This window comes from Phyllobates terribilis, unplaced genomic scaffold (assembly GCF_046119375.1).
Source record: "Phyllobates terribilis strain yellow unplaced genomic scaffold, ASM4611937v1 Scaffold_5__5_contigs__length_657084704, whole genome shotgun sequence".
Lineage (NCBI taxonomy): Eukaryota > Metazoa > Chordata > Amphibia > Anura > Dendrobatidae > Phyllobates > Phyllobates terribilis.
Window position 1 is genome coordinate 195,035,525 of NW_027362765.1, and position 144,179 is coordinate 195,179,703.

Sequence of the window (144,179 nt, forward strand, 5' to 3'; positions counted from 1 at the left end):
TAACCTCCACCAGGTTGCAAATTCACTATATTTTTATTCTGCATCTAGCTCTGAAAAACTATTTCGGCTTGTAGCAGTGTGTGGGAATTGTTCTATTAGTCCATCTATACTAACCTCCACCAGGTTGCAAATTCAATATAATTTTTTTCTGCATCTAGCACTGAAAAAATATTTCGGCTTGTAGCAGTGTGTGGGACTTGTTCTATTAGTCCATCTATACTAACCTCCACCAGGTTGCAAATTCAATATAATTTTTTTCTGCATATAACTCTGAAAAAATATTTCGGCTTGTAGCAGTGTGTGGGACTTGTTCTATTAGTCGATCTATACTAACCTCCACCAGGTTGCAAATTCAATATAATTTTTTCTGCATCTAGCTCTGAAAAAATATTTCGGCTTGTAGCAGTGTGTGGGACTTCTTCTATTAGTCCATCTATACTAACCTCCACCAGGTTGCAAATTCACTATATTTTTTTTCTGCATCTAGCTCTGAAAAACTATTTCGGCTTGTAGCAGTGTGTGGGAATTGTTCTATTAGTCCATCTATACTAACCTCCACCAGGTTGCAAATTCAAAATAATTTTTATCTGCATCTAGCTCTGGAAAAATATTTCGGCTTGTAGCACTGTGTGGGATGTGATCTATTAGTCCATCTATACTAACCTCCACCAGGTTGCAAATTCAATATAATTTTTTTCTGCATCTAGCTCTGAAAAAATATTTCGGCTTGTAGCAGTGTGTGGGACTTGTTCTATTAGTCCATCTATACTAACCTCCACCAGGCTGCAAATTCAAAATAATTTTTACTTGCATCTAGCTCTGAAAAAATATTTCGGCTTGTAGCAGTGTGTGGGACTTGTTCTATTAGTCCATCTAAACTAACCTCCACCAGGTTGCAAATTCAATATAATTTTTTTCTGCATCTAGCTCTGAAAAAATATTTTGGCTTGTAGCAGTGTGTGGGACTTGTTCTATTAGTCCATCTATACTAACCTCCACCAGGTGGCAAATTAAATATAATTTTTTTCTGCATCAAGCTCTGAAAAAATATTTCAGCTTGTAGCAGTGTGTGGGACTTGTTCTATTAGTCCATCTATACTAACCTCCACCAGGTTGCAAATTCAATATAATTTTTTTCTGCATCTAGCTCTGAAAAAATATTTCAGCTTGTAGCCGTGTGTGGGACTTGTTCTATTAGTCCATCTATACTAACCTCCACCAGGTTGCAAATTCAAAATAATTTTTATCTGCATCTAGCTCTGAAAAAATATTTCGGCTTGTAGCAGTGTGTGGGACTTGTGCTATTAGTCCATCTATACTAACCTCCACCAAGTTGCAAATTCAATATAATTTTTTTATGTATCTAGCTGTGAAAAAATATTTCGGCTTGTAGCAGTGTGTGGGACTTGTTCTGTTAGTCTATCTATACTAACCTCCACCAGGTTGCAAATTCAAAATAATTTTTATCTGCATCTAGCTCTGAAAAAATATTTCGCCTTGTAGCAGTGTGTGGGACTTGTTCTATTAGTCCATCTATACTAACCTCCACCAGGTTGCAAATTCAAAATAATTTTTATCTGTATCTAGCTCTGAAAAAATATTTCCGTTTGTAGCAGTGTGTGGGACTTATTCTATTAGTCCATCTAAACTAACCTCCACCAGGTTGCAAATTCAATATAATATTTTTCTGCATCTAGCTCTGAAATAATATTTCGGCTTGTAGCAGTGTGTGGGACTTGTTCTGTTAGTCCATCTATACTAACCTCCACCAGGTTGCAAATTCAATATAATTTTTTTCTGCATCTAGCTCTGAAGAAATATTTCAGCTTGTAGCAGTGTGTGGGACTTGTTCTATTAGTCCATCTATACTAACCTCCACCAGGTTGCAAATTAGATATAATTTTTTTCTGCATCTAGCTCTGAAAAAATATTTCAGCTTGTAGCAGTGTGTGGGACTTGTTCTATTAGTCCATCTATACTAACCTCCACCAGGTTGCAAATTCAATATAATTTTTTTCTGCATCTAGCTCTGAAAAACTATTTCGGCTTGTAGCCGTGTGTGAGACTTGTTCTATTAGTCCATCTATACTAACCTCCACCAGGTTGCAAATTCAATATAATTTATTTCTGCATCTAGCTCTGAAAAAATATTTCGGCTTGTAGCAGTGTGTGGGACTTGTTCTGTTAGTCTATCTATACTAACCTCCACCAGGTTGCAAATTCAAAAAAAATTTTATCTGCATCTAGCTCTGAAAAAATATTTCGGCTTGTAGCAGTGTGTGGGACTAGTTCTATTAGTCAATCAATTCTAACCTCCACCAGGTTGCAAATTCAAAATAATTTTTATCTGCATCTAGCTCTGAAAAAATATTTCAGCTTGTAGCAGTGTGTGGGACTTGCTCTATTAGTCCATCAATTCTAACCTCCACCAGGTTGCAAATTCAAAATAATTTTTATCTGCATCTAGCTCTGAAAAAATAATTCGGCTTGTAGCAGTGTGTGGGACTTGTTTTATTAGTCCATCTATACTAACCTCCACCAGGTTGCAAATTCAAAATAATTTTTATCTGCATCTAGCTCTGAAAAAATATTTCGGCTTGTAGCAGTGTGTGGGACTTGTTCTATTAGTCGATCTATACTAACCTCCACCAGGTTGCAAATTCAACATAATTTTGTTCTGCATCTAGCTCTGAAGAAATATTTCAGCTTGTAGCAGTGTGTGGGACTTGTTCTATTAGTCCATCTATACTAACCTCCACCAGGTTGCAAATTAGATATAATTTTTTTCTGCATCTAGCTCTGAAAAAATATTTCAGCTTGTAGCAGTGTGTGGGACTTGTTCTATTAGTCTATCTATACTAACCTCCACCAGGTTGCAAATTCAATATAATTTTTTTCTGCATCTAGCTCTGAAAAACTATTTCGGCTTGTAGCCGTGTGTGGGACTTGTTCTATTAGTCCATCTATACTAACCTCCACCAGGTTGCAAATTCAAAATAACTTTTATCTGCATCTAGCTCTGAAAAAATATTTCGGCTTGTAGCAGTGTGTGGGATTTGTTCTATTAGTCCATCTATACTAACCTTCACCAGGTTGCAAATTAAATATAATTTTTTTCTGTATCTAGCTCTGAAAAAATATTTCAGCTTGCAGCAGTGTGTGGGACTTGTTCTATTAGTCCATCTATACTAACCTCCACCAGGTTGCAAATTCAATATAATTTTTTTCTGCATCTAGCTCTGAAACAATATTTCGGCTTGTGGCCTTGTGTGGGACTTGTTCTATTAGTCCATCTATACTAACCTCCACTAGGTTGCAAATTCAAAATAATTTTTATCTGCATCAAGCTCTGAAAAAATATTTCGGCTTGTAGCAGTGTGTGGGACTTGTTCTATTAGTCCATCTATACTAACCTCCACCAGGTTGCAAATTCAATTTAATTTTTTTATGCATCTAGCTCTGAAAAAATATTTTGGCTTGTAGCAGTGTGTGGGACTTGTTCTGTTAGTCCATCTATACTAACCTCCACCAGGTTGCAAATTCAAAATAATTTTTATCTGCATCTAGCTCTGAAAAAATATTTTGGCTTGTAGCAGTGTGTGGGACTTGTTCTATTAGTCCATCACTTCTAACCTCCACCAGGTTGCAAATTCAAAATAATTTTTATCTGCATCTAGCTCTGAAAAAATATTTCAGCTTGAAGCAGTGTGTGGGACTTGTTCTATTAGTCCATCTATGCTAACCTCCACCAGGTTGCAAATTCAAAATAATTTTTATCTGCATCTAGCTCTGAAAAAATATTTCAGCTTGTAGCAGTGTGTGGGACTTGTTCTATTAGTCCATCAATTCTAACCTCCACCAGGTTGCAAATTCAAAATAATTTTTATCTGCATCTAGCTCTGAAAAAATATTTCGGCTTGTAGCAGTGTGTGGGACTTGTTCTATTAGTCCATCTATACTAACCTCCACCAGGTTGCAAATTCAAAATAATTTTTATCTGCATCTAGCTCTGGAAAAATATTTCGGCTTGTAGCACTGTGTGGGATGTGATCTATTAGTCCATCTATACTAACCTCCACCAGGTTGCAAATTCAATATAATTTTTTTCTGCATCTAGCTCTGAAAAAATATTTCGGCTTGTAGCAGTGTGTGGGACTTGTTCTATTGGTCCATCTATACTAACCTCCACCAGGCTGCAAATTCAAAATAATTTTTACTTGCATCTAGCTCTGAAAAAATATTTCGGCTTGTAGCAGTGTGTGGGACTTGTTCTATTAGTCCATCTAAACTAACCTCCACCAGGTTGCAAATTCAATATAATTTTTTTCTGCATCTAGCTCTGAAAAAATATTTTGGCTTGTAGCAGTGTGTGGGACTTGTTCTATTAGTCCATCTATACTAACCTCCACCAGGTGGCAAATTAAATATAATTTTTTTCTGCATCAAGCTCTGAAAAAATATTTCAGCTTGTAGCAGTGTGTGGGACTTGTTCTATTAGTCCATCTATACTAACCTCCACCAGGTTGCAAATTCAATATAATTTTTTTCTGCATCTAGCTCTGAAAAAATATTTCAGCTTGTAGCCGTGTGTGGGACTTGTTCTATTAGTCCATCTATACTAACCTCCACCAGGTTGCAAATTCAAAATAATTTTTATCTGCATCTAGCTCTGAAAAAATATTTCGGCTTGTAGCAGTGTGTGGGACTTGTGCTATTAGTCCATCTATACTAACCTCCACCAAGTTGCAAATTCAATATAATTTTTTTATGTATCTAGCTGTGAAAAAATATTTCGGCTTGTAGCAGTGTGTGGGACTTGTTCTGTTAGTCTATCTATACTAACCTCCACCAGGTTGCAAATTCAAAATAATTTTTATCTGCATCTAGCTCTGAAAAAATATTTCGCCTTGTAGCAGTGTGTGGGACTTGTTCTATTAGTCCATCTATACTAACCTCCACCAGGTTGCAAATTCAAAATAATTTTTATCTGTATCTAGCTCTGAAAAAATATTTCCGTTTGTAGCAGTGTGTGGGACTTATTCTATTAGTCCATCTAAACTAACCTCCACCAGGTTGCAAATTCAATATAATATTTTTCTGCATCTAGCTCTGAAATAATATTTCGGCTTGTAGCAGTGTGTGGGACTTGTTCTGTTAGTCCATCTATACTAACCTCCACCAGGTTGCAAATTCAATATAATTTTTTTCTGCATCTAGCTCTGAAGAAATATTTCAGCTTGTAGCAGTGTGTGGGACTTGTTCTATTAGTCCATCTATACTAACCTCCACCAGGTTGCAAATTAGATATAATTTTTTTCTGCATCTAGCTCTGAAAAAATATTTCAGCTTGTAGCAGTGTGTGGGACTTGTTCTATTAGTCCATCTATACTAACCTCCACCAGGTTGCAAATTCAATATAATTTTTTTCTGCATCTAGCTCTGAAAAAATATTTCGGCTTGTAGCCGTGTGTGAGACTTGTTCTATTAGTCCATCTATACTAACCTCCACCAGGTTGCAAATTCAATATAATTTTTTTCTGCATCTAGCTCTGAAAAAATATTTCGGCTTGTAGCAGTGTGTGGGACTTGTTCTGTTAGTCTATCTATACTAACCTCCACCAGGTTGCAAATTCAAAAAAAATTTTATCTGCATCTAGCTCTGAAAAAATACTTCGGCTTGTAGCAGTGTGTGGGACTTGTTCTATTAGTCAATCAATTCTAACCTCCACCAGGTTGCAAATTCAAAATAATTTTTATCTGCATCTAGCTCTGAAAAAATATTTCAGCTTGTAGCAGTGTGTGGGACTTGCTCTATTAGTCCATCAATTCTAACCTCCACCAGGTTGCAAATTCAAAATAACTTTTATCTGCATCTAGCTCTGAAAAAATAATTCGGCTTGTAGCAGTGTGTGGGACTTGTTCTATTAGTCGATCTATACTAACCTCCACCAGGTTGCAAATTCAATTTAATTTTTTTATGCATCTAGCTCTGAAAAAATATTTTGGCTTGTAGCAGTGTGTGGGACTTGTTCTGTTAGTCCATCTATACTAACCTCCACCAGGTTGCAAATTCAAAATAATTTTTATCTGCATCTAGCTCTGAAAAAATATTTTGGCTTGTAGCAGTGTGTGGGACTTGTTCTATTAGTCCATCACTTCTAACCTCCACCAGGTTGCAAATTCAAAATAATTTTTATCTGCATCTAGCTCTGAAAAAATATTTCAGCTTGAAGCAGTGTGTGGGACTTGTTCTATTAGTCCATCTATGCTAACCTCCACCAGGTTGCAAATTCAAAATAATTTTTATCTGCATCTAGCTCTGAAAAAATATTTCAGCTTGTAGCAGTGTGTGGGACTTGTTCTATTAGTCCATCAATTCTAACCTCCACCAGGTTGCAAATTCAAAATAATTTTTATCTGCATCTAGCTCTGAAAAAATATTTCGGCTTGTAGCAGTGTGTGGGACTTGTTCTATTAGTCCATCTATACTAACCTCCACCAGGTTGCAAATTCAAAATAATTTTTATCTGCATCTAGCTCTGGAAAAATATTTCGGCTTGTAGCACTGTGTGGGATGTGATCTATTAGTCCATCTATACTAACCTCCACCAGGTTGCAAATTCAATATAATTTTTTTCTGCATCTAGCTCTGAAAAAATATTTCGGCTTGTAGCAGTGTGTGGGACTTGTTCTATTGGTCCATCTATACTAACCTCCACCAGGCTGCAAATTCAAAATAATTTTTACTTGCATCTAGCTCTGAAAAAATATTTCGGCTTGTAGCAGTGTGTGGGACTTGTTCTATTAGTCCATCTAAACTAACCTCCACCAGGTTGCAAATTCAATATAATTTTTTTCTGCATCTAGCTCTGAAAAAATATTTTGGCTTGTAGCAGTGTGTGGGACTTGTTCTATTAGTCCATCTATACTAACCTCCACCAGGTGGCAAATTAAATATAATTTTTTTCTGCATCAAGCTCTGAAAAAATATTTCAGCTTGTAGCAGTGTGTGGGACTTGTTCTATTAGTCCATCTATACTAACCTCCACCAGGTTGCAAATTCAATATAATTTTTTTCTGCATCTAGCTCTGAAAAAATATTTCAGCTTGTAGCCGTGTGTGGGACTTGTTCTATTAGTCCATCTATACTAACCTCCACCAGGTTGCAAATTCAAAATAATTTTTATCTGCATCTAGCTCTGAAAAAATATTTCGGCTTGTAGCAGTGTGTGGGACTTGTGCTATTAGTCCATCTATACTAACCTCCACCAAGTTGCAAATTCAATATAATTTTTTTATGTATCTAGCTGTGAAAAAATATTTCGGCTTGTAGCAGTGTGTGGGACTTGTTCTGTTAGTCTATCTATACTAACCTCCACCAGGTTGCAAATTCAAAATAATTTTTATCTGCATCTAGCTCTGAAAAAATATTTCGCCTTGTAGCAGTGTGTGGGACTTGTTCTATTAGTCCATCTATACTAACCTCCACCAGGTTGCAAATTCAAAATAATTTTTATCTGTATCTAGCTCTGAAAAAATATTTCCGTTTGTAGCAGTGTGTGGGACTTATTCTATTAGTCCATCTAAACTAACCTCCACCAGGTTGCAAATTCAATATAATATTTTTCTGCATCTAGCTCTGAAATAATATTTCGGCTTGTAGCAGTGTGTGGGACTTGTTCTGTTAGTCCATCTATACTAACCTCCACCAGGTTGCAAATTCAATATAATTTTTTTCTGCATCTAGCTCTGAAGAAATATTTCAGCTTGTAGCAGTGTGTGGGACTTGTTCTATTAGTCCATCTATACTAACCTCCACCAGGTTGCAAATTAGATATAATTTTTTTCTGCATCTAGCTCTGAAAAAATATTTCAGCTTGTAGCAGTGTGTGGGACTTGTTCTATTAGTCCATCTATACTAACCTCCACCAGGTTGCAAATTCAATATAATTTTTTTCTGCATCTAGCTCTGAAAAAATATTTCGGCTTGTAGCCGTGTGTGAGACTTGTTCTATTAGTCCATCTATACTAACCTCCACCAGGTTGCAAATTCAATATAATTTTTTTCTGCATCTAGCTCTGAAAAAATATTTCGGCTTGTAGCAGTGTGTGGGACTTGTTCTGTTAGTCTATCTATACTAACCTCCACCAGGTTGCAAATTCAAAAAAAATTTTATCTGCATCTAGCTCTGAAAAAATACTTCGGCTTGTAGCAGTGTGTGGGACTTGTTCTATTAGTCAATCAATTCTAACCTCCACCAGGTTGCAAATTCAAAATAATTTTTATCTGCATCTAGCTCTGAAAAAATATTTCAGCTTGTAGCAGTGTGTGGGACTTGCTCTATTAGTCCATCAATTCTAACCTCCACCAGGTTGCAAATTCAAAATAACTTTTATCTGCATCTAGCTCTGAAAAAATAATTCGGCTTGTAGCAGTGTGTGGGACTTGTTCTATTAGTCGATCTATACTAACCTCCACCAGGTTGCAAATTCAACATAATTTTGTTCTGCATCTAGCTCTGAAGAAATATTTCAGCTTGTAGCAGTGTGTGGGACTTGTTCTATTAGTCCATCTATACTAACCTCCACCAGGTTGCAAATTAGATATAATTTTTTTCTGCATCTAGCTCTGAAAAAATATTTCAGCTTGTAGCAGTGTGTGGGACTTGTTCTATTAGTCTATCTATACTAACCTCCACCAGGTTGCAAATTCAATATAATTTTTTTCTGCATCTAGCTCTGAAAAACTATTTCGGCTTGTAGCCGTGTGTGGGACTTGTTCTATTAGTCCATCTATACTAACCTCCACCAGGTTGCAAATTCAAAATAACTTTTATCTGCATCTAGCTCTGAAAAAATATTTCGGCTTGTAGCAGTGTGTGGGATTTGTTCTATTAGTCCATCTATACTAACCTTCACCAGGTTGCAAATTAAATATAATTTTTTTCTGTATCTAGCTATGAAAAAATATTTCAGCTTGCAGCAGTGTGTGGGACTTGTTCTATTAGTCCATCTATACTAACCTCCACCAGGTTGCAAATTCAATATAATTTTTTTCTGCATCTAGCTCTGAAACAATATTTCGGCTTGTGGCCTTGTGTGGGACTTGTTCTATTAGTCCATCTATACTAACCTCCACTAGGTTGCAAATTCAAAATAATTTTTATCTGCATCAAGCTCTGAAAAAATATTTCAGCTTGCAGCAGTGTGTGGGACTTGTTCTATTAGTCCATCTATACTAACCTCCACCAGGTTGCAAATTCAATTTAATTTTTTTATGCATCTAGCTCTGAAAAAATATTTTGGCTTGTAGCAGTGTGTGGGACTTGTTCTGTTAGTCCATCTATACTAACCTCCACCAGGTTGCAAATTCAAAATAATTTTTATCTGCATCTAGCTCTGAAAAAATATTTTGGCTTGTAGCAGTGTGTGGGACTTGTTCTCTTTGTCCATCACTTCTAACCTCCACCAGGTTGCAAATTCAAAATAATTTTTATCTGCATCTAGCTCTGAAAAAATATTTCAGCTTGAAGCAGTGTGTGGGACTTGTTCTATTAGTCCATCTATGCTAACCTCCACCAGGTTGCAAATTCAAAATAATTTTTATCTGCATCTAGCTCTGAAAAAATATTTCAGCTTGTAGCAGTGTGTGGGACTTGTTCTATTAGTCCATCAATTCTAACCTCCACCAGGTTGCAAATTCAAAATAATTTTTATCTGCATCTAGCTCTGAAAAAATATTTCGGCTTGTAGCAGTGTGTGGGACTTGTTCTATTAGTCCATCTATACTAACCTCCACCAGGTTGCAAATTCAAAATAATTTTTATCTGCATCTAGCTCTGAAAAAATATTTCGGCTTGTAGCAGTGTGTGGGACTTGTTCTATTAGTCCATCTAAACTAACCTCCACCAGGTTGCAAATTCAATATAATTTTTTTCTGCATCTAGCTCTGAAATAATATTTTGGCTTGTAGCAGTGTGTGGGACTTGTTATATTAGTCGATCTATACTAACCTACACCAGGTTGCAAATTCAATATAATTTTTTTCTGCATCTAGCTCTGAAGAAATATTTCGTCTTGTAGCAGTGTGTGGGACTTGTTCTATTAGTCCATCTATACTAACCTCCACCAGGTTGCAAATTCAATATAATTTTTTTCTGCATCTAGCTCTGAAGAAATATTTCAGCTTGTAGCCGTGTGTGGGACTTGTTCTGTTAGTCCATCTATACTAACCTCCACCATGTTGCAAATTCAATATAATTTTTTTCTGCATCTAGCTCTGAAAAAATATTTCGGCTTGTAGCAGTGTGTGGGACTTGTTCTGTTAGTCTATCTATACTAACCTCCACCAGGTTGCAAATTCAAAAAAATTTTTATCTGCATCTAGCTCTGAAAAAATATTTTGGCTTGTAGCAGTGTGTGGGACTTGTTCTATTAGTCAATCAATTCTAACCTCCACCAGGTTGCAAATTCAAAATAATTTTTATCTGCATCTAGCTCTGAAAAAATATTTCAACTTGTAGCAGTGTGTGGGACTTGCTCTATTAGTCCATCAATTCTAACCTCCACCAGGTTGCAAATTCAAAATAATTTTTATCTGCATCTAGCTCTGAAAAAATAATTCGGCTTGTAGCAGTGTGTGGGACTTGTTTTATTAGTCCATCTATACTAACCTCCACCAGGTTGCAAATTCAAAATAATTTTTATCTGCATCTAGCTCTGAAAAAATATTTCGGCTTGTAGCAGTGTGTGGGACTTGTTCTATTAGTCCATCTATACTAACCTCCACCAGGTTGCAAATTCAACATAATTTTGTTCTGCATCTAGCTCTGAAGAAATATTTCAGCTTGTAGCAGTGTGTGGGACTTGTTCTATTAGTCCATCTATACTAACCTCCACCAGGTTGCAAATTAGATATAATTTTTTTCTGCATCTAGCTCTGAAAAAATATTTCAGCTTGTAGCAGTGTGTGGGACTTGTTCTATTAGTCTATCTATACTAACCTCCACCAGGTTGCAAATTCAATATAATTTTTTTCTGCATCTAGCTCTGAAAAACTATTTCGGCTTGTAGCCGTGTGTGGGACTTGTTCTATTAGTCCATCTATACTAACCTCCACCAGGTTGCAAATTCAAAATAACTTTTATCTGCATCTAGCTCTGAAAAAATATTTCGGCATGTAGCAGTGTGTGGGATTTGTTCTATTAGTCCATCTATACTAACCTTCACCAGGTTGCAAATTAAATATAATTTTTTTCTGTATCTAGCTCTGAAAAAATATTTCAGCTTGCAGCAGTGTGTGGGACTTGTTCTATTAGTCCATCTATACTAACCTCCACCAGGTTGCAAATTCAATATAATTTTTTTCTGCATCTAGCTCTGAAACAATATTTCGGCTTGTGGCCTTGTGTGGGACTTGTTCTATTAGTCCATCTATACTAACCTCCACTAGGTTGCAAATTCAAAATAATTTTTATCTGCATCAAGCTCTGAAAAAATATTTCGGCTTGTAGCAGTGTGTGGGACTTTTTCTATTAGTCCATCTATACTAACCTCCACCAGGTTGCAAATTCAATATAATTTTTTTATGCATCTAGCTCTGAAAAAATATTTTGGCTTGTAGCAGTGTGTGGGACTTGTTCTGTTAGTCCATCTATACTAACCTCCACCAGGTTGCAAATTCAAAATAATTTTTATCTGCATCTAGCTCTGAAAAAATATTTCGGCTTGTAGCAGTGTGTGGGACTTGTTCTATTAGTCCATCACTTCTAACCTCCACCAGGTTTCAAATTCAAAATAATTTTTATCTGCATCTAGCTCTGAAAAAATATTTCAACTTGTAGCAGTGTGTGGGACTTGTTCTATTAGTCCATCTATGCTAACCTCCACCAGGTTGCAAATTCAAAATAATTTTTATCTGCATCTAGCTCTGAAAAAATATTTCAGCTTGTAGCAGTGTGTGGGACTTGTTCTATTAGTCCATCAATTCTAACCTCCACCAGGTTGCAAATTCAAAATAATATTTATCTGCATCTAGCTCTGAAAAAATATTTCGGCTTGTAGCAGTGTGTGGGACTTGTTCTATTAGTCCATCTATACTAACCTCCACCAGGTTGCAAATTCAAAATAATTTTTATCTGCATCTAGCTCTGAAAAAATATTTCGGCTTGTAGCAGTGTGTGGGACTTGTTCTATTAGTCCATCTAAACTAACCTCCACCAGGTTGCAAATTCAATATAATTTTTTTCTGCATCTAGCTCTGAAATAATATTTTGGCTTGTAGCAGTGTGTGGGACTTGTTCTATTAGTCGATCTATACTAACCTACACCAGGTTGCAAATTCAATATAATTTTTTTCTGCATCTAGCTCTGAAGAAATATTTCGTCTTGTAACAGTGTGTGGGACTTGTTCTATTAGTCCATCTATACTAACCTCCACCAGGTTGCAAATTCAATATAATTTTTTTCTGCATCTAGCTCTGAAGAAATATTTCAGCTTGTAGCAGTGTGTGGGACTTGTTCTATTAGTCCATCTATACTAACCTCCACCAGGCTGCAAATTAGATATAATTTTTTTCTGCATCTAGCTCTGAAAAAATATTTCAGATTGTAGCAGTGTGTGGGACTTGTTCTATTAGTCTATCTATACTAACCTCCACCAGGTTGCAAATTCAATATAATTTTTTTCTGCATCTAGCTCTGAAAAACTATTTCGGCTGGTAGCCGTGTGTGGGACTTGTTCTATTAGTCCATCTATACTAACCTCCACCAGGTTGCAAATTCAAAATAATTTTTATCTGCATCTAGCTCTGAAAAAATATTTCAGCTTGTAGCAGTGTGTGGGACTTGCTCTATTAGTCCATCAATTCTAACCTCAACCAGGTTGCAAATTCAAAATAATTTTTATCTGCATCTAGCTCTGAAAAAATATTTCGGCTTGTAGCAGTGTGTGGGACGTGTTTTATTAGTCCATCTATACTAACCTCCACCAGGTTGCAAATTCAAAATAATTTTTATCTGATCTAGCTCTGAAAAAATATTTCGGCTTGTAGCAGAGTGTGAGACTTGTTCTATTAGTCCATCTAAACTAAACTCCACCAGGTTGCAAATTCAATATAATTTTTTTCTGCATCTAGCTCTGAAAAAATATTTTGGCTTGTAGCAGTGTGTGGGACTTGTTCTATTAGTCGATCTATAATAACCTCCACCAGGTTGCAAATTCAATATAATTTTTTTCTGCATCTAGCTCTGAAGAAATATTTCGTCTTGTAGCAGTGTGTGGGACTTGTTCTATCAGTCCATCTATACTAACCTCCACCAGGTTGCAAATTCAATATAATTTTTTTCTGCATCTAACTCTGAAAAACTATTTCGGCTGGTAGCCGTGTGTGGGACTTGTTCTATTAGTCCATCTATACTAACCTCCACCAGGTTGCAAATTCAAAATAATTTTTATATGCATCTAGCTCTGAAAAAATATTTCAGCTTGTAGCAGTGTGTGGGACTTGCTCTATTAGTCCATCAATTCTAACCTCCACCAGGTTGCAAATTCAAAATAATTTTTATCTGCATCTAGCTCTGAAAAAATATTTCGGCTTGTAGCAGTGTGTGGGACTTGTTTTATTAGTCCATCTATACTAACCTCCACCAGGTTGCAAATTCAAAATAATTTTTATCTGCATCTAGCTCTGAAAAAATATTTCGGCTTGTAGCAGAGTGTGGGACTTGTTCTATTAGTCCATCTAAACTAACCTCCACCAGGTTGCAAATTCAATATCATTTTTTTCTGCATCTAGCTCTGAAAAAATATTTTGGCTTGTAGCAGTGTGTGGGACTTGTTCTATTAGTCGATCTATACTAACCTCCACCAGGTTGCAAATTCAATATAATTTTTTTCTGCATCTAGCTCTGAAAAAATATTTCGTCTTGTAGCAGTGTGTGGGACTTGGTCTATTAGTCCATCTATACTAACCTCCACCAGGTTGCAAATTAGATATAATTTTTTTCTGCATCTAGCTCTGAAAAAATATTTCAGCTTGTAGCAGTGTGTGGGACTTGTTCTATTAGTCCATCGATACTAACCTCCACCAGGTTGCAAATTCAATATAATTTTTTTCTGCATCTAGCTCTGAAAAACTATTTCGGCTTGCAGCCGTGTGTGGGACTTGTTCTATTAGTCCATCTATACTAACCTCCACCAGGTTGCAAATTCAAAATAATTTTTATCTGCATCTAGCTCTGAAAAAATATTTCGGCTTGTAGCAGTGTGTGGGACTTGTACTATTAGTCCATCTATACTAACCTCCACCAGGTTGCAAATTCAATATAATTTTTTTCTGCATCTAGCTCTGAAAAAATATTTCGGCTTGTAGCAGTGTGTGGGACTTGTTCTGTTAGTCTATCTATACTAACCTCCACCAGGTTGCAAATTCAAAATAATTTTTATCTGCATCTAGCTCTGAAAAAATATTTCGCCTTGTAGCAGTGTGTGGGACTTGTTCTATTAGTCCATCTATACTAACCTCCACCAGGTTGCAAATTCAATATAATTTTTTTCTGCATCTAGCTCTGAAAAAATATTTCGGCTTGTAGCAGTGTGTGGGACTTGTTCTATTAGTCCATCAATTCTAACCTCCACCAGGTTGCAAATTCAAAATGATTTTTATCTGCATCTAGCTCTGAAAAAATATTTCAGCTTGTAGCAGTGTGTGGGACTTGTTCTATTAGTCCATCAATTCTAAACTCCACCAGGTTGCAAATTCAAAATAATTTTTATCTGCATCTAGCTCTGAAAAAATATTTCAGCTTGTAGCAGTGTGTGGGACTTGTTCTATTAATCCATCTATACTAACCTCCACCAGGTTGCAAATTCAAAATAATTTTTATCTGCATCTAGCTCTGAAAAAATATTTCGGCTTGTAGCAGTGTGTGGGACTTGTTCTATTAGTCCATCTAAACTAATCTCCACCAGGTTGCAAATTCAATATAATTTTTTTCTGCATCTAGCTCTGAAGAAATATTTCGTCTTGTAGCAGTGTGTGGGACTTGTTCTATTTGTCCATCTATACTAACCTCCACCAGGTTGCAAATTCAATATAATTTTTTTCTGCATCTAGCTCTGAAGAAATATTTCAGCTTGTAGCAGTGTGTGGGACTTGTTCTATTAGTCCATCTATACTAACCTCCACCAGGTTGCAAATTAGATATAATTTTTTTCTGCATCTAGCTCTGAAAAAATATTTCAGATTGTAGCAGTGTGTGGGACTTGTTCTATTAGTCCATCTATACTAACCTCCACCAGGTTCCAAATTCAATATAATTTTTTTCTGCATCTAGCTCTGAAAAACTATTTCGGCTGGTAGCCGTGTGTGGGACTTGTTCTATTAGTCCATCTATACTAACCTCCACCACGTTGCAAATTCAAAATAATTTTTATCTGCATCTAGCTCTGAAAAAATATTTCAGCTTGTAGCAGTGTGTGGGACTTGCTCTATTAGTCCATCAATTCTAACCTCCACCAGGTTGCAAATTCAAAATAATTTTTATCTGCATCTAGCTCTGAAAAATATTTCGGCTTGTAGCAGTGTGTGGGACTTGTTTTATTAGTCCATCTATACTAACCTCCACCAGGTTGCAAATTCAAAATAATTTTTATCTGCATCTAGCTCTGAAAAAATATTTCGGCTTGTAGCAGAGTGTGAGACTTGTTCTATTAGTCCATCTAAACTAACCTCCACCAGGTTGCAAATTCAATATAATTTTTTTCTGCATCTAGCTCTGAAAAAATATTTTGGCTTGTAGCAGTGTGTGGGACTTGTTCTATTAGTCGATCTATACTAACCTCCACCAGGTTGCAAATTCAATATAATTTTTTTCTGCATCTAGCTCTGAAGAAATATTTCGTCTTGTAGCAGTGTGTGGGACTTGTTCTATTAGTCCATCTATACTAACCTCCACCAGGTTGCAAATTAGATATAATTTTTTTCTGCATCTAGCTCTGAAAAAATATTTCAGCTTGTAGCAGTGTGTGGGACTTGCTCTATTAGTCCATCAATTCTAACCTCCACCAGGTTGCAAATTCAAAATAATTTTTATCTGCATCTAGCTCTGAAAAAATATTTCGGCTTGTAGCAGTGTGTGGGACTTGTTTTATTAGTCCATCTATACTAACCTCCACCAGGTTGCAAATTCAAAATAATTTTTATCTGCATCTAGCTCTGAAAAAATATTTCGGCTTGTAGCAGAGTGTGGGACTTGTTCTATTAGTCCATCTAAACTAACCTCCACCAGGTTGCAAATTCAATATAATTTTTTTCTGCATCTAGCTCTGAAAAAATATTTTGGCTTGTAGCAGTGTGTGGGACTTGTTCTATTAGTCGATCTATACTAACCTCCACCAGGTTGCAAATTCAATATAATTTTTTTCTGCATCTAGCTCTGAAAAAATATTTCGTCTTGTAGCAGTGTGTGGGACTTGGTCTATTAGTCCATCTATACTAACCTCCACCAGGTTGCAAATTAGATATAATTTTTTTCTGCATCTAGCTCTGAAAAAATATTTCAGCTTGTAGCAGTGTGTGGGACTTGTTCTATTAGTCCATCGATACTAACCTCCACCAGGTTGCAAATTCAATATAATTTTTTTCTGCATCTAGCTCTGAAAAACTATTTCGGCTTGTAGCCGTGTGTGGGACTTGTTCTATTAGTCCATCTATACTAACCTACACCAGGTTGCAAATTCAAAATAATTTTTATCTGCATCTAGCTCTGAAAAAATATTTCGGCTTGTAGCAGTGTGTGGGACTTGTACTATTAGTCCATCTATACTAACCTCCACCAGGTTGCAAATTCAATATAATTTTTTTCTGCATCTAGCTCTGAAAAAATATTTCGGCTTGTAGCAGTGTGTGGGACTTGTTCTGTTAGTCTATCTATACTAACCTCCACCAGGTTGCAAATTCAAAATAATTTTTATCTGCATCTAGCTCTGAAAAAATATTTCGCCTTGTAGCAGTGTGTGGGACTTGTTCTATTAGTCCATCTATACTAACCTCCACCAGGTTGCAAATTCAATATAATTTTTTTCTGCATCTAGCTCTGAAAAAATATTTCGGCTTGTAGCAGTGTGTGGGACTTGTTCTATTAGTCCATCAATTCTAACCTCCACCAGGTTGCAAATTCAAAATGATTTTTATCTGCATCTAGCTCTGAAAAAATATTTCAGCTTGTAGCAGTGTGTGGGACTTGTTCTATTAGTCCATCAATTCTAACCTCCACCAGGTTGCAAATTCAAAATAATTTTTATCTGCATCTAGCTCTGAAAAAATATTTCAGCTTGTAGCAGTGTGTGGGACTTGTTCTATTAATCCATCTATACTAACCTCCACCAGGTTGCAAATTCAAAATAATTTTTATCTGCATCTAGCTCTGAAAAAATATTTCGGCTTGTAGCAGTGTGTGGGACTTGTTCTATTAGTCCATCTAAACTAACCTCCACCAGGTTGCAAATTCAATATAATTTTTTTCTGCATCTAGCTCTGAAGAAATATTTCGTCTTGTAGCAGTGTGTGGGACTTGTTCTATTTGTCCATCTATACTAACCTCCACCAGGTTGCAAATTCAACATAATTTTTTTCTGCATCTAGCTCTGAAGAAATATTTCAGCTTGTAGCAGTGTGTGGGACTTGTTCTATTAGTCCATCTATACTAACCTCCACCAGGTTGCAAATTAGATATAATTTTTTTCTGCATCTAGCTCTGAAAAAATATTTCAGATTGTAGCAGTGTGTGGGACTTGTTCTATTAGTCCATCTATACTAACCTCCACCAGGTTCCAAATTCAATATAATTTTTTTCTGCATCTAGCTCTGAAAAACTATTTCGGCTGGTAGCCGTGTGTGGGACTTGTTCTATTAGTCCATCTATACTAACCTCCACCACGTTGCAAATTCAAAATAATTTTTATCTGCATCTAGCTCTGAAAAAATATTTCAGCTTGTAGCAGTGTGTGGGACTTGCTCTATTAGTCCATCAATTCTAACCTCCACCAGGTTGCAAATTCAAAATAATTTTTATCTGCATCTAGCTCTGAAAAATATTTCGGCTTGTAGCAGTGTGTGGGACTTGTTTTATTAGTCCATCTATACTAACCTCCACCAGGTTGCAAATTCAAAATAATTTTTATCTGCATCTAGCTCTGAAAAAATATTTCGGCTTGTAGCAGAGTGTGAGACTTGTTCTATTAGTCCATCTAAACTAACCTCCACCAGGTTGCAAATTCAATATAATTTTTTTCTGCATCTAGCTCTGAAAAAATATTTTGGCTTGTAGCAGTGTGTGGGACTTGTTCTATTAGTCGATCTATACTAACCTCCACCAGGTTGCAAATTCAATATAATTTTTTTCTGCATCTAGCTCTGAAGAAATATTTCGTCTTGTAGCAGTGTGTGGGACTTGTTCTATTAGTCCATCTATACTAACCTCCACCAGGTTGCAAATTAGATATAATTTTTTTCTGCATCTAGCTCTGAAAAAATATTTCAGCTTGTAGCAGTGTGTGGGACTTGTTCTATTAGTCCATCGATACTAACCTCCACCAGGTTGCAAATTCAATATAATTTTTTTCTGCATCTAGCTCTGAAAAACTATTTCGGATTGTAGCCGTGTGTGGGACTGGTTCTATTAGTCCATCTATACTAACCTACACCAGGTTGCAAATTCAAAATAATTTTTATCTGCATCTAGCTCTGAAAAAATATTTCGGCTTGTAGCAGTGTGTGGGACTTGTACTATTAGTCCATCTATACTAACCTCCACCAGGTTGCAAATTCAATATAATTTTTTTCTGCATCTAGCTCTGAAAAAATATTTCGGCTTGTAGCAGTGTGTGGGACTTGTTCTGTTAGTCTATCTATACTAACCTCCACCAGGTTGCAAATTCAAAATAATTTTTATCTGCATCTAGCTCTGAAAAAATATTTCGCCTTGTAGCAGTGTGTGGGACTTGTTCTATTAGTCCATCTATACTAACCTCCACCAGGTTGCAAATTCAATATAATTTTTTTCTGCATCTAGCTCTGAAAAAATATTTCGGCTTGTAGCAGTGTGTGGGACTTGTTCTATTAGTCCATCAATTCTAACCTCCACCAGGTTGCAAATTCAAAATGATTTTTATCTGCATCTAGCTCTGAAAAAATATTTCAGCTTGTAGCAGTGTGTGGGACTTGTTCTATTAGTCCATCTATACTAACCTCCACCAGGTTGCAAATTCAATATAATTTTTTTCTGCATCTAGCTCTGAAAAAATATTTCAGCTTGTAGCTGTGTGTGGGACTTGTTCTATTAGTCCATCAATTCTAACCTCCACCAGGTTGCAAATTCAAAATAATTTTTATCTGCATCTAGCTCTGAAAAAATATTTCGGCTTGTAGCAGTGTGTGGGACTTGTTCTATTAGTCCATCTATACTAACCTCCACCAGGTTGCAAATTCAATATAATTTTTTTCTGCATCTAGCTCTGAAAAAATATTTCAGCTTGTAGCAGTGTGTGGGACTTGTTCTATTAGTCCATCAATTCTAACCTCCACCAGGTTGCAAATTCAAAATAATTTTTATCTGCATCTAGCTCTGAAAAAATATTTCGGCTTGTAGCAGTGTGTGGGACTTGTTCTATTAGTCCTTCTATACTAACCTCCACCAGGTTGCAAATTCAATATAATTTTTTTCGGCATCTAGCTCTGAAAAAAGATTTCGGCTTGTAGCAGTGTGTGGGACTTGTTCTATTAGTCCATCTATACTAACCTCCACCAGGTTGCAAATTAAATATAATTTTTTTCTGCATCTAGCTCTGAAAAAATATTTCAGCTTGCAGCAGTGTGTGGGACTTGTTCTATTAGTCCATCTATACTAACCTCCACCACGTTGCAAATTCAATGTAATTTTTTTCTGCATCTAGCTCTGAAAAACTATTTCAGCTTGTAGCTGTGTGTGGGACTTGTTCTATTAGTCCATCTATACTAATCTCCACCAGGTTGCAAATTCATAATAATTTTTATCTGCATCTAGCTCTGAAAAAATATTTCGGCTTGTAGCAGTGTGTGGGACTTCTTCTATTAGTCCATCTATACTAACCTCCACCAGGTTGCAAATTCAATATAATTTTTTTCTGCATCTAGCTCTGAAAAAATATTTTGGTTTGTAGCAATGTGTGGGACTTGTTCTGTTAGTCCATCTATACTAACCTCCACCAGGTTGCAAATTCAATATAATTTTTTTCTGCATCAAGCTCTGAAAAAATATTTCGGCTTGTAGCAGTGTGTGGGACTTGTTCTATTAGTCCATCAATTCTAACCTCCACCAGGTTGCAAATTCAAAATGATTTTTATCTGCATCTAGCTCTGAAAAAATATTTCAGCTTGTAGCAGTGTGTGGGACTTGTTCTATTAGTCCATCAATTCTAACCTCCACCAGGTTGCAAATTCAAAATAATTTTTATCTGCATCTAGCTCTGAAAAAATATTTCAGCTTGTAGCAGTGTGTGGGACTTGCTCTATTAGTCCATCAATTCTAACCTCCACCAGGTTGCAAATTCAAAATAATTTTTATCTGCATCTAGCTCTGAAAAAATATTTCTGCTTGTAGCAGTGTGTGGGACTTGTTCTATTAGTCCATCTAAACTAACCTCCACCAGGTTGCAAATTCAATATAATTTTTTTCTGCATCTAGCTCTGAAATAATATTTCGGCTTGTAGCAGTGTGTGGGACTTGTTCTATTAGTCGATCTATACTAACCTCCACCAGGTTGCAAATTCAATATAATTTTTTTCTGCATCTAGCTCTGAAGAAATATTTCGTCTTGTAGCAGTGTGTGGGACTTGTTCTATTAGTCCATCTATACTAACCTCCAGCAGGTTGCAAATTAGATATAATTTTTTTCTGCATCTAGCTCTGAAAAAATATTTCAGCTTGTAGCAGTGTGTGGGACTTGTTCTATTAGTCCATCGATACTAACCTCCACCAGGTTGCAAATTCAATATAATTTTTTTCTGCATCTAGCTCTGAAAAACTATTTCAGCTTGTAGCCGTGTGTGGGACTTGTTCTATTAGTCCATCTATACTAACCTCCACCAGGTTGCAAATTCAAAATAATTTTTATCTGCATCTAGCTCTGAAAAAATATTTCGGCTTGTAGCAGTGTGTGGGACTTCTTCTATTAGTCCATCTATACTAACCTCCACCAGGTTGCAAATTCAATATAATTTTTTTCTGCATCTAGCTCTGAAAAAATATTTCGGTTTGTAGCAATGTGTGGGACTTGTTCTGTTAGTCCATCTATACTAACCTCCACCAGGTTGCAAATTCAAAATAATTTTTATCTGCATCTAGCTCTGAAAAAATATTTCGCCTTGTAGCAGTGTGTGGGACTTGTTCTATTAGTCCATCTATACTAACCTCCACCAGGTTGCAAATTCAATATAATTTTTTTCTGCATCTAGCTCTGAAAAAATATTTCGGCTTGTAGCAGTGTGTGGGACTTGTTCTATTAGTCCATCAATTCTAACCTCCACCAGGTTGCAAATTCAAAATGATTTTTATCTGCATCTAGCTCTGAAAAAATATTTCAGCTTGTAACAGTGTGTGGGACTTGTTCTATTAGTCCATCAATTCTAACCTCCACCAGGTTGCAAATTCAAAATAATTTTTATCTGCATCTAGCTCTGAAAAAATATTTCGGCTTGTAGCAGTGTGTGGGAATTGTTCTATTAGTCCATCTATACTAACCTCCACCAGGTTGCAAATTCAAAATAATTTTTATCTGCATCTAGCTCTGAAAAAATATTTCGGCTTGTAGCAGTGTGTGGGACTTGTTCTATTAGTCCATCTAAACTAACCTCCACCAGGTTGAAAATTCAATATAATTTTTTTCTGCATCTAGCTCTGAAATAATATTTCGGCTTGTAGCAGTGTGTGGGACTTGTTCTATTAGTCGATCTATACTAACCTCCACCAGGTTGCAAATTCAATATAATTTTTTTCTGCATCTAGCTCTGAAGAAATATTTCGTCTTGTAGCAGTGTGTGGGACTTGTTCTATTAGTCCATCTATACTAACCTCCACCAGGTTGCAAATTAGATATAATTTTTTTCTGCATCTAGCTCTGAAAAAATATTTCAGCTTGTAGCAGTGTGTGGGACTTGTTCTATTAGTCCATCGATACTAACCTCCACCAGGTTGCAAATTCAATATAATTTTTTTCTGCATCTAGCTCTGAAAAACTATTTCAGCTTGTAGCCGTGTGTGGGACTTGTTCTATTAGTCCATCTATACTAACCTCCACCAGGTTGCAAATTCAAAATAATTTTTATCTGCATCTAGCTCTGAAAAAATATTTCGGCTTGTAGCAGTGTGTGGGACTTGTACTATTAGTCCATCTATACTAACCTCCACCAGGTTGCAAATTCAATATAATTTTTTTCTGCATCTAGCTCTGAAAAAATATTTCGGCTTGTAGCAGTGTGTGGGACTTGTTCTGTTAGTCTATCTATACTAACCTCCACCAGGTTGCAAATTCAAAATAATTTTTATCTGCATCTAGCTCTGAAAAAATATTTCGCCTTGTAGCAGTGTGTGGGACTTGTTCTATTAGTCCATCTATACTAACCTCCACCAGGTTGCAAATTCAAAATAATTTTTTTCTGCATCTAGCTCTGAAAAAATATTTCGGCTTGTAGCAGTGTGTGGGACTTGTTCTATTAGTCCATCTATACTAACCTCCACCAGGTTGCAAATTCAATATAATTTTTTTCTGCATCTAGCTCTGAAAAAATATTTCAGCTTGTAGCAGTGTGTGGGACTTGTTCTATTAGTCCATCAATTCTAACCTCCACCAGGTTGCAAATTCAAAATAATTTTTATCTGCATCTAGCTCTGAAAAAATATTTCGGCTTGTAGCAGTGTGTGGGACTTGTTCTATTAGTCCATCTATACTAACCTCCACCAGGTTGCAAATTCAATATAATTTTTTTCTGCATCTAGCTCTGAAAAAATATTTCAGCTTGTAGCAGTGTGTGGGACTTGTTCTATTAGTCCATCAATTCTAACCTCCACCAGGTTGCAAATTCAAAATAATTTTTATCTGCATCTAGCTCTGAAAAAAATATTTCGGCTTGTAGCAGTGTGTGGGACTTGTTCTATTAGTCCATCTATACTAACCTCCACCAGGTTGCAAATTCAATATAATTTTTTTCTGCATCTAGCTCTGAAAAAATATTTCAGCTTGCAGCAGTGTGTGGGACTTGTTCTATTAGTCCATCTATACTAACCTCCACCACGTTGCAAATTCAATGTAATTTTTTTCTGCATCTAGCTCTGAAAAACTATTTCAGCTTGTAGCTGTGTGTGGCACTTGTTCTATTAGTCCATCTATACTAACCTCCACCAGGTTGCAAATTCAAAATAATTTTTATCTGCATCTAGCTCTGAAAAAATATTTTGGCTTGTAGCAGTGTTTGGGACTTCTTCTATTAGTCCATCTATACTAACCTCCACCAGGTTGCAAATTCAATATAATTTTTTTCTGCATCTAGCTCTGAAAAAATATTTCGGTTTGTAGCAATGTGTGGGACTTGTTCTGTTAGTCCATCTATACTAACCTCCACCAGGTTGCAAATTCAAAATAATTTTTATCTGCATCTAGCTCTGAAAAAATATTTCGCCTTGTAGCAGTGTGTGGGACTTGTTCTATTAGTCCATCTATACTAACCTCCACCAGGTTGCAAATTCAATATAATTTTTTTCTGCATCTAGCTCTGAAAAAATATTTCGGCTTGTAGCAGTGTGTGGGACTTGTTCTATTAGTCCATCAATTCTAACCTCCACCAGGTTGCAAATTCAAAATAATTTTTATCTGCATCTAGCTCTGAAAAAATATTTCGGCTTGTAGCAGTGTGTGTGACTTGTTCTATTAGTCCATCTATACTAACCTCCACCAGGTTGGAAATTCATTATAATTTTTTTCTGCATCTAGCTCTGAAAAAATGTTTCGGCTTGTAGCAGTGTGTGGGACTTGTTCTATTAGTCCATCTATACTAACCTAGACCAGGTTGCAAATTCAAAATAATTTTTTTCTGCATCTGTCTCTGAAAAAATATTTCGGCTTGTAGCAGTATGTGGGACTTGTTCTATTAGTCCATCTATACTAACCTCCACCAGGTTGCAAATTCAAAATAATTTTTATCTGCATCTAGCTCTGAAAAAATATTTCGTCTTGTAGCAGTGTGTGGGACTTGTTCTATTAGTCCATCTATAATAACCTCCACCAGGTTGCAAATTTAAAATAATTTTTTTCTGCATCTAACCCAGCCAATACTTTTGGGCTAATACCACAGTTTGGCCACTCAGCTCTGCTCGGTTCCCATCCATTGTTTTTTGTGCAAATAACTCCAGAGTTGTGAATTAGTTAACCACCAAAATGAGTGGAAAAAAGCCTGCTGCTGGTGGAAAGGGGAATAGGCGTGTTGGGAAGGGAAAAAAAGGTTGTGTCCGTGGGGTAGGTGTTAAAACAACAGTAACATCTGCAGAAGAAAGACCATCTTCCAGCCAAACTAAGATGTCTACTTCTTTTAGCGGACAATGTGATAAGATCCCTTTCTTACCGCCATGCCAATCGCTACAAATTCCAGATGAGGCACAAAAACAGCAGGTGCTCCCAAGTCTCCAGCTGCCCGTCTGAGTATGGGGTAGAACAGATGGTTGAGTCTGCAGAGCTGTTTTCTCATACTATAGCCTGGGAATCAGAGGTCGGCTCCAGAGATTCTGTGAATCCAGACGAGGAAATGATCTGCACTGATGCCCAGAATCTTTATGAGTCGGATCCAGGACCAGACGCAGAAGGTTCTGATCATAATGTAGACCCTCGTTCCCTAACTGTAACTCCTGTTGGTGGAGACAATGAGGAAGACGATGATGAGACTCAAATACCTGATTGGAGCGACAACTTTAGTTTTTTGTCAGGGCAGGAAGAGGTTGGCTCTGAGGACGACGGGTGTGATAACACACAGGGTGATGATGACGAGGTCAACCCACAGTCAGCCAGTCGATGAGGTCAGCAGAGGAGGTGGAGGAGGATGCTAGTGACGACTAGGTCAGGTTGCGCCTTCCTGGACAGAGACGTAGTACTGGAAGCACGTCAACAACTGCATCCTCAAACACAACTCTGCCTCTGACCACAAGTCGTTGTGGCTCTTCAGGTCGCATGGGTGCTAAGCCTTGCATAGCCTGGGCATTTTTTCAGATCGATAAAGATGACCCAACTCGTGTTATCTGTAACATTTGTCAGCAAAAGCTAAGTAGAGGCCAAAAAATACATAGTTTGAGTACTTCATGCATGAAACAGCACATGGATATGAAGCATAAGTTGCAGTGGGAAGCTCACTGTGCTACAATGAGGCCTAGCTGGCCGGGCCAACCACCGTCTGCCACATCTTGTGCATCCGCGGCCTCTTCATCCTCTGTGACTGGGGGGACAGCAGTCACACCTGTTTTGGGACGCAGACCTGCCACCTCTTTACCCGCTCTGCAGTGTCTATGAAGGATGGCATGCTGGATGGCAGCGCTCAGCTGCCATCCAGCCTGTCATCTCAATGCCATCCTAGCGTGGGAGAATTCTCCTGCTGATGCGCTGAGCCCTGAGAATTTTCCCACGCTGTCAGTGACGTGCATGAGGTGAGCTGAGTTCATTGGACATGAGCTCACCTCATGCACGTCACTGACAGCATGGGAAAATTCTCCTGCACTCACCGCATGCGCAGGACAATTTTCCCACATTGTCAGTGACGTGCATGAGGTGAGCTGAATTCATTGGACATGACCTCAGCTCATCTTTATGCCGTCACAGCGAGACACTGAGGAGCGCAAGCATGCCTGCGCTTCTCAGTGTCTGCCTGCGGCATGACAGGCTGGATGGCAGCTTTTGGCTGCGATCCAGCCTGCCATGTGAATGTAGCAGAGCTGGAGCCGTCGTGGGAACCATGGAAAGGTAAGGATGATGTTGCTTTATTATTTTACTTTTATTGCAGGAGATCGTTGGCTTCAGCTGGAATGGGCGTGATGGTTTGTATGGTTTAATTTAGAACAATAAAGAATTGTGTGTTTATTTCAATTAAAGGACTTTATTCTGGGTGTTTGTGGGTTTTTTTAACTTTGACTATGGGGTTAGTAATGGGGGTGTCTTATAGACGCCTCTCCATTACTAACCTGGGCTTGATGTCAGCTGGCATTATAAGCTGACATCAACCGCAGCCCTATTACCCCACTGCCACCGCTACAGGGCAGTGGGAAGAGCAAGGCTAAGTGCCAGAATTGGCGCATCCTATGGATGCGCCATTTCTGGGGTGGCTGACGGCTGGTGTTTGTAGCCTGGGAGGGGGCCAGTATTCATGGCACCCTTCCTGGGCTATTAATATCAGCCCCCAGCTGTCTGCCTTTGCTAGCTATTAAAATAGGGGGGCCCCATGTCATTTTTTTTGGGTCCCCCATTTTAATAGCTAGTAAAGGCTAGGTATTCAGCTGGGGGCTGATATTAGTAGCCTGGGAAGCTCCGTGGGTATTACCCCCTTCCCAGGCTTCAAACATCTGCCCCAGCCGTCTGCTTAACCTCCGCTAGAGACTAAAATTACGGGGAACCCCACGCCAATTTTTTTTTAATAAATCCTTTATTTAAACACTAAATAACAAGTACAGTAATTCACATTATCACTCTACTTATTATATATGTGACTGACATGTTTCTATCTATCTAATCCATGTGTGATGCTCTATTCTTTCTGTTATAAATTGTCGGGTACCGATGTATGACGCTGAGGAATTGCCGGCCGGCTTTTTTAAAGAGACGGGTGCATGAAAACATTATTTATTTATTTTTTATAAATCCTTTATTTTAACACTAAATAACAAGTACAGTAACCAACACTGTCACTGTACTTATTATATATGTGACTGACATGTTTCTATCTATTTAATCTATGTGTGATGCTCTATTCTTTCAGTTCTAAATTGTCGGGTACCGGTGTATGCCGCTGAGGAATTGCCGGCCGGCTTTTTTAAAGAGACGGGTGCATGAAATCACTATTATTTTTGCTTTAATAAATCCTTTATTTTAACATTTAATACCACGCACAGTAACCAACACTGTCACTGTACTTATTACATATGTGACTGACATGTTTCTATCTATCTAATCTATGTGTGATGCTCTATTCTTTCTCTCCTAAATTGTCGGGTACCGATGTACGCCGCTGATGAATTGACGACTTTTCATGTTTCACTGTGAGCACTGTTCCCATCGATTTGGGCAATCACTGTAATGCCACAACCACCATGACTGTGACATTACAGTGAGTGGCAGACAATACCTGCAAGATTGGTGCTCTAAATAGCGCCAAACATGCAGGACGGGGACCCGAGCTCCCGCCCGAGCATCTCGAAAGTACTCGGCGAGCTCCGGGCATCTCGAGTACTGAGATGCTCGGGTGAGTACCGAGCAGTGGCGAACATGCTCGCTCATCACTAGTGTTAACCACTGATCCAATGTGTTGCCGTTCACCCTCTAATATCTAACAGGCTGGAGAAACTTGTACCTACTGCCACTCTATCTTCAGCTCCTTTGTGAGAAAATGTATTTGGGCAGCCACTCAGTTTACCAAATAAAATTCCTGAGAAGGAAATCGGGGATGGCTTCGCTACTGGTACTGGGGCAATGCTAATACCGTGGAGTCGTACCATAGTTTGCTGGAAATATTCCAGGCTGGTAGGAGGCAAGCAATTTCCCACATTAATGTTCAGGCCACATTTCAAGTGCAAGCAGCTTTAGAGGACTTCCTGGGAGAAATGACACGCAGGTTAGATATGGTTTCCCTCTATGCCAGTCCTTTCGCCGAGCTAAATACAACTCTCAGCAAAAAAAGTTGTGGACTGGCTCCGTACTGTCCCTGGCCACATTCACCTGTCCACGTGTTTGTGGTTAGGCGCTCCTTCCCAGTAAGTGCACTGGGGAGGACACGGGTAATGTTGTGGGACCCGTGCTTTTGGAAGGCGGAGACGATACCGAGAAAAATAATGGCGGCTGGGGAACGAGTATGGATACCCTGTCACCGCCGCCATAAGATTGTGGACAGCTTCCAACTCCACGAGCTTAAAAGGCCATATTTCAAGTGCAAAGAGCTGCCCAGAAATCTGGCAGTTTAGTGTTGCGGCTGTGGGTGGGTGGCTGGCTGCATACTTGCACTTGCATTCCAAGTGACAGAAAACTAAGCAGATGGTGGCATCTATCATCATCATGGCCTCACCTCGGCACTATGAACTCTCCTGAAGGAGAAGCCAGGGCCCGCCGGAGGAGTCTACGGTTCTCTGGTGTGCCCGTCCAACCCTGCCGAAAAGTAGCCCTGGCTAAGAAAAGTGTGAAGGAAGGTTCCCGGACACTCTATGGATGCTTTTTTAATGTGGATTGGCCATGCTTATGCATGTTATTTCTCAAAACGCATTACAGATCAGGCCATTGTCCAACTCTGTATTCAAGAAATTAAATGCGCAAAGAAAGATTTATGTGTGTCAAAGCACCACCGACAAGTGCGAGTTGATGTTGGATGGGCTGCCATTGCTTCTGCAACAAGCTCAATTACAGGACTTCCTGGGAGAAATGACACGCAGGGTAGATATGGTTTCCCACTATGCCAGTCATTTCACCGAGCTAAATACAACTCTTAGCAAAAAAAGTTGTGGACTGGCTCCGTACCGTCCCTGGCCACATTCACCTGTCCACGTGTTTGTGGTTAGGCGGTCCTTCCCAGTAAGTGCACTGGGGAGGGCACAGGTAATGTTGTGGGACCCGTGCTTGTGGAAAGCAAAGGCGATACCGGGAAATATAGTGGCGGCTGGGGGCCGAGTATGGACACCCGGCCGCTGCCGGCATGAGGTTGTGAAAAGCTTCCGCCTTCACGAACTTAAAAGTCCATATTTCAAGTGCAAAGAGCTGCCCAGAAATCTGGCAGTTTAGTGTTGCGGTCTGTGGGTGGGTGGCTGGCTGCATACTTGCACTTGCATTCCAAGTGACAGAAAACTAAGCAGATGGTGGCCTCTATCATCATCATGGCCTCACCTCGGCACTATGAACTCTCCTGAAGGAGAAGCCAGGGCCCGCTGGAGGAGTCTCCGGTTCTCTGGTGTGCCCGTCCAACCCTTCCGAAAAGCAGCCCTGGCTAAGAAAAGTGTGGGGGAAGGGTCCCGGACACTATATGGCTGCTTTTTTAATGTGGATCAGTCATGCTTATGCATGTTATTTCTCAAAACGCATTACAGATCTGGCCATTGTCCAACTCTGTATTCAAGAAAAGAAATGTGCAAAGAAAGATGTGTGTGTGTCAAAGCACCACCGCCAAGTGCAAGTTGATGTTGGACGGGCTGCCATTGCTTCTGCAACAAGCTAAATTACAGGACTTCCTGGGAGAATTGACACGCAGGATAGATACGGTTTCCCTCTATGCCAGTCCTTTCACCGAGCTAAATACAACTCTTAGCAAATAAAGTTGTGGACTGGCTCTGTACCGTCTCTGGCAACATTCACCTGTCCACATGTTTGTGGTTAGGAGGTCCTTCCCAGTAAGTGCACTGGGGAGGGCACGGGTAATATTATGGGACCCATGCTTTTGGAAGGCAAAGGCGATACGGGGAAATATAGTGGTGGCTGGGCACCGAGTATGGACACCCGGCCGCCGGCACGAGGTTGTGAAAAGCTTCCGCCTCCACGAGCTTAAAAGGCCATATTTAAAGTGCAAAGAGCTGCCCAGAAATCTGCAGTTTATTGTTGCGGCCTGTGAGTGGGTGGATCGCTGGCTGCATACTTGCACTTGCATTCCAAGTAACAGAAAACTAAGCAGATGGTGGCCTCTATCATCATCATGGCCTCACCTCAGCACTATGAACTCTCCTGAAGGAGAAGCTAGGGCCCGCCGGAGGAGTCTCCGGTTCTCTGGTGGGCCCGTCCAGCCCTGCCGAAAAGCAGCCATGGCTAAGAAAAGTGTGGGGGAAGGTTCCCGGACACTCTATGGCTGCTTTTTTAATGTGGATCGGCCTTGCTTATGTATGTTATTTCTCAAAACGCATTACAGATAAGGCCATTGTCCAACTCTGTATTCAAGAAATTAAATGAGCAAAGAAAGATGTCTGTGTGTCAAAGCACCACCGACAAGTGCGAGTTGATGTTGGGCGGGCTGCCATTGCTTCTGCAACAAGCTCAATTACAGGACTCCCTGGGAGAAATTTATATAGATAAAACTACCGCACTCCTGGAGTAATGGTGGTGCCCAGGTAGGGTTACAAGCCGGTAATCATATAGAAAAGTAACCTGGCACTCAGAAGACTCTTGGGTTCTTTTATAATTTTTAATAAAGTAGTGCAGAAAATAAACAACAGACGTTTCGGTCACATTAGACCTTCATCGGTGTACTACAAAAAGTGAAAAAACGGTAGTGAGTAACATATAGCAGATTATACTTAATATAACCAAAATATATATGGTCAATTACCACATAATATGTCATGGGGAATGCATCTATGGAGTACAACAGGGGGAAAAAAGGGGGAAGGGAAGAGGATCAGGATTGAGTAGGGGACAATGGTGAATCTTAGAGTATTTTAAATGAACCTACCAATATGTGGAAGTGGGTGTATTTAAGCAGTGGCCTATAGAGTTCTGTTTGCTGTGGGAATAAAATATAGGTAAAAGTGTCATAGAAATGGACTCTAATGGTAAAAGGAAAAACCATCACTGAAAAGTGTTACCTGTAGATGTCTGCTAGCCGGACACGGTGTCCACCGTTTGTCAGGAGGTATGGTGGAGGGCTAAAGACCTACTACCTCTTAAATATGCAGTGGAGGGGGTTAAAGGTCGCTCATCAACTTAATCATTGGTGCCAGTGGGGTTTTAGCGCACATATAGAATGTGGAACAGGACCTAGAAAGAGGAAGTAGCGTCATATGACGCTCTGAAGGTCCTGAAAGGAGAAAACCCGGTCACGTGACCGGAAGTGACATGTGAGTGCGTTCCACAATGTATTGTATGCGTTCCACTGCGTGTGGGGAGCGCTGGAGCCAGAATGACAGGGTGGAGGAACGTTAGGGAAGCAGGATAGGAGTCCAGGAGGATAAGGGATCAGGAGGGAGGAACATCACTTAGGATTGGATCTAGAAGAAATCAAAAATACATTTTAGAAACAAATAGGTGTAATCAGCAAGGTATCACATATCTTAGAACATCAGAGGGTTCAAATATATTTAAAAGAGTATCACATATAGATAATTATGGTCATGTTATCCAGATTAATAGTCCCAATAATAAAGGATAATGGTCCCTACAAAATACCATGATGGGATATCCGTGCAAGTTAACATAAATTCATATGTGTCAATGAACAAGAATGTCACAATTAGGGATACATTAAGTGAAAGAGCTGATGTCATATTCCTTATTGAGTCCTTTGGGGGATAATGATTGTAGCTCGTGGATCCAAAATGACTCCCTGTGTTTTAATAAACGAATGCGGTCCCCTCCGCGTCTGGGAGGGGGCACATGTTCAATCACCTGAAATTTTAGTTGTTACACTAAATGACCGGATGCCACAAAATGTGAGGGAACCGGTAAGAGTAGGTTTTTGCAACGTATTGTGGATTTGTGCTTTGAAATTCTATCCTTGATGCACTGAGTTGTCTCGCCGACATAAATTAGGCCGCATGGGCATTTTAAGATGTAGACCACGTAGGAGGAATTACATGTGAAGTAATCCTTAATCTTATATTGTTTGCCTGATTGTGGGTGATAGAAAGAGTCTCCCCGAATGATGTTATTGCACTGGTGACATTGTAAACATGGAAACGTCCCATGTTTAGGGGTGGATAGAAATCTCTGTCTAGATTGAGTGTTGGCGGTTCCAATATCGGAATGGACGAGGCGGTCACGGATATTGGTAGATCTTTTGTAACATGGTAGAAACGGGACTTTGAATTCTGGGACTTTGGGATAGGCTGTTCGGAATATGTGCCAGTGTTGTCTAATCTTCTTATGTAGTATTGAAACCATTGGATGGTAAGTGTGGACAAACGGCAAGCGTTGGTTATGAGTCAGGCGAGTAGTGGGCTCTAAAGCTTGTGACAATGTAGCTGATGGATAACCCCTGTCAAGAAATTTCCTCCTCATCTCAGTAATCCTAATTTCCCGGGTAGAAGGGTTGCTAACAATGCGTTGGACTCGGTGGAATTGGGACCTGGGTACTGACTTAAAGATGGGTTTGGGGTGGAGGCTAGTGTAATGTAATAGACTATTCCTGTCAGTGGGTTTCACATATAAGTCGGTAGACAGGAATCCCAGTTCATCCTTGGTGATGGTGGTATCAAGGAAGTGAATGGATTCTTTACTAGAAGACATGGTGAAGCCAAGACCATCCCAAGACGAGTTCAGAGTCTCAAAGAATTGTGTCAGGGTTTCTATGGGCCCTGTCCAGATGCAGAAAATATCGTCTATGTAGCGCCTCCATACCCTAGAGTGGGTTTTAAACAGTGGGTTTGTGTATACTACCTCTTCCTCAAATGTTGACATGTAACAGTTAGCGTACGGAGGAGCTACATTAGATCCCATTGCGGTACCCTGTTTCTGTAAATAGAAGGTATCTTGGAAAGAGGAAGAAATTTTTAGACAGGACCAAGGTTAAGAGGTCAAGGCAAAAATGACTAACATCCGATGGTGTATGGGAAATTTCCAATAAGTTTTTTACACAGATGATACCTTTCTCATGTGGAATAGAAGTGTATAGATTATTAACATCAAATGTGACAAGTAAGGAGTCTGGGTGGATCTGTACGATTCCTTTGATGATGGTTAGGAAGGCTCCTGTGTCGAGAATGAAAGATGTGGTCTGTTTAACCAAAGGGGTAATTATTTTTTCTAAGAAAATAGCTAGAGGAGATAGGATGCAGTTAGTGGCAGCGACAATTGGACGGCCTGGAGGGTTCTCGAGATTCTTATGAATTTTAGGTAGGGTGTAAAACACTGGAATGATGGGGAAGGTGTTAGTTAGGAATTCACAGGTTTTATTGTCAATTGTTCCTTTAAGGGAATGGTGTTTCAAGGTTTTTGAGATCTCATCTCTAATGGCAGAAGTGGGGTCATGTGTAAGTTTCTCGTAAATCGAGATGTCATCTAACTGTCTATAAATCTCACTCAGGTAGGTAGATTTATCCATAACCACTATCGCCCCACCCTTGTCTGCTGATTTGATGATAATGGATGGATCCGATTGGAGTGTTTTAAGTGCTTGTCTGTCAAGAGAGGACAGGTTCTGATGGTAGTGTAACCGGCCAAGGTCAATATCTGAGCGAAATTTTTGGAAAGATTGCTTGATGAAATCAATAAGTTTCTGCAGCGTGATAATTCTGGGGGGGTCGATATGTACTTTTGCTCTTTAATCCCAAGCTAGCTGCTGTGATGCTAACTGGATTAATGGCAGGTGTAGTGATATTGGGTATAACCTCCTGAGAGAAGTGAGCCTTTAGTATAATGGATCTGAAAAACCTTTGTAAATCCTAATTTATGTCGGCGAGACAACTCAGTGCATCAAGGATAGAATTTCGAAGCACAAATCCACAATACGTTGCAAAAACCTACTCTTACCGGTTCCCTCACATTTTGTGGCATCCGGTCATTTAGTGTCACAACTAAAATTTCAGGTGATTGAACATGTCCCCCCTCCCAGTTGCGGAGGGGACCGCATTCGTTTATTAAAACACAGGGAGTCATTTTGGATCCACGAGCTACAATCATTATCCCCCAAAGGACTCAATAAGGAATATGACATCAGCTCTTTCACTTAATGTATCCCTAATTGTGACATTCTTGTTCATTGACACATATGAATTTATGTTAACTTGCACGGATATCCCACCATGTTATTTTGTAGGGACCATTATCCTTTATTATTGGGACTATTAATCTGGATAACATGACCATAATTGTCTATATGTGATACTCTTTTAAATATATTTGAACCCTCTGATGTTCTAAGATATGTGATACCTTGCTGATTACACCTATTTGTTTCTAAAATGTATTTTTGATTTCTTCTAGATCCAATCCTAAGTGATGTTCCTCCCTCCTGATCCCTTACCCTCCTGGACTCCTATCCTGCTTCCCTAACGTTCCTCCACCCTGTCATTCTGGGTCCAGCGCTCCCCACACGCAGTGGAACACATACAATACATTGTGGAACGCACTCACACGTCACTTCCGGTCACGTGACCGGGTTTTCTCCTTTCAGGACCTTCAGAGCGTCATATGACGCTACTTCCTCTTTCTAGGTCCTGTTCCACATTCTATATGCGCGCTAAAACCCCACTGGCACCAAAGATTAAGTTGATGAGCGACCTTTAACCCCCTCCACTACATATTTAAGAGGTAGTAGGTCTTTAGCCCTCCACCATACCTCCTGACAAACGGTGGACACCGTGTCCGGCTAGCAGACATCTACAGGTAACTCTTTTCAGTGATGGTTTTTCCTTTTACAATTAGAGTCCATTTCTATGACACTTTTACCTATATTTTATTCCCACAGCAAACAGAACTCTATAGGTCACTGCTTAAATACACCCACTTCCACATATTGGTAGGTTCATTTAAAATACTCTAAGATTTACCATTGTCCCCTACTCAATCCTGATCCTCTTCCCTTCCCCCTTTTTTCCCCCTGATGTACTCCATAGATGCATTCCCCATGACATATTATGTGGTAATTGACCATATATATTTTGGTTATATTATGTATAATCTGCTATATGTTACTCACTACCGTTTTTTCACTTTTTGTAGTATACCGATGAAGGTCTAATGTGACCGAAACGTCTGTTGTTTATTTTCTGCACTACTTTATTAAAAATTATAAAAGAACCCAAGAGTCTTCTGAGTGCCAGGTTACTTTTCTATATGATTACGGGCTTGTAACCCTACCTGGGCACCACCATTACTCCAGGAGTGCGGTAGTTTTATCCATATAAATTTCTGGTTCTATATACCAGCACCCTGGGGTGTCATGACAACGAACACCTTCTTCTACAACGCCGAGGAAACTTCCAATATTATCGCCAAATCAAATCTACCATGTGAGTTCCTGAAAATACCGCCGAAGGAGACGAGAGGTAGAGATTGGGAAAAGGAGTTGCGCCACTCTATTAATCTTGAATTACATTGCGCCACACTTTCAGAATACGTTCGAGTCCAACGTATTCCAAGGGGACTTAGAGTCCCATTACGTCCCACACTCTTCAATAACCAAGAAGACTACTGTTTAAAGTTCGAACGTATTTTGAACAAATGTTCGTTTGATCTTATGACTCTAACGATTGAATTCTTACAGAAGGAAATTAATGCATCCAAAGAACAGATCTCCAGCATTGAATCTCAACTAGCATCCACGATTTCCACAGAAGAATTGAACTCTCTAAAGACCAAGGTTAACCAGAACCTGGAACAACACCGACGGGATACAGAAAACAGGAAGAGACTGAAATTTATTTGCGACGAAGAGGACTTTCAGAGGGATCGAGTCTACAAATGGCGCGACTTCTCCAGCACAAGACGTGGTCCGGGACAACTGGGTCACTCCTCAACCAACCTATCCTCCTCTGGCTCAGAATTAGACAGACCAGATCACCCATCCACCTCTACTCATTTTTTAGGTTTTCGGAAGAAATACAACCGAAGAAGAGGAGGACGAGGAGAGGCGGCACCAACAGGAAGCGACAGGAATTTCATCAGGGTCACACGCTCCCAGGTATGACCCCATTAGTTGTGAACATTTCATCACGATCCCTCAGTATAGCGGAACTGACAGTGTTGCAGAAAGGCCTGTCTTTCTGTCCATCCTATAAATGTAACACATTTGGCTTAGAGATGGATTTACAAAGGTTTTTCAGATCCATTAGACTAAAGGCTCACTTCTCTCAGGAGGTTATACCCAATATCACTACACCTGCCATTAATCCAGTTAGCATCACAGCAGCTAGCCTGGGATTAAAGAGCAAAAGTACATATCGACCCCCCCAGAATTATCACGCTGCAGAAACTTTTATTGATTTCATCAAGCAATCTTTCCAAAAATTTCGCTCAGATATTGACCTAGGCCGGTTACACTACCATCAGAACCTGTCCTCTCTTGACAGACAAGCACTTAAAACACTCCAATCGGATCCATCCATTATCATCAAATCAGCAGACAAGGGTGGGGCGATAGTGGTTATGGATAAATCTACCTACCTGAGTGAGATTTATAGACAGTTAGATGACAACTCGATTTACGAGAAACTTACACATGACCCAACTTCTGCCATTAGAGATGAGATCTCAAAAACCTTGAAACACCATTCCCTTAAAGGAACAATTGACAATAAAACCTGTGACTTCCTAACTAACACCTTCCCCATCATTCCAGTGTTTTACACCCTACCTAAAATTCATAAGAATCTCGAGAACCCTCCAGGCCGTCCAATTGTCGCTGCCACTAACTCCATCCTAACTCCTCTAGCGATTTTCTTAGAAAAAATATTGACCCCTTTGGTTAAACAGACCACATCTTTCATTCTCGACACAGGAGCCTTCCTAACCATCATCAAAGGGATCGTACAGATCCACCCAGACTCCTTACTTGTCACATTTGATGTTAATAATCTATACACTTCTATTCCACATGAGAAAGGTATCATCTGTGTAAAAAACTTATTGGAAATTTCAAATACACCATCGGATGTTAGTCATTTTTGCCTTGACCTCTTAACCTTGGTCCTGTCTAAAAATTTCTTCCTCTTCCAAGATACCTTCTATTTACAGAAACAGGGTACCGCAATGGGATCTAATGTAGCTCCTCCGTACGCTATCTGCTACATGTCAACATTTGAGGAAGAGGTAGTATACACAAACCCACTGTTTAAAACCCACTCTAGGGTATGGAGGCGCTACATAGACGATATTTTCTGCATCTGGACAGGGCCCATAGAAACCCTGACACAATTCTTTGAGACTCTGAACTCGTCTTGGGATGGTCTTGGCTTCACCATGTCTTCTAGTAAAGAATCCATTCACTTCCTCGATACCACCATCACCAAGGATGAACTGGGATTCCTGTCTACCGACTTATATGTGAAACCCACTGACAGGAATAGTCTATTACATTACACTAGCCTCCACCCCAAACCCATCTTTAAGTCAGTACCCAGGTCCCAATTCCACCGTGTCCAACGCATTGTTAGCAACCCTTCTACACGGGACATTAGGATTACTGAGATGAGGAGGAAATTTCTTGACAGGGGTTATCCATCAGCTACATTGTCACAAGATTTAGAGCCCACTACTCGCCTGACTCATAACCAACGCTTGCCGTTTGTCCACACTTACCATCCAATGGTTTCAATACTACATAAGAAGATTAGACAACACTGGCACATACTCCGAACAGCCTATCCCAAAGTCCCAGAATTCAAAGTCCCGTTTCTACCATGTTACAAAAGATCTACCAATATCCGTGACCGCCTCGTCCATTCCGATATTGGAACCGCCAACACTCAATCTAGACAGAGATTTCTATCCACCCCTAAACATGGGACGTTTCCATGTTTACAATGTCACCAGTGCAATAACATCATTTGGGGAGACTCTTTCTATCACCCACAATCAGGCAAACAATATAAGATTAAGGATTACTTCACATGTAATTCCTCCTACGTGGTCTACATCTTAAAATGCCCATGCGGCCTATTTTATGTCGGCGAGACAACTCAGTGCATCAAGGATAGAATTTCGAAGCACAAATCCACAATACGTTGCAAAAACCTACTCTTACGGGTTCCTCACATTTTGTGGCATCCGGTCATTTAGTGTCACAACTAAAATTTCAGGTGATTGAACATGTCCCCCCTACCAGACGCGGAGGGGACCGCATTCGTTTATTAAAACACAGGGAGTCATTTTGGATCCACGAGCTACAATCATTATCCCCCAAAGGACTCAATAAGGAATATGACATCAGCTCTTTCACTTAATGTATCCCTAATTGTGACATTCTTGTTCATTGACACATATGAATTTATGTTAACTTGCACGGATATCCCATCATGGTATTTTGTAGGGACCATTATTCTTTATTATTGGGACTATTAATCTGGATAACATGACCATAATTGTCTATATGTGATACTCTTTTAAATATATTTGAACCCTCTGATGTTCTAAGATATGTGATACCTTGCTGATTACACCTATTTGTTTCTAAAATGTATTTTTGATTTCTTCTAGATCCAATCCTAAGTGATGTTCCTCCCTCCTGATCCCTTATCCTCCTGGACTCCTATCCTGCTTCCCTAACGTTCCTCCACCCTGTCATTCTGGCTCCAGCGCTCCCCACACGCAGTGGAACGCATACAATACATTGTGGAACGCACTCACACGTCACTTCCGGTCACGTGACCGGGTTTTCTCCTTTCAGGACCTTCAGAGCGTCATATGATGCTACTTCCTCTTTCTAGGTCCTGTTCCACATTCTATATGCGCGCTAAAACCCCACTGGCACCAATGATTAAGTTGATGAGCGACCTTTAACCCCCTCCACTGCATATTTCAGAGGTAGTAGGTCTTTAGCCCTCCACCATACCTCCTGACAAACGGTGGACACCGTGTCCGGCTAGCACACATCTACAGGTAACTCTTTTCAGTGATGGTTTTTCCTTTTACCATTAGAGTCCTTTTCTATAACACTTTTACCTATATTTTATTCCCACAGCAAACAGAACTCTATAGGCCACTGCTTAAATACACCCACTTCCACATATTGGTAGGTTCATTTAAAATACTCTAAGATTCACAATTGTCCCCTACTCAATCTTGATCCTCTTTCCTTCCCCCTTTTTTCCCCCTGTTGTACTCCATAGATGCATTCCCCATGACATATTATGTGGTAATTGACCATATATATTTTGGTTATATTATGTATAATCTGCTATATGTTACTCACTACCGTTTTTTCACTTTTTGTAGTACACCGATGAAGGTCTAATGTGACCGAAACGTCTGTTGTTTATTTTCTGCACTACTTTATTAAAAATTATAAAAGAACCCAAGAGTCTTCTGAGTGCCAGGTTACTTTTCTATATGATTACGGGCTTGTAACCCTACCTGGGCACCACCATTACTCCAGGAGTGCGGTAGTTTTATCTATATAAATTTCTGGTTCTATATACCAGCACCCTGGGGTGTCATGACAACGAACACCTTCTTCTACAACGCCAAGGAAACTTCCAATATTATCGCCAAATCAAATCTACCATGTGAGTTCCTGAAAATACCGCCGAAGGAGATGAGAGGTAGAGATTGGGAAAAGGAGTTGCGCCACTCTATTAATCTTGAATTACATTGCGCCACACTTTCAGAATACGTTCGAGTCCAACGTATTCCAAGGGGACTTAGAGTCCCATTACGTCCCACACTCTTCAATAACCAAGAAGACTACTGTTTAAAGTTCGAACGTATTTTGAACAAATGTTCGTTTGATCTTATGACTCTAACGATTGAATTCTTACAGAAGGAAATTAATGCATCCAAAGAACAGATCTCCAGCATTGAATCTCAACTAGCATCCACGATTTCCACAGAAGAATTGAACTCTCTAAAGACCAAGGTTAACCAGAACCTGGAACAACACCGACGGGATACAGAAAACAGGAAGAGACTGAAATTTATTCGCGACGCAGAGGATTACCAGAGGGATCGAGTCTACAAATGGCGCGACTTCTCCAGCACAAGACGTGGTCCGGGACAACTGGGTCACTCCTCAACCGACCTATCCTCCTCTGGCTCAGAATTAGACAGACCAGATCACCCATCCACCTCTACTCATTTTTTAGGTTTTCGGAAGAAATACAACCGAAGAAGAGGAGGACGAGGAGAGGCGGCACCAACAGGAAGCGACAGGAATTTCATCAGGGTCACATGCTCCCAGGTATGACCCCATTAGTTGTGAACATTTCATCACGATCCCTCAGTATAGCGGAACTGACAGTGTTGCAGAAAGGCCTGTCTTTCTGTCCATCCTATAAATGTAACACATTTGGCTTAGAGATGGATTTACAAAGGTTTTTCAGATCCATTAGACTAAAGGCTCACTTCTCTCAGGAGGTTATACCCAATATCACTACACCTGCCATTAATCCAGTTAGCATCACAGCAGCTAGCTTGGGATTAAAGAGCAAAAGTACATATCGACGCCCCCAGAATTATCACGCTGCAGAAACTTTTATTGATTTCATCAAGCAATCTTTCCAAAAATTTCGCTCAGATATTGACCTAGGCCGGTTACACTACCATCAGAACCTGTCCTCTCTTGACAGACAAGCACTTAAAACACTCCAATCGGATCCATCCATTATCATCAAATCAGCAGACAAGGTTGGGGCGATAGTGGTTATGGATAAATCTACCTACCTGAGTGAGATTTATAGACAGTTAGATGACAACTCGATTTACGAGAAACTTACACATGACCCCACTTCTGCCATTAGAGATGAGATCTCAAAAACCTTGAAACACCATTCCCTTAAAGGAACAATTGACAATAAAACCTGTGAATTCCTAACTAACACCTTTCCCATCATTCCAGTGTTTTACACCCTACCTAAAATTCATAAGAATCTCGAGAACCCTCCAGGCCGTCCAATTGTCGCTGCCACTAACTCCATCCTATCTCCTCTAGCGATTTTCTTAGAAAAAATATTGACCCCTTTGGTTAAACAGACCACATCTTTCATTCTCGACACAGGAGCCTTCCTAACCATCATCAAAGGGATCGTACAGATCCACCCAGACACCTTACTTGTCACATTTGATGTTAATAATCTATACACTTCTATTCCACATGAGAAAGGTATCATCTGTGTAAAAAACCTATTGGAAATTTCCCATACACCATCGGATGTTAGTCATTTTTGCCTTGACCTCTTAACCTTGGTCCTGTCTAAAAATTTCTTCCTCTTCCAAGATACCTTCTATTTACAGAAACAGGGTACCGCAATGGGATCTAATGTAGCTCCTCCGTACGCTAACTGCTACATGTCAACATTTGAGGAAGAGGTAGTATACACAAACCCACTGTTTAAAACCCACTCTAGGGTATGGAGGCGCTACATAGACGATATTTTCTGCATCTGGACAGGGCCCATAGAAACCCTGACACAATTCTTTGAGACTCTGAACTCGTCTTGGGATGGTCTTGGCTTCACCATGTCTTCTAGTAAAGAATCCATTCACTTCCTTGATACCACCATCACCAAGGATGAACTGGGATTCCTGTCTACCGACTTATATGTGAAACCCACTGACAGGAATAGTCTATTACATTACACTAGCCTCCACCCCAAACCCATCTTTAAGTCAGTACCCAGGTCCCAATTCCACCGGGTCCAAAGCATTGTTAGCAACCCTTCTACACGGGACATTAGGATTACTGAGATGAGGAGGAAATTTCTTGACAGGGGTTATCCATCAGCTACATTGTCACAAGCTTTAGAGCCCACTACTCGCCTGACTCATAACCAACGCTTGCCGTTTGTCCACACTTACCATCCAATGGTTTCAATACTACATAAGAAGATTAGACAACACTGGCACATACTCCGAACAGCCTATCCCAAAGTCCCAGAATTCAAAGTCCCGTTTCTACCATGTTACAAAAGATCTACCAATATCCGTGACCGCCTCGTCCATTCCGATATTGGAACCGCCAACACTCAATCTAGACAGAGATTTCTATCCACCCCTAAACATGGGACGTTTCCATGTTTACAATGTCACCAGTGCAATAACATCATTCGGGGAGACTCTTTCTATCACCCACAATCAGGCAAACAATATAAGATTAAGGATTACTTCACATGTAATTCCTCCTACGTGGTCTACATCTTAAAATGCCCATGCGGCCTAATTTATGTCGGTGAGACAACTCAGTGCATCAAGGATAGAATTTCGAAGCACAAATCCACAATACGTTGCAAAAACCTACTCTTACCGGTTCCCTCACATTTTGTGGCATCCGGTCATTTAGTGTCACAACTAAAATTTCAGGTGATTGAACATGTCCCCCCTCCCAGACGCGGAGGGGACCGCATTCGTTTATTAAAACACAGGGAGTCATTTTGGATCCACGAGCTACAATCATTATCCCCCAAAGGACTCAATAAGGAATATGACATCAGCTCTTTCACTTAAGGTATCCCTAATTGTGACATTCTTGTTCATTGACACATATGAATTTATGTTAACTTGCACGGATATCCCATCATGGTATTTTGTAGGGACCATTATCCTTTATTATTGGGACTATTAATCTGAATAACATGACCATAATTGTCTATATGTGATACTCTTTTAAATATATTTGAACCCTCTGATGTTCTAAGATATGTGATACCTTGCTGATTACACCTATTTGTTTCTAAAATGTATTTTTGATATCTTCTAGATCCAATCCTAAGTGATGTTCCTCCCTCCTGATCCCTTACCCTCCTGGATTCCTATCCTGCTTCCCTAACGTTCCTCCACCCTGTCATTCTGGCTCCAGCGCTCCCCACACGCAGTGGAACGCATACAATCCATTGTGGAACGCACTCACACGTCACTTCCGGTCACGTGACCGGGTTTTCTCCTTTCAGGACCTTCAGAGCGTCATATGACACTACTTCCTCTTTCTAGGTCCTGTTCCACATTCTATATGCGCGCTAAAACCCCACTGGCACCAATGATTAAGTTGATGAGCGACCTTTAACCCCCTCCACTGCATATTTCAGAGGTAGTAGGTCTTTAGCCCTCCACCATACCTCCTGACAAACGGTGGACACCGTGTCCGGCTAGCAGACATCTACAGGTAACTCTTTTCAGTGATGGTTTTTCCTTTTACCATTAGAGTCCATTTCTATGACACTTTTACCTATATTTTATTCCCACAGCAAACAGAACTCTATAGGCCACTGCTTAAATACACCCACTTCCACATATTGGTAGGTTCATTTAAAATACTCTAAGATTCACCATTGTCCCCTACTCAATCCTGATCCTCTTCCCTTCCCCCTTTTTTCCCCCTGTTGTACTCCATAGATGCATTCCCCATGACATATTATGTGGTAATTGACCATATATATTTTGGTTATATTATGTATAATCTGCTATATGTTACTCACTACCGTTTTTTCACTTTTTGTAGTACACCGATGAAGGTCTAATGTGACCGAAACGTCTGTTGTTTATTTTCTGCACTACTTTATTAAAAATTATAAAAGAACCCAAGAGTCTTCTGAGTGCCAGGTTACTTTTCTTCCTGGGAGAAATGACATGCAGGGTAGATACGGTTTCCCTCTATGCCAGTCCTTTCACCAAGCTAAATACAACTCTTAGCAAAAAAAGTTGTGGACTGGCTCCGTACAGTCCCTGGCCGCATTCACCTGTCCACGTGTTTGTAGTTAGGCGGTCCTTCCTAGTAAATGTACTGGGGAAGGCACGGGTAATGTTGTGGTACCCGTGCTTGTGGAAGGTGGAGGCGATACCGGGAAATATAGTGGCGGCTGGGTACCGAGTATGGACACCCGGCCGCCGCCGGCATGAGGTTATGAAAAGCTTCCACCTCCACGAGCCTAAAAGGCCACATTTCAAGCGCAAGCAGCTGTCAAAAATTTGGCAGTATAGTATTGCAGCCTGTGGGTGGGTGGTTGGCTGGCTGCATACTTGCACTTGCATTCCAAGGAATGGGGTAGGGACAACTGAATGCTGCAGTGGGACAAGGACGTGGACGGTGATTGTTGCAAGTCTGCAATGACAGGTGCATGGCTGGAGGCATCTTCGCATGCGCCAAGGATTACTTATGATGGGCACACTTTTAGGCTGTGACCTGGGAGTCAGAGATGCTTCCAGAGGTCTTCCCCATGCTGTTCCCATGTCTTTTTAGCACTGTATGTATGTGTCTGATGATGTGTCACACACCACATGGCCAGATAAGGTTGTAAAATGTTAAAATGACATTTCCTGGTGAATGCATTTGTCTTGGTTGAAAGCAATGCAAAAGTGCAAAAACGCATCAAAAACGCTACGTGTGAACATAGGCCAAGGTGTGGAGGAGTATTTTTGGTTTTGGTTATTTATTTTGCCTTACATACAAGTCATTACCCTGGAAAGGATGTTCCTTAACATATTTCCCAGGAAAATCCATTTTGGTTTCGTTTTTGTATGTTTTATTGTGAGTCTGTAAAAGTGGTGTAATACTCTGACCACGTTGCTGACAGCAGTGATGTGGGAGTCAGAGATGCTTCCAGGGGTCTTCCTCATGCTATTCCCATGTCATTTGAGGACTATTCCCATCGATTTGGGCAATTTTTAGGCCCTCTGCAGACCGCCGGGGGGAGCCGCCTGAAAAATGCTCAAGTTTCCCATAGACTTACATTGGGTTCGTTACTCGGGTCGAGCACCCGAGTATTCCAATTTGCTCGACCCGAGCAACGAGTACCCGAGCATTTTAGTGCTTGCTCATCACTAGTGCTGAGTAGTAGGGCTTCTTAAAGAAAAACTAACTAGTCTGTGACAGCCAGAATACTTGCTTGTTGTTAGGTGATCAAATACAGTACTTATTTCATGCAATAAAATTATTTAAAAATCATACAATGTGATTTTATCTTTAGATTTTGCCTCACACAGTTGAAGTGTACCTACAATAAAAATTACAGACCTCCGCATTCTTTGTAGGTGGGAAAACTTGCAAAATTGGCACTGTATCAAATACTTATTTTCCCCACTGTAGGTGGAGGTTTAGCATTTTTTTTTTTACCTAAAGTGATCCTCCAACCACTCATTCCTGAATTTCCCAGTAACTTTTTTTTTATGATACTTCATCCTCTAAAGGCTGTGAAATAAGAAAACTACAACTATTGATCCAGGTTGCCCATTCTCATCTTCCAGGGTGTATTTAGACTGACCTATAGGTCTTCAACTTCCCAAGGTACCATTTAAGAAAAAATGTATATAGAGCAGACAGGGGCATACATAGAAATCACGGGGCCCCATAGCAGAAGTTCTAATTAAGCCCCGTTAAAAAAATGAATATTCAGCAGGGTCACAAAAGAGCACAATTTTGCAGCCCTTACAAAGTAATTTTCTTACTATTGAAACCCCCAGATTCTCCTCTCATTGCCCCCATAAAGTATGATGCCATCAAAAGTGCACCCCAAACACAGTATGATACCCCCATAGTAAATTCCTACACAGTACCCTCCACACGCATAGTGTGATAACCCTATTATAGCCCCTCTGCAAAATATGGTAACCCCCAACACAGTATGATACCTCAACTGTAACCCAAACTCAGCCCTAAATATAGTATAATGGCCCCCACACAGCCATCCACACAGTATGGTAGACCCCAAACCTTCACATTGTATCATTTCTTGCATGCAGTATAATTGTCCCAACCGCGCTTTCTGTGCGATCGTATTAAATGCCACTCTCAGAGATTGACAGCGGAATTTAACATGTTAACAGCCATGGGTGGATCGCGATTCCACATGCGTCTGTTAGGGGCACATGACAGCTGATCAAATCATGCCAAAAAGATGCGGACTCAGCATCGGAGCCTGCATCAAATGGCGAGACACGACATATGATGTATCTATACGTCATAGGTCGTGAAGTGGATAAAGTATAAAGGCTTCCACATAGCCCTCCAAATATTATAATGGCTCATAGTATGATGGCCCCCACATAGTCCTCTAAATATTATAATGGCCCCCATATAGCCTTCCATCTAGTATAATGGGCCCCACATAGCCCTCTGTATAATATAATGGCCCTTACATAGCCTTCCACATAGTATAATGGCCCCCACATTGCCTTCCGTATAGTATAATGGGCCCCACATTGTCCTCATTGTTGTATAATGCGCCCCATTGCCTTTCATATAGTATAATGTGCCCCCATTGCCTTCCATATTGCATAATGGGCCCCCATTGCCATCCATATTGCATAATGCGCCCCCATTGCCCTCAATGTAGTATAATGCGCTCCCATTGCACTTTATATAGTATAATGCACCCCATTGAACTTCACATAATATAATGAACCTTCCTTGCACTTCATATAGTATAATGTGCCTCCATGTAGTATAATGTGCCTCCGTATAGTATAATGCACCCCCATTGCACTTCATGTAGTATAATGCACCCCCATTAAACTTTATATAGTATAATGCACCTCAATATAGTATAATGGGCCCCATTGCATTTCATATAGTATAGTGCATCCCCATTACACTTCATATAGTGTAATGCACCTCCTTATAGTACACTGTACCCCATTGCACTTTATATAGTATAATGCACCCCTGTTGCATTTCATATAGTGTAATGTACCCCCATTGCACTTCATATAGTATAATACTTCCCCATTGCACTTCATATAGAATAATGCGCCTTCATATAGTATAATGCGCCCCCATTGCAATGTACTCATTAATTTTAAAAAAATATATAAATAAATACTCACCTACCCTTGGTCCCTCGCTGCTCCGGACTTCTCAGCATGTGGCCTGAAGCGCCGCACATCTCCATGCAGCGGGCACCATGTAGTAACGTCATTACGCCCGCTGCGCTGAGACGTCAGATCTCAGGTGCCGAGGGAGAATGATGGTGGAGGGAGCGGACGGTTTCCCTCCACCATTAATGCTTTAAACTGTATCAGCATCTATGATGGCGATACAGTTGAAAGTGCGATGATGAGTGGGCCCATTGTCCCCCGATTTTGTGCCCCATATAAGCTGCTTGGTCTGTTGCTATTAGCAGTACGCCACTGAGAGCAGAAGGTTAAAATTTTCTGCAGGTGCCTAAAAGGAGCACTTAGTTCATGTTGCATCTCATCATCCGTCCATCTTTTGGCAGAAGCCTCTGGCTGTTTTCTCTTAACTTATTCGCTATTGTTGCCATTATTGTACTCAGTGCGGTTTCATGCAAACTTACATAGTCCATAGCAAAGTGAAATGATGAACTTGAGGGACAAGAAAGCCAGACTTAAAGAAATCCTCATACCCCCTAGTAAATGTGACAAATACGATTCTAATTTATAGTCTTACCTAATGACCTCTTCTCTGGAGCTGCTCCTTTCGTAACTGCATTCGGTGCTCCTGTAAAGTGGCCACAGGTGGCAGCCATGACAGAGCGTGGGGTGCTGCCCAGAGTGAGGTGCGTCACACTCATGTGTAGGTCACAGGCCTCTGCTGTTTCCAAGCCTCCATCTTCTGGAGCCGGAGCACATAACTTAGGGGACACTCAGTTCATATTAAAGAAGTTATGCACTGCTTTATATTATTCCCCCAATGTATCCTCCCGGGGCCCCTAAGACTTTTTGTAGATACCTTCCGTTGCAGATAATACCTGTGAGTGGCGCTATCGGTGGCCGCTCACAGGCATCACGTGACCCCGCGCTGACGTCACGACAAGTGAGGCGTGACTCAGCACTGTGGTCCCCGCCGTGGCTGCTGGGTTGTGGGCGGGGTTACCCCCCGCGTCACACCCAGCATCCACCACACGCTTTCCCAATGAATGGGGAGAGGCAGTGCGCGCGGTGGATGCTGGGTGTGACGCGAGGGGGGGTAACCCCGCCCACAGCCTGGCATCCACCGTGGAACCAGGAAAACAAAGACCCCGGCTGCTGCCAGCACTTGTCATGACATCAGCGGATGTCAGAGCCGGCTGCAGCCGGGGGTCACGTGATGCCTGTGAGCGGCCAGTCATAGCTCCGCTCACAGGCATTTTCTGCAATGGAAGGTATTTACAAAAAGTCTTCGGGGCCCCAGGGGAATATATTGGGTGGGGAATCTAAAGTAGTGGACAACCCCTTTAATCAACAAAAGTTTACTGGACAGTTCAAATTCATCCGATTGTAACACGCAGTATTGGGCACAACACTTCTCGTTCCTTGTTTCCTTAACCCTGCTGTTCTATTTGGGTCTACTATATGACACGCCCCCAGGGGCCGTGGGGTACTCGGTAGCCGGGCTGGTCGGTTCTATTGGGGTAGTCACGGTGGCAGTGACCCGGTCCGTGGTCCAGGGCAGTCAATAAATAAAGAAAAGAGGGGAATAAAGTTTTTGGGGATAAAGTTTTGTGACGCCACCCGTGGTATGCAGCTATAGGTGGCCGCCGCTGCTGTTCAGATCCACTGGGGCCGTTGGTGACGCAGCAGAGATGGTTCGGCTCTCCACGGATAGAGCTAGGCCTCAGGGCAGTTAAATAGGAGATTCTAGATTTTGGTGTTGTAGTGCAAGGCAGGTGACGCAGCAATTAAATCAAGGACACAGCGGGGTGCAGTCTTCAAGCGTTTACTCACAGTTCTTATGATGTTCCAGGTTACAACTGCCAGCAGGTTATAACAGCCCACCGAGTCCTGTGTCCTCCGGGGAAGTGATCCAGCCAACTCTCAGATAACTTGGGTGCACTTGATCGGGATCCCCTTCTTGTGTACCTTCCCGGGTCGTCTCTCTGCGCTGGCTCTCGCCCTCCTGCCCTGTTCCTCACACACAGTGTCCCGAGCCAGTGGCCGCAGGCCTTGTCGGGCGACGTCCTCTTTGTCCCCTTGGTCCTATATAGCCACCATTTCAACGAATATGTGTGGTTTTTGGCTACGGCACTTAAAGATACAGCAACCTCTGGTTTGTTAGCTGAATCTTGCAGTCCTCCACTAGTCTGAGGCCAGTCCCCTACTGCGACCTGATCCCTTCACGGTTGGCGTGAATTTGGGCGCATGGGTGGACTCTGCACTTCCCATGCATCTAAGATCCTTTGTCTCTCTCTGAAGTCCTTCTCACTGCTCCGGTCTTCTCTCCTCACTCCCGATGGCAGACTCCTGTCATCCACTCTTCTGACTGACTAACTCCTAGACGGTCCTCACTCCTAGGACCCTAGGACCAGAACAGACAGAACTCAACTCCTTCTAGATCTTTCTACCCTTCCTTTTATACTCTCTGTCATGTGACCCACGTCACCAACTGTCACTGTATATGGTCCCCTCTAACTTCAGTCCTTCCTTCAGTGCTCCCCTAAACTACTTCCTCCACCCACCTCCTCTACTTAGTTCCATCCTCCAGACAGGGATTGAGTCTGTGCTCTCCCTCAGGAGAAATCTTGCCCTTCCCTACTGGAGTGGTGTAGTGTAGGATGTGAGTATGTGGGTCCCGGGTAGTGCTCCCTCCTTACCTGAGAGTGGGGTACCACACCTCTGGCTGAGATGCAGTACCTCTGTGGCAACTGGACCCGCAGGGGCGCCATATATACACTTATAATGTTCTGGTCATTTTTGACCGGACCTATTAAAGTCTTGATTTTTAGCTAATTTAAGTGTTTTATTTGAATACTTGTTGCATTATTATACTGTATGTGAACATGGTTGTTCATAAACAAATGAAAAATGAAATCAAAAACTTAATTTTTATTTTTTTGTATCAAAAAATATTACATGGCCTTATTGCAATATTCATGCATATTGCACATTTGCACATAAAAAAAATGCTTTATATAACCGTAAACTATAACTAATAACATCAAACTGTATGTAAATATATTTTTTTCCAAAAAAATAAAAAATTATAAAATGAAAAAGTTCAGTTTTTTCTCTATAAAATGGTAAATAAGGTTCACGGTGCTAAATTTTCTGTTTGCTTCTGTCACAAATATAATTTACATGTCTTTTGCATAAGTACTATGCACAACTGCAACATATCACATTTGTTTTGTGATTACTTGATGTTGGACAGAAGGCGCATCGTTTCTTTTCAGCAACATCTGCCCCAGTTGGTATGATGTGAAAAAATTGTTGCATGTAACATTTTGTCCTTTGAGTCCGTGTGTCAAATCCAAAACTACTCGCATACCTTGATTTTTTTCAGCTCTTTCTCCAGTGTTTTTTGCTATGTATACCTGAGCGTTTACAGCGTATGAACTTTTGCTGTCACACAGAGTCCATATTTTGATGCCGTACTTTGCAGGCTTACTTGGAATATACTGTCTGAATGGGCACCTACCTCTGAATGACACCAGTTGTTAATCTACAGTTACATTTTCACCAGTATTATAAAATGTTGGTAGAATCTTTATATATATATATATTCCACAAATCTCTAATAGGGGCAAGTTTATCTGTGCCTCTTTTTTCAATTCGATTAATTTTATTATCAAAGCGATGGACTCTTGAAATCTCATGAAATCTTTCTAGAGACATTGTGGCTCTAAATATGTGGCGACCAGTTTCGGAATTCCATAAACTTTTGGTTGATTCACCATTCAATCGGTACACTCCTGCTATCAGTAGTAAACCTATGAAAGCATTTAGAGCTGTCAAATCGAAATTCTTCCATTTCTCACCATAAACTTGTTGTCCCTCAATGTTTGTCATTTGTATTATGATGTTTTGTATGGTTATATTTATGAACAATTTGAATGCAGATTGTATGTCATCAATTCTTGATATAGCGTACCTAGAAGGACCTGGAGTATCTTCTATGACATTTGAAGAATACCTTCTACCAGCCTGAGCAGAAGGCTGCAAGTTCCAAACTACATCTTTGTTTTTCGAATGGATTTCTTGCATCCGACTAGTTGTCTGGGTTTCCTCATCAGATTCCACTTCAGAATCAGATTTCTGCATTGGTTTCCAATCACTTATGTGGTCCTCCTCTTCTTACACATTTTCAAGCATCTTCATCTGAATCGGAGTCGTTTACAAGCTCCTCCAATTCAGTTTCAGTCAATATCCGTTTTCTCATCATGCAAAAAGGCAACACTGTGGAATGAAAAAAATATATATACATAAACCATAATAATAAAATGAGAGAACAAACTATTATCAGTTTCACAACAATACACACAATAAGGGCCCCTTCACACATTGAGACATCCCCTGCGATTGCGATGCTGGAGCATCACAAACGAGACCATCCATATAAGCAGGCACTCATTCTATCACAGCATTGAGAATATACAGTTATATGAAAAAGTTTGGGCACCCCTATTAATCTTAAGCTTAATGTTTTCTTAAAATTGGTGTTTTTGCAACAGCTATTTCAGTTTGATATATGTAATAACTGTTGGACACAGTAATGTTTCTGCCTTGAAATGAGGTTTATTGTACTAACAGAAAATGTGCAATCTGCATTCAAACAAAATTGGACAGGTGCATAAGTATGGGCACCTCACCAGAAAAGTGACATTAATATTTAGTAGATCCTCCTTTTGCAAAAATAACAGCCTCTGTAGCTTTTAATGAGTTCCTGGATCCTGGAATAGCTGCCATCTGGAGCCCACTGCAGTTGAACTTGACCTTGGTTACTGCACTTCCCTATCTGACTATCAGGAAGTCGCCTGCTTTATACTAGCATTAACCCCATCCCATTATGGGCTAGTCCCAAACATTAACTGTACCTTATACTATGTTCCCAGCTTACTACAGTTACTATCTTATACCAGTATGTATTAAGCCTATTGCCTTTATTTTATGTCCTAGATCCTAATCTATATCTTACCCTATTGTACACTAGCATATCACGGTCTATTCACAGTATACATGTTATACTTACTGTATGTACTGCCTCTACATAACTGTATTTACTATACATTATCACATCACAACACGTTACACAAGATATACAAAAGATGCATGATGTAATTGGTGACTTCAGGGGAAAGGAACCCGTTAGTATAGTCCACCACTCTTACACTTCGATTCTCTTCACGTCTGAAATTGCCACTGTACAGACATGGGGAGCACTGTGGTAAGTCTGAACTATAGCTTCCCTACCTATTCATTAGTGTAGGATGGACCAGTGCTGGTGATGATGGTGTTACTGTATATCCATCCCAGCACAGAGAAAGGCAGAGACATGAATAGAATGGGGCATTGATCACACTTACTAAAGGAGCAGCAGCAGATCAGTGGCCATTCAGAATCGTGACTTCATTAGAAATGTATCGTCACATCACATTTTCTTTGGGGGGTTGCTTTAATTCTCAGGTAATTGACAGCATGACAACTTGGTATTATAGATTCAAGAAATCCAACATTATTCAGGTACCAGAAAATATCACACAATGTAACACTCAACACTCATTATTGTTTTTTTACTTTTGTTATATTTCTTCCACATCAGTTAAAGGGAAAGCTCTAACCTCCAAATTGTATGGATTTCAGTTTCTGAATGTGACATCTGTCAGGAGAATATTTATCCAGAGCCTCAGAAGTATTTCACTGCTGAAAGCCTCCAATGCGCTGGTAGTCACAGCGTGACATGAAATGCAGAAATCTCTTCATTTCAAATAGTGATGGAATTTCTGACTGTCACTTCCTCTCATGCCTGCCTATTATTCATGCCTGCCTATTCTTGTCTTTGGTGTGACCAGGTGGCACTGATCATTCATCCTTTCCCTTATAATTTGGTAAGTTTCAAATTACATATTAATATCTAGTGAGCTCGTATGACAAGGCCGGCATCCCAGGATGAAACTACAATATCTCTAATATCCTTGTCATTATGGGGTTTAGCTGTGCAAGCTATATTTAGCTATTATTGTAGTATCCCAACTTAAAGGGAACCTGTAAGAAACTTTAGCCCCACCATATCATTAATATGACTATGTAGCCCTTTAAAAAATAAAGCAGTTAATCCCTTCAGCAGCTAGAAATTGTGTTTTGAAGTTCGGGCAGGAAGTGTATTGGGGTGTGAAAATGCACTTACAGCTTCTTAACCTTCACTGTATTCCTGAACTAGCAGTACCTTCCCTTGCCTGATTAACAGGACAGTGGTCAGGGTAACAGAGACAATGCCCTGTCAATCAGTCAGGGGAGGGTGCTGCTAGTTCAGGAGGGTGCTGCTTGTTTTTGAATACAATGGAGGTTAAGGAGCTGTAAGTGCATCGCCACATCTCAATGCACATCCTGACTGAACTTCAAATCACGATTTCTCACTGCTCAAGCATAGCTTAACCATACATTAACCCTTTCTCAAAAATAAAATAAGGAGGGAAGAGCAATTCTTATGGAACCAGATAGGTGCATAATAGCTGTAACATACCTGGCGGCGTCCTTGCATAGTGGTCCATCTCCCACTGTGCAAGAGCGCGCACTTGATCTCCTGTCCAGAATGTCTCTCTGGCTTCCCTCCATGCTGTCTGTTTGTGTCTGTTTCTGCTGCTTAAGGGCGGCTCCCGATCACTTCCTGCTTTTTGTACCTGCTGTGGGTCACACCCCTTGTGCGTCCTCAGCCTATTGCTGTCTGTCACCTGGTATATAGCTCAGCTGCTTCCATCTATTCCTGCCTGAGCATAGTGTTTCATTCAGTGTGTGCTTGCACTCTGAAGGTGCCAGGTCCCGTTCTGTGTTCTCTTGTCTGCCTATCCTGGAGGCTGTATTTCCAGGCCTGTCTGAACACGCTCCTAGCCTGTTCCTCCTGCCTTCTAGGGGCCGATTACCTAGACCTGCTCCTGTATCTTGTCTGTCCTGTCTGAACACGCACCTTGCCTGTTCGTCCTGCCTCTCTGGGGGCCGTATTCCCAGACCCGCTCCTGTATTCCGCTGCAGTGTCGGTCTCCTCCGTACACTCAGTTCCAGTCTGAACTCTCTCCTATCCTTTACCTGTTTTGCCTCTATGTCCATTCCCTTCCTTTTTCTGCAGAGTCTGAACTCGTACCTAACTCCTGCTTGTTGTCTCTGTACTCCCGTTTGTGAGTTTGTGGTCCACTCGCTACTTCTCTGCTAGTACCCTGTGGGTGTCTGGCTCTGCCTTTCCCTTCCTGTCTGTTCCGTGTGAACAGAGCCCTGTCCCCCCTACTCAGCCTAGCCTGCTCTGACTCCTTTGCTCACCGCTCTGGTGGTTCTAGCCTGCTCTGACTCCTTTGCTCACCGCTCCGGCGGTTCTAGTCTGCTCTGACTCCTTTGCTTACCGCTCCGGCGGTTCTAGCCTGCCCTGCTTCTGCCCGCTGCTCCGGCAGTCCTGTCCTGCCCTGCTTCTGCCCGCTGCTCCGGCAGTCCTGTCCTGCCCTGCTTCTGCCCGCTGCTCCGGCAGTCCTGTCCTGCCCTGCTTCTGCCCGCTGCTCCGGCAGTCCTGTCCTGCCCTGCTTCTGCCCGCTGCTCCGGCAGTCCTGTCCTGCCCTGCTTCTGCCCGCTGCTCCGGCCGTCCTGTCCTGCCCTGCTTCTGCCCGCTGCTCCGGCAGTCCTGTCCTGCCCTGCTTCTGCCCGCTGCTCCGGCAGTCCTGTCCTGCTCTGCTTCTGCCCGCTGCTCCGGCAGTCCTGTCCTGCCCTGCTTGTGCTCGCTGCTCCTGCAGCCCCGTCCTGCTCTGTTCTTGCCCACCGCTTCGGGCGTTCCCTCTCTGCTGTGGTTGTCTACCGCATCTGCGGTTCTGTGACCCAGTCTGTACTGGGTCTTAACCTTTCTGTGCTCCAGCCCGTCCTTTCGGCCAGTACCTCCCTGCCTGCATACTCGCCTGTATCCACCCATCTGCATACCTGCCGTGTTTGCTTATATCCACCAGTCTGTGCCAGCCTAACCTGCCTGTTCCTGAGTCCCAGTGTGTACTGGGTCCTATCCCGCCTGTGTTCCTACCTGCTAGTGCCTCCCTGTCTGCACTCTAGCTGTGCTTGCCTGTACCCCTCTACCTGTATTGTTCCTGAGTCCCAGTGTGTACTGGGTCCTATCCCGCCTGTGTTCCTACCTGCTAGTGCCTCCCTGTCTGCACTCTAGCTGCGCTTGCCTTTACCCGCCTGCCTGCATACCAGTCGTGCCTGCCTATACCCTCCAGTCTGTGCGCCAGCCTAACCAGCCTGATCCAGTAATCCCTGTGTGGGTCAACCCCCGTGTCCGGAGTTTGACCTGGAGTAGCACCTGGTCCCTCTGCCCGGTTTCTCCCTGGTGCACTGGCGTCGTATGCCGTCGTGCCATCTTGGTCGGATCGGCCAGATACTTAGTCACGCCCCTCCAGGCACTCTCCGGTTCATGGTCCAGTGGAATCACTACAATCACACGCACACGCCGCTCAGCCCGGGCGTGTGCATAACAGCATGCTCAGGCCATGGTTCCCGTTGAGCCCCACGGCCTTCGCTCTCTGAGAAGTTTTCCAGCGAATACATGCATTAAAATAAATAAATAAATATTTTTTTTTTCCTTTAGCTGAGTTCCAGGCGAATTACGCACCCGTCCAGATGGATCTATCTGCTCTCGTTCCCGCGGATCCGCTACGTTATTATGGGGATCCTAGACAAAGTCGTGCATTTGTGGAGCAATGCATGCTACACTTCAAGTTCTACCCTCTATGTTTTCCCACCGATCGGGTTAAGGTGGCATTCATTATGTCTTACCTGGCGGGTGATGCCTTGGAATGGATCAACCCCCTATATGAAACACAGGATCCGATCCTCCTGGACCTAATGGCCTTCCTGGTGGCCTTTCTAATGGTCTTCGATGATCCTAACCCGGAGGCTCCTGCTGAAGCTTCACTTCCCAATATCCCGGAGCAGCCCCAATGGGTAATGTGTGTGGGTAGCGCAATAGTCCTCCAGCCCAATGAGACTACTGCCCACCCAGAATCCTCACAGGGTGACTACGCTTTCCGGAATACTTCTCCCAACCTCAAGAGGCAGTCCAGACGTGCTAGACGTAGAGGCAAGCCGTCACGCCAGGGTCTGTCCTCCCTGAGACCTCCTGACCCCAACCTTGAAGTCCCTACTGAAGCTTCATCTCCCTGTATCCCGGAGAAGCCCCAACGGGTAATGTGCGTGGGTAGTGCACCAGTTCTCCTGCCCGAAGAGACTTCTGCCCATCCAGACTCCACACAGGAGAACTTCCTGCACCCGGCATCAGATGCTTCACCCACTTTAACCGGTGTGCATGTCCAAGGATGCTCCAAAGCTGTGGTTACCTCAGAGTCTGTGCACCTCTACTACCTGGCGGAGGACCCCCTGTTGCCTCCTGAATCCTCCGGGATACCACTCGATGACAAATGGAGAGAGAATTCTCTACACCCGGTACTCGATACTTTGTCCGCTTCGTCCTGTGAGCCTGACAATGGGTACCCCAAAGTGGTAGTTACCCCCGAGTCTCTACACCCCTCCGACCAGGCGGAGGACCTCCAGTTGTCTCCTGAACCCTTCGGGGTGCTACCTGGTAGCGAAAGGACAGAGACTCTCCTATACTCTGTACCTGATACCTCGCTCGCTTCGTCCAGTGAGTCCAACCTAGTGTACTCCGAAGCAGAGGTTACTCCCGAGTCTCTACACCCCTCCGACCAGGCGGAGGACCTCCAGTTGTCTCCTGAACCCTTCGGGGTGCTACCTGGTAGCGAAAGGACAGAGACTCTCCTATACTCTGTACCTGATACCTCGCTCGCTTCGTCCAGTGAGTCCAACCTAGTGTACTCTGAAGCAGTGGTTACTCCCGAGTCTCTACACTCCTCTGACCAGGCGGAGGACCTCCAGTTGTCTCCAGAACCCTTCGGGGTGCCACCTGGTGGTAAATGGACAGAGACTTTCCTATATCCTGGATCTGATACCTCGCTTGCTTCGTCCAGTGAGTCCGACCTAGTGTACTCTGAAGCAGAGGTTACCCGTGAGTCTCTACACCCCTCTGACCAGGCGGAGGACCGCCAGTTGTCTCCAGAACCCTTCGGGGTGCCACCTGGTGGAGAATGGACAGAGACTTTCCTATACTCGGTACCCGATACCTCGCCTGCTTCGTCCAGTGAGTCCGACCTAGTGTACTCTGATGCAGATGTTTTCTCTGAGCCTCTGCACTCTTCTGACCCGGCGGAGGACCTCCAGTTGTTTCCTGAATCCTCCGGGGTACCACCAGAAAACAAAGAGACAGTGACTTTTCCTCATTATGTACCTGATAACCCGTCTATTTCTTCCTGTGAGCTTGACAAGATGTACCTCGAAGCAGAGATTACCCCCAAGTCTCTGTCCCCCTCCAACCCGGTGGAGGACTTCCAGTTGTCTCCTGTACCCTCTGGGGTGCCACCTGAAAATATGTGGAGAGAGACTTCCTTGTGTGCTGTTCCTGGTACTCCACCCGTTTCGTCTGTTGCTAAGGGTGGCTGGATGGGAGGTAGCATCCTAGCTACCCAGAGGAGACCAGTTTTTCCGGTGGACAGGGGAAGTGATCTCTTCGAAGTGAATAATTGGCCCTCGAATTCCCTGCGGAAGATTCTGGCAGGCCTGAAGAAGAGGGGGCGTAAGGGGGGGGGTACTGTAACATACCTGGCGGCGTCCTTGCATAGTGGTCCATCTCCCACTGTGCAAGAGCGCGCACTTGATCTCCTGTCCAGAATGTCTCTCTGGCTTCCCTCCATGCTGTCTGTTTGTGTCTGTTTCTGCTGCTTAAGGGCGGCTCCCGATCACTTCCTGCTTTTTGTACCTGCTGTGGGTCACACCCCTTGTGCGTCCTCAGCCTATTGCTGTCTGTCACCTGGTATATAGCTCAGCTGCTTCCATCTATTCCTGCCTGAGCATAGTGTTTCATTCAGTGTGTGCTTGCACTCTGAAGGTGCCAGGTCCCGTTCTGTGTTCTCTTGTCTGCCTATCCTGGAGGCTGTATTTCCAGGCCTGTCTGAACACGCTCCTAGCCTGTTCCTCCTGCCTTCTAGGGGCCGATTACCTAGACCTGCTCCTGTATCTTGTCTGTCCTGTCTGAACACGCACCTTGCCTGTTCGTCCTGCCTCTCTGGGGGCCGTATTCCCAGACCCGCTCCTGTATTCCGCTGCAGTGTCGGTCTCCTCCGTACACTCAGTTCCAGTCTGAACTCTCTCCTATCCTTTACCTGTTTTGCCTCTATGTCCATTCCCTTCCTTTTTCTGCAGAGTCTGAACTCGTACCTAACTCCTGCTTGTTGTCTCTGTACTCCCGTTTGTGAGTTTGTGGTCCACTCGCTACTTCTCTGCTAGTACCCTGTGGGTGTCTGGCTCTGCCTTTCCCTTCCTGTCTGTTCCGTGTGAACAGAGCCCTGTCCCCCCTACTCAGCCTAGCCTGCTCTGACTCCTTTGCTCACCGCTCTGGTGGTTCTAGCCTGCTCTGACTCCTTTGCTCACCGCTCCGGCGGTTCTAGTCTGCTCTGACTCCTTTGCTTACCGCTCCGGCGGTTCTAGCCTGCCCTGCTTCTGCCCGCTGCTCCGGCAGTCCTGTCCTGCCCTGCTTCTGCCCGCTGCTCCGGCAGTCCTGTCCTGCCCTGCTTCTGCCCGCTGCTCCGGCAGTCCTGTCCTGCCCTGCTTCTGCCCGCTGCTCCGGCAGTCCTGTCCTGCCCTGCTTCTGCCCGCTGCTCCGGCAGTCCTGTCCTGCCCTGCTTCTGCCCGCTGCTCCGGCCGTCCTGTCCTGCCCTGCTTCTGCCCGCTGCTCCGGCAGTCCTGTCCTGCCCTGCTTCTGCCCGCTGCTCCGGCAGTCCTGTCCTGCTCTGCTTCTGCCCGCTGCTCCGGCAGTCCTGTCCTGCCCTGCTTGTGCTCGCTGCTCCTGCAGCCCCGTCCTGCTCTGTTCTTGCCCACCGCTTCGGGCGTTCCCTCTCTGCTGTGGTTGTCTACCGCATCTGCGGTTCTGTGACCCAGTCTGTACTGGGTCTTAACCTTTCTGTGCTCCAGCCCGTCCTTTCGGCCAGTACCTCCCTGCCTGCATACTCGCCTGTATCCACCCATCTGCATACCTGCCGTGTTTGCTTATATCCACCAGTCTGTGCCAGCCTAACCTGCCTGTTCCTGAGTCCCAGTGTGTACTGGGTCCTATCCCGCCTGTGTTCCTACCTGCTAGTGCCTCCCTGTCTGCACTCTAGCTGTGCTTGCCTGTACCCCTCTACCTGTATTGTTCCTGAGTCCCAGTGTGTACTGGGTCCTATCCCGCCTGTGTTCCTACCTGCTAGTGCCTCCCTGTCTGCACTCTAGCTGCGCTTGCCTTTACCCGCCTGCCTGCATACCAGTCGTGCCTGCCTATACCCTCCAGTCTGTGCGCCAGCCTAACCAGCCTGATCCAGTAATCCCTGTGTGGGTCAACCCCCGTGTCCGGAGTTTGACCTGGAGTAGCACCTGGTCCCTCTGCCCGGTTTCTCCCTGGTGCACTGGCGTCGTATGCCGTCGTGCCATCTTGGTCGGATCGGCCAGATACTTAGTCACGCCCCTCCAGGCACTCTCCGGTTCATGGTCCAGTGGAATCACTACAATCACACGCACACGCCGCTCAGCCCGGGCGTGTGCATAACAGCATGCTCAGGCCATGGTTCCCGTTGAGCCCCACGGCCTTCGCTCTCTGAGAAGTTTTCCAGCGAATACATGCATTAAAATAAATAAATAAATATTTTTTTTTTCCTTTAGCTGAGTTCCAGGCGAATTACGCACCCGTCCAGATGGATCTATCTGCTCTCGTTCCCGCGGATCCGCTACGTTATTATGGGGATCCTAGACAAAGTCGTGCATTTGTGGAGCAATGCATGCTACACTTCAAGTTCTACCCTCTATGTTTTCCCACCGATCGGGTTAAGGTGGCATTCATTATGTCTTACCTGGCGGGTGATGCCTTGGAATGGATCAACCCCCTATATGAAACACAGGATCCGATCCTCCTGGACCTAATGGCCTTCCTGGTGGCCTTTCTAATGGTCTTCGATGATCCTAACCCGGAGGCTCCTGCTGAAGCTTCACTTCCCAATATCCCGGAGCAGCCCCAATGGGTAATGTGTGTGGGTAGCGCAATAGTCCTCCAGCCCAATGAGACTACTGCCCACCCAGAATCCTCACAGGGTGACTACGCTTTCCGGAATACTTCTCCCAACCTCAAGAGGCAGTCCAGACGTGCTAGACGTAGAGGCAAGCCGTCACGCCAGGGTCTGTCCTCCCTGAGACCTCCTGACCCCAACCTTGAAGTCCCTACTGAAGCTTCATCTCCCTGTATCCCGGAGAAGCCCCAACGGGTAATGTGCGTGGGTAGTGCACCAGTTCTCCTGCCCGAAGAGACTTCTGCCCATCCAGACTCCACACAGGAGAACTTCCTGCACCCGGCATCAGATGCTTCACCCACTTTAACCGGTGTGCATGTCCAAGGATGCTCCAAAGCTGTGGTTACCTCAGAGTCTGTGCACCTCTACTACCTGGCGGAGGACCCCCTGTTGCCTCCTGAATCCTCCGGGATACCACTCTATGACAAATGGAGAGAGAATTCTCTACACCCGGTACTCGATACTTTGTCCGCTTCGTCCTGTGAGCCTGACAATGGGTACCCCAAAGTGGTAGTTACCCCCGAGTCTCTACACCCCTCCGACCAGGCGGAGGACCTCCAGTTGTCTCCTGAACCCTTCGGGGTGCTACCTGGTAGCGAAAGGACAGAGACTCTCCTATACTCTGTACCTGATACCTCGCTCGCTTCGTCCAGTGAGTCCAACCTAGTGTACTCCGAAGCAGAGGTTACTCCCGAGTCTCTACACCCCTCCGACCAGGCGGAGGACCTCCAGTTGTCTCCTGAACCCTTCGGGGTGCTACCTGGTAGCGAAAGGACAGAGACTCTCCTATACTCTGTACCTGATACCTCGCTCGCTTCGTCCAGTGAGTCCAACCTAGTGTACTCTGAAGCAGTGGTTACTCCCGAGTCTCTACACTCCTCTGACCAGGCGGAGGACCTCCAGTTGTCTCCAGAACCCTTCGGGGTGCCACCTGGTGGTAAATGGACAGAGACTTTCCTATATCCTGGATCTGATACCTCGCTTGCTTCGTCCAGTGAGTCCGACCTAGTGTACTCTGAAGCAGAGGTTACCCGTGAGTCTCTACACCCCTCTGACCAGGCGGAGGACCGCCAGTTGTCTCCAGAACCCTTCGGGGTGCCACCTGGTGGAGAATGGACAGAGACTTTCCTATACTCGGTACCCGATACCTCGCCTGCTTCGTCCAGTGAGTCCGACCTAGTGTACTCTGATGCAGATGTTTTCTCTGAGCCTCTGCACTCTTCTGACCCGGCGGAGGACCTCCAGTTGTTTCCTGAATCCTCCGGGGTACCACCAGAAAACAAAGAAACAGTGACTTTTCCTCATTATGTACCTGATAACCCGTCTATTTCTTCCTGTGAGCTTGACAAGATGTACCTCGAAGCAGAGATTACCCCCAAGTCTCTGTCCCCCTCCAACCCGGTGGAGGACTTCCAGTTGTCTCCTGTACCCTCTGGGGTGCCACCTGAAAATATGTGGAGAGAGACTTCCTTGTGTGCTGTTCCTGGTACTCCACCCGTTTCGTCTGTTGCTAAGGGTGGCTGGATGGGAGGTAGCATCCTAGCTACCCAGAGGAGACCAGTTTTTCCGGTGGACAGGGGAAGTGATCTCTTCGAAGTGAAGAATTGGCCCTCGAATTCCCTGCGGAAGATTCTGGCAGGCCTGAAGAAGAGGGGGCGTAAGGGGGGGGGTACGGTAACATACCTGGCGGCGTCCTTGCATAGTGGTCCATCTCCCACTGTGCAAGAGCGCGCACTTGATCTCCTGTCCAGAATGTCTCTCTGGCTTCCCTCCATGCTGTCTGTTTGTGTCTGTTTCTGCTGCTTAAGGGCGGCTCCCGATCACTTCCTGCTTTTTGTACCTGCTGTGGGTCACACCCCTTGTGCGTCCTCAGCCTATTGCTGTCTGTCACCTGGTATATAGCTCAGCTGCTTCCATCTATTCCTGCCTGAGCATAGTGTTTCATTCAGTGTGTGCTTGCACTCTGAAGGTGCCAGGTCCCGTTCTGTGTTCTCTTGTCTGCCTATCCTGGAGGCTGTATTTCCAGGCCTGTCTGAACACGCTCCTAGCCTGTTCCTCCTGCCTTCTAGGGGCCGATTACCTAGACCTGCTCCTGTATCTTGTCTGTCCTGTCTGAACACGCACCTTGCCTGTTCGTCCTTCCTCTCTGGGGGCCGTATTCCCAGACCCGCTCCTGTATTCCGCTGCAGTGTCGGTCTCCTCCGTACACTCAGTTCCAGTCTGAACTCTCTCCTATCCTTTACCTGTTTTGCCTCTATGTCCATTCCCTTCCTTTTTCTGCAGAGTCTGAACTCGTACCTAACTCCTGCTTGTTGTCTCTGTACTCCCGTTTGTGAGTTTGTGGTCCACTCGCTACTTCTCTGCTAGTACCCTGTGGGTGTCTGGCTCTGCCTTTCCCTTCCTGTCTGTTCCGTGTGAACAGAGCCCTGTCCCCCCTACTCAGCCTAGCCTGCTCTGACTCCTTTGCTCACCGCTCTGGTGGTTCTAGCCTGCTCTGACTCCTTTGCTCACCGCTCCGGCGGTTCTAGTCTGCTCTGACTCCTTTGCTTACCGCTCCGGCGGTTCTAGCCTGCCCTGCTTCTGCCCGCTGCTCCGGCAGTCCTGTCCTGCCCTGCTTCTGCCCGCTGCTCCGGCAGTCCTGTCCTGCCCTGCTTCTGCCCGCTGCTCCGGCAGTCCTGTCCTGCCCTGCTTCTGCCCGCTGCTCCGGCAGTCCTGTCCTGCCCTGCTTCTGCCCGCTGCTCCGGCAGTCCTGTCCTGCCCTGCTTCTGCCCGCTGTTCCGGCAGTCCTGTCCTGCCCTGCTTCTGCCCGCTGCTCCGGCAGTCCTGTCCTGCCCTGCTTCTGCCTGCTGCTCCGGCAGTCCTGTCCTGCCCTGCTTGTGCTCGCTGCTCCTGCAGCCCCGTCCTGCTCTGTTCTTGCCCACCGCTTCGGGCGTTCCCTCTCTGCTGTGGTTGTCTACCGCATCTGCGGTTCTGTGACCCAGTCTGTACTGGGTCTTAACCTTTCTGTGCTCCAGCCCGTCCTTTCGGCCAGTACCTCCCTGCCTGCATACTCGCCTGTATCCACCCATCTGCATACCTGCCGTGTTTGCTTATATCCACCAGTCTGTGCCAGCCTAACCTGCCTGTTCCTGAGTCCCAGTGTGTACTGGGTCCTATCCCGCCTGTGTTCCTACCTGCTAGTGCCTCCCTGTCTGCACTCTAGCTGTGCTTGCCTGTACCCCTCTACCTGTATTGTTCCTGAGTCCCAGTGTGTACTGGGTCCTATCCCGCCTGTGTTCCTACCTGCTAGTGCCTCCCTGTCTGCACTCTAGCTGCGCTTGCCTTTACCCGCCTGCCTGCATACCAGTCGTGCCTGCCTATACCCTCCAGTCTGTGCGCCAGCCTAACCAGCCTGATCCAGTAATCCCTGTGTGGGTCAACCCCCGTGTCCGGAGTTTGACCTGGAGTAGCACCTGGTCCCTCTGCCCGGTTTCTCCCTGGTGCACTGGCGTCGTATGCCGTCGTGCCATCTTGGTCGGATCGGCCAGATACTTAGTCACGCCCCTCCAGGCACTCTCCGGTTCATGGTCCAGTGGAATCACTACAATCACACGCACACGCCGCTCAGCCCGGGCGTGTGCATAACAATAGCAATCGTTAGAGAAACTAGGAGGGCATCTTTCAGGGTCTCCCAATACTATATGCTCTACAGGTTATAATATATTTAATATGTTGTGCGATGAATTAGAGGAAGCTGCTGACTTACAACCCTTTTGGGAATGTGACGCGTTGAAGAAAATAGGTTTTTGTAGGTGAATGCTTTAATTGGGAATATAAATTGAAGATAGAGCTGAACATGATTAGAGATGAGCGGTGTTCGACTAGAACTGTTCGCCAATCTCAAATTCGAGCTGTTTTGGGCGGTGTTCGAGTTGTTCGACGAACCCGAACGATTTGCAAAAAATTCGGCTGTTCGAGGTTATGTTCGATAACTGTTCGTGCACCAAAAGCGTGTCCTGCATGTCTGGCGCTATTTAGAGCACCAATCATGCAGGGATTGTCTGCCACTCACTGTAATGTCACAGCCATGGTGGTTGTGGCATTACAGTGATTGCCCAAATCGATGGGAACAGTGCCAACAGTGAAACATGAAAAGCCGGCAATTCAGCAGCGGCATACACCGGTACCCGACAATTTAGAACCGAAAGAATAGAGCTTCACACATAGATTAGATAGATATAAACATGTCAGCCACATATATACGAAGTACAGTGAAAGTGCTGCTTACTGTACTTGTCATTTAGCGTAAAGGATTTATCAAAAAAAATAATAGTGTTTTCATGCACCGTCTCTTTAAAAAAGCCGGCCGGCAATTCAGCATCTGTACCCGACAATTTACAACAGACAGATAGAGCATCACTCATAGATTAGATAGATAGAAACATGTCAGTCACATATATAATAAGTACAGTGATAGTGTTGGTTACTGTACTTGTCATTTAGTATTAAAATAAAGGATTTATTATTAAAAAAATTGGCGTGGGGTTCCCCTTAATTTTAGGCTCTAGCGGAGGTTAAGCAGACGGCTGGGGCTGATGTTTGAAGCCTGGGAAGGGGGTAATACCCACGGAGCTTCCCAGGCTACTAATATCAGCCCCCAGCTGAATACATAGCCTTTACTAGCTATTAAAATGGGGGACACCCCAAAAAAAATGACGTGGGGTCCCCCCTAATTTAATAGCTAGCAAAGGCTAGGCAGACAGCTGGGGCTGATATTAATAGCCCAGGAAGGGAGCCATGAATATTGGCCCCCTCCCAGGCTAGAAACACCAGCCGTCAGCCGCCCCAGAAATGGCGCATTCATAGGATGCGCCAATTCTGGCACTTAGCCTCGCTCTTCCACGCTGCCCTGGTGCGGTGGCAGGGGGTAATAGGGTTGGGGTTGATGTCAGCTTATAATGCCAGCTGACATCAAGCCCAGGTTAGTAATGGAGAGGCGTCTATAAGACACCCCCATTACTAACCCCATAGTCAAAGTTAAAAAAAACACAAACACCCAGAATAAAGTCCTTTAATTGAAATAAAGACACAATCCTTTATTGTTCTAAATTAAACCATACTTACCGTCACGCCCATTCCAGCTGAAGCCAACGATCTCCTGCAATAAAAGAAAAATAATAAAGCAACCTCATCCTTACCTTTCCATGGTTCCCACGACAGCTTCAGCTCTGCTACATCGAGATGACAGGCTGGACCGCAGCAGAACGCTGCCATCCAGCCTCTCATCCCGCAGACACTGAGAAGCGCAGGCTTGCTTGCGCTGCTCAGCGTCTCTCTGTGACGACATCCAGATGAGCCGAGTTCATGTCCAATGAACTCGATGAACTCGGCTCACCTCATGCACGTCACTGACAGCGTGGGAAAATTCTCACGCTGAAGCGGTGAGTGCAGGAGAATTCTCCCACGCTGTCAGTGACGTGCATAAGGTGAGCTCATGTCCAATGAACTCAGCTCACCTCCTGCACGTCACTGACAGCGTGGGAGAATTCTCCTGCACTCAGCGCTTCAGCGTGAGAATTTTCCCACGCTGTCAGTGACGTGCATGAGGTGAGCCGAGTTCATTGGACATGAACTCGGCTCATCTGGATGCCCTCACAGAGAGACACTGTGGAGCGCAAGCAAGCCTGCGCTTCTCAGTGTCTGCGGGATGAGAGGCTGGATGGCAGCGTTCTGCTGCGGTCCAGCCTGTCATCTCGATGTAGCAGAGCTGGACCGGTCCTGGGAACCATGGAAAGGTAAGGATGAGGTTGCTTTATTATTTTTCTTTTATTTCAGGAGATCGTTGGCTTCAGCTGGAATGGGCGTGATGGTAAGTATGGTTTAATTTAGAACAATAAAGAATTGTGTGTTTATTTCAATTAAAGGACTTTTTTCTGGGTGTTGTGTTTTTTTAAATACTTTACTAGAAATTCATGGTGGTCATGTCTAATATTGGCGTGACCCCATGAATTTCGGGCTTAGGGCCAGCTGATAATGCCAAGCTGGCCCTAACCCCTTTATTACCCAGTGAGCCACCGCACCAGGGCCCTGGATGAGTTGGGTACAGCGCCAGAAGATGGCGCTTCTATGAACGCGCCATTTTCCGGGGTGGCTGCGGACTGCAATTTGCAGCGGGGGTGGCCCAGAAAGCTTGGGCCTCCCTGCGCTGCGGATTCCAGCCCCCAGCTGCCTAGTTGTACCTGGCTGGACACAAATATAGTGCGAAGCCCCACGTCAATTTTTTTTAAATTATTTCATGAATTTCCTGAAATAATTTAAAAAAATTGAAGTGGGGCTTCGCACTATATTTGTGTCCAGCCAGGTACAGCAGGCAGGAACGGGCTGCCCCCATCCACCAGCTGCCTATTTGTACCTGGCCGGACACAACAATATAGGGAAGCCCTTTTTTTCTTAATTATTTCATGAATTTCATGAAATAATTAAAAAAAATTGAAGTGGGGCTTCGCACTATATTTGTGTCCAGCCAGGTACAGCAGGCAGGAACAGGCTGCCCCCAACCACCAGCTGCCTATTTGTACCTGGCCGGACACAACAATATAGGGAAGCCCTTTTTTTCTTAATTATTTCATGAATTTCATGAAATAATTAAAAAAAAAGTACGTGGGGCTTCGCCCTATTTTTGTGTCCAGCCAGGTACAACTAGGCAGCTGGGGGCTGGAATCTGCAGCGCAGGGAGGCCCAAGCTTTCTGGGCCCCCCCCGCTGCAAATTGCAGTCCGCAGCCACCCCGGAAAATGGCGCGTTCATAGAAGCGCCATCTTCTGGCGCTGTACCCAACTCATCCAGGGCCCTGGTGCGGTGGCTCACTGGGTAATAAAGGGGTTAGGGCCAGCTTGGTATTATCAGCTGGCCCCAAGCCCAAAATTCATGGGGTCACGCCAGTATTAGACATGACCGCCATGAATTTCTAGTAAAGTATTTAAAAAAAACACAACACCCAGAATAAAGTCCTTTAATTGAAATAAAGACACAATTCTTTATTGTTCTAAATTAAACCATACTTACCATCACACCCATTCCAGCTGAAGCCAACGATCTCCTGCAATAAAAGAAAAATAATAAACCAACCTCATCCTTACCTTTCCATGGCTCCCACGACGGCTCCAGCTCTGCTACATCGAGATGACTGGCTGGACCGCAGCAGAACGCTGCCATCCAGTCTGTCATCCCGCAGACACTGAGAAGCGCAGGCATGCTTGCGCTCCTCACTGTCTCGCTGTGACGGCATCCAGATGAGCCGAGGTCATGTCCAATGAACTCGGCTCACCTCATGCACGTCACTGACAGCGTGGGAAAATTCTCACGCTGAAGTGCTGAGTGCAGGAGAATTCTCCCACGCTGTCAGTGATGTGCATGAGGTGAGCTCATGTCCAATGAACTCAGCTCACCTCCTGCACGTCACTGACAGCGTGGGAAAATTCTCCTGCAATCAGCGCTTCAGCGTGAGAATTTTCCCACGCTGTCAGTGACGTGCATGAGGTGAGCCGAGTTCATTGGACATGAACTCGGCTCATCTGGATGTCGTCACAGAGAGACGCTGAGCAGCGCAAGCAAGCCTGCGCTTCTCAGTGTCTGCAGGATGACAGGCTGGATGGCAGCGTTCTGCTGCGGTCCAGCCTGTCATCTCGATGTAGCAGAGCTGAAGCTGTCGTGGGAACCATGGAAAGGTAAGGATGAGGTTGCTTTATTATTTTTCTTTTATTGCAGGAGATCGTTGGCTTCAGCTGGAATGGGCGAGATGGTAAGTATGGTTTAATTTAGAACAATAAAGGATTGTGTCTTTATTTCAATTAAAGGACTTTATTCTGGGTGTTTGTGTTTTTTTTAACTTTGACTATGGGGTTAGTAATGGGGGTGTCTTATAGACGCCTCTCCATTACTAACCTGGGCTTGATGTCAGCTGGCATTATAAGCTGACATCAACCCCAACCCTATTACCCCCTGCCACCGCACCAGGGCAGCGTGGAAGAGCGAGGCTAAGTGCCAGAATTGGCGCATCCTATGAATGCGCCATTTCTGGGGCGGCTGACGGCTGGTGTTTCTAGCCTGGGAGGGGGCCAATATTCATGGCTCCCTTCCTGGGCTATTAATATCAGCCCCCAGCTGTCTGCCTAGCCTTTGCTAGCTATTAAATTAGGGGGGACCCCACGTCATTTTTTTGGGGGGTCCCCCATTTTAATAGCTAGTAAAGGCTATGTATTCAGCTGGGGGCTGATATTAGTAGCCTGGGAAGCTCCGTGGGTATTACCCCCTTCCCAGGCTTCAAACATCTGCCCCAGCCGTCTGCTTAACCTCCGCTAGAGCCTAAAATTAAGGGGAACCCCACGCCAATTTTTTTAATAATAAATCCTTTATTTTAATACTAAATGACAAGTACAGTAACCAACACTATCACTGTACTTCATATATATGTGACTGACATGTTTCTATCTATCTAATCTATGTGTGATGCTCTATCTTTCTGTTCTAAATTGTCGGGTACCGCTGCTGAATTGCCGGCCGGCTTTTTTAAAGAGACAGTGCATGAAAACACTATTATTTTTTTAAATAAATCCTTTACACTAAATGACAAGTACAGTAAGCAACACTATCACTGTACTTATTATATATGTGACTGACATGTTTCTATCTATCTAATCTATGTGTGAAGCTCTATTCTTTCTGTTCTAAATTGTCGGGTACAGATGCTGAATTGCCGGCCGGCTTTTTTAAAGAGACAGTGCATGAAAACACTAATATTTTTTTTAATAAATCCTTTACACTAAATGACAAGTACAGTAACCAACACTGTCACTGTGCTTCTTATATGTGTGACTGACATGTTTCTATCTATCTAATCTATGTGTGATGCTCTATTCCTTCTTGTCTAAATTGTCGGGTACCGGTGTATGCCGCTGCTGAATTTGCCGGCCGGCTTTTTTAAAGAGAGTGTCTTCTGAGCAGTTTGTCAGCTTTTGGACACCTTTGCAGGTGTTTTCTATGTGTTTCTATGTGTTTTTGTTTGCCTGCCATTGGTTTTAACGGTGTTCGACGGTGTTCTAAGGTGTTCGACGAACAGTTCGACGAACAGTTCCTCGAACATCCCGGTGTTCGACGAACCGAACCGAACCCGAACACTACGGGGGTGGCTCAACACTAAACATGATAACATATGTTCTGGGCAATATTTTGATAATTAACAAAGACTCTTTTTTGAAAGAAATGTATTTACAAAAATGGGTTACTAGGGAGGTTGTGTCACTTCAGATTTGGATAAGATACAGTATGTGAAAAGCACTATTATGATTGAAAAAACAATTTTTGGAGGAGGAACAAACTTAGAATCCTTTAACCCCTTCACTCCCGTGTGTCACAGGTTTACCAAGACAAAGAGGGGCCAGAAGACCGCAGCATCTTATTTCATGTACTCCTGCATTAATCAGAAGCACTTCTCCTTCATATTAAACGGTGAGGAGTGGAGGTGTCGGTTGTGGGTAGAGGCATTTGGAGTGTTTATCTGTGACTGTTGCTAGGTGTTTCAGCTGTGTCCAAATCCTCATCCTCTCCTATTTGGTTTTCCTTCCTTTCCTCCCTGATGTTCCTCTCTGTTGTCTGTGAGTGCATATTTGTATGATTGGCATTTTCTTTTATCCCCGTACGTCCTTCCTTGTTTGTCTGGTGTGTGTGTATACATAAACTATTCATCCCCACTTCACGAGGTGGGGAAGGGTGACAGATATAGGCCTGATCCAGGAATTCAGCAAGGTACGTGGCACCAGAATCTTCACCATCAGAAGTAATCTGAGGAGCAGGGATAGCTAGGGGGGCCCTAGCATTAGGGACAGGGAAGGAGCCCTTGGCCCCGGGTAATCTGACAACAGAATCATGACACCGAGCCTGTTTTCACCTTTCTGATCAGGCCAAATTCTCCAAATCTCACCTGAATCACTTTTTGTGGTAATAACTCTGGAACGCTTCAACGAATCCCAATGGTTCTAAAAAACGTTTTTTCGTGACACATTATATTTTATGTTAGTGGTAAATTTAGGTAGAATTTTTTTGCATTTATTTGTGAAAATATTGAAATTTTGGCAACAATTTTGGAAATTTTACAATTTTTAAACTTTACATTTTTATATCCTTAAACCAGTTAGTCATGCTGTACAAAATAATTTATAAATAACATTTTCCATATGTCTACTTTACATTTGCATAATTTTTTTTTCTTAGGAAGATAGAAAGGTTAAAATTTTATCAGCAATTTCCCATTTTTCCAACAAAATTTACAAAACCTTTTTTTAGGGTACACATCGCGTATGAAGTGACTTTGAGGGGCCTATATGACAGAAAGTGCCCCAAAGTGCTACCATTTTGAAAACTGCACCCCTCAAAGTGCTCAAAACCACATTTAAGAAGTTTATTAATCCTGTAGGTGCTTCACATGAGTTAAAGAAATGTGTAAGGAAAAAATGAACATTTTAATTTTTCCCACAAAAATGTTCATTAAAGCGCACCTGTCAGCAGGATTGTGCTCAATACACTGTCAGGTGGGCAACATTACACTGATTAAAATGATACCTTGGTTGATGAAATCCATCATGTGGTTCTTGTGTAATCATTAGTGTTGAGCGAGCACTAAAATGCTCGGGTGCTCGAAGCTCGGGCCGAGCTCGCCGTGAAACTCGGGTGCTCGACCCGAGCAACGAGCCCAATGTTAGTCTATGGGAAACTCGAGCATTTTTGCGGGTGGCACCCCCGACAAAGCCTAACAAGTGCCCAAAACGATAGTGACAGTGCTCAAATGACATGGGGACAGCATGGGGATCGCCCCAGGAAGCATTTCTGACCCCCAGGTCACTGCTGTCAACAACGTGGTCAGAGGTATTAAGCCACTTTTACAGGCTCACAATAAAACGAAAGTGAAACTTTTTTCCTGTGAAATATGTTAAGGAACATCCTTTCCAGGGAAAAGACTTGTGTATAAGTTAAAATAAATGACCAAAAACAAAAATACTCCTCCACACCTTCGGCTATGTTCACAAGTAGCATTTTTTATGCGTTTTTGCACTTTTGTATTGCTTTCAACTATGACAAATGCATTCACCGGGAAATGTCATTTTAACATTTTACAACCTTATCTGGCCATGTGCTGTGTGACACATGCATAAAGTGCTGAAAAGACATGGGAACAGCATGGGGAAGACCCCTGGAAGCATCTCTGACTCCCAGGTCACTGTCTAAAAGTGTGCATATCATAAGTGATCCTTGCCGCATCAGAAGATGCAGACATGCAACTATCCCCATGCAAGTTCTAGTCCCAGGGCAGTGTTCAATTGTACCTCCCCCATTCCTTGCAATACAAGCGCAAGCATGCAGCCTGCCACCCACCCATCCCCAGGCTGCAATACCATACTGCTTGCTTGCTTGAACTTGAAATTGGGCCTTTTAGGCATGTGGAGGCGGAATCTGGCCACCACGTCATGGCTGTGTTGGCGGCCTGGAATCCATACTCAGTCCCCAGCCGCCCGGCGGCCGGGTGTCCATACTCAGTCCCCAGCCGCCCCGCGGCCGAGTGTCTACACGGTCCCCAGCCGCCTGGGGGCAGTCGGGTGTCCATAAATGGTCCCCAGCCGCCCCCATTTCTCCTTGGAACATCCCCCCACACACTTTTCTTAGCCCGGCCTGCTTTAGGCAGCATTGGACGAGCCCACCAGAGAACCAGACTCCTCCGGTGGGCCCTGACTTCTCCATCGGTGGAGTTGAGAGTGCCAAGGTGAGGAGCATGATGATGATGACGAAGTTAGCATCTGCTATGTTTTCTTTTAATGCAAGTGTAAGTGTGCAGCCTGCCACCCACCCACCCCCAGACTGCAATTCATACTGCTAGCTTGCACTTGAAATGGGGCCTTTTAGTTTAGAGGAGGCCGAAGCTGGCCACTACCTCATGGCTGCTTCGGCAGCGAGGTATCCATACTCAGTCCCCAGCCGCCCCTATTTGTCCTGGTGTGCCTTATACATAAGATTAAGAGCGTATGCTAAAACATTATCTGTGCCCTCCCCAGTGCATTTAGTGGGAAGGAGAGCCTATTCCGCTGTAGTGTGTGCATGCCAAACCCCTGTTCATGGTACATGCGAAGATGCCTCCCACCTTGCACCTGTCGTTGCAGACTTGCAACAATCCCCATTCAAGTCCTTGTCCCAGGGCAGTGTTCAATTGTACCTCTCCCATTCCTTGCAATGCAAGCGCAAGTATGCAGCCTGCCACCCACCCACCCCCAGGCTGCAATACCATACTGCTTGCTTGCACTTTAAATTGGGCCCTTTAGGCATGTGGAGACGGAATCTGGCCACCACGCCATGGCTGTGTCGGCGGCCTGGTATACATACTTAGTCCCCAGCCGCCTGGTGGCCGGGTGTCCCCGCTTGCTCCCCAGCCTCCAGGGGGTGGCCGGGTGTCCATACTCGGTCCCCAGCCACCCCTATTTGTACCGGTAACCTTTCCCACACTTTTCTTAGCCTGGCCTGCTTTGGGGCAGCATTGGCCGAGCCCACCGGACTATCAGACTCCTCCGGTGGGCCCTGGCTTCTCCATCAGGGGAGTTGAGAGTGCCAAGGTGAGGAGCATGATGAGGATGATAGAAGTTAGCATCTGCTTTGTTTTGTTGTAAAGCAAGCGCATGTGTGTAGTAGCGGCTAGGCCTGAGGAGGGCAGCTTTTTGGCGCATATCCTACCTCCTCCGAGGATTGCTGGATGTTTTCCTGCTACTATCCAAGTTCTATGACTCCCGTTAAAACAAAGCTTCAGGTGATAAATGATGGATGAGGTAGTAGCAAAGGAGAAAGAGCAGGAGGAACAGGGACCATTCACATCAATATCAGGCCAGTCAACCAGATATGTCTTGTAGGATATGTTTCTGTAACAAAAGGAGCGGTTCGGCTACACAGTTATAGGGCATACAGTGAGTGCAATGCCTACCAAAAATTTCGAGGCACTCCAATGCCCCTTGGAAATGACATGGAGGTCAGGGGGCGTTAACTAAACCTTTTTTTCCATTTATAGCAACTGGGTCTCCTGTGCACTGTTGGCCTAAGCAGTGAATGGAATGCTTTCCAAAAATTGTTGCCCCTTACAAGAGCCATGTGTGGCACCCCAGGGGTCTGGTCACCACAGTAATAGAGATTATGTCGGAGAGCAAGTGCGAGGTTTCCTGGTCAGGATCCCTTAAACATGCAACATCCTCCTGCCCCAGTCCTGGGAGGGGAGAATTCTGCCCTTATAAACTGGATCTGGGGTGGGGTTGAGTGAGTCAGAGAACAGAGAACAGTCAGAGTCAGAGTGAGAGCAAGGGAAAGTAACAGCAAGGAGTTCTGTAGGAGCTAGGAGCTAAAGACGAGGGGCTGGAAGCTGAGCAGAGCTCGCCCTGGCAGAAGACAATAGGAAACGGACACAGGAGTCCGAAGCTGTGAGGACTTATATATCCAGCAGCAGAAACCAGCCAGCAGGGGATTTCAGGTCCTCTGGCCATAGAAGCCCGGAGGCTCAGTCACAAGCAAGGGACCAGCACCGCCGTCGTGGAGCGGAGGATAACAGAAGGCCCCAAGTCACCAGCCATACGGGTGAGCACTACACGGTACACTCAGGGACGTGGGCTACTTCTACCCGCTTACAGCAAGGTAGCCAGGAAGAGTGCAGACAGACGGGGAGGCCTACAACTCCACCTGGCCAGGGGAACTCCTGCTTGCTCACAGACTGACCAGGCATCTTATGCTAGCCAGTACTCCCGGGAGGGTCTACCTTATAATCATCAGTAAGGACCCTGAACTGCACTGCAAAGACTCTGAGTCATTCCTGCTGCGCTCGTGCACCATCACCCCCATCATCCACACTCACTGCCCTGAGGCTATACTCCTCCCGAGGGGAGTTATCCCATTTTATGCTGCGCACACAACACCAGCCTCAGCGGTCTGCCTCGCAGCGGTGGTACTCCCTGACCGCAATCCACGGGTGGCGCAGTCGGACAATTAACCTCAAAACCTAAGAAAGATTGCCACTGGTTTGACCAGCCTGAGCCACGGGACCGGGTCACCGCCACGGAGACTACAGACCCCAGAGACCCGGCACCGGGTATCCCACACACGTGTACACATGGCCCAGGGGGCGCGTCACATGCAGTACAGCATATTACAAACATAAGTCCCATTATTGGGGAGTGGGTGTCCCATAGTATTAGCTTATGCATTGCAAGCAAAAGCTGCCAAAAATTAGGACGGAGCAACTTGCAATGCCCCTTACAAGAGCCATGCAGTACAGCATATTACAAACATAAGTCCCATTATTGGGGAGTGGGTCTCCCATAGTATTTGCTTATGCTTTCCCAGCAAAAGCTGCCAAAAATTAGGACGGAGGAACTTGCAATGCTGGCACCCTGGTGGTATAGTGGTGGTGGAGGCTGAGGATAAGGAGAAGAAGATTAAACAGCTGAAACGAGGAAGCGTATACCCATGTGTGGGTGTGAAGCGGTGCATGTGAATACACCTCCCGAAATAACACAGTGGATTTGACTTTATGTTACTCTGCTGTCATTTGGTGTTGATGAGAAGTCTGGCCCAATCCAGCCCTTGTTCATTTTGATAAGGGTCAGCTTGTCAGCATTGTCAGTTGACAGGCGAGTGCGCTTATCAGTTATAATTCCCCCAGCGGCACTAAAAACACGCTCCGATAACACGCTAGCGGCAGGGCAGGCCAGGACCTCCAAGGCGTACAGAGCGAGTTCATTCCAAGTGTCCAGCTTGGATACCCAATAATTAAAAGGCACAGAGGAATCACGGAGGACGCTGGTACGATCGGCAAGGTACTCCCTCACCATCTTTTGAAACTTTCCACTCCTTGTGAGAGTACCCCGCGCCTCAGGGCCTGTAAGCTGGGCGGGTGTCAGAAAACTGTCCCAGAACGTTGACAGTGTTCCCCTGCCTCTGCTGGATTGGAGTTGCATCTCTCTCGCCTGTACGCCTTGGTTGGGCAACGAACTGTGACCTCTGCCGCTAGCGTGTTCAGATGGGAATTTTTTTAAGAGTTCTGCAGCAAGGACCTTCTGGTATTGCGCCATTTTTGTAGACCTCTCCACCTCAGGAATAAGAGAGTGAAAGTTCTCCTTGTAGCGGGGTTCTACCAGTGTCACCAACCAGTAATGACTGTCACCCAACATTTTGACAACGCGAGGGTCACGGTTAAGGCACCGTAACATAAAGTCAGCCATGCGTGCCAGACTGGTAACGGGCAAGATTTCCGTGTCCTCACCAAGATTACGACTGACCGTGCTCTCCTCCTCCTCCTCCTCTTCCTCCTCCCCCCTGTCCTCTGGCCACCCACGCTGAACCGACGGTATGACACTTGTACAGGTACTACCATCTACAACGCATGATAGCAGCTCCTGTTCTTCCTCCTCCTCCTCCTCCTCCTCCTCTCCCTCATTGTCCCCCAATGCACGTTGGGATGAGATGAGGCTGGGCTGTGTGTAATCACCCGCTACGGCTTCTTGATCCATCTCATCATACTCTGGCTGCAATGCCTCCTCTTTAATTCTCTGCAGAGAGTGTTGCAAAAGACAGACAAGTGGGATGCTGACACTAATGATGGCGTCATCGCCACTCACCATCTTGGTGGCCTTTTCAAAGTTTGTCAGGATGGTACATATGTCAGACATCCAGGTCCACTCCTGAGGTCTTATGTGTGGAGTCTGACCTGAATATCGACGGCCTTGTTGCAGCTGGTACTCCACAACTGCTCTCTTCTGCTCACAAATCCTTTGCAACATGTGGAGGGTAGAGTTCCAACGTGTGGGGACATCCCACACCAGTCGGTGTGCCGGAAGCTGCAAACGCTGCTGCAACACAGCAAGGGCGGCGGAAGCTGTAGCCGACTTGCGAAAATGAGCTGACAGGCGGCGTACTTTCATGAACAGATCTGGCAACTCGGGGTACGATTTAAGAAACCGCTGAACCACGAGGTTAAGCACATGAGCCAGGCATGGTACGTGTGTGATCTCACCTCGCGTCAGAGCCGCCACCAGGTTACGGCCATTGTCACACACGACCATGCCGGGATGTAGGTTCAGCGGTCTCAGCCACAGATCTGCCTGCTCTTTCACAGCTGTCCACAACTCACAAGCAGTGTGAGGTTTATCACCAAAGCTTATGAGTTTCAGCACAGCCTGTTGCCGCTTGGCGGAGGCAGTACTGCAATGCTTCCAGCTTGTAACTGATGTGGTGATATCTGAGATGGAGGCTGAACATGAGGAGGAGGAGGATGCGCAGGAGCTGTACACTGAGGGGGCAACTCTGACTGACATAAGGCCCGCAATCCTCGGTGTGGGGAGGATGTGTTCCGTCCCAAGGTCCGACTGGGTCCCGGCTTCCACTATGTTTACCCAGTGTGCCGTCAGAGAGATGTACCGTCCCTGGCCACAAGCACTTGTCCACGTGTCCGTTGTCAGGTGGACTCTCCCAGTAACTGCGTTGTTGAGGGCACGGCAGATGCTTTGGGACACGTGCTTGTGTAGTGCGGGGATGGCACACCGGGCAAAATAGTGTCGGCTGGGGACCGAGTACCGAGGGACGGCCACCGCCATAAGATTGCGGAAGGATTCCATCTCCACCAGCCTAAAAGGCAGCATTTCCAATGCAAGCAGTCGTGAAATGTGCGAATTTAGGACTGTGGCCTGTGGGGCGTTAGCTGCGAATTTCCGCTTTCGTTCAAAGGTCTGGGATATGGACAATTGAACGCTGCGGTGGGACGTGGACGTGGACGTTGATGCTGTTTCTTGAGAAACTGCCATAACAAGTGAAGACTGAGAGGAGGGGGCATCTTTACATGCAGTATGGACAGAGGATTGCTTTGCACACACAACAGGGGGTTCTATTGCACGCACAACAGTGGAAGAAGCAGTGGTGACACCCGCTGACACTGGTCGTGGACCCTGGGTTTCGCCCCACAAAGTCGGGTGCTTTGCTGCCATGTGCCTGATCATGCTGGTGGTGGTCAGGCTGGTAGTTTTGTCACCCCTGCTGATGCTGGCATGGCAGGTGGAACATATGGCCTTTTTGGGGTTATCAGCAGAGTCTTTAAAAAAATTCCAGACTCTGGAAGACCTACTGCTTGTACTGGCAACGTCCCTCGTGTTGGTGTTACGGGGAACGGTTGCCTGCCTTCTGTCTGCGGCCACCACACTGCTTCTTCCTGCCTGTTGGGGTACTCTGCCTCCCTCCCCCTGTGTGCTGCTGGCCTCACTCTGCATGTCCTCCTTCCACGTTGGGTCATTTACTAGATCATCCACCACCTCCTCCTCTTCCACTTGCGCACCATGATCCTCCTTCTCTCTTCCTGGCAATTGTGTCTCGTCATTGTCCACCTCTTGTGACAGATTGCCAACGTCGACTTCCTGTGGCCATGGCTGTTCAAATATTTGGGCATCGCAACATGGGATCTCCTCTTCCACCACTTCAAGCGTATCAGGCGAGGGGCCCAAATATGGAAATGGACCAGTGAACAGCTCTTCAGAGTGTCCAAGTGTGGGATCACTTGCTGTCACTCGGCATGGTGGGAGGAAGGCGCATCAGGGTGAGGAGGAGTATGCGGTCGAGACTCACGGCTACTAAGAGTTGACCGTGTGGAAGACAGACCGGAGGTGGTGGTGCCCAGGTAACTGGAAGTATTGTCTGCTATCCAATTAATAACCTGTTCACACTGATCAGTTCTCAATACTGGTGTTGTTCTGTGCTTCCCTAGTAATTCGGTCAAGAAGTGGGAGCAAGAAGATGTGGCTGTTGGTTGTGGCACATTTTCACCTTGGCCACGGCCCCGTCTTCTGCACGAACCATCACCAGAACGTCCACTTCCACGTCCCTTGCCACGCGCCTTGCCCATTGTAAATGAAGTAAAATAGCTTACACTTGCACTATCAATGGAAAAATGGTAATAAAGAGTAGATTAGAACCATGGAAGAGGAAAACCACAGTTATTGTTTACTGGGGTATACCACACTTTTTTAAATAGAGATATTTGCGGCTGAACAGTGAGCGACACACTCAAACTGCTTTTTTTTTAGATACCAGAGGCCCAATACTGGATAGTACAGCGATTTGACCCGTGGAACTGCGAAACCACACTGGGATGTCGGGCCTACACAAGACTATTTTCAACAGATATATTTTTGTGTCACAACAGTCAGGAGACACTACTGTTTTTCTTTACGGAAAAAACTACCAAAACCTGAATAATAGAGATGTTTTACCGTGGAACAGCAAAACCACAGTTATAATTTACTGGTGTATACCAGGCTTTTTAAAATATATATATATTTGCGGCTGAACAGTGAGCGACACACTCAAACTGTTTTTTTTAGATACAAATGGCCCAAAAGTGGATAATACAGAGGTTTGTACCGTGGAACTGCAAAACCACACTTGTATTTCTCGGGCCTACACCAGACTATTTTCAACAGATATATTTGTGTCTGAAAAATCAGGGAGACACTATTTTTTTTTTTACAGCAAAAAATGCAAAAAGCAGGATAATAGAGATTTTTTACCATGGAACAGCAAAAGCACACTTCTGTCTCTCTGGCCTACACCAGACTATTTTCAACAGATATATTTGTGTCTGAAAAATCAGGGAGACACTATTATTATTTTTATACAGCAAAAAAATGCCAAAAACAGGATAATAGAGATGTTTTACCGTGGAACATCAAAACCACAGTAATAATTTACTGGTGTATACCAGGCTTTTTAAAATATATATATATTTGCGGCTGAACAGTGAGCGACACACTCAAACTGTTTTTTTTAGATACAAATGGCCCAAAAGTGGATAATACAGAGGTTTGTACCGTGGAACTGCAAAACCACACTTGTATTTCTCGGGCCTACACCAGACTATTTTCAACAGATATATTTGTGTCTGAAAAATCAGGGAGACACTATTTTTTTTTTTACAGCAAAAAATGCAAAAAGCAGGATAATAGAGATTTTTTACCATGGAACAGCAAAAGCACACTTCTGTCTCTCTGGCCTACACCAGACTATTTTCAACAGATATATTTGTGTCTGAAAAATCAGGGAGACACTATTATTATTTTTATACAGCAAAAAAATGCCAAAAACAGGATAATAGAGATGTTTTACCGTGGAACATCAAAACCACAGTAATATTTTACTGGTGTATACCAGGCTTTTTAAAATATATATATATTTGCGGCTGAACAGTGAGCGACATACTCAAACTGTTTTTTTTAGATACAAATGGCCCAAAAGTGGATAATACAGATGTTTGTACCGTGGAACTGCAAAACCACACTTGTATTTCTCGGGCCTACACCAGACTATTTTCAACAGATATATTTGTGTCTGAAAAAACAGGGAGACACTATTTTTTATTTTTTTACAGCAAAAAATGCAAAAAGCAGGATAATAGAGATTTTTTACCGTGGAACAGCAAAAGCACACTTCTGTCTCTCTGGCCTAAACCAGACTATTTTCAACAGATATATTTGTGTCTGAAAAATCAGGAAGACACTATTATTATTTTTATACAGCAAAAAATGCCAAAAACAGGATAATAGAGATGTTTTACCGTGGAACATCAAAACCACAGTAATAATTTACTGGTGTATACCAGGCTTTTTGAAATATATATATATATTTGCGGCTGAACAGTGAGCGACACACTCAAACTGTTTTTTTTAGATACAAATAGCCCAAAAGTGGATAATACAGAGGTTTGTACCGTGGAACTGCAAAACCACACTTGTATTTCTCGGGCCTACACCAGACTATTTTCAACAGATATATTTGTGTCTGAAAAATCAGGGAGACACTATTTTTTTTTTTTTGCAGCAAAAAATGCAAAAAGCAGGATAATAGAGATTTTTTACCATGGAACAGCAAAAGCACACTTCTGTCTCTCTGGCCTACACCAGACTATTTTCAACAGATATATTTGTGTCTGAAAAATCAGGGAGACACTTATTATTTTTATACAGCAAAAAATGCCAAAAACAGGATAATAGAGATGTTTTACCGTGGAACATCAAAACCACAGTAATAATTTACTGGTGTATACCAGGCTTTTTAAAATATATATATATTTGCGGCTGAACAGTGAGCGACTCACTCAAACTGTTTTTTTTAGATACAAATGGCCCATAGAACTGCAAAACCACACTTCTATTTCTCTGGCCTACACCAGACTATTTTCAACAGATATATTTGTGTCTGAAAAATCAGAGGCACACTTTTTTTTTTGGGGGGGGGGGCACCAAAAGGTTAATAAGATGGGTATTTGTACATTGTGAAGGAGGAAAAAAAAAGAGGATTTAGATAAAAAAAAAAGGATTTTTCCTGGCCCCCGGGACCTGGAGCTAAGTCCAGCAATTTCAGCGACAGGAGCAGCACACAGGACTGTAATGCAGCGTTTGCTGGTATAACCACTGCGTCTCCTATACAGCCTGCCTGCCTGCCTGCCTGATATACCTGGGATGGATATTAGTCCTGAGAAGGACTGTTTGTTTGATCTGGCAGCCTTTACAGACCCTACACTAACTGTTTTGCAGGATATATCTCTCCCTAAATCAGCAGCGCTGTCCCCACACTGTCTGATCCGGAGCGACTGTGTCCAAGATGGCGGCGCCCAGTTTTAAATACTCGAGGTGACGCTGTGCGGCCAGCCAATCACTGTAATGCCCACAAACAACATGGCTGCGGCATTACAGTGACTGGCTGGCAATCCCTGCATGTTCATTGGCTCTGTAAAGAGCGCCAAACATGCAGGGCGGAGACCCGAGCTCCCGCCCGAGTGACCCGGAAATGCTCGGTGCTCGCCGAACATCCCGAGTAGCGTGATGCTCGGGCGAATACCGAGCAGTGTCGAGCATGTTCGCTCAACACTAGTAATCATTACTTTTAGTTTGGAGATAATGATATGCTTGTGCTTCGGGCGGCCTGTGGGGTGGGCTCTATCTGGTGCTCTGCTTACATGTTCATTTGTATGCTCTTATGACAGCTCACTGATTGCTCACTGACCTGCCTCCTATTTTACCTAGCCCCACCCTACTAGATGCATTATGTAAAATAGGAGGCAGGTATCATTATCTCCAAACTGAAAGTAAAGATTACACAAGAACTACATGATGGATTTAATCAACCAAGGTATCATTATAATCAGTGTAATGTTGCCCACCTGACAGTGTATGTGGTTTACTGAGCACAATCCTGCTGACAGGTGCGCTTTAAGCCTTAAATTGTACATTTTCACAAGGGTAACAGGAGAAAATGCTCTATACAATTTGTTGTGCAATTCCTCCTGAGTACGCCAATACCCCATTTGTGGTGGAAAAATTCTGTTTGAGCGCACAGCTGAGCTTGGAATGGAAGGGGCGCAATTTGACTTTTGGAGCGCAAAATTGGCTGCAATAGATAGCGGACACCATGTTGCGTTTGCAGAGACCCTGATGTGCTTAAACAGTGGAAACCCCCAAAAGCGACCCCATTTTGAAAACTACACCCCTCAAGGAATTTATCTAGAAGTGTGGTGAGCATCTTGAATCCACAGGTGCTTCACAGAAATTTATAATAATTTTGAGCCATGAAAATGAAAAATTACATTTTTCTCACAAACATGTTCCTTTTGCCCCAAATTTTTCATTTTCACAAGGGTAACAGGAAAAATGGACCATAAAACTTTTTGTGCAATTTTTAATGAGTATGCCAATAACACATATGTGGTGAAAAACTACTGTTTGGGTGCACAGCAGGGTTCAGAACGGAAGGAGCACCATTTTACTTTTGAGCGCAAATTGGCTGGAATAGATAGCGGACACCATGTCGCGTTTACAGAGCCCCTGATGAGCCTAAACATTGGAAACCCCTCACAAATGACCCCATTTTGGAAACTACACCCCTCAAGAAACTTATCTAGAGGTGTGGTGAGCAGCTTGAATCCACAACTGCTTAACAGAATTTTATAATGTTACGCCGTGAAAATGAAAAATTTAATTTTTTTCACAAACATGTTCATTTTGCCCCAAATTTTTCATTTTCACAGCAGTAAAAGGAGAAAATGGACCATACAGTTTGTTTAGCAATTGGCCGTGAGTACACCATATGTGGTGGCAAACTACTGTTTGGGCTCACAGAAGGTTTAGGAAGGGAAGTGGCGCCAATTGAATTCTGGTGTGCAATTTTGGCTGAAGCAGTTTGCGAATGCTCCTGACATGCCAAAACATCAGAAACCCCCGTAAGTGACCCTATTTTGGAAACTAAATCTCTTGCGGAATTCATCTAGTGGTGTAAGGATTTTTTAACCCTCAACCATTTCACAGAATTGTATAACAGTGGGCTAAGTCAATAGAAAATTACCATTTTTTCCACTAAAATGTTACTTTGGCCTCAAATTTTCAATTTTCAAAAGGAATAATAGGATAAAATGGAGCACAAAATATGTTACACAATTTCTCCTGAGTACGCCGATACCTCATATGTGATCTACAACTACTTTAGAGGCACAGTGCAAATCTCAGAAGGGAAGGTGCGCAATATTGTAGTGCACAGTTTGCTGGAATAGTTTCAGGGTGCCATGTCACATTGCCAGAGCCCCAGAGGTCCCAGAACAGCAGAAACCCCCACAAGTGACCTCATTTTACAAGCTACTCCTCTCAATGAATCTAAGGGTGCAGTGATCATACTGACACCACAGGTGTGTCACAGAATTTTATACCGTTGGGCAGTAATGAAAAAATAATTACATTTTTAACACACAAATTTGGTTTTAGTCCCAGATTTTACATTTTCACACATGCAAATGGGTCAAAATGGCATGAAAATTTGTCATACAATATCTGCTAAATGTGGCAAAACCCATATTTAGCTGTACAGTATTGCTTTGCCACATGGCAAGACTCAGAACGGAAGCAGTGCTATTTGACTCTTGGAGAACAAATTTTTGTACAATAGTATGCAGACTCCATATACATAACCTCTAATTGCCAAAAGAGCAGAATTCCCCCTCAATTGACCCATTTTGGAGATTATACCCCTCTGGGAATTTATCTACAGGTGCAGTGACGATATTGACTCTATGGGTGTTTTCCAGAAACAAGCAAGCAGCAATGAATGTTGGTGAGTGAAAATTGCAAATCTGCCATTGTAGTGCCCATATATTGTATTCATATATTGTAGTGCCCAGCACATTATGCCCAGCTCCTACTTGGAAACATGGACCCCGTATATTAGGCGGACTCTCATCGCTGCAGAAATGCCAAATGTGGATGCTAACTGCTGTTTAGGCACACTGTGGGGTTCAGGAGGGAGAGGAGCATTTGGATTTGGGAGCACATAATTCACTGGATTTCTTTTGGGGATGCGATAAGCCATTTCGCTATTCCAGAAGATTTATGTTACCAGTAACATGGAAGCCCCCTATATTTTAATTGACAGATGACTAACCTGAGTGGGGATTTGCTTTTTTGTAGATTGAGTAGAATCTTTTATTTGGAACATTTTACATAACATTTTGGATAACGTTTATTCTGTGATCTGCGCTAAGCACTTACTTCAGGGTTTCCATCTACATTTCCGAATGACGTGATTCAGATAAAACCACTGAGGGATCCATTCACTATAATGAGGCTTCAGAAGTGCACAAGTGCACTATGACGCTGAGTCACTTTTCACGGCCAGGCCGTGAGACGGGATAGTCAAGGAGTCCGAAGTCAAAGCCAGGAGGGTACGTCATAAAGAGAGGGAAGAGGCAAAGGTGTAGTCAGGTAACGTTCCGTAGATCAGAAAACAAGGAGGAAAGCAGATCAGAGCAGAAGGGGTTAAACGGACGGATGGTCAGAACAAGGTCCAAGGTCAGGCAACAGAAGATCAATAAACAGAACTCAAGGCACAGAGAACAAACCACACACACGTCTGGCAGAGATCTGGGGGAAACAGCTCAGTTAAGTAGCCAGGTATTCAACTGGAATAATGAACACCTGAAGATAGTCAGTGCCTCCCAGTCTCAGGTTGGACAGCCGAGCAGTCAATCACCACACTGACAGCTATTGCACGGCCCTGTACCAGATTGGATGGTCGAGCTGTCAATCACAGTATTGACAGCTCCAGCACTCCCCTGTACAAGATTGGACAGCAGAGCTGTCATCGGTGGAACCGTGACAGTACCCCCTCTTCTAAGGGGGGCAACCGGACCCCCAGGATTACCAGGAAACATTAGATGGAAGGCCCTGACTAACCGGTCGGTCTTCACATCTCGAGCAGGGACCCATGATCTCTCCTCTGGTCCGTATCCCCTCCAGTGGATGAGGTATTGGAGGGAATTACGGACCCTACGAAAATCCACCACTCTCTAAACCTCATACTCTAAGCCACCATCGACTGAAACTGGAGGAGGCGGCGATGAAGGAAACAATACAGAGGGAACAAACTCCTTTAATACGGATTTATGGAAGACGTTAGGGATGCGAAGGAATGGAGGAAGCATTAATCTGAATGCCACTGGATTGACCACCTCAAGGATCTCATAAGGACCAATAAACTTTGGACCCAACTTTGCCGACGGCACTTTAAGTTTAATGTTCCTGGATGACAACCAAACCTTATCCTCAATCTTAAAAACAGGACCCACCGAACGTCTTCTATTGGCCTTCAGCTTTTGGCAAGTCTGAGCAGTCCCAATATTCTTTTGAATGTCCTTCCAAACATCCCCAAGTCTTTGTACGGTGACCTCCACCCCAGGACATTCAGAACTAATCCTAGAAAATTCACCAAAATGGGGATGAAACCCATAATTACAGAAAAACAGAGATGTTCCAGTAAACTGATTCACTCAACTGTTAAAGGCAATCTCAGTGAGAGGTAAAAACGAAGACCAGTCCTCCTGCTGAGCCACCACAAAGCAACTTAAAATTTGTTCCAAAGATTGATTTGTCCTCTCAGTCTGACCGTTGGTCTCAGGGTGGTAGGCAGATGAAAATGACAAGTCAATCCTGAGTTTACTACAAAAAGCTCTCCAGAATCTAGAGACAAATTGTACTCCCCTATCGGACACAATGTTAAGAGGGATACCATGTAACCTTACAATATGGGAAATAAACAACCTGGAAAGAATGTCTCTGCATTAGGTAATCCAGACAAGGGAGCAAAATGAGCTTGTTTGCTGAATCAATCCACTACCACCCAGATAGCAGTTTTCCCATCAGACAGAGGCAAATCTGTGATGAAATCCATGGACAAATGAGCCCATGGTCTTTCTGGAATTGGCAATGGAGCCAATTCCCCGGCCGGCTATGACTGACTTTAGCGTGTGCGCAGACTTCACAAGCAGATACAAAATCTTTGATATCATTAAGCGTGGATGGCCACCAAAAAAGTCTGGCAATGGATTTCCGTGTAGCAGTAACCCCAGGATGACCACTTAAGATGGAATCATGAAATTCCTGTAACACACGCAATCTTAGGTACACAGGCACAAATAATTTAGACCCAGGAGTAGCAGGAGGAGCCAATGACTGGGAATTACGGATCTCCTTCTCCAATTTTGAGGTTACCATAGAAACCACAATACCCTAAGGAATAATGGAGGATGGAGGTTCTGGAGGAGAATCTGGATCGAGACTACGAGACAATGCGTCAGCTTTCACATTCTTAAACCCCGGTCTGAATGTAATCAAAAAATTACACCTTGAGAAAAACAAGGATCATCTGGCTTGTCTAGGAGTTAACCTTTTAGCTTGTGTTTTTACAAGGACTTCAATAAAGGTAGCAATTGCGGAATTTTATATGCCTTAGTGCTTTTTATCACCAGCTTTTACCTTTTGCATTAACCTTTTAGCTGACTCAATATAGGCTAGATTCTTGTGATCAGTGACCACAGTAACTGGATGAACCGCCCCCTCCAAAAAATGCCTCCATTCCTCAAAGACTAATTTTACAGCAAGTAACTCACGATTCCCAACATCATAATTTCTTTCCGCCGGCAAAAAATTCTTAGACAAAAAAGCACATGGACGCAATTTAGCCAGAGTTTTGGGCCCCTGCTACAAAACCGCCCCTACTCCGAGATCTTGTCTGCGTCTTCTCTCTACAACACCAACACTGGCAACTCTGATTTCCAATGGTTCAACCTCCCGGTAAATGGCCTTGCTTCAGGGAAATGTAACGGGCAGCCTGCTGTTCATTACGTCTCTCATGGTCCATTCGTATGGCCTGGGTCATGGCCTCTGCCAGAGAACAAGGAGTGTCATGGAGGACCAGGGCGTCTTTAAGGGTTTCAGAAAGACTTTGGCGGAACAGGCACCTGAGAGCTGCATCATTCCACAGAACTTCAGTGGACCACTGCCGGAACTCAATACAGTAGTCCTCAGCTGTGCGACCCCCTTGTGCCAGGTTTGTGATCTTAGCCTCAGCGACCTGGATCCTGTCAGGTTCATCATATATCAGTCCTAAACTGTAAATGAAGGCATCAACAGAAAACCATTCTGGGGCCTGTGGGGACAAGGAAAATGTCCAGGTCTGAGGGCCCCCTCGCAGTAGGGACATGATTATTCCCATCCGCTGGAACTCCTCCCCTGATGATCGGGGTGCAGGGTAAAGAATAACCTACAGCTCTCCCTTAAGACCCTAAACTGGTCTCTCTCACCAGAAAATTTATCAGGGAGGGCTATTACAGGTTCTGGAGAGACCAACTGTACATCAGTGGGTACTGACGTCACAGCGACTGCCGGTAGTGAAGGGCTATCTAAGGTTTTCATTATATTAGTTATCTGGCAACATGCCAGTGTGGCATTGAGTATGTGGGAAAGACTATGCATGAGTTTAGGAGAAGAATTAGGGAGCATATACGAGATATCATTAACAAACGGGACACCCCTGTCGCTAATCATGTCAATAACCTCCACAGGGGCAACATAGATTGTATGCGTTTTGTAGGCATTGATAGAATCAAACCCCTAGTCAGAGGTGGAGACTGGGATCAGAAAATCCTACAGAAGGAGTGTAAATGGTTATTTTGGTTGAGAACTATGCAGCCTAACGGCCTCAATGAACAACTGTTTTTCACCTCTTTCTTATAATGATAGGGTAAGTATAGGGGCCCATTTAGTGAGGGACAGGCGTTGAGAAATGGGGCCTCCATCTGCGCAGTCCCCCTATGGTGCCAACCTCCACATTAGGTAGGTACCAGTTTCTAGAGAGGGTCTAGTTTTTAGGATTAGCATCAGTTCCTCATCTATTCCTCTTCTCGCCTGCTCAGCCCTCACTATGTCGTTCCCACCTATTTTATCACCCTGTTATATGCGTCATGCGAGCTCGGGGACCATCATTGCTGGGTAATTATTACCATATATTTTTCCTTTAGGGATTTTATCTGGTATGAGTGTCCTCCTTGGTTTCTCTATATATATTTCCATAATGTTGTATGTCTATTTACCGTGACTAGGTACTGTACTTTATCCTGTGGTGTATGATCATTCCTTTCTTAGGCCCATGTAGGCTGATATGGTTATATGATCAAAAAATGCATGCATAAGTATTTATTCACAAGCTTGCGTGTTCTTAATGCGGCCAGTATACAGTATGGAGACATCTCCTCTGGCCAGCGTTTTGAGATAGTTTGTATCTGGAGTCCGGCACTTGTGCCTGCGCAGAGGATTCGATCCGGGTTCGCGCATGCATCTAAACCGTGCGTTCCAATGTGCGGTGCAATGGCCGGATGTTGTCATACAACCGGCTGGATGTACACCACTCAGCTGACACGTCACAACCCAGAAGCATGCTGCACGCCGGTGGTCAGCGTGCGGCACTGGCATAAAAGACACAGGTACAGAAATCAGAACTACATGTATCTTGGTGATAGCATGGACCTTTTGGGCTATGAACTCCCCTGATGACAGCAAGAGAAACGCTTTGGGAGCCCGTCTATGATATTGAAGCACTGCCACTAATGAAGGGAAGATAAATCCTAAAAACCTCTTTCCATTTAAGCAATATGTGCCTCCTGTCTAACTTGCATTTTTTGAGGATAGTTGGGTTTATGGCAGATGACTGAGAGACAAAGTCACCCCTCCCATGAGAATTCCTAATTTTACTAATCCCACCTAGAAGTAGAATACTATATAACCCCATGTCTATGTTATAAAGTATGCCATTTTGCGTGGTTTTTCAACCAGATTAGCAAATTTGGTTAATTAGCTTCTTTGCATGCACTCAGACATCTTTAATTTGGAGGCGAGCAGTTACCTGGTGTATCTTAAATTGGTGAAACCTCCACAAATGGTGCCATGACTCGGATCACACTCGAGGGGACTCTAGGTCTTGGGGTGCCCATCACCGGACCACCTACTTATGAGCCGGGACTGCTCAAAGCGAGAGTCTGATCAACTCTCATCACTGAATACGTTAAGTCTGCAGATTTAATGAATCCGTAGTGCTTATTCGTATTTTGAGCAGTCTCTGGTGAGTTTGTGGTGTCTAGATTGGCCCTTAGGGACAGCCCCGTGCTGCTCTGTGCTTTCTGAGGTGTTCCGTCCCATTAGAACGATCTTTGTACGCAGGGGCGTACAAGTATACACTTGAGAATTTAGGAAAATTTCTTTGTTTATAACGCGGGCAAGTGGGGAGTGACTTAGCTGATAAGTCGCGTATTAAGACTCCATTAGTGACGTAGCTGATAAGTCGCTTATTAAGACTCCATGCGGGGCCAACCAATCCTCTATTAAGTCGTGTATTAAGTCGTGGGACACGCGGGGAGTGAAGTTGCTGATAAGTCATGTGTCAAGACGCCATTAGGGCGCGGGCATGCGGGGTCAACCAATCCTCTATTAAGATGTGGAATACGCGGGGAGCCAACTGCATCGTTAAGCCGTACATTAAGATGTCACTAGGACGCGGGTGCGCGGGGTGTTCAGTGCTTCATTAAGTCGTAAAAGAATCAATTCAGTGCTTGGTAGGGAGTGTAGGGACCTGTTACAATTCTACTTGTGTATCAGCTGCCTGGTCTGATCATAAGTCTAAGGGGACGGTACGCCTGGAGCCAAAATCATGGAAAAACTAAAGACATTGTGTCGCAGGGGTCACTCGATCAGGAGCGACAGGACCCCAAAGATATAGTTTGTAGAAGAGAAGAAAGGAAATATGTAGAGAAAACCAAAAAAGTAATGTCATTGTGTGGGTTGTACCCAGGGGGTAGATTACAGTACGAGATGTTGAATGCTGCAATTTGTGAAAACAGGGGAAAACTGGAAGATAATGGGTTGTTACAAAGTGCATACATGTGTAAAAAGGTTGCGCTGAGTTTATCGAAAGAAGGGTTTGTGGAAATTGAGGATAGGGATAACAAAGGGAACATAACTGGTTATTTCTATGTTAGAGAGAGGTCTCCGCCACCGGCCTATAATGGCGGCGCAATGAATTGTTGGGTGTGTTCTAACTGTGGCCAGCAGAATCCAATTTCAGCAGATTATTGTGTTGCATGTCACACGCCCCGTCCAGGAGGCCCAACCCTCGCTACTACCCAAGCCACTCCTAGTGCCCCATCTTCATCCGTTATACCTATGTCTGCCCAAAGTTCCAATCCTTCCTACAGCGACCATGTTACTACACCCATTGCATCACCTCCGGCCTCTGACCAGATGTCAGTGGGTGTGCTCCTTCCCAGTGGCACACACCCTTCCTGTAGTGTGCTTCCTTCCGGTGGCGGCCATCTTGGCGCACCCGAAATACAGGCCACAATACACACTACACCCGGAACATCAACCGCAACATTTACTCCTATACCAGTGTGTCTGGTTGTCACTCCGGATAGTGCATACTATGTCCCAAAAGACTATGTCCCTCTCTATCCTCAATTGCCTAGTGCCGAAGCTCTATTTAATAGTCCGGAGTTCCGGACCGGACCGGAGGAGCCATGGGATGAAGAGGCAGCAGCACCACCACCACCATCAGCGTCCACACCAATAAGCGATCCAGAAGGTAAACTGTCTCGTGTGACATTTCGTACACCAATATCAGAATTCTCTCTGGATCGGGAGGATTCCCGTGCCACCCTTTCAGATGAAGAATACCCACAGGTGTGGAAACAATGGACAGAAAGAATGATTTGGAAGTCATCAATGGTACTAACAGCAGGTCTGGGGGATCTGGTAACACAGCGGGTGGATACAATAGTTAATGCAGCAAACCCTAGATTACAACATAGAGGAGGAGTGGCTAAGACTATTGTGCAAGCCGGAGGTAATGCTATTCAGGAAGACTGTAACAGCATTGTACATTCTTCAGGACTGGTCGAGGCAACAGACCTGGTAGCCAACAGACCAGGGAGATTACCATGCAGGCTTATCATTCATTCAGTAGGTCCAGTGTATGATGAAGATCATCATGATCAGTGTGTGACACAACTTAGAGCTACAATCAACAATATTCTGAACTATGCTGGAACACGGAACATTACTTCTATTTCTCTTCCTGCTATAAGTTCTGGAATGTATGGATTTCCTATGCAAGCATGTGCCCAAGCAATAGTCCAAGCTATACAGGAGTACAGAGGACTAACTACGTTGGAGGAGATAAGACTAATCAGCAATGACTATCATAACTCTCAAATTCTCACCCGAGCTTTGGAAAGTGCCACAGCTAGATTAGACCCACTCAGCCGCCAGATGACCTCAGAAGATAACCCAAATGAACTATTTCCTAGACAAACAAGCCCACCTCCTGTTGCTGTGTTGCAGGTATCTCCCTCAACATCTTCTCAGTCAGAATCTCCAGTCTTAGATCACCATAATAGATATGTGGCATTCACACCTTCGCAAGTTTATCGAGTGATTAGTCAACTACCTGACCCAAACTGACACCCTATGGCGTTCTACAGAAGAATCAGACAAATCCAACAAACGTATTCAGCCACTTGGAAAGATCTTCATGAAATCACTAGCATTAAAGTGGGAGATGCCTTTTGGCCAATAATTCAAGTAGCTCTGAATGACAGCCAAGTGACTGACAAGGAGACTTACCAATCAGGAGGAGCCTTTGGTCAACAACTTCAGCAGTGGGCCAAGGAGCGGCTCACAGACTCATCTACCAGTGTATTTGACTGTACTCAAGAATCAGGGGAGAATGTCGAAAAATTTTACACTAGAATCTATACTCTGTTCAAGGATCAAGGGTTCGATGAAGGTCAGAGGATCCAAAAGAATCTGCAAGTCACTTCATTTGTTAGGGGACTCAGAGAGAAAATCTCAGCAAAGCTTACAGACTCCAGGCCAGAATACGTGGACATGTCCTCACAGAAGGTACTCCTTATTGCTAAAGCTATAGAGAAACAATTGAATGCTGTACCAAGGCCTGCTCTAGAGCCTGCTCCAGCACCTGTTCAAGAGATTTACCCTATGAATTGCTTATTTTTGAAGAGTTCCTTTCATGTGTGGGATTGGATGGAAAACTACACTCATCCCGACTAACATTTCCATTGGCAAGCTCATCAAGAGAATGCCAAGAGTGTGCAAAGCAGTCATCAAAGCAAAAGGTGGCTACTTTGAAGAACCTAGAATATAAGACATATTTTCAGTTGTTTCACACTTTTTTGTTAAGTATATAATTCCACATGTGTTAATTCATAGTTTTGATGCCTTCAGTGTGAATGTACAATTTTCAAAGTCATGAAAATGCAGAAAAATCTTTAAATGAGAAGGTGTGTCCAAACTTTTGGTCTGTACTGTATATGCACATGGATTATGTTAATAGTTAATGAATATATAACTAACAGTTTCTGTTTTTATTGTAGACACGAACAACTAAACGATTTCCTGGGAATGATGTATGCATGTGCATAGTTGATAACAGAGAGATTCATGTCGAGTTGGCAAAGATGGCGTTGAGAGACGAAGTCACCCCTCCCATCAGAATTCCTAAGGCGTTACTGAGACCAAGAGATACATGGATGAGCAAATTGCAGTGTGCCGAGTTATCAGAAAGAGCAATGAATTTTACTACTCCCACCTAGAAGTAGAATACTATATAACCCCATGTCTAGGTAATAAAGTATGCCTTTTTGCGTGGTTCAGTCTCTGAGTGAAGTTTTTCAACCAGATTAGCAAATTTGGTTAATTAGCTTCTTTGCATGCACTCAGACATCTTTAATTTGGAGGAGAGCAGTTACCTGGTGTATCTTAAATTGGTGAAACCTCCACACAAGTGCTCAGCGCAGAGCACAGGATAAGTGTGTGCCAAGCCTTACTGAGATCTTTGGGAGGCAAAATGAACAAATCAACAGCAGGACAAGAATTTGTTTTATTTATTTTTTACGCGTTTTTTTGTGTGGTATAAGTAGATGACTTTATTCTTCGGGTCGGTGCGATTACAACAATACCAGATTTATATATTTTTTTTATGTTTGGCAGCTGTCACGCACTAAAAGACACTTTTTTTTATAAAAACAAGTTTTTGCATCTCCATATTTTGAGAGCTATAATTTTTCTATATTTCTGCAGAAAGAGTCATGTGAGGGCTTGTTTTTTTGAGGGACGAGTTGACCTTTTCATTGGTACCATTTTCGGGCACATGACATTTTTTGATCGCTTTCTATTCCGATTTTTGGGAGGCAGAATTAATAAAAGCCAGCAATTCAGAAATTCTTATTTTTTGGGTAAAATTAATATGGCAGCTTTATTCTTCGGGTCAGCATGATTACAGCAATACCACATTTATATAATTTTTTTATGTTTTGCCGCTTTTACACAATAAAAACTATTTTATAGAAAAAATTATTGTTTTTGCATCACTTTATTCTGAGAGCTATAACTTTTTTATTTTTCTACTGATGGAGATCTGTGGCAGTTTGTTTCAGCTGAAACCCAGAGATTTTCCGACTCTGGGGGGACCTATTCACTTATTCCCGATCACCATTTTAAAATGGTGATGAGGGAATAAGGCTTCTTAGTGGCCTCTGTTTTTATGCGTATCGGTGGTCATTATGGGGTTAAGCTATGCTTTCTCTGAAATGCCGTTTCAGAGATACAAAGGGTAACATTTCTCCTTGTGGAGAGTACCATGTTAAGCATGTCAAGGTGAGGAGACTTTTAAGCTGCAATGCTCCTTTGGAAAATATGAAAATTGTCTCTTCAGAGAGGAAGAGAACCAGAACTCTAGTGCTACCTATAGGAAGTTTGCACTGATGAGGGGCAGTACCCCAAAACACAGTGTCTGCAAATTGAGATTCTGGTTCTAGTTCTGGTTTTTATCCTAAGTCATGTGACAAGGCTCATTAGAGAGTTGATATTGACTTAGGATTGCTACTTCCAATTGGTGGCACTAGAGTTCCAGTCCTCTTCCTCTTTGAAGAGACAATTTGCATGTTTCAAAGATGGACATACCTGGCTGCAATGTTTCAGCCAGACTTGGATTCATGTTGTCTGTAGTTTGAGCATTATAAATAAACCGATGGTGGCTCAGTGGTTAGCACTGCTGCCTTGCAGCACTGGGGTCCTGGATTCAATTCCCACCAAGGACAACATCTGCAAGGAGTTTGTATGTTCTCCCTGTGTTTGTGTGGGTTTCCTCCGGGTTCTCTGGTTTGCTCCCACACTACAAAGACATACTCATAGGGAATTTAGATTGTGAGCCCCAATGGGGACAGTGCCCATAATGTCTGTAAAGAGCTGGGGAATTAATGGTGCTATATAAGTGAGTAAAATAAATAATAACAAATAAATAACTGATAGGTTTCCTTTCAAATAAAGATAAAGTGGTCAAAAGCATTAATATTTAAACTTTCCTGTAAATGAGGTTGTCCTCTGCTAAACCTTTAAGGCTTTATATAATTCTAAAATAAATATGTATTTATTAAAATAAAAAAAGGAAATGTAATTCTAAAATCTATTGAACGACACGGAAGAAATATTTTCCATTGATTTTCTGTGCAACTCTGAAAATAGCTGTTATGACTATGTGAGCTTTTGACATGTCAGATGCCTGGAGGATCCTCGTTTGGAGTAAGTGCTCTCGTAGTAAGGTCAGAAAATGCATCTTACAGACCCTGTGTATCTCTCCTTGGGCTACTATGCCACCCTACAGCATTGTGAGTCCACATTCAATCCAGCCCTGTTAAGACAATAAAGAAGAGATTCATAGTGAAGCAGAATGAAAGCTTCTGTTTCATAATGATTTATATAAAGCGGCATCCAATGTTTTAATTATTCGGTCCGTAGACGCATGCAGTGAATATTAAATAGATAAGAATGAGCGGCTGCCTCGAGTATATAATTTAATGTATTCCATAATGGAATAGGTAGGCAATTCATTTCCAAGGCAAATTAAATGACTTATAATGAGTTTATGAAATACTCGCATTGGAATCATTTATCATCCTGTCTAGTTAAGTAGTTTGGTCAGGAGTTTATTAAATGTTCAGTCTTTACACCATGAAATTTCATTAGGATAAAGTCTTCTGCCGCCTATTCCATACGTATTTGAGATTGGTGATTAGTGATGATGTCATCAGTTAGTTCAGTCATTCATGGAGATTGTTGATGATGTCATATGTCAGGTGGGCTATACTACAAGATTTACTAGAAGAGACTTGGAGATAGTGGCATACAATAAAGCAAAATTTTGCAGCCCGAGCCATGGAACTTGCTTCGGGAAAATAAAGTCATGGGCACATGACAGTACCAGAAATGATCATATGTGCTGGAAACTTCTGTGACAGCTGTAAGTAGTGTTCATATTTCTTTGCATGTGACTCATGCTGGACCTTTACTATTTGTGTAGCTCAAGTCAAAGAGTGATTAAAACTCACAGTACAGTGGCAAAAATTGTCAGGCACCACTTCATCATATGACATTCACTTGCACACACATGTACTTGGCGGGACGGACACAGACAGAAGAGGGCAGGCAGAGGGGTCAGGCAGGAGCTGAAGACCCTACCCGCAGTCCCGACAGGGACATGCCTTCATTTTCACATGCGTAATCACGATGATAGGTTCTCTTTAAACTTTACATAAGGCTCCCTATGAATTAAATTGAAAGTATAAATATTCTTTACATGTTGCACTGACTGTAATCTAATTTACTATGAATTAGCTATTCCTCCATATTATAGGAATTCAGCTAAGCTCTTAGGGTGTCTGACAACAAGCAGAATTGTGCTCTAGGCTAGAACACAAATATAAGGCATCGATTTATAAATGTAGTCAAATTAGTATAAATAGTGGAAGGTGATGATCAATAAAGACTATCCAAATGAGCGCAAAAATTATCAGCAATAATACAGATGTTTGACTCTGATAGTTCTACTAAATTCTGTGCAACTATAGAAATAATGTCTCCTGTATGTACAGCTGCCTGTCAATAATATCTCACTGTCAGCTGTATATGCCAGCAATATCATTGTAGTAGGTTGTCTCTTCTCTGACGTGCCTTGTTAATAAGCCATTTTGACGCTGAGCATATTCACGTCCTTCAATGTCAGTTCAGAATAGTAATGAATACATTGACTGATAGTTTCTGACTCAGCTAATACATAAAGCTGAATAGGTGAATTGGAAAAATTGCTAAAAATGGTTTATCTAAAATATTTTACCCTTTAAATATTGCATCACAGATAAGATTTCTGAAAAGAAATATGTCAAACTATGGTACATTGTAAAAATGTAACTGCATATTGTCATAGACATGAAGACGCTGCTCTGTTTAGAGCTCATATGCATAGGCGGATTATAATGAGGGCAATCCGGGCTACCGCCCGGGGACCTGAGCCTGTAGGGGGTCCGCGGCTCCGGGCGGGGTGTCTAATGCCGGATTTCCCTCATTATATGTGCGGGCCGCCGCGGCACATACCGGTAGCAGTGGCGGGAGGGGGGGGGCCAGGACCGCTCCCCCAGCAGCGGCCGCCGCTACTTCTTCATCGGCCGGGCCAGCACTGCAGCAGTTAACTTCCCTGTGCTGGCCCGGCCGCGTCACTGCTAGGAGACACGGCCTAGCCTTATAAACGGTGTTGGGACCATCAGTTGTGTTGTGCAGAAGTCTGGTGGATACACAACTGATAGTCCTACTGAATAGACTGTTAGAATTTGTATTATGGCAAGAAAAAAGCAGCTAAGTAAAGCAAAACGAGTGGCCATCATTACTTTAAGAAATGAAGGTCAGTCAGTGTGAAAAATTGGGCAAACTTTGAAAGTGTCCCCAAGTGCAGTTGCAAAAACCATCAAGCGCTACAAAGAAACTGGCTCACATGAGGACCGCCCCAGGAAAGGAAGACCAAGAGTCACCTCTGCTTCTGAGGATAAGTTTATATGAGTCACCAGCCTCAGAAATCACAGGTTAACAGCAGCTCAGATTCGAGACAAGGTCAATGCCACACAGAGTTCTAGCAGCAGACACATCTCTTCAACAACTGTTAAGAGAAGACTTTTTGTGCAGCAGGCCTTCATGGTAAAATAGCTGCTAGGAAACCACTTCTAAGGACAGGCAACAAGCAGAAGAGACTTGTTTGGGCTAAAGAACACAAGGAATGGACATTAGACCAGTGGATTTTTGCGCTTTGGTGTGATGAGTCCAAATTTGAGATCTTTGGTTCCAACCACCGTGTCTTTGTGCGATGCAGAAAAGGTGAACGGATAGACTCTACATTTCTGGTTCCCACCGTGAAGCATGGAGGAGGAGGTGTGATGGTGTGGGGGTGCTTTGCTGGTGACACTGTTGGGGATTTATTCAAAATTGAAGGCATACTGAACCAGCATGGCTACTAGAGCATCTTGCAGCGGCATGCTATTCCATCCAGTTTGCGTTTAGTTGGACCATCATTTATTTTTCAACAGGACAATAACCCCAAACACACCTCCAGGCTGTGTAAGGGCTATTTGACCAAGAAGGAGAGTGATGGAGTGCTACGCCAGATGAACTGGCCTCCACAGTCACCAGACCTGAACCCAATCGAGATGGTTTGGGGTGAGCTGGACCGCAGAGTGAAGGCAAAAGGCTCAACAAGTGCTAAGCATCTCTGCAAACTCCTTCAAGATTGTTGGAAGACCATTTCCGGTGACTACCTCTTGAAGCTCATCAAGAGAATGTCAAGAGTGTGCAAAGCAGTCATCAAAGCAAAAGGTAGCTACTTTGAAGAACCTAGAATATAAGACATATTTTCAGTTGTTTCACACTTTTTTGTTAAGTATATAATTCCACATGTGTTAATTCATAGTTTTGATGCCTTCAGTGTGAATGTACAATTTTCATAGTCAAGAAAATACAGAAATATCTTTAAATGAAAAGGTGTGTCCAAACTTTTGGTCTGTACTGTATATGTCTGTATATGTTTGTGTGTGTGCGTGACTGCATGCATAACTGTGTGCGGCCTTCTGCTGAGTATAATTGGTGCCGTGCGGCCTCCTGCTGTCTCTGGGGGGGCGCCGTGCGGCCTCCCACTATGTATAGATGGCGCCGTGCGGCCTCCCGCTATGTATAGATGGTGCCGTGCGGCCCCCTGCTGTGTATAGATGGCGCTGTGCGGCCCTCTGCTGTGTATAGATGGCACCGTGCGGCCCCCTGCTGTGTATAGATGGCTATGTGCGGCCTCCTGCTGAGTATAGATGACGCCGTGCGGCCTCCTGCTGTCTCTGGGGGGGCGCCGTGCGGCCTCCTGCTGTGTATAGATGGCGCCGTGCGGCCTCCCGCTGCGTATAGATGGCTACGTGCGGCCTCCCGTTGTGTATAGATGGCACCGTGCAGCCTCCCGCTGTGTATAGGTGGCTACGTGTGCTCAATATTGAGTCATACAGTTAATGTAAGGCTATGTGCCCACGATACAGAAATGTTCCGGATTTTTTTGATCGTTTCTGCATCTCCCTGGCAGAAAAAACGCATGCGGATTTTACATGCGGATTTTACATGCGGATTGTACATGCGTTTTCCTGCCAGGGACATCCGGATGTGAAGCGTTCTTCACTTGCATTTCCGCATGTGGGTTGACAAGGGCTTTCCAAGCGATTTTAGCATCACTTGGAAAGTGCTTGACAACTTGGTTACACTATATAAATCCATGCAACCAGCATGGATTTATATAGTGTGACTGTAAAAGAATGGTAAAAAATAAAAAATATATACTTACCTTCTGATGGCCTGCCGACGTCAGCGGTCGCATGACCCGTCACATGACTAAATGACGTCACGGCAGGTCCTTTTCAGACCATCGCGAGCTTCCGGCAAGCCAGGACACATCGGATAAAGACACCGGGGACCATCAGAAGGTAAGTATAATATTTATTTTTTATTTTATTCTTTTTTTACAGGTTCTATGGTACCCGGGTCCGGAGGAGAGTCTCCTCTCCTCCAGACCCGGGTACCATCCGCACATTGAAACACATGAATTCCGCATCTACAGATGCAGGGATGCGGATTCCATGCGTTCTAATGCAAGTCAATGGCGGCGAAAATGCCGCGCTTCCGCAAAATAATTGGTAATGCTGCGGATTTTTCCGCAATGATAATCCGCAGCGGAAATTTCCACAGCATGTGCACAGCACATGCGGATTATCATTGGGGAACATGGCAGACCTTCTACCAAGCGCTTTTTAAGCGTTTCTGCAGCGGAATTGCCGCTGTGGAAACGCTTAAAAAACACATAGTGGGCACACAGCCTAAAAAAAAATATTCTAATTAATATTGTGCCAAATTAATTTCACGTGAACTATCACATGATCTATCACAGGGGATCATGTGACATGTCACGTGATAAATCAGGTGTGTGTGTGTGGGGGGGGGCCCGCGCCTTCTAAACTGCCCGGGGCCCTTGCTACTCTTAATCCACCCCTGCTCATATGTCTTTAGTGATTGTACTTATTTGACTCATCACTTAATTTTTTTTCCTTATTTATTGTCTCTCTCCCACGTTGGCCCAATGATCAGCTCATCCTATGCATACTACTGACCAGACAACTATCTAATGCAGAGGAGGTGTAAAAATGACATGGCGATCCTAAAATGAACGACTGACCAATAGATCTAGGAACAGGACTGCTCCATCAGAAAGAAAACAGTTCTATGCTAGCAGCTGCTCTGTCCAATAGAAAGGAATCTTGAGTTGGGACCTTTTAAAGGGAATCTGTTTGCAGGTTTTTGTTATTTAATCTAAAAGCAGAATGATGTAGAGACAGAGACCCTGATTACAGCAAAGTGTCACTTACTGGGTCGTCTGTTGATGTTTCAATAAAATCAGTGTTTTATCAGCAGAAGATTATCACAACAGGACTAGGTGTCTCATGCTATGTAGTCCTCCAGCTCTATGTAACCCTGCCTCCACGACTGATTGGCAGCTTTTTGTCCATGTACAGTTCAGACAGGAAGTTGCCAATCAGTGATGAGGGCGGTGTTATACAGAGCTCAGCATTCAGAGAACAGTGATCTTATCAAAATGACAGTATACAGTCCAGTAAGTGATACATTGCTGGAATCAGGGTCTCAACCATTAATTCATGCTGCTCTCAGATTATTTGCCAGAAAACTAGTGAAAAATTCACCTAGATATAAATATATAAATAATACATAGAAATTTTCATTATAAGCGTTTTCAGGGCAACACGTGAACTACCAGTTTCCCATCCCATATATAATGGCAATTATGGCAATATTTACACAATAAAGGGAATCTTTCAGCAGGTTTTTGCTATGTAATCTGAAGATAGCAAGAGGTAGGGGTTAAAACACAGATTTCAGTGATGCTTCCCTTATCAAGCTCTGAAGTTTTGTTTGCTTACAATGATTGTTTTAGCACCAGTAGCTTATCATTGCTGTGACTAGCTGGTGAGCCCTGGTCTGACACGCCCCCTCCTGTGATAGGCAGCTCACTCTCTATGGACATTGTATATACAGATCCTGGTGGGGGTGGGGTTAGCTTTTCAGCTCTGCTTCATTGCTAAAATTTAAACTCTGATTGTGCGTGTAGACATGCACCCTGTAAACTAAGCGATATATTGCTGGATTCAGCTTCTCTTTGCCTACATTATGGTGCTCTCAGATAAGGTAGCAAAAACCTGCTGACAGATTCCCTTTAAGAGGTTTGTTGATATAAGCACTTAGGTTCATTGCTTTGGGCTTCCATTGCTCTCATGGCCCAAACAGTGTAGTTTTCACTGCTATCATAGAAAAAAAATGTATCCCATTTTATATTCCATTTAAAGTCAGTGGGGTTTTTAAGATCTATGCTTTGTTTGTATTTCTTATCTACCACCAGAAAGCAAAATGTTAGGTGTACAGAGGGCACTGCATCACTAATATATTGTAAAAAAATATCCTTCAATGTTGTTCAGAATTTAAGTTTGCAACTCAAAGGTCAAACGATATACATTGAAACCACTATAGAAAACCACGTTTTTGACAAGAAACGTATTTTGACTAGAAAATTACAAATTATAACTCTGCCTTATATCCTTATGTATTACACTGTTTCTTTCTGGTTCAACTGACAGTTGACTTATACTGCCCAAATTACGGGCAGCATGAATCAGAGCGTGGCTCCGTCATTTCAGGCAGGCGTGTTTTACTCTGAAACTTTTAGATATTTCAGCAGAAACATACATTTAACCGGTTCCCGACCGCCCACTGTAGATAAACGTCGGCGCTTGCCGGGCTCTGTGCAGCGCCGACGTTTAAAAACGGTGGGTGGTCTCGCAGCGCTCAGGACCCCCAGGGTCCTGCAAGCGCTGCGATTCCGGTGCAGAGCGTTAGCTCTGGCAGGGAACATCATCGGGACCTGATTAGATCAGGTCCCAGTGATGTTAACCCTTAGCTGTCTTCTATATGCTGTGATCTATAGTGATCGCGGCATATAGGAGACAGCAGGAGGAGAGGGGGTCGTCAACTTACCTCTCCGAAGACCTCCGAGTCCTTCCAGGACCTGGGGTTGCTATGGCAGCTGGAGGTCACATGACCGCCTCCAGCTCTGCCATATATGGTGTCCTGTCTGGCTCAGCTGCAGCTGTAGCCAGACAGGAGACTCTGACTGAAACAGTCAGGGAAGATCTCATGTAATGTAATATATGTCTATTACATTACATGAGATCAGAGATCAGAAAAATAAAAATTAATGTCCCATACAGGGACTAAGAAAAAATGTGAAAAAAAGTAAAAAAAAAGTTTTTAAACTATTAATAAAAAAATCACAAAATAAATAAAAATAAATAAATAAAATATTAAACCAATAAATCCGTATATTTTTACAAAACCAAAAAAAGTACACATATTTGGTATCGCCGCGTCCGAAACAACCCGAGCTATAAAACTGTCACACTAATTAACTCCTTCTGTGCACACCGTAATAAAAATAAATAAAAAACGGAGCAAAAAAATATGCTTTTTCATCATATTGCCAAACAAAAAGTGGAAAAAAATGCGATCAAAAAACAAAATAGAAATAAAAATGGTACCGCTGAAAACGTCATCTTGTTACGCAAAAAAAAAGCCGCCATACAGCTCCATCAGCCGAAAAATAAAAAAGTTATAGCGCTCAGAATAAAGCAATGCAAAAAAAATATTTTTTTCTATAAAATAGTTTTATTGTGTAAAAGCGCCAAAACATAAAAAAAATACAGTAAGTGTAGTATCGCTGTAAACGTACTGACCCGAAGAATAACGCTGCCTGATCACTTTTACCACACGCAGAACGGCATAAAAAAAAACTCAAAAAACAATTCCTGAATTGTTTGTTTTTGTTAATTTTACCTCCCAAAAAACGGAATAGAAAGCGATCAAAAAATGTCACGTCCCCAAAAATGGTACCAATAAAAATGTCAACTCGTCCCGCAAAAAACAAGCCGTCACATGACTCTGTCGGCCGAAATATGGAAAAATTATAGCTCTCAAAATATGGTGATGCAAAAACTAGATTTTGCAAAAAAAGCGTCTTTTAGTGTGTGACAGCTGTCAGTCATAAAAACCCGATATAAATCTGGTATCTCTGTAATCGCACCGACCCGAAGAATAAAGTAATCTAATCAGTTATATCACACTAGGAACGGCGTAAAAAATAAATAAAAACAATTCTTCACCTGCTACTGATTTGTTTATTATGTCCCCAAAGATCGCAGTAAGGCTCTGCCCACATTTATCCTGTGCTCTGCGCTGAGCACTTACACCAGAGTTTCCGTGTAAATCTCTGAAATACATGATTCAGCCGGAACCCATGATGGAAGATTCCCTGTAATGAGGCAGATATAGGCCACTGTGAATGCCGTCTAGCCTGGGATCCCACGGTGTCATTTGTTTTAGGCGTGCATAAAAGTGCGGTTGGCCACAGTTTTGTACACTTCTGAAAAAAAGGACACCGCTACACAGAGGCCAGACGGTGTCCAGAGTAACTCTGCTGCCTCATTACAGTGAATGGATCCTGCAGGGGTTTCATCTGAATTACATCACTTGGAAATTTAGATGGAAACCCCGATGTAAGTGCTCAGCCTAGAGCGCCGGATAAATGTTACGTAAAATGTTCCCAATAAAAGCTTCAACTCAGTCCTCAAAAAAAGCTAGTCCCCACTCAGGTCCGTCATCTGTTAAAAATATAAGGGACTTCCAAGTTACTGGTAGCAGAAAGGCTCTGGAAAAGCAAAATGACCCTTGCCCCCCAAAAGAAATTCAGAAAATTTTGTGCTCCCAAATCCAAATGCCTATTCTACAATAATTTGTTCTCCAATTGTCAAATAGCACTCCGTCCCCCCCAGATCTCACCGTATGGCTAAGCGGTACGATACAGCCACATATGGGGTATTGACACTTTTAGAAGAAATTGTGTGACACATTTCGGCACCATTTTTACCCATTGCCCTGTGTGAAAATGTAAAATCTGAGGGTAAAACATTTTTTTGTGGTAAAAATATAATTATGATTTTTTCACTCCCCAATGGTATAAATTTAAAAATTAAAAAATACTCACTACTTCCCTAGATGAATTCCTTGAGAGGTGTAGTTTACAAAATGGGGTCATTTGTGGAGGTTTCTGCTGTTTTGGCATGTCAGCGACTCTTCAAATGTGACATGGTGTCTGCAACCTATCCCAGCCAACATAGCGCTCCTTTCTCTTCCGAACCCTGCCGTACACCAAAGCAGTGGTTTTCCCCCACATATGGGGTATCGGCGTACTCAGGAGAAATTGCACAACAAATTTCATGGTGCAATTTCTCCGGTTATCCTTATGATAATGCAAAATTAGGGGATGAAAAACATTTTTTATGGGAAAAATGTGAAAATTTTATTTTCACGGCTCAATATTATAAACTTCTGTGAAGCAGCTGGGGGTGCAAGGTGCTCACCACACATCTAGATAAGTTCCCTAAGGGGTCTAGTTTCCAAAATGGTGGCACTTGTGGGGGGTTTCCACTGTTTAGACACATTAGGGGCTCCACAAATGTGACATGGCGTCCGCTAATTATTCAAACAAATTTTACATTCAAAAAGTCAAATGGCGCTCCTTCCCTTTCAAACCCTGCCGTGCGCCCAAACAGTGGTTTTCCCTCACATATGGGGTATCGGCGTGTTCAGGAGAAATTGCACAACAAACTTCATGGTGCAATTTATCCTGTTACCCTTATGATAATACAAAATTAGAGAATGAAAAAGATTTTTTGTGGGAAAAATGTGAAAATTTTATTTTCACGGCTCAATATTATAAACTTCTGTGAAGCAGCTGGGGGTGCGAGGTGCTCACCACACATCTAGATAAGTTCCCTAAGGGGTCTAGTTTCCAAAATGGTGGCACTTGTGGGGGGTTTCCACTGTTTAGACACATTAGGGGCTCCACAAATGTGACATGGCGTCCGCTAATTATTCAAACAAATTTTACATTCAAAAAGTCAAATGGCGCTCCTTCCCTTTCAAACCCTGCCGTGCGCCCAAACAGTGGTTTTCCCTCACATATGGGGTATCGGCGTGTTCAGGAGAAATTGCACAACAAACTTCATGGTGCAATTTATCCTGTTACCCTTATGATAATACAAAATTAGAGAATGAAAAAGATTTTTTGTGGGAAAAATGTGAAAATTTTATTTTCACGGCTCAATATTATAAACTTCTGTGAAGCAGCTGGGGGTGCGAGGTGCTCACCACACATCTAGATAAGTTCCCTAAGGGGTCTAGTTTCCAAAATGGTGGCACTTGTGGGGGGTTTCCACTGTTTAGTCACATTAGGGGCTCCCCAAATGCGACATGGCGTCTGCTAATTATTCAAACAAATTTTACATTCAAAAAGTCAAATGGCGCTCCTTCCCTTTCAAACCCTGCCATGCGCCCAAACAGTAATTTGCCTCCACATATGGGGTATCAGCGTGTTCAGGAGAAATTGCACAACAAATTTCATGGTGCAATTTATCCTATTACCCTTATGATAATGCAAAATTAAGGGATGAAAAACGGTTTTGTGGGAAAAATGTGAAAATTTTATTTTTACAGCTCAATATTATAAACTTCTGTGAAGCACCTTGGGGTTCAAGGTGCTCACCACACATCTAGATAAGTTCCCTAAGGGGTCTAGTTTCCAAAATGGTGTCACTTGTGGGGGGTTTCCACTGTTTAGGCACATCAGGAGCTCTCCAAACGCAACATGGCGTCTGCTAATTATTCAGACAAATTTTACATTCAAAAAGTTTAATGGCACTCCTTCCCTTCCGAACCCTGCCGTGCGCCCAAACAGTGGTTTTCCCTCACATATGGGGTATCAGCACGCTCAAGAGAAATTGCACAAAAAAATTTGGGGTCCATTTTTTCCTGTTACCCCTGTGAAAATAAAAAAAATTGGGTCTAAAGTAACATTTTTGTGAAAAAAGTTAAATGTTAATTTTTTTTTTCCACATTCCAAAAATTCCTGTGAAGCACCTGAAGGGTTAATAAAGTTCTTGAATGTGGTTTTGAGCACCTTGAGGGGTGCAGTTTTTAGAATGGTGTCACTTTTGGGTATTTTCTGTCATAAAGACCCCTCAAAGTGACTTCAAATGTGATGTGGTCCCTAAAAAAATGTTTTTGTAAATTTTGTTGGAAAAATGAGAAATCGCTGGTCAACTTTTAACCCTTATAGCTCCCTAACAAAAAAAAATTTTGGTTCCAAAATTGTGCTGATGTAAAGTAGACATGTGGGAAATGTTATTTATTAACTATTTTGTGTGACATATCTCTCTGATTTAAGGGCATGAAAATTCAAAGTTTGAAAATTGCAAAATTTTCTAAATTTTCGCCAAATTTCCGATTTTTTCACAAATAAACGCAAGTTATATGGAAGAAATTTTACCACTATCATGAAGTACAATATGTCACGAAAAAACAATCTCAGAATCAGGGGAATACGTTGAAGCGTTCCAGAGTAATTACTTCATAAAGTGACAGTGGTCAGAATTGAAAAAATTGGCCCGGTCACGAAGGCAAAAACAGGCTCTGGCGCGAAGTGGTTAAAAGCCAACTGGGAAGCATGCAGCTTAGGTGACTAGTCAAAGAGGTCGGCAGCTTCTCACTGCCCAGCAACCCTAGACTGAAAGGAGACTTGCTGCCTGGACTAGCCACCTGAGTGACATGGTTTCTGGGTAGCTTTTAAAGGAAACCTATCAGGTAAAAAAGCGCTACTAACCTGCAGGTATGGGGTTAATCTGCAGGTTAACAGCATTCTAAAGCTGCCCAGTGCACTGAAAGCCCCTCTGAAGGAAGGAAATTAACTTTGTTATTCAGGCTTTCAGTCACATAGGTGGGCCAGCGCAGTCCCAGTCACCTCTCAGTACATAGTGATCAGAGGCGGTAACCGTGCCCCCAGCACAGACTAACAGTCGACTCTAATGCTGGCTGTTAGTCAGAGCCAGAGCATGGTTACAGCTGCTGCTCACTAAGTACTGAGCAGTGACTGAAGCCGCGTCTCTATGACTGAAAGCTGGAACCTGCCATGAGTAATAAAGTTAATTTCCTCCCACCGTTGGGGCTCGCATTGTGGTGGCCGCACGGCTTCAGAACACTATTAACCTACCCCATATCTGCAGGTCAATAGCATTTTCTTACATGACAGGTTCCCTTTAAATTTATCTTTTCTCTGAAACACTGAATTTCAGAGTAAAGCATAACTGCCTGCCAAGATAGAACCAGTGTCTGATTCATGCTGCCTGTGCTTTTAGATGCATGAATCAGTTGTAAGGTTCACTTTAAGAGGACCAACATTTTATATTGCAATTTTTTGTGGTTTCACTGTAATCAATAAAACATGGTCAAAAGTTTTGAATGTCCTGCAAAATTCTTACTGTTTTGCTAGTCATAATGTAGGTCTACTATAATGATCAATATTGTAATGTAATATCCTTCTATGTGTATGTGCTGGATGTTTATCTTCAGAGAACACACAGTTAAAATTGAATATAAAAGATGCTTCCGCTTTAAAGATTTTCTAAGTCACGCAAGCAATCTCCACAGCCATAATTACCTCGGAGTAAAGCAGCTTGCACTGAACTATTGAAATTGTCTTGTTGAGCAATTCTATTGCAATCCTCTTACATGACTCCTATGTATCCATTTTAATCAACGTTTCCCCTGGGAAATTAACTTGTCGTCTTATGCGAGATGGTTTTCTTATTTTTTCCACACTTTAGTTTTGTTTATGCTGGCATTTAAACATTTGTTTCCTGATGTACAATATTACAATCAGATCTGAGTCAAAGAGCGTGCAAATAGTATGAAATGAATGATGAGAAGAGGTTCCAATGGGTTGACTGCTGCAGTACCTTGAAAGTGAAAAGAACTTTTGATGGAGGTCACCAAGTCCTGAAAGTCCTCATTCATTTTGTCTGGATGAATCGTTTTCTTATCGACCATTTGTTTCTGTTTCTTGCAAACTATTCAGTTGCTTATTCAATTAATTCCTCATATATAAATAAAGAAAATGTATTGTGATGGCACAAAATTGTAGTGGGTGATGTTCACAGTCTCCAGCCTGCTGGGATTCTCAGGGTTCAGGGACACTGGTTCATTAAGTTTTATCCTGTCATTGCTTCTATAGAACCTTGTTGTGCCAACCACATATCTGTCCCACAATATGGTCATATATTTCTTGTTTATTCCTACTTTCCATAGAACACTAAATCAGGTTCAATCAAAAATAAGAGTACATAGTCACTATGGTGTCTAATCGTAAATGTTAACACCAGTGATGTCACTTTTCTTTTTTGGTATTTGTTGACCGTTTTTGTGACAAATTTTTCAAAGTGGTGCACGTAGTTCACGGAATTTGTGCAATATCAAAAATGTTCTTTATTTTTGCTTTTAACTTCATTCTTGTTTTTTTTTCAATGGAGTCTCAAGTCCTGCTAACATTATGCAAAATTTGAGCAGAAAATTCTTTTGTAAATAAAATCACTCCAGGGGATACCCAAGAGTACATTTATGTAAAAATTTGGTGACTTTTTAAAAAGTCACAATTGATGAATTAGCCAAGACCATTTGGAAACCTCCAAACGCCACCTGCAGTAAAAAAAAAACATAAAATAAATCAGGTAAAGACTAGTGTTGAGCGAGCATGCTCGACACTGCTCGGTACTCGCCCGAGCATCTCACTACTCGGGATGTTCGGTGAGCACTGAGCATTTCCGGGTTACTCGGGCGGGAGCTCGGGTCTCTGCCCTGCATGTTTGGCGCTCTTTACAGAGCCAATGAACATGCAGGGATTGCCAGGCAGTCACTGTAATGCCGCAGCCATGTTGGTTGTGGCATTACAGTGATTGGCTGGCTGCACAGCGTCACCTCGAGTATTTAAAACCGGGCGCCGCCATCTTGGACACAGTCGCTCCGGATCAGACAGTGTAGGGAGAGTGCTGCTGAGCTAGGGAGAGATTTATACTGCGAAATAGGTAGTGTAGGGTCTCTAAAGCCTGCAAAATCAAACAAACAGTCCTTCTTAGGACTAATATCCATCCCAGATATCAGGCAGGCAGGCAGGCTGTATAGGAGACGCAGTGGTTATACCAACAAACACTGCATTACAGTCCTGTGTGCTGCTGCTGCTCAATTGCCCCAGGTCTCAGGGGCCAGGAAAAATCCTTTTTTTTTTCATCTAAATCCTCTTTTTTTTTTTTTCCTCAGTCAGACTGTACAAATCCCCGTCTTATTAACCTTTTGGTATTCCCCCCCCCCCCAAAAAAAAAAAATTGAGTGTGTCTGTGAGTGTTCAGACACAAATATATCTGTTTAAAAGAGTCTGGTTTCGGCCAGATAACTAGAACTGTGGTTTTGCAGTTCCACTGTTCAAATCTCTGTATTATCCACTTTTTTGCCTTTTTTAACATAACAAAACACAGTTTGAGTGTCTCACTGACTGTTCAGACACAAATATATCTGTTTAAAAGATTCTGGTGTAGGCCAGAGAAATAGAACTGTGGTTTTCCTCTTCCACGGTTCAAATCTGGGTGTAACCCACGTTTTTGCCTTTTTTACATAAAAAAAAAAACGTTTCAGTGTCTCGCTGTCTGTTCAGACACAAATATATCTGTTTAAAAGATTCTGGTGTAGGCCAGAGAAATAGAACTGTGGTTTTCCTCTTCCACTGTTCAAATCTGGGTATAATCCACCATTTTGCCTTTTTTACATAAAAAAAAACATTTCAGTGTCTCGCTGACTGTTCAGACACAAATATATCTGTTTAAAAGATTCTGGTGAAGGCCAGAGAACTAAAACTGTGGTTTTCCTCTTCCACGGTTCAAATCTGGGTGTAATCTACCTTTTTGCCTGTTTTACATAAAAAAGAAATTTTTCAGTGTCTCGCTGATTGTTCAGACACAAATATATCTGTTTAAAAGATTCTGGTGTAGGCCAGAGAAATAGAACTGTGGTTTTCCTCTTCCATGGATCTAATCTCCTTTTTATTACCATTTTGCCATTGATAGTGCGAGTGTAAGATATTTTACTTCATTTACAATGGGCAAGGCGCGTGGCAAGGGACGTGGAACTGGACGTTCTGGTGATGGTGCATGCAGAGGAAGGGGCCATGGCCAAGGTGAAAATGTGCCACAACCAACAGCTACATCTTCTCGCTCCCAGTTCTTGACCAAATTACTAGGGAAGCACACAACAACACCACTATTGCGAACTGATCAGTGTGAACAGGTTATTAATTGGATAGCAGATAATACTTCCAGTCACCTGGGCACCACCACTTCCAGTCTGTCTTCCACACGGTCATATCTTAGTAGCCGTGAGTCTCGACCGCATACTCCTCCTCACCCTGATGCTCCTTCCTTTCACCATGCCAAGTGTCGTCAGACATCAACTGATCCCACAGTTGGACACTCTGAAGAGCTGTTCACTGGTCCATTTCCATATTTGGGCCCCTCGCCTGCTCCGCTTGAAGTGGTGGAAGAGGAGATCCCATAAAGCGATGGCCAAATATTTGAACAGCCACGGCCACAGGAAGGCGACGTTGGCAATTTGTCACAAGAGTTGGACGATGACGAGACACAATTGCCACGAAGTGAGGAGGAGGACCGTGGTGCGGAAGTGGAAGAGGAGGAGGTGGTGGATGATCTAGTAACTGACCCAATGTGGCAGGAGGACACGCAGAGTGAGGCCAGCAGCACACAGGGGGAGGGAGGCAGGGTACCCCAACAGGCAGAAAGAAGCAGTGTGGTGGCCACAGACAGAAGGCGGGCAACCGTTCCCCGTAACACCAACACGAGGGACCTTGCCAGTACAACCGGTAGGTCTTCCAGAGTAGGCCATTTGTACCACCTACCAGGCCAGCATCAACAGGGGTGACAAAACTACCAGCCTGACCACCACCAGCATGATCAGGCACATGTCAGCAAAGCACCCGACTTTGTGGGGCAAACCCCAGGGTCCACGATTAGTGTCAGCGGTTGCCACCACTGCTTCTTCCGCTGTTGTGCGTGTAAGAGAACCCCCTGTTGTGTGTGCAAGGCAATCCCCTGTCCATACTGCATGCAAAGGTACCCCCTCCTCTCAGTCTTCACTTGTTATGGCAGTTTCAAGAAACAGCATCAACGTCCACGTCCATGTCCCACCGCAGCGTTCAATTGTCCATATCCCAGACCTTTGAACGAAAGCGCAAATTAGCAGCCAACGCCCCACAGGCCACAGTCCTAAACTCGCACATTTCACGACTGCTTGCATTGGAAATGCTGCCTTTTAGGCTGGTGGAGGCGGAATCCTTCCGCAGCCTTATGACGGTGGCCGTCCCTTAGTACACGGTCACCAGCCGACAATATTTTGCCCGGTGTGCCATCCCTGCACTACACAAGCACGTGTCCCAAAACATCTGCCGTGCCCTCAACAACGCAGTTACTGGGAGAGTCCACCTGACAACGGACACGTGGACAAGTGCTTGTGGCCAGGGACGGTACATCTCCCTGACGGCACACTGGGTAAACATAGTGGAAGCCGGGACCCAGTCGAACCTTGGGACGGAACACATCCTTCCCACACCGAGGATCGCGGGCTCTATGTCAGTTAGAGTTGCCCCCACAGTGTACAGCTCCTGCGCATCATCCTCCTCCTCCTCCTCATGTTCAGCCTCCATCTCTCACCATATCAGTTACAAGCTGGATGCACTGCAGTACTGCCTCCGCCAAGCGGCAACAGGCTGTGCTGAAACTCATAAGCTTAGGTGATAAACCTCACACTGCTTGTGAGTTGTGGACAGCTGTGAAAGAGCAGGCAGATCTGTGGCTGAGACTGCTGAACCCTCAACCAGGCATGGTCGTGTGTGACAATGGCCGTAACCTGGTGGTAGCTTTGAGGCGAGGCGAGATCACACACATACCATGCCTGGCTCACGTGCTTAACCTCGTGGTACAGCGGTTTATTAAATCATACCCCGAGTTGCCAGATCTGCTCGTCAAAGTACGCCGCCTGTCAGCTAATTTTCAGAAGTCGGCTACAGCTTCCGCCGCCCTTGCTGTGTTGCAGCAGCGTTTGCTTTTTCCGGCACACCGACTGGTGTGTGATGTCCCCACACGTTGGAACTCTACCCTCCACATGTTGCAAAGGATTTTTGAGCAGAAGAGAGCAGTTGTGGAGTACCAGCTGCAATAAGGCCGTCGATATTCAGGTCAGACTCCACACATAAGACCTCAGGAGTGGACCTGGATGTCTGACATATGTACCATCCTGACAAACTTTGAGGAGTCCACCAAGATGGTGAGTGGCGATGACGCCATCATTAGCATCAGCATCTCACTTGTCTGTCTTTTGCAACGCTCTCTGCAGAGAATTAAAGAGGAGGCATTGCAGCCAGAGTATGATGAGATGGATCAAGAAGCCATAGTGGGCGATTACACACAGCCCAGCCTCATCTCATCCCAACGTGCATTGGGGGACAATGAGGGAGAGGAGGAGGAGGAAGAACAGGAGCTGGTATCATGCGCTGTAGACGGTAGTTCCTGTACAACTGTCATACCGTCGGTTCAGCGTGGGTGGCCTGAGGACAGGGGGGAGGAGGAGGAGGACAGCATGGTCAGTCATCCTCTTAGTGAGGACAAGGAAGTCTTGCCCATTACCCTGCTGGCACGCATGGCTGACTTTATGTTACGCTGCCTTAACCGTGACCCTCGCGTTGGCCTGAGGACAGGGGGGAGGAGGAAGAGGAGGAGGAGGAGGAGAGCACGGTCAGTCGTAATCTTGGTGAGGACACGGAAATCTTGCCCGTTACCAGTCTGGCACGCATGGCTGACTTTATGTTACGGTGCCTTAACCGTGACCCTCGCGTTGTCAAAATGTTGGGTGACAGTCATTACTGTTTGGTGACACTTGTAGACCCCCGCTACAAGGAGAACTTTCACTCTCTTATTCCTGAGGTGTAGAGGTCTACAAAAATGGGGCAGTACCAGAAGGCCCTTGCTGCAGAACTGTTAAAAAAATTCCCATCTGAACACGCTAGCGGCAGAAGTCACAGTTCGTTGCCCAACCAAGGCGCACAGGCGAGAGAGACGCAACTCCCATCCAGCAGAGGCAGGGGATCACTGTCAACGTTCTGGGACAGTTTTCTGAGACCCGCCCAGCTTACAGGCCCTGAGGCACGGGGTACTCTCACAAGGAGTGGAAAGTTTCAAAAGATGGTGGGGGAGTACCTTATCGACTGTACCAGCGTCCTCCGTGATTGGTCTGTGCCTTTTAATTATTGAGTATCCAAGCTGGACACTTGGAATGAACTCGTTCTGTAAGCCTTGGAGGTCCTGGCCTGCCCTGCCGCTAGCGTGTTATCGGAACGTGTTTTTAGTGCCGCTGGGGGAATTATAACTGATAAGTGAACTCGCCTGTCAACTGACAATGCTGACAAGCTGACCCTTATCAAAATGAACAAGGGCTGGATTGGGCCAGACTTCTCATCACCACCAGATGACAGCAGAGTAACATAAAGTCAAATTCACTGTGTTATTTCGGGAGGTGTATTCCCATGCACCGCTTCACACCCACACATGGGTATACGCTTCCTCATTTTGGCTGTTTTTTGCTCTTCTCCTTATCCTCAGCCTCCACCACCACTATACCACCATGGTGACCGTGGTCCATGTTGCCAGCATTGCAAGTTCCTCCGCCCTAATTTTTGGCAGCTTTTGATTGGAAGGCATAGGCAAAGACTATGGGAGACCCAGTCCCCAATAATGGGAATAATGTTTTTAATATGCTGTACTGCATGGCTCTTGTAAGGGGCATTGCAAGTTCCTCCGCCCTAATTTTTGGCAGCTTTTGCATGGAAGGCATAGACAAAGACTATGGGAGACCCACTCCCCAATAACGGGAATAATGTTTTTAATATACTGTACTGCATGGCTCTTGTAAGGGGCATTGCAAGTTCCTCCGCCCTAATTTTTGGCAGCTTTTGCTTGGAAGGCATAGGCAAAGACTATGGGAGACCTACTCCCCAATAATGGGAATAATGTTTTTAATATGCTGTACTGCATGGCTCTTGTAAGGGGCATTGCAAGTTCCTCCGCCCTAATTTTTGGCAGCTTTTGCTTGGAAGGCATAGGCAAAGACTATGGGAGACCTACTCCCCAATAATGGGAATAATGTTTTTAATATGCTGTACTGCATGGCTCTTGTAAGGGGCATTGCAAGTTCCTCCGCCCTAATTTTTGGCAGCTTTTGCTTGGAAGGCATAGGCAAAGACTATGGGAGACCCAGTCCCCAATAATGGGAATAATGTTTTTAATATGCTGTACTGCATGGCTCTTGTAAGGGGCATTGCAAGTTCCTCCGCCCTAATTTTTGGCAGCTTTTGCTTGGAAGGCATAGACAAAGACTATGGGAGACCCACTCCCCAATAACGGGAATAATGTTTTTAATATACTGTACTGCATGGCTCTTGTAAGGGGCATTGCAAGTTCCTCCGCCCTAATTTTTGGCAGCTTTTGCTTGGAAGGCATAGGCAAAGACTATGGGAGACCTACTCCCCAATAATGGGAATAATGTTTTTAATATGCTGTACTGCATGGCTCTTGTAAGGGGCATTGCAAGTTCCTCCGCCCTAATTTTTGGCAGCTTTTGCTTGGAAGGCATAGGCAAAGACTATGGGAGACCCACTCCCCAATAATGTGAATAATGTTTTTAATATGCTGTACTGCATGGCTCTTGAAAGGGGCATTAAAATCATCTTGTTAAGCTACTATGACCGCCACGTCTCTTCCAAGGGTCATTCATATTGTCTTTTTATTACACTGGGACCTCCACGTCTCTTCCAAGGGGCATTGATATTGTCTTTTAATTTCACTGTGACCTCCACGTCTCTTCCAAGGGGCATTAAAATCGTCTTGTTAAGCTACTGTGACCTCCACGTCTCTTCCAAGGGTCATTGATATTGTCTTTTTATTCCACTGCGACCTCCACCACTCTTCCAAGGGGCATTGATATTGTCTTTTTTATTCCACTGGGACCTCCACGTCTCTTCCAAGGGGCATTAAAACCGTCTTGTTAAACCACTCTGAACTCCACGTCTCTTCCAAGGGTCATTAAAATCGTCTTGTTAAGCTACTGTGACCTCCACGTCTCTTCCAAGGGTCATTGATATTGTTTTTTTATTCCACTGGGACATCCACCACTCTTCCAAGGGGCATTGATATTGTCTTTTTATTCCACTGTAACCTCTACCACTGTTCCAAGGGGCATTGATATTGTCTTTTTATTCCACTGGGACCTCCACGTCTCTTCCAAGGGGCATTAAAACCATCTTGTTAAACCACTCTGAACTCCACGTCTCTTCCAAGGGGCATTAAAATCATCTTGTTAAGCCACTTTGACCTCCACATCTCTTCCAAGGGTCATTGATATTGTCTTTTTATTCCACTGGGACCTCCACCACTCTTCCAAGGGGCATTGATATTGTCTTTTTATTCCACTGTAACCTCCACCACTCTTCCAAGGGGCATTGATATTGTCTTTTTATTCCACTGTAATCTCCACCACTCTTCCAAGGGGCATTGATATTGTCCTTTTATTCCACTGGGACCTCCACCACTCTTCCAAGGGGCATTGATATTTGTCTTTTTATTCCACTGGGACCTCCACCACTCGTCCAAGTGGCATTGATATTGTTTTTTTATTCCAATGTAACCTCCACCACTCTTCCAAGGGGCATTGATATTGTCTTTTTCTTCCACTGGGACCTCCACATCTCTTCCAAGTGGCATTAAAACCGTCTTGTTAAACCACTCTGAAATCCACTTCTCTTCCAAGGGGCATTGATATTGTCTTTTTATTCAACTGTAACCTCCACCACTCTTCCAAGGGGCATTGATATTGTCTTTTTATTCCACTGTAACTTCCACCACTCTTCCAAGGGGCATTGATATTGACTTTTTATTCCTCTGCGACCTCCACCACTCTTCCAAGGGGCATTGATATTGTCTTTTTATTCCACTGGGACCTCCACATCTCTTCCAAGGGGCATTAAACCTTCTTGTTAAACCACTCTGAACTCCACTTCCCTTCCAAGGGGCATTAAAACCATCTTGTTAAGCTACTGTGACCTCCAGGTCTCTTCCAAGGGGCATTAAAACCGTCTTATTAAACCACTCTGAACTCCACGTCTCTTCTAAGGGGCATTAAAATCGTCTTGTTAAGCTACTGCGACCTCCACGTCTCTTCCAAGGGTCATTGATATTGTCTTTTTATTCCACTGGGACCTCCACCACTCTTCCAAGGGGCATTGATATTGTCTTTTTATTCCACTGGGACCTCCACCACTCTTCCAAGGGCATTGATATTGTTTTTTCAGTCCACTGTAACCTCCACCACTCTTCCAAGGGGCATTGATATTGTCTTTTTATTCCACTGGGACCTCCACGTCTCTTCCAAGGGGCATTTAAACCGTCTTGTTAAACCACACTGAACTCTACGTCTCTTCCAAGGGACATTAAAACTGTCTTGTTAAACCACTCTGAACTCCACAGCTCTTCCAAGGGGCATTGAAATGTTGTTTTTAATTACCTCTAACCTCCACGACTCTTCTAACGGGCATTGCATTTCCTCCTAATTTTAGTCAGCTTTTGCTTTTGAACGCATAGGCGAATACTAAGGGAGACCCACTCCCCAGTAATGGGTAGAAGGATTTTAGTATGCTGTAATCCACGTCTGTTTCAAGGGGCATTGTAGCTCCTCATAATTTTTGGAAAACCTTCCATTCACTGCTTGGCCAACAGTGTACAGGAGACCGAGTTGCTATAAATGGAAAAAATGGTTTAGTTAAGGCCTTCTGACCTCCATGTCACTTCCAAGGGGCATTGGAGTGCCTCGAAATTTTTGGTAGGCATTGCACTCACTGTATGCCCTATAACTGTGTAGCCAAACCGCTCCTTTTGGTACAGAAACATATCCTAGAAGACATGTGTGGTTGACTGGCCTGATATTAATGTGAATGGTCCCTGTTCCTCCTGCTCTTTCTACTTTGCCACCACCTCATCCATCATTCATCACCTGAAGCTTTGTTTTAACGGGAGTCATAGAACTGGGATAGTAGCAGGAAAATATCCAGCTATCCTCAGAGAAGGTAGGATATGCGCCAAAACGGTGACCACCTCAGGCCTAGCCACTACTACATACATGCGCTTGCATTCCAAGGAACAGAAAGCTAAGGAGATGGATGGCCTCATGATCATGAATAATTTACTCGTTGTGTAGGAGGCCGACCACTGCTGCTTTCTACCTTCTGAACTTTGTGTTGAAGCCTGATTGACCCAGGACCCGCAATCCTCTATGTCTTGAGGACGTGTTGCATCCCAGTGTCCAACTGTGTCCCGGCTTCCACAATATTAACCCAGTGTGAAGGCGTCAGTGAGATGGACCATCCCTGGCCACATTCACTTGTCCATGTGTTTGTGGTTAGGCTGTCCTTCCCACTAAATGCACTGGGGAGGGCACAGGTAATGTTTTGGCATGCGCGCTTGTGTATAAGGCGCACCGGGACAAATAGGGGCGGCTGGGGACCGTTTAAGGACACCCGGCCGTCCCCAGGCGGCTGGGGACCATGTGTGGGCACCCGGTCGCGGGGCGTCTGGGAACCGAGTATGGACACCCGGCCACCCCCTGGTGGCTGGGGACCAAGCGTGGACACCCGGCCGCTGGGTGGCTGGGGACTGAGCATGGATACTAGGCCGCCGATGCAGCCTTGACGTGGTGGCCAGATTCCGCCTCCACATGCCTAAAAGGCCCAATTTCAAGGGCAAGCAAGCAGTATGGTTTTGCAGCCTGGGGGTGGGTGGGTGGCAGGCTGCATACTTGCGCTTGCATTGCAAGGAATGGGGGAGGTACAATTGAACACTGCCCTGGGACAAGGGCTTGCACGGGGATAGTTGCAAGTCTGCATCTTCTGATGCGGCAAGGATCACTTCTGATGGGCACACTTTTAGGCAGTGACCTGGGTGTCAGAGATGCTTCCAGGGGTCTTCCCCATGCTGTTCCCATGTCTTTTCAGCACTTTATGCATGTGTCACACAGCACATGGGCAGATAAGGTTGTGAAATGTTAAAATGACATTTCCCGGTGAATGCATTTGTCACGGTTGAAAGCAATACAAAAGTGCAAAAACGCATGAAAAATGCTACTTGTGAACATAGCCCAAGTTGTGGAGGAGTATTTTTGTTTTTGATTATTTATTTTACCTTATACACAAGTCTTTACCCTCGAAAGGATGTTCCTTAACATATTTCACAGGAAACCAGTTTCAGTTTTATTTTTGAAAGTTTTATTGAGAGCCCGTAAAAGTGGCTTAATACCTCTGAACACGTTGTTGACAGGAAAAGGAAAACACAAAAACAGAAAGACCCATGGTCGTTAAGGGGTTAACATATTTCACAGGAAAGCACTTTCACTTTCATTTTTGAACGTTTTATTGTGAGCCTGTAAAAGTGGCTTAATACCTCTGACCACGTTGTTGACAGCAGTGACCTGGGGGTCAGAAATGCTTCCAGGGGCGATCCCCATGCTGTCCCCATGTCATTTGAGCACTGTCACTATCGTTTTGGGCACTTTTTAGGCTTTCTACAGACTGCCGGGGGTGCTGCCGCAAAAATGCTCGGGTCTCCCATAGACTAGCATTGGGCTCGTTGCTCGGGTCGAGCACCCGAGTATCACGGTGAGCTCGGCCCGAGCTTCGAGCACCCGAGCATTTTAGTGCTCGCTCAACACTAGTAAAGACATATAAAATAGACTTTCTGCATATACAGAAAGACAGCAACTTTTTAGTATTTTAGCGGCAGAATATAGAATGGGTCAGCTCACTTTTAGGCCTTTTGCATTGAAAGAAAGGAGATCCATTACAACAGGGTTTCATCCACATAACATCTATTGCCAAGCTTTGCAAAACGAACAATTGCTGGCATTAGAGATGATTTTAAAATTTGAATTTGCCAGATATGGCAAATTTTTCTCAAAAATATTGCAATTGTTATTAAAAAAATGTGTCTAAGAGTTTGAGATCTGCCTCATATTTTATGCTCTTTGTTTTAATGTGTTCAACATATAGATAGCATTAGTAACTGAAATGAATGGTGTTAACCTAGTGGTAGTTAGGGGGGACAGGATTGCGGTCAGGAAAGAGAGAGAAAGACAAATATTTAGATGTATGATAACTGCGCTACAAAAAGACACTCAAGTGAAGATAGTCCGAAAAGAAGCAGAATCTGACACTCTTTAAAGTTGCAAGAAATATTTTAGAATTAATCAGAATTGCAATCCAAAAACCGAAATCATTGACATTTTGGTTAACAAGACCATCTTCAGATTTACAAATATAATAAACAAAAATGGGACGGAAACAGAGAGAGAAAACAAAATTACAAATACTAGTGTATCATCCAATTAAATTGAAATATACACACGTGGTCAAAATTGTTGGTACCCCTCATTTAATGAAAGAAAAACCCACAATGGTCACAGAAATAACTTGAATCCATCAAAAGTAATAATAAATTAAAAATCTATGAAAATGAAAAAATGAAAGTCAGTCATTGCTTTTCAATCCTGCTTCCACAGAATTTAAAAAAAAATTAAACTCATGAAATAGGCCTTGACAGAAATGATGGTACCCCTGAAAATAATGTGACAAAAGGGACATTTTAAATCAAGCTGTGTCCACTAATTAGCATCACAGGTGTCTACAATCTTGTAATCAGTTAGTGGGCCTTTATATAGGGCTACAGGTACTCACTGTGCTGTTTGGTGACATGGTGTGTACCACACTCATCATGGACCAGAGGAAGCAAAGGAAAGAGTTGTCTCACAAGATTAGAAAGAAAATTATACACAAGCATGTTAAAGGTAAAGGTTATAAGACCATCTCCAAGCAGTTTGATGTTCCTGTGATACAGGTGCACATATTATTCAAAAATTTAAGATCCAGGGGACTGTAGCCAATGTCCCTGGACGTGGCCGCAGGAGGAAAATTGATGACAAATCAAAGAGACGGATAATACGAATGCTAACAAAAGAGCCCAGGACAATTTCTAAAGAGATTAAAGGTGAACTTCAAGCTCAAGGAACATCATTGTCAGATCGCACCATCCATCGTTGTTTGATCCAAAGTGGACTTCATGGGAGACGACCAAGGAGAACACCATTGTTGAAAAAAAATCATAAAAAAGCCAGACTGGAATTTACCAAACTACATGTTGACAAGCTACAAAGCTTCTGGGAGAATGTACTATGAACAGATGAGACAAAAATGGAAGTTTTGGCAAGGCACATCAGCTCTATGTTCACAGATGGAAAAATGAAGCATATCAAGAAAAGAACACTTTCCCTACTGTGAAACATGGAAGAGGCTCTGTTATGTTCTGGGGCTGCTTTGCTGCATCTGGCACGGAGTGTTTTGAATCTGTGCAGGGTACAATGAAATCTCAAGACTATCAAAGGATTCTAGAGAGAAATGTGCTGCCCAGTGTCAGAAAGATTGGTCTCAGTCGCAGGTCATGGGTCTTGCAACAGGATAATGAGCCAAAACACACAGCTAAAAATACTTAAGAATGGCTAAGAGGAAAACATTGGACTATTCTGAAGTGGCCCTCTATGAGCCCTGACCTAAATCCTATTGAGCATCTTTGGAAAGAGCTGAAACATGCCGTCTGGAAAAGGCAACCTTAAAACACGAGACAACTGGAGCAGTTTGCTCATGAGCAGTTGGCCAAAATACCTGTCGAGAGGTGCCGAAGTCTCATTGACAGTTACAGGAACCGTTTGATTGCAGTGATTGCCTCAAAAGGTTGTTCAACAAAATATTAAGTAAAGAGAACCATCATTTCTGTCCAGGCCTATTTCATGAGTTTAATTTTTTTAAAATTCTGTGGAAACAGGGCTGAAAATCAATGTATGACTCTCATTTGTTCATTTTCATAGATTTTTAATTTATTATTACTTTTGTCAGATTCAAGTTATTTCTGTGTCCATTGTGGGTTTTTCTTTCATTAAACGAGGGGTACCAACAATTTTGACCACGTGTGTACACATAATAGTGGACAAACAATGTCGTTCAAATGAAAAAAGGCATATAAGGACCAAATTAGTTTTCAAATATGTGGAAGAATAATAACCATATCCACATATATTAACATAGGTTAGGACATGACCAAACAATTGGTCTATATAAATGTAGAAACAATATCTCAGAATTATTATAGAGTAGATTATTTAAAAAAAAACATCTTAGAAAAAACGGTAGGGTAACCCTGGTCCCTCCGAGATAGCTGCTCTATACCATATGTGAGGCAGTGACCGGGATCGTATGCGAGGGATGTTATATCTCCCCCAGAATGTGTACAGAGACCTATTAAAACCATTGAAGTGCATTGCAGTCACAGACACACCTGCGGCTGCAATGCAGGAATGAAGGTGAGCATTGACCTGGTCAGGCTATCTGGCTAAGGCAGATCAGTAAAACCCGGCAGGGCCTTCATTTCTTGGAGGAGGTCACAGGAGGCAGTGGGGCGGCCTCCTCCCTCCAACCCGGGTTTTCCAGTGGCTCTTGCCACAGGTCCTTTAAAACTCCTGCACTAACTATTAGTGTTGTCTATGTTGGTACCTGCTAGGAGCATAGCAGGAAAGCTCAGCAGGATTGAGTGTGGCTGAACCACCGCCTGGGAAGGCTCTGCACCTGTCACGCTCTGAGCGGCCCGGCGCGGCCGTTACCCACGGCAACCGTTGTTTAAAGACTTGTGTTAACCCGACTGCGAACCAGAGGACTGTCCTGTTTACCCCTGAGTTACTGAATAAAGATGTTTATGTTGGACTTGCTTGGGTCACTGCCTCAGTTACAGCACAGTGTGAACACTGCCGCCTTACACATATGATGTGATTGTTGTAAGGTATTATGGGAAAGCCCACATAGTATGTGACTAAATCAGTCTTCTACAATATGTAAAGTTGTGATGTTCATTTTTTGACTATTCATGCGATTGAATTGTTCATTGTTTGAATTCCCCAGGACCTGTGGATTTCAGTAAATTTGACTTGAATTCCATTCACATGGAATCGATTTGATTATCTCTAAGTCAGTATATATGTAGGAGGAATAATTTAAGAAAAGTACAAACCTCAGCAAGTTATATGCTCCATGAGTCCTGGTGCTATATATTTATTTTCCTAAGGTTCTGTGAACCCTCACTTTAGTAGCTTATAAAATGGTTAAGAGAGAATAGAAATAATCAGGCGCATTAAAATGTAACTTTCCATTGACACCTGTTCTTGGAGAATAGTCAGGAGGGCATCATACACTTTAAATCATCAGCTGGTCTGAATAGTTTCAGATGACTTTTCTCTTATTCATAAAATCATCTTTACTAAGCAGAAAACTCAAATATAATTGACTCGCCCCCTGGGCCGTGGGGTACCCGGAACCGGGCTTCTGTACGATGCTGGGGGTAGTAGTGGCAACCCGATCCCGTGGCTCAGGGTGGTCAGACCAAATTGTGGCAGTCTATCAATCAGTGCTTTAAATGTCCGACTACGCCACCCGTGGATTGCGGTCAGGGATAACCGCCGCTGCAGGGCAGGCCACTGGGGCTGGTGTTGGTGTGCAGCACAGAGATAGGATAACTCCCCACGGGAGGAGTGTAGCCCCAGGGTAGTGTAGGTGGATGTTGGGGGTGATAGTGCAGGCCGCAATAGTAAGAGTTCAGAGTCCGCTTCAAACAGTTCAGGGTCTTTATTGTAGATATTATTGATGACCCAACAGTAGTACCGGTTAGGAATGGGCCTGGGTGTCTGAGAGCATTCGGGGAACCCCACTGGTCAGAGTGAGTGTGTAGGCCTACCGTTCTCTCTATGCTCTTTCTGACTATCCCCCTCTTCGTGGTGTAATAGCCCACGTCCCTGAGCTGGCCGTGTACTTCTCGCCTGTATGGCTTGCGACTCTGGCCTTGGGTACCTTTTGCTTTCTCCTCGCTGTACTGGTCCCTCTGTGTGGCGGAGCCTCCAGGCTTCTTAGGCCAAGGGACCTGAAATCCCTCGTGGGTTGGTTCTCTGCTGCTGGGCTTATAACCCTGACAGCCTCGGACCCCAATGTCCGGTTGTGTGATTCTCTCAGCCAGGACCGGCTCTCGTCGCCTCTGTCCCTGGCTCGCAGTCTCTCCTCTGCCTCACGGACTCCTCAGCTGCTGCTGACCTGTCCCTCTTCTCTGAGAACCCTTCTGGTCACTTCAGAAGTGGGTTCTGGTCTCTCTAACCCTGCCCCAGTTCCAGCTTTTATAGGGCAGCCAGCTCCCCCTACTGGCCTGGGACAGGAGGTGCTGCATGCTAATGGTCCCTAACCAGGGAACCTCCCTCCTGCTCTCAGACACAGATTATTGTTTGTGGCATCCAGGCCTGGGGTGACACATAATCTCCTCTGAAAACATTATCAGTCTCTAGGGTCTAATGGACCGTGGCATATATGCTTAACAGTGAGTGCTGCTGGGACTCCTAATTTGCATTACTATTGAAAACCTATCAAATATTGTACTTTTTTGTTTAGCAGGTTAGATGGAATCCACCCCGGCCAACATATTCATATAGCTGTAGTCCTAGATCCCCATTGTTCATGGGTTACTGTTAGTTGCCAGCTGCTCGGTGTCTATGGGTGCTCCCAAGTATGACATACAGATCTTGCTTGCATCATAAAGCACATCTTTACGTTAAAGGAAATCCCTGGTGATGTCACAGGACAACTGTTACTGTCAACGGGCAATTCTCCCACCCTACTGAGTCCTTAGCAACTTCCCAGTAAGATAAAGCTAGTATTTCTGGCTCCGAGACTTTCCCAGGTATCATGTGTCTTCATACAATTAGTAAGAGAAAATCCAACAGAAATCCATTTACTGTATAATTTCCCGAGGTTTAATAGCACATTCTTATAAAGTAATTATGTGTTAATTAGGAGATGTGTACACTGTAACCTCTGAGAGGACCTGTTGATCTTCATCTGCATTTATACTACATTCTGAACAATTTGATATTCAGTTTGAGTATTCCCATCTTATGTGATGAGTTGAAGCAGAAGACAAGGGGTATATGTGACGCGCCCCTGGGCCTGTGTCGCGCAGCGTTGCGCACGCGGGAGCTTACCCGGAGCCGGATCAGATGGGGGTAGTAGTCTCGTGGCGGTGACCCGGTCCGTGCCCAGGGAGTCAGACTAAGTGGCGCTGTATCAGCGGTAGATGATGGACGACTACGCCACCCGTTGAATGCAGCTATGGAGCTGCCGCTGCAGGGCAGACCGCTGAGGCCGGTAGAAGGATGGTGCAGCGTGGATGGTATAACCCCCAACGGGAGGGGTATGGCCTCAGGGCAGCCGACGTGGATGATGGGGGTAGCAGGAACCACTCAGAGACGATGCGGTGTAGTTCAGGGTCTTTACTGGTGACAAAGATAGACCCTCCCGGAGTACTGGCTAGCGGTTGGGGCCTGGTCAGTCCTTGAGCAGATGGGAACTCCCCTGGCCAGGCGGAGTTGTAGGCCTCCCAAACTAACGATACTCTTCTGGCTACCTTGCTAGAAGCGAGTATAAGTAGCCCACGTCCCTGAGTGTACCGTGTGGTGCTCACCCGTATGGCCGGTGACTCGGGGCCTTCTAGTAGCTTCCGCTCCACGACGGCGGTGCTGGTCCCATGCGTGTGACCGTGCCTTCAGGTTTCTGGGCCAGAGGACCTGAAATCCCCTGCCTGACGGATTCTGCTGCTGGGTAGGAGTTAGTCCCCACAGCCTCGGACTCCGGGTCCGGTAAGAAATCTTCTCAGTCAGGGCGAGCTCTGCAGCTGCCAGCCCCTGACTCTTTGTAACACTGCTCCCACAGAGCTCCTGTTGTTTCTTCCTATGCTGCTTCTCTTCTCTACTTCTGGCATGGCCCAGGAGCTGGGCCCAGCCGGAGCCACAGCTCCCTATCAGCCCTCCTGGCTGAACTCTCCCTCTCCACTCTCTAACCCTGCCTCAGCCCCAGGTTTATATAGGGGAAGTTCTTCCCTCCCAGGACTGGGTGGGAGGTGTGGCATGCATAGGATTCCTGACCAAGAGACCTCCCACCTGCTCTCAGACATAACATTGCTTGTTACTGTGGAAACCAGACCCCTGGGGTGCCACATTCCCCCCTAGTGAAATTTAGTACTCCGGGACTAAACATATTTTTAGAAAAACATAACAAGGTATAAACAATAATAATACAATAAGAAAAACACATAAAGATGGTTACGGCGTGTCCGCAACCGGGTGCAGTCTTTGAAGAAAAGCAAGGTGTCCATTTCACCAAAACAGGGAGACGTAACCAGGTAGGGGTCTGTCCTGCCCCGAGTCCTTAACAGTCTTTAGTCCGTCCTGGGTTACGCTCCAACTATACACAAAGGATTCCCGGTAAATCCACCAAGGACTCCTATAAATTACTAGAAACACATAATTATTTACAGGATATGGCCGCTCTCAGTCCTCGGCCAGTGGGGATAAGGAATGGCTGTTCACAGTCCTCAGCCTGTTAAGGGATAGGGGATGGCTGCTCACAGTCCTCAGCCTGGCAAGGGATAGGGACACACGGGGAACAATTCACTAATCCCAACGGGGACCATATTTTAATTAGCAGCAGTCCTTGTACCCTTACGGGTAACTATTTACAGCTCTTTATTCACGCTACTTCCCTTCAGTAGCTATGTCCTCTTTGTGCTCCCTCCTGAGGGTAGTCCTCAGACCCGTCCGGGTCCTCTTGGCTTTCCTCGTATTGGTAGTACTGCAGCTCCTCCTCGGTTAGCTGGGTTAGTATCTCTGCGACAGTCCTCCTCCCAGGTGGCCAGGACATTACCTCCCTTTGGGCTGCCCCGGTTAACTGGGCCACCAGGATGCTCACTTTTTGCTCCTCTGTGAGGGGGTACACCTGGAAGAGGCTATCCAGCTTTTCTCTAAAGTCATGCAGGGTATGTGACTCCCCTGAGTACTGGGGTAGCCAGGCTGCCCCCGGGATATAGGGCATGGTGAAAGGCATGACCGCAACAGCGGTGGCGCTGGCGGGGGTTGAAGTGGTGAAGCTCTCCTCCGTATCCGGCATCCTTCTTCCCCCTAGTGGACCGTGGCCTACCTTGCGATGATCCTCTTCCGTAGGCCGCGGCTCCGCAGTGGATCGTCAGGGTTGAGGACCTTCCGTCGCACTCCTGTGACGTCGGCGTCTGCTGGGCTCCTTCCAGGACCTTACGCAACGTCCGGACGTGAGGCGGGGCTTCAGTTCTCGTGCGCTTTCGGAGTCCACGCCCCTCTTCTTCCCGCGCGGCGTCCTCAAGATGGCGTCCAATGGCGGGAAAACTCCACGTATGGCGGGAAGAAGGCTGAAGATGGCGCCGGATGGCGGGAAAACTCCACCGATGGCGGGAAGGAAGCGGAAGATGGCGCCGGATGGCGGGAATCTTCACCACAGGTAAGTTTGAACAGTCTTTTTCAGGCACGCAGTACCCGGTGGTTGCGGGCACGAAATCCTGCCGACTACGCCAAAAGTTGACGCGCCCCTGGGCCTGTGTCGCGCTGCGTTGCGCACGCGGGAGCTTACCCGGAGCCGGATCTCTTGAGGGTTGTAGTCTCGTGGCGGTGATCCGGTCCGTGCCCAGGGAGTCAGACCAAGTGGCACTGTATCAGCGGTAGATGTTGTACGACTACGCCACCCGTTGAATGCAGCTATGGAGCTGCCGCTGCAGGACTGTCCGCTGAGGCCGGTGGATGGATGGTGCAGCGTAGATGGTATAACCCCCAACGGGAGGGGTATGGCCTCAGGGCAGCAGATGTGGATGATGGGGGTAGCAGGAACCACTCGGAGACGGTGCGGTGTAGTTCAGGGTCTTTACTGGTGACAACGATAGACCCTCCCGGAGTACTGGCTAGCGATTGGGGCCTGGTCAGTCCTTGAGCAGATGGGATCTCCCCTGGCCAGGCGGAGTTGTAGGCCTCCCAAACTAACGATACTCTTCTGGCTACCTTGCTAGAGGCGGGTATAAGTAGCCCACGTCCCTGAGTGTACCGTGTGGTGCTCACCCGTATGGCCGGTGACTCGGGGCCTTCTAGTAGCTTCCGCTCCACGACGGCGGTGCTGGTCCCATGCGTGTGACCGTGCCTTCGGTTTTCTTGGCCAGAGGACCTGATATCCCCTGCCTGACGGATTCTGCTGCTGGGTAGGAGTTAGTCCCCACAGCCTCGGACTCCGGGTCCGGTGATAGCTTCTCAGTCAGGGCGAGCTCTGCAGCTGCCAGCCCCTGACTCCTTATAGCACTGCTCCCACAGAGCTCCTGTTGTTTCTTCCTATGCTGCTTCTCTTCTCTACTTCTGGCATGGCCCAGGAGCTGGGCCCAGCCGGAGCCACAGCTCCCTATCAGCCCTCCTGGCTGAACTCTCGCTCTCCACTCTCTAACCCTGCCTCAGCCCCAGGTTTATATAGGGGAAGTTCTTCCCCTCCCAGGACTGGGTGGGAGGTGTGGCATGCATAGGATTCCTGACCAAGAGACCTCCCACCTGCTCTCAGACATAACATTGCTTGTTACTGTGGAAACCAGACCCCTGGGGTGCCACATATGCATTCTCCAACTTCAGGAATAATAGGTATAGGATGCAGATTATGTGAACACAGATATACGAGATTTCTGCACAGCTGCTCTTAATTTTCCTATATCCTATCTGGCTTATACATGATAGTTTATCAATATGTGGGGATATGTTTGGCTATAAGGGACTTTTTATAATGGAATGAAACTTACTGCTCATTTTGAGCAAATTGGTTGGGGACTTCTTAGAATATCGTTTGACAGGATAGGTCAAAGTGATCTACATATAATCAGTTGTGATCTAAGAATACTTCACATTATCTATCTTTAAGCCCCCCCATACACATTGAATAATTAGCGACCAAACAATGTTTCAGCCATCAGCTACATATCTCTCCCAACTCCTCCATACACAGGAATAATCAGCTCAGTAGGACATGCCTGTGTTCTTTATGAGAGAGCCACTGCAAGACTCCTCTTTTAGCGGCTTATCTTCCAGAGAACAAAAGGATGGGTCATTGAATACTGAAAGAGCTGGAACCTTCTCTCTCCTGACTTCTGTTGGGGTAGAGTTATGAAGTCCCCATATACAATAGATTGCTGACCTATCCTGCTGATATTGGAGGGTTTGTGTGACTTTAGTCTAATGCAGGGATGTCAAACTCAAATAAACAGAGGGCCAAAATTAAAAATTTGGACAAAGTCGCGAGCCATCCAGTATGCAGTATAATGGGCCCCGCATTATCCTCCATACAGAAAAATGGGCCTCACATTGTTCTTTATACAGAATAATGGCCCCACATATCTTTTCATACAGTATAATGGGACCCACATAGTCCTTCTTATAGTATTATGGGCCCCACATTGTCTTCAATACAATATATGGGGTCCCCACAAAGGGGTGGTGGTTCTGGTGTCGCGGGCCAAATATAATCACCCCGCGGGCCAGAGTTTGACATGTATGGTCTAATGTATATAAAGAACTTTATTCATTTACTAATTCCTCACTGTAATAATTAGCGCTAGTACTAATTTCTAGAAAATACATGACTTGCTGAAAAATCACAACTATATATTTGAAGAACTTGAAGCAAATTTTGTTCCTTGTCATCAGGGTGGTATAGGGGGTACTGCTGTCAGAGAGCTAGGCAAATTAGAGATCAAAACGTATCTACCACCCACTTGCCACCTACCAGTCGTTACATTAGGACTAAGTCAGACGGTCGTATAACATGGACGATGATCATATCACAATGCTCAGACTGGCCCGCGGCTCTCCTGACCTGAGCGTAACAGCTGCTTAGAAATACGTGCTATCACACTCGGGTCAGGAGAGCTGACGGCCAGTCTGAGCATTGTGATGTGATCATCTTTCGTGTTATACGGCCATCTGACCGTGCCCTAAGAGTTAATATGCCCAAAACTTTATTATAGCTATGCGTTTTTATTCCATGAATTTTCCTCAGTCTACACTGCTTGCATGCAGCCCAAGAAATTTCTTCAATTGTGCTAATTAGTTCAATCCAGGACTTTCTCATCCGAGATCCAGTGGGCATAGCTGCAGCCATGGGGGAGTTTATCAGTGGTGCCTGACGTTACACAACATCCTCAAGCAAGTAACCACACTCACCTTACATCTGTTTCAGTCCCATAGATCTGCACAAGGAGCGCTTTCTCTTTCTTTTTATTTCTAAGAGTTAATATATTTTACTTATATAGCTAGTTAATAGATATGAATATGCAAAAATGGTTTCAAACATGGTGTGTTCATGTCAATTGCACAGCAATTCAATTAGCATTCTTTACTCCCTCTTCTATCACTCTGATAAATATATGGTATAGTGCTTCAGAGTACCTCAGACTACCAGAGATACATGTCCTACATAAACTCCTCAACAGTGAAATTACAACACCAAGAAGTAAATGTTGTGGAATTATTGAAATTACAGGATGGATAGACATAGTAATGATATGCCAATGATGAAAAAATGGAAACAAAATGTTCAAAATATCTTAGTTTATTCAATATCAAGTTTGGGCGCCTCACTCGCACTTACATGCCTTGGCTGCTGTCAGTGAGGTTATTAATGGTTGGCTGAGGAATGTTCTGCCACACTGAATGCACTTGGGCACGTAAATCATCATGATCCACTGCTGGCAGCTCCATTTGCAATTGACGCGCCCCCTAGGCCGTGGGGTATTCGGTAGCGGGCCGTTCCTTTTCTATTGGGGTTGTCACGGTGGCAGTGACCCGGTCCGTGGCCCAGGGCGGTCAATAAAATAAAGTGCAGAGTCAATTGGGGCAATAAAGATTTGGGGATAATGTTCGTGACGCCACCCGTAGTATGCGGCTATAGGGGGCCGCCGCTGCGGTGCAGATCCACTGGGGCTGATGATGATGCAGCAGAGATAGTGCAGTTCTCCACGAGCAGAGCTAAGCCCCAGGGCAGTATATAGGACTTGATGAGGTAGATATTGTTGGCAGGGACAGTGTAGTGCAGGGCCGGTGACGCAACAATAAATCAAGGACACAATGGGGTGCAGTCTTCAGGCTTTACTCACAGTTCTTAGGCAGTTCCAGGTTATCATTGCAGCTGATTATAACCGCCCACATCGTCCTGTGTTCTCCAAGGAAGGGATCCAGCCAACTCCCAGGCAGTTCAGGTACACTTAGTCGGGATTCCCTTCTTATGTGCCTCTCTGGCCGTCTCTCTGCGCTGGCTCTCGCCCTCCTGCCCTGCATCTTACAATCAGTGTCCTAAGTCAGTGGCCTCGGGCCTTGTCGGGCGACTTACTCTCAGTCCCCTGGACCCTATGTGGCCACCTTTTCGGCAATGTAATTGTGGATTTCGGCTGCAACACCTTAAAAATGCTACGGCCTCCTGTTGGCTAGCTGAGCCTGGTTGTTCTCCACTAGTCTGGGGCCGGTCCCCTTCTGCGGCCTGGTCCCTCCACTCGACAACGGTCGGGTGGATGCGGGTCCCACGGAGAGCGTTCGCGCTCCCGTGCCCCTGAGACCCCCTCTGTCTCTTCTTCCTTCTTCTGGGCCCCTTACTCTGGGCCCTCTCCTGTCTGGACCTGTCACAAGCAGGACCTTCCTCCTGGGCTTACAGCCCTAACTGAACCCCTTCTAGAAGGTTCCCCTTCTTCTTTTACTCCTACCCTCTGTGCTCCACTGAACTTCTTCCTCCACCCACCTCCTCCACTTAGTTCCACCCTCCTGACAGGGACAGGGACTGTGCTCTCCCTCAGGAGCAATCTTGCCCTTCCCTCAGGAGTGGTGTGTGTTGGATGTGAGTGTGTGGGTCCCAGGTAGTGCTCCCTCCTTACCTGCGAGTGGGGTACCACACCTCTGGATGAGATGCAGTACCTCTGTGGCAACTGGACCCGCAGGGGCGCCACACAATCGCTGACCAAAGACATCCCAGATGTTCTCAATGGGAGACGCTGGAGGCTATGGTAGAACATTTAGGCCACATAGGCTGCTCCCAGTAGCAGGAACAACATCCGGCCTGGCTGGTCATGTTGAACAATTGCTCCCCGGACAAATTGGAGAAATGGCTATACCCCCGGTCCACAACCAAATCAATGTAATTCCGAGCTGTTAGTGTACCTGGAATGAAGACTAGAGGAGTCCAACTACCTACATTATTCCACTTCACTCCATAATCTTGGAAATAGGATTGGTGTGACATGTTCACCCGTGAAGGCCTCTTCATAACATTGAGCCGTGGTCTCATCAGATTTGAAAAATGGCACATGGTGATCCATTCTGTACTGCAATTGAAAATGTACATCACATAACAAGCCTAAGGCATTAAACAGTGTATACACAAACCATCTGAAGACGTTTGCATGACATTGGGCAATGAGCCAGACATCCAGCTATAAGTATTCCATGACTTCAAGCCACTGCTTTCAAAGACTATCAAGATGCAGAGCACTTAGGCAATAAAGGCTGTAATGGAGGTTTATTCTCTTCAGTGATGAGTCCCACTTTTGTATTGCAAAATAGAGAAACTACCGCACTCCTGGAGTGGTGAGGTGCTCAGGTAGGGTTGCAAGCCCGACGCAATATTAAACCAAAAAACCTGGCACTCAAATAGACTTGAAGATTTCTTAGAGGATTTTTTCAAAAATAATATTTAATGATAATGTAGTACAATAAGCAGACGTTTCGGTCCCACGGACCTTCATCGGTGTACTATGATAGAAAATAATACAAAAAATACAAAAAATAAATAAGTAGACAATAATAGACATGCAACATTTTGCAAAAATAACATAAGCATGGTGAGCAAAAATCCAAAGAAAATCAAAATAAATGGTCATGGATACATGGCGTGGGGTTAACAACAAGGGGAACCGGATGGGAGAGAGGGAGAGGATGGGGCTGGATGTAAGTGGAAATGGAAATGTACTAGAACCTACCAGAAGAAATCAAGAGGAGAAAAGCTGGGGAGAAAAAAGGAGAACAAACAGAGTGTAAGTACCTGTGGACGTAACAATGGGAAGACACAAGAAGAGAAACTGTTACCTGTGAGGTATGGTAATAAAGAGTGGCTGTAACAAGGAAGAACGCGGTGTCCACCGCTTGTTCTAGGCTGTTGGTGAAAAGGGAGACAGGACAGAATATATAAGACAAGGGGGAGGTCGTATAGGGGCCAAGAACCAATCATTGGTGACAGTGGAGTGAATGTGAGCGATAGGGGATGGCGCCGCAGGACCTGAAGACCGGAAATGACGTCAGTCAGGTCCTGAAGCCTGAATGCCGGTCACGTGACCGGAAATGACGCGTAGTTGCGTTCCACTACACATTACAATAGGAACCAATAAGTCTCCAGACATGGAATAACAAAAGACATGTGATATTGTAGCCTTATGAATATATGTAAAAGTGGTCAGAACATGACTGGACTGTATATAATGACATAATAACAAGAGGAGAATATAGTCAAGTGGATATTTGACTATGGGTACGCAGAGAATTATATATATAAAATATATAAATGATATAAATACAAAAATCGGGGTATTCATTAGAGATGAGCGGTGTTCGACTAGAACTGTTCGCCAATCTCAAATTCGAGCTGTTTAGGGCGGTGTTCGAGTTGTTCGACGAACCCGAACGATTTGCAAAAAATTCGGCTGTTCGAGGTTATGTTCGATAACTGTTCGTGCACCAAAAGCGTGTCCTGCATGTCTGGCGCTATTTAGAGCACCAATCATGCAGGGATTGTCTGCCACTCACTGTAATGCCACAGCCATGGTGGTTGTGGCATTACAGTGATTGCCCAAATCGATGGGAACAGTGCTCACGGTGAAACATGAAAAGCCGGCAATTCAGCAGCGGCATACACCGGTACCCGACAATTTAGAACCGAAAGAACAGAGCTTCACACATAGATTAGATAGATAGAAACATGTCAGTCACATATATATGAAGTACAGTGACAGTGTTACTTACTGTACTTGTCATTTACTGCAAAGGATTTATTAAAAAAAATAATAGTGTTTTCATGCACCGTCTCTTTAAAAAAGCCGGCCGGCAATTCAGCATCTGTACTGTACCCGACAATTTATAACAGACAGAATAGAGCTTCACACATAGATTAGATAGATAGAAACATGTCAGTCACATATATAATAAGTACAGTGACAGTGTTGCTTACTGTACTTGTCATTTAGTGTAAAGGATTTATTAAAAAATATAATAGTGTTTTCGTGCACCGTCTCTTTAACAAAGCCGGCCGGCAATTCAGCAGCGGTACCCGACAATTTATAACAGACAGAATAGAGCTTCACACATAGATTAGATAGATAGAAACATGTCAGTCACATATATATGAAGTACAGTGACAGTGTTGCTTACTGTACTTGTCATTTACTGCAAAGGATTTATTAAAAAAAATAATAGTGTTTTCATGCACCGTCTCTTTAAAAAAGCCGGCCGGCAATTCAGCATCTGTACCCGACAATTTATAACAGACAGAATAGAGCTTCACACATAGATTAGATAGATAGAAACATGTCAGTCACATATATATGAAGTACAGTGATAGTGTTGGTTACTGTACTTGTCATTTAGTATTAAAATAAAGGATTTATTATTAAAAAAAATTGGCGTGGGGTTCCCCGTAATTTTAGTCTCTAGCGGAGGTTAAGCAGACAGCTGGGGCAGATGTTTGAAGCCTGGGAAGGGGGTAATACCCACGGAGCTTCCCAGGCTACTAATATCAGCCCCCAGCTGAATACCTAGCCTTTACTAGCTATTAAAATGGAGGACCCCCCCAAAAAAAATGACGTGGTGTCCCCCCTAATTTAATAGCTAGCAAAGGCTAGGCAGACAGCTGGGGGCTGATATTAATAGCCCAGGAAGGGAGCCATGAATATTGGCCCCCTCCCAGGCTAGAAACACCAGCCGTCAGCCGCCCCAGAAATGGCGCATCCATAGGATGCGCCAATTCTGGCACTTAGCCTCGCTCTTCCACGCTGCCCTGGTGCTTTGGCAGGGGGTAATAGGGCTGGGGTTGATGTCAGCTTATAATGCCAGCTGACATCAAGCCCAGGTTAGTAATGGAGAGGCGTCTATAAGACACCCCCATTACTAACCCCATAGTCAAAGTTAAAAGAAAACACAAACACCCAGAATAAAGTCCTTTAATTGAAATAAAGACACAATCCTTTATTGTTCTAAATTAAACCATACTTACCGTCACGCCCATTCCAGCTGAAGCCAACGATCTCCTGCAATAAAAGAAAAATAATAAAGCAACCTCATCCTTACCTTTCCATGGTTCCCACGACAGCTTCAGCTCTGCTACATCGAGATAACAGGCTGGACCGCAGCAGAACGCTGCCATCCAGCCTGTCATCCCGCAGACACTGAGAAGCGCAGGCATGCTTGCGCTCTGCAGTGTCTGGCTGTGACGGCATAAAGATGAGACGAGTTCATGTCCAATGAACTCGGCGCACCTCATGCACGTCACTGACAGCGTGGGAGAATTCTCCTGCACTCAGCACTTCAGCGTGAGAATTCTCCCACGCTGTCAGTGACGTGCATGAGGTCAGCTGAGTTCATTGGACATGAATGAGCTCACCTCATGCACGTCACTGACAGCGTGGGAGAATTCTCACGCTGTAGCGCTGAGTGCAGGAGAATTTTCCCACGCTGTCAGTGACGTGCATGAGGTGAGCTGAGATCATTGGACATGAATGAGCTCACCTCATGCACGTCACTGACAGCGTGGGAAAATTCTCCTGCACTCAGCGCTTCAGCGTGAGAATTTTCCCACGCTGTCAGTGACGTGCATGAGGTGAGCGCATTCATGTCCAATGAACTCAGCTGACCTCATGTACGTCACTGACAGCGTGGGAGAATTTTCACGCTGAAGTGCTGAGTGCAGGAGAATTCTCCCACGCTGTCAGTGACGTGCATGAGGTGTGCCGAGTTCATTGGACATGAGCTTGTCTCATCTTTATGCCGTCACAGCGAGACACTGAGGAGCGCAAGCATGCCTGCGCTTCTCAGTGTCTGCGGGATGACAGGCTGGATGGCAGCGTTCTGCTGCGGTCCAGCCTGTCATCTCGATGTAGCAGAGCTGAAGCTGTCGTGGGAACCATGGAAAGGTAAGGATGAGGTTGCTTAATTATTTTACTTTTATTGCAGAAGACATTGGCTTCAGCTGGAATGGGCGTGACGGTAAGTATGGTTTAATTTAGAACAATAAAGAATTGTGTGTTTATTTCAATTAAAGGACTTTTTTCTGGGTGTTTGTGTTTTTTTAAATACTTTACTAGAAATTCATGGTGGTCATGTCTAATATTGGCGTGACCCCATGAATTTCGGGCTTAGGGCCAGCTGATAATGCCAAGCTGGCCTTAATCCCTTTATTACCCAGTGAGCCACCGCACCAGGGCCCTGGATGAGTTGGGTACAGCGCCAGAAGATGGCGCTTCTATGAACGCGCCATTTTCTGGGGCGGCTGCGGACTGCAATTTGCAGCGGGTGGGGCCCAGAAAGCTTGGGCCTCCCTGCGCTGCAGATTCCAGCTCCCAGCTGCCTAGTTGTACCTGGCTGGGCACAAAAATAGAGCGAAGCCCCACGCATTTTTTTTTTAAATTATTTCATGAAATTCATGGAATAATTAAGAAAAAAAGGGCTTCCCTATATTGTTGTGTCCAACCAGGTACAAATAGGCAGCTGGTGGTTGGGGGCAGCCCGTCCCTGCCTGCTGTACCTGGCTGGACACAAATATAGTGCGAAGCCCCACGTCAATTTTTTTTTAATTATTTCATGAAATAATTTTTTTAAAAAAGGGCTTCCCTATATTGTTGTGTCTGGCCAGGTACAAATAGGCAGCTGGTGGTTGGGGGCAGCCCGTTCCTGCCTGCTGTACCTGACTGGACACAAATATAGGTTGAAGCCCCACGTCAATTTTTTTTAAATTATTTCAGGAAATTGATGAAATAATGAAAAAAAAATTGATGTGGGGCTTCGCCCTATATTTGTGTCCAGTCAGGTACAGCAGGCAGGAACGGGCTGCTCCCAACCACCAGCTGCCTATTTGTACCTAGCCGGACACAACAATATAGGGAAGCCCTTTTTTTCTTAATTATTCCATGAATTTCATGAATTTAAAAAAAAAATGCGTGGAGCTTCGCCCTATTTTTGTGTCCAGCCAGGTACAACTAGGCAGCTGGGGGCTGGAATCTGCAGCGCAGGGAGGCCCAAGCTTTCTGGGCCCCACCCGCTGCAAATTGCAGTCCGCAGCCGCCCCGGAAAATGGCGCATTTATAGAAGCGCCATCTTCTGGCGCTGTACCCAACTCATCCAGGGCCCTGGTGCGGTGGCTCACTGGGTAATAAAGGGGTTAAGGCCAGCTTGGCATTATCAGCTGGCCCTAAGCCCGAAATTCATGGGGTCACGCCAATATTAGACATGACAGCCATGAATTTCTAGTAAAGTATTTAAAAAAAACACAACACCCAGAAAAAAGTCCTTTAATTGAAATAAACACACAATTCTTTATTGTTCTAAATTAAACCATACTTACCGCCACGCCCATTCCAGCTGAAGCCAATGATCTCCTGCAATAAAAGTAAAATAATAAAGCAACATCATCCTTACCTTTCCATGGCTCCCACGACAGCTTCAGCTCTGCTACATCGAGATGACAGGCTGGACCGCAGCAGAACGCTGCCTTCCAGCCTGTCATCCCGCAGACACTGAGAAGCACAGGCATGCTTGCGCTACTCAGTGTCTGGCTGTGACGGCATCCAGATGAGCCGACAATGAACTCGGCTCACCTCATGCACGTCACTGACAGCGTGGGAAAATTCTCACGCTGAAGCGCTGAGTGCAGGAGAATTTTCCCACGCTGTCAGTGACGTACATGAGGTGAGCCGAGTTCAATGTCGGCTCATCTGGATGCCGTCACAGTCAGACACTGAGGAGCGCAAGCATGCCTGCGCTTCTCAGTGTCTGCGGGATGACAGGCTGGATGGCAGCGTTCTGCTGCGGTCCAGCCTGTCATCTCGATGTAGCAGAGCTGAAGCTGTCCTGGGAACCATGGAAAGGTAAGGATGAGGTTGCTTTATTATTTTTCTTTTATTGCAGGAGATCGTTGGCTTCAGCTGGAATGGGTGTGATGGTAAGTATGGTTTAATTTAGAACAATAAAGAATTGTGTCTTTATTTCAATTAAAGGACTTTATTCTGGGTGTTTGTGGGTTTTTTTTAACTTTGACTATGGGGTTAGTAATGGGGGTGTCTTATAGACGCCTCTCCATTACTAACCTGGGCTTGATGTCAGCTGGCATTATAAGCTGACATCAACCCCAACCCTATTACCCCCTGCCACCGCTACAGGGCAGCGTGGAAGAGCGAGGCTAAGTGCCAGAATTGGCGCATCCTATGGATGCGCCATTTCTGGGGCGGCTGACGGCTGGTGTTTCTAGCCTGGGAGGGGGCCAATATTCATGGCTCCCTTCCTGGGCTATTAATATCAGCCCCCAGCTGTCTGCCTAGCCTTTGCTAGCTATTAAATTAGGGGGGACCCCACGTCATTTTTTTTGGGGGGGTCCTCCATTTTAATAGCTAGTAAAGGCTAGGTATTCAGCTGGGGGCTGATATTAGTAGTCTGGGAAGCTCCGTGGGTATTACCCCCTTCCCAGGCTTCAAACATCTGCCCCAGCTGTCTGCTTAACCTCCGCTAGAGACTAAAATTACGGGGAACCCCACGCCAATTTTTTTTAATAATAAATCCTTTATTTTAATACTAAATGACAAGTACAGTAACCAACACTGTCACTGTACTTCATATATATGTGACTGACATGTTTCTATCTATCTAATCTATGTGTGAAGCTCTATTCTGTCTGTTATAAATTGTCGGGTACAGATGCTGAATTGCCGGCCGGCTTTTTTAAAGAGACGGTGCATGAAAACACTATTATTTTTTTTAATAAATCCTTTGCAGTAAATGACAAGTACAGTAAGCAACACTGTCACTGTACTTCATATATATGTGACTGACATGTTTCTATCTATCTAATCTATGTGTGAAGCTCTATTCTGTCTGTTATAAATTGTCGGGTACCGCTGCTGAATTGCCGGCCGGCTTTTTTAAAGAGACGGTGCACGAAAACACTATTATATTTTTTAATAAATCCTTTACACTAAATGACAAGTACAGTAAGCAACACTGTCACTGTACTTCATATATATGTGACTGACATGTTTCTATCTATCTAATCTATGTGTGATGCTCTATTCCTTCATGTCTAAATTGTCGGGTACCGGTGTATGCCGCTGCTGAATTGCCGGCCGGCTTTTTTAAAGAAAGCGTCTTCTGAGCAGTTTGTCAGCTTTTGGACACCTTTGAAGGTGTTTTCTATGTGTTCCTATGTGTTTTTGTTTGCCTGCCATTGGTTTTAACGGTGTTCGACGGTGTTCTAAGGTGTTCGACGAACAGTTCCTCGAACATCCCGGTGTTCGACGAACCGAACCGAACCCGAACACTACGGGGGTGGCTCAACACTAGTATTCATATGAATGAACAGAGATCATATTCTCTGTTGAGACCTTTTGGGGACAGGGACTGTAGCTCATGTATCCAGTATGCTTCTCTGAGTTTCAACAAGCGAACACGATCCCCTCCACGTCTAGGGGGGTTAACTTGTTCTATGACCTGGAATTTGAGCTGCGGAATTGAATGTCCTGCTGATGTAAAATGTGCCGGGATGGGTAGGAATAGATTTTTACAGCGTATAGTAGACTTGTGTTTAGAGATTCTATCTTTGATAGGTTGGGTTGTTTCGCCGACATATATAAGGCCACAGGGACATTTAATGACGTAAATGACATAAGAAGAGTTGCAGGTGAAATAATCTTTGATCCTGTACTGTTTCCCTGACTGTGGATGATGTAAAGTGCTGCCCCTGATGATGTTATTACACTGGTAACACTGGAGACATGGAAAGTCCCCATTTTTGGTGTGGATAGAAATCTTTGTCGAGGTCTGGTGTTAGTGGTGCCAATATCGGCATGTACCAGTCGATCCCGGATATTGGGTGCCCTTTTATAGCAATTTAAGAAGGGGACTGTGAAACCGGGGACAGAGGGGTATGCAGTTTGAAGTATGTTCCAGTGTTGTCTGATTTTCCTGTGTAGAATGAAAGTCATGGGGTGGTAGGTATGTACAAATGGGATACGGTTATAGGAGGGGTATCGGGGTGGAGTGGTTCCCTCCAAAGTTTTAGATAGGGTGTCTATCGGGTATCCTCTATCAACAAATTTATTCTGCATCTCATGTAGTCTTTGGCTTTGAATGGAAGGATTGCTGACTATACGCTGAACACGGCGGAATTGTGACTTGGGAACTGAGGAGAATATGGTTCTAGGATGTGAGCTAGAGAAATGTAGAAGACCATTTCTGTCAGTGGGTTTGACGTAAAGGTCAGATGAAAGCCAAGCTCATCTTTGATGATAGTCGTGTCTAGAAAGTTGATGGATTCTTTATTGGATGTGATGGTAAAATGAAGGCCCTCCCAGGCTGAATTAAGAGATCCAAAGAATTCCGTAAGGGTTTCAGGGGGCCCCTCCCATATGCAAAAAATATCATCAATGTAGCGTTTCCAGGCTACAGAGTGAATCTGGAAGAGAGGATGGGTGTAAATCACCTCCTCCTCGAATGTAGGCATGTAGCAATTTGCATATGGGGGGGCCACATTAGATCCCATAGCGGTACCCCGTTTCTGTAAAAAGAAAGTGTCCTGAAAAAGGAAATAGTTTTTTGTTAACACCAAGTTTAGGAGATCAAGACAGAGGTGACTGACTTCAGCCGGTGTCTCTGAATCTGCTAACAATTTTTTGACACACTGGATCCCTTTTACATGTGGTATAGATGTATATAAGTTGTTCACGTCCAGTGTGACCAACAAGGAATCAGGATTTGTCTGTTTAATGTCTCGAATGGTAGTGAGAAAGGCACCAGTGTCTAGAATGAAGGATTTTGTTTTTTTGACTAACGGAGTCAGGATTTTTTCCAAAAAAATGGATAAAGGAGATAAAATTGATTCTGTGGAGGCCACGATGGGACGGCCTGGGGGATTTTCCAGGTTTTTATGAATTTTAGGCAATGTATAAAAGACCGGGATGATAGGGAATTTTTTTGTAAGATATTCACAGGTCTTGGAATCAATCGTCCCTTTAAGGGAATGTAAATTCAGGATCTGTGAAATGGAGTCCCTGGTTGTAGATGTAGGATCTAGTGTCAGTTTTTCATAGACTGAACTATCCTCTAGTTGTCTTGAAATCTCATTAAGATAGGAGGTTTTGTCCATAACGACAATTGCTCCGCCCTTATCTGCCGGTTTAATGATGATGGAGGGATCAGATTCAAGACCTTTTAATGCCTGTCTATCTAAAGAAGACAGGTTGTGGTGGTAATGGATCTGACCTAAGTTAATGTCAGACCGTAGTTTTTGAAACGATTGGTCTATGAATTGAATGAAAGTCTCGGCTGCATGGTAGTGTTGTGGTGGTCGGTAGGTGCTTTTATTTTTCAATCCGAGACTACGCGCCGTGATTTTAACCGGGTCTGTGGTAAGGTTAGTGGTGTTTACAATATTCTCCTGAGAGAAATGTGCTTTTAGTCTAATGGATCGGTAAAACCTCTGTAAATCCATATCAAGTCCAAAAGTGCTACATTTATTAGAAGGACAAAAAGATAAACCTTTCTGTAGCACTGATAGTTCTGCTATGCTGAGTGACCGGGAAGAGATGTTGACTACCAATGGGGTCCTACCTGGGAGCGTGTCACCCTGGTAAAGTTCCTGTCGTTTCCGGTTGAAGCCGCCTCTCCTCGTCCTCCTCGTCTTTTGTTGTACTTCTGGCGGAAACCTAAAAAACGAGCAGAGGTTGTAGGTTGGTCTCGTCTGTCCATCTCTGAGCCAGAGGAGGACAGGTCGGTAGAGGAGTGGCCGGGATAGATGGGTCCACGTCGGGTTGTGGAAGAATCGCGCCATTTGTATACACGATCTTTCTGGTAGTCTTCTGTGTCCCGGATAAATTTTAATCTTTTTCTATTCTCGGTGTCACGTCGATGTTGTTCGATGTTTTGGTTGATCTTGGTCTTTAAAGAGCTGAGTTCCTCTGTAGAAAAAGTAGAAGCCAATTGGGATTCAATGCTGGAGATCTGTTCCTTGGAAGAGGTAATTTCTTTCTGTAGAGATTCAATGGTAAGAGTCATTAAATCGAATGAACATTTATTCAATATGCGTTCGAATTTAGTACAATATTCTTCTTGGTCGCTAAAAAGCGTAGGGCGTAAAGGAACCCTGAGTCCACGTGGGATACGCTGGACTCTAATATATTCGGTAAGTGTAGCGCAATGCAGTTCAATATTGGTAAGACGACGTAATTCCTTCTCCCAATCCCTACCCCTCGTCTCCTTGGGTGGTACCTTCAAGAAGTCACACGGTAGGTTTGATTTGGAGATGATGTTGGAGGTTTCCTCGGAGTTGTACGAGAAAATATTGGTGGTCATGACACCCCAGGGTGCTGGTATATAGAAACCAGATGCAAAATAGAGAAACTACCGCACTCCTGGAGTGGTGAGGTGCTCAGGTAGGGTTGCAAGCCCGACGTAATATTAAACCAAAAAACCTGGCACTCAAATAGACTTGAAGATTTCTTAGAGGATTTTTTCAAAAATAATATTTAATGATAATGTAGTACAATAAGCAGACATTTCGGTCCCACGGACCTTCATCGGTGTACTATGATAGAAAATAATACAAAAAATACAAAAAATAAATAAGTAGACAATAATAGACATGCAACATTTTGCAAAAATAACATAAGCATGGTGAGCAAAAATCCAAAGAAAATCAAAATAAATGGTCATGGATACATGGCATGGGGTTAACAACAAGGGGAACCGGATGGGAGAGAGGGAGAGGATGGGGCTGGATGTAAGTGGAAATGGAAATGTACTAGAACCTACCAGAAGAAATCAAGAGGAGAAAAGCTGGGGAGAAAAAAGGAGAACAAACAGAGTGTAAGTACCTGTGGACGTAACAATGGGAAGACACAAGAAGAGAAACTGTTACCTGTGAGGTATGGTAATAAAGAGTGGCTGTAACAAGGAAGAACGCGGTGTCCACCGCTTGTTCTAGGCTGTTGGTGAAAAGGGAGACAGGACAGAATATATAAGACAAGGGGGAGGTCGTATAGGGGCCAAGAACCAATCATTGGTGACAGTGGAGTGAATGTGAGCGATAGGGGATGGCGCCGCAGGACCTGAAGACCGGAAATGACGTCAGTCAGGTCCTGAAGCCTGAATGCCGGTCACGTGACCGGAAATGACGCGTAGTTGCGTTCCACTATGCGGTTCAAGGTGTTCAGAGAGAGATGCAGTGAGGAGATCCAGCGGGAGGAGGCAGGAGGGGTGGGAGGAAGGAATTAGAACATCATTGGGATGGTATCTAGGGAAACAAAAACAAGTATAAGTATATAGTAGAATTTGGTACAACAATGTACACATTACAATAGGAACCAATAAGTCTCCAGACATGGAATAACAAAATCTATTCCTACCCATCCCGGCACATTTTACATCAGCAGGACATTCAATTCCGCAGCTCAAATTCCAGGTCATAGAACAAGTTAACCCCCCTAGACGTGGAGGGGATCGTGTTCGCTTGTTGAAACTCAGAGAAGCATACTGGATACATGAGCTACAGTCCCTGTCCCCAAAAGGTCTCAACAGAGAATATGATCTCTGTTCATTCATATGAATACCCCGATTTTTGTATTTATATCATTTATATATTTTATATATATAATTCTCTGCGTACCCATAGTCAAATATCCACTTGACTATATTCTCCTCTTGTTATTATGTCATTATATACAGTCCAGTCATGTTCTGACCACTTTTACATATATTCATAAGGCTACAATATCACATGTCTTTTGTCATTCCATGTCTGGAGACTTATTGGTTCCTATTGTAATGTGTACATTGTTGTACCAAATTCTACTATATACTTATGTGGCACCCCAGGGGTCTGGTTTCCACAGTAACAGCAATGTTATGTCTGAGAGCAGGTGGGAGGTCTCTTGGTCAGGAATCCTATGCATGCCACACCTCCTGCCCAGTCCTGGGAGGGGAAGGACTTCCCCTATATAAACCTAGGGCTGAGGCAGGGTTAGTGAGTAGAGAAGAAGTAGAGACAGAGAAGAGAAGTAGATATAGGAAAAGAACATCAGGAGCTCTGTGGGCGCAGTGCTACAAGGAGTCAGGGGCTGGCAGCTGCAGAGCTCGCCCTGACTAAGAAGCTATCACCGGACCCGGAGTCCGAGGCTGTGGGGACTAACTCCTATCCAGCAGCAGAAACCGACCGGCAGGGGATTTCAGGTCCTCTGGCCAAGAAACCCGAAGGCACGGTCACACGCGTGGGACCAGCACCGCCGTCGTGGAGCGGAAGCTACTAGAAGGCCCCGAGTCACCGGCCATACGGGTGAGCACCACACGGTACACTCAGGGACGTGGGCTACTTATACCCGCCTCTAGCAAGGTAGCCAGAAGAGTACAGTTAGTTTGGGAGGCCTACAACTCCGCCTGGCCAGGGGAGATCCCATCTGCTCAAGGACTGACCAGGCCCCAATCGCTAGCAGTACTCCGGGAGGGTCTATCTTTGTCACCAGTAAAGACCCTGAACTACACCGTACCGTCTCCGAGTGGTTCCTGCTACCCCCATCATCTACGTCGGCTGCCCTGAGGCCATACCCCTCCCGTTGGGGGTGATACTATCACGCTGCACAATCCTACCACCGGCCTCAGCGGTCTGCCCTGCAGCGGCAGCTCCTTCGCTGCATTCAACGGGTGGCGTAGTCGTACAACATCTACCGCTAATACAGCGCCACTTAGTCTGACTCCCTGGGCACGGACCGGGTCACCGCCACGAGACTACAACCCTCAACAGATCCGGCTCCGGGTAAGCTCCCGCGTGCGCAACGCTGCGCGACACAGGCCCAGGGGTGCGTCACTTATACTTGTTTTTGTTTCCCTAGATACCATCCCAATGATGTTCTAATTCCTTCCTCCCACCCCTCCTGCCTCCTCCCGCTGGATCTCCTCACTGCATCTCTCTCTGAACACCTTGAACCGCATAGTGGAACGCAACTACGCGTCATTTCCGGTCACGTGACCGGCATTCAGGCTTCAGGACCTGACTGACGTCATTTCCGGTCTTCAGGTCCTGCGGCGCCATCCCCTATCGCTCACATTCACTCCACTGTCACCAATGATTGGTTCTTGGCCCCTATACGACCTCCCCCTTGTCTTATATATTCTGTCCTGTCTCCCTTTTCACCAACAGCCTAGAACAAGCGGTGGACACTGCGTTCTTCCTTGTTACAGCCACTCTTTATTACCATACCTCACAGGTAACAGTTTCTCTTCTTGTGTCTTCCCATTGTTACGTCCACAGGTACTTACACTCTGTTTGTTCTCCTTTTTTCTCCCCAGCTTTTCTCCTCTTGATTTCTTCTGGTAGGTTCTAGTACATTTCCATTTCCACTTACATCCAGCCCCATCCTCTCCCTCTCTCCCATCCGGTTCCCCTTGTTGTTAACCCCATGCCATGTATCCATGACCATTTATTTTGATTTTCTTTGGATTTTTGCTCACCATGCTTATGTTATTTTTGCAAAATGTTGCATGTCTATTATTGTCTACTTATTTATTTTTTGTATTTTTTGTATTATTTTCTATCATAGTACACCGATGAAGGTCCGTGGGACCGAAACGTCTGCTTATTGTACGACATTATCATTAAATATTATTTTTGAAAAAATCCTCTAAGAAATCTTCAAGTCTATTTGAGTGCCACTTTTGTATTGGACACAATGATAGCCAGAGATTGGTCTGGAGACCACAAGGATGACGGTATGAAGAAGCCGTCATTAGGGAACATGAAAGTGTCACAGGAGCTGTTTTTCAACATAACCCCTAATCGCATGTTGCTTGTGCTACTGTGAGTAACCTGCATGGTCTAAACTATGTGTTACCATGGCCTCCATTGTCTACAGACTTATCTCCCATTGAGCACATCTGGGACGTCATTGGTCGGCAATTGCAAAAAGAAGTGCCAAGAGTGGATCTTGATGATTTACATGCCCAAGTGCATTTTGTGTGGCAGGACATTCCTCAGTCAACCATGAATGATCTCATTGATAGC

The 144,179-nt window shown here is 44.3% G+C and overlaps 1 protein-coding gene and 1 long non-coding RNA gene across 5 annotated transcripts; both read left to right on the forward strand.

The window, feature by feature from the left end:
- The first annotated feature begins 34,304 nt into the window (after window positions 1-34,304).
- On the forward strand, window positions 34,305-35,861 carry LOC141271045 (uncharacterized). Its single transcript, XR_012321809.1, has 3 exons — window positions 34,305-34,570; window positions 34,653-34,703; window positions 35,451-35,861. It is a non-coding gene; the product is annotated as an uncharacterized lncRNA (long non-coding RNA).
- A 2,567-nt stretch (window positions 35,862-38,428) lies between these two features.
- Window positions 38,429-92,583, forward strand: LOC141271046 (uncharacterized). 4 transcript variants are annotated; one of them, XM_073681150.1, is made up of 6 exons: window positions 38,429-38,915; window positions 39,663-40,079; window positions 42,594-42,995; window positions 43,078-43,128; window positions 69,283-69,374; window positions 91,741-92,583. In XM_073681150.1, the coding sequence occupies exons 1-3, from the start codon at window positions 38,799-38,801 to the stop codon at window positions 42,603-42,605; spliced, it is 546 nt and encodes a 181-aa protein (XP_073537251.1). In that variant the 5' UTR covers window positions 38,429-38,798; the 3' UTR covers window positions 42,606-42,995; window positions 43,078-43,128; window positions 69,283-69,374; window positions 91,741-92,583. The 4 variants fall into 4 exon arrangements, with proteins under 4 accessions (XP_073537251.1, XP_073537248.1, XP_073537249.1 ...); XM_073681147.1 differs by lacking the exon at window positions 38,429-38,915 and having other exon boundaries at window positions 39,416-40,079; XM_073681148.1 differs by lacking the exons at window positions 38,429-38,915; window positions 43,078-43,128 and having other exon boundaries at window positions 39,416-40,079.
- The last annotated feature ends 51,596 nt before the right edge of the window (window positions 92,584-144,179 follow it).

Excerpts from the sequence above, each read along its gene's own strand:
- LOC141271046 (XM_073681147.1), top strand. The coding sequence starts at position 39,438 with ATGAGAGGTAGAGATTGGGAAAAGGAGTTGCGCCACTCTATTAATCTT.